The sequence below is a fragment of the Mangifera indica genome, chromosome 8 (genome assembly GCF_011075055.1).
Source record: "Mangifera indica cultivar Alphonso chromosome 8, CATAS_Mindica_2.1, whole genome shotgun sequence".
In the NCBI taxonomy this organism is placed as follows: Eukaryota; Viridiplantae; Streptophyta; class Magnoliopsida; order Sapindales; family Anacardiaceae; genus Mangifera; species Mangifera indica.
In genome coordinates, this window is record NC_058144.1 from 2,088,039 (window position 1) to 2,206,733 (window position 118,695).

At 34.2% G+C, this 118,695-nt stretch overlaps 19 protein-coding genes across 31 annotated transcripts; 9 read left to right on the top strand and 10 right to left on the bottom strand.

Moving 5' to 3' along the window:
• Nucleotides 1–6,209: 6,209 nt before the first annotated feature.
• LOC123222803 lies at nucleotides 6,210–11,214 on the bottom strand. 2 transcript variants are annotated; one of them, XR_006503717.1, is made up of 9 exons: nucleotides 10,890–11,214; nucleotides 9,333–10,565; nucleotides 9,163–9,253; nucleotides 8,864–9,021; nucleotides 8,718–8,769; nucleotides 8,083–8,162; nucleotides 7,881–7,974; nucleotides 6,805–7,583; nucleotides 6,210–6,279 (listed from the first exon to the last, which is right to left on the bottom strand). XR_006503717.1 is itself a non-coding variant. In XM_044645768.1 (8 exons), exons 2-8 carry the CDS (start codon nucleotides 10,500–10,502, stop codon nucleotides 6,976–6,978), a joined length of 2,253 nt encoding a protein of 750 aa, XP_044501703.1. In that variant the 5' UTR covers nucleotides 10,503–10,565; nucleotides 10,890–11,214; the 3' UTR covers nucleotides 6,409–6,975. The 2 variants fall into 2 exon arrangements, 1 of the variants encoding a protein (XP_044501703.1); XM_044645768.1 differs by lacking the exon at nucleotides 6,210–6,279 and having other exon boundaries at nucleotides 6,409–7,583.
• Nucleotides 11,215–16,717: 5,503 nt separating this feature from the next.
• LOC123222716 (dof zinc finger protein DOF2.5-like) lies at nucleotides 16,718–18,858 on the top strand. 4 transcript variants are annotated; one of them, XM_044645641.1, is made up of 2 exons: nucleotides 16,718–16,901; nucleotides 17,557–18,858. In XM_044645641.1, the coding sequence occupies exon 2, from the start codon at nucleotides 17,587–17,589 to the stop codon at nucleotides 18,403–18,405; it is 819 nt and encodes a 272-aa protein (XP_044501576.1). In that variant the 5' UTR covers nucleotides 16,718–16,901; nucleotides 17,557–17,586; the 3' UTR covers nucleotides 18,406–18,858. The 4 variants fall into 4 exon arrangements, with proteins under 4 accessions (XP_044501576.1, XP_044501575.1, XP_044501577.1 ...); XM_044645640.1 differs by lacking the exon at nucleotides 16,718–16,901 and adding an exon at nucleotides 16,921–16,991; XM_044645642.1 differs by lacking the exon at nucleotides 16,718–16,901 and adding an exon at nucleotides 17,047–17,425.
• Nucleotides 18,859–19,770: 912 nt separating this feature from the next.
• On the bottom strand, nucleotides 19,771–23,865 carry LOC123224470 (ORM1-like protein 3). Its single transcript, XM_044648144.1, has 3 exons — nucleotides 23,497–23,865; nucleotides 21,641–21,789; nucleotides 19,771–20,204 (listed from the first exon to the last, which is right to left on the bottom strand). Exons 1-3 carry the CDS (start codon nucleotides 23,683–23,685, stop codon nucleotides 20,066–20,068), a joined length of 477 nt encoding a protein of 158 aa, XP_044504079.1. The 5' UTR covers nucleotides 23,686–23,865; the 3' UTR covers nucleotides 19,771–20,065.
• A 2,507-nt stretch (nucleotides 23,866–26,372) lies between these two features.
• LOC123223164 (aluminum-activated malate transporter 10-like) lies at nucleotides 26,373–28,390 on the top strand. Its single transcript, XM_044646260.1, has 6 exons — nucleotides 26,373–26,709; nucleotides 26,816–26,956; nucleotides 27,025–27,294; nucleotides 27,382–27,500; nucleotides 27,572–27,715; nucleotides 27,823–28,390. Exons 1-6 carry the CDS (start codon nucleotides 26,373–26,375, stop codon nucleotides 28,267–28,269), a joined length of 1,458 nt encoding a protein of 485 aa, XP_044502195.1. The 3' UTR covers nucleotides 28,270–28,390.
• Nucleotides 28,391–28,823: 433 nt separating this feature from the next.
• Nucleotides 28,824–31,115, bottom strand: LOC123223165 (protein LEAD-SENSITIVE 1). The gene is made up of 2 exons (XM_044646261.1): nucleotides 30,956–31,115; nucleotides 28,824–29,913 (listed from the first exon to the last, which is right to left on the bottom strand). Exons 1-2 carry the CDS (start codon nucleotides 31,047–31,049, stop codon nucleotides 29,225–29,227), a joined length of 783 nt encoding a protein of 260 aa, XP_044502196.1. The 5' UTR covers nucleotides 31,050–31,115; the 3' UTR covers nucleotides 28,824–29,224.
• A 519-nt stretch (nucleotides 31,116–31,634) lies between these two features.
• Nucleotides 31,635–36,907, bottom strand: LOC123223163 (bifunctional fucokinase/fucose pyrophosphorylase). The gene is made up of 7 exons (XM_044646259.1): nucleotides 36,388–36,907; nucleotides 35,858–36,125; nucleotides 35,260–35,624; nucleotides 34,862–34,988; nucleotides 33,737–34,750; nucleotides 32,843–33,573; nucleotides 31,635–32,152 (listed from the first exon to the last, which is right to left on the bottom strand). The coding sequence occupies exons 1-7, from the start codon at nucleotides 36,739–36,741 to the stop codon at nucleotides 31,754–31,756; spliced, it is 3,258 nt and encodes a 1,085-aa protein (XP_044502194.1). The 5' UTR covers nucleotides 36,742–36,907; the 3' UTR covers nucleotides 31,635–31,753.
• Nucleotides 36,908–39,258: 2,351 nt separating this feature from the next.
• On the top strand, nucleotides 39,259–42,189 carry LOC123223879 (protein yippee-like At4g27745). Of its 3 annotated transcripts, none has more exons than XM_044647336.1 (3): nucleotides 39,270–39,552; nucleotides 41,422–41,560; nucleotides 41,837–42,189. In XM_044647336.1, the coding sequence occupies exons 2-3, from the start codon at nucleotides 41,468–41,470 to the stop codon at nucleotides 42,062–42,064; spliced, it is 321 nt and encodes a 106-aa protein (XP_044503271.1). In that variant the 5' UTR covers nucleotides 39,270–39,552; nucleotides 41,422–41,467; the 3' UTR covers nucleotides 42,065–42,189. The 3 variants fall into 3 exon arrangements, with proteins under 3 accessions (XP_044503273.1, XP_044503271.1, XP_044503272.1); XM_044647337.1 differs by lacking the exon at nucleotides 39,270–39,552 and adding an exon at nucleotides 40,975–41,316; XM_044647338.1 differs by lacking the exon at nucleotides 41,422–41,560 and having other exon boundaries at nucleotides 39,259–39,552.
• Nucleotides 42,190–43,826: 1,637 nt separating this feature from the next.
• LOC123223877 (serine/arginine-rich splicing factor RS31-like) lies at nucleotides 43,827–46,958 on the bottom strand. 2 transcript variants are annotated; one of them, XM_044647334.1, is made up of 6 exons: nucleotides 46,837–46,958; nucleotides 46,588–46,719; nucleotides 45,003–45,115; nucleotides 44,603–44,832; nucleotides 44,185–44,514; nucleotides 43,827–44,066 (listed from the first exon to the last, which is right to left on the bottom strand). In XM_044647334.1, the coding sequence occupies exons 2-6, from the start codon at nucleotides 46,694–46,696 to the stop codon at nucleotides 44,036–44,038; spliced, it is 813 nt and encodes a 270-aa protein (XP_044503269.1). In that variant the 5' UTR covers nucleotides 46,697–46,719; nucleotides 46,837–46,958; the 3' UTR covers nucleotides 43,827–44,035. The 2 variants fall into 2 exon arrangements, with proteins under 2 accessions (XP_044503269.1, XP_044503270.1); XM_044647335.1 differs by lacking the exon at nucleotides 46,837–46,958 and adding an exon at nucleotides 45,244–45,678 and having other exon boundaries at nucleotides 46,588–46,721.
• A 3,014-nt stretch (nucleotides 46,959–49,972) lies between these two features.
• LOC123222786 (calcium-transporting ATPase, endoplasmic reticulum-type) lies at nucleotides 49,973–55,187 on the top strand. 2 transcript variants are annotated; one of them, XM_044645749.1, is made up of 8 exons: nucleotides 49,973–50,300; nucleotides 50,677–52,222; nucleotides 52,306–52,427; nucleotides 53,049–53,327; nucleotides 53,422–53,805; nucleotides 53,923–54,032; nucleotides 54,104–54,332; nucleotides 54,461–55,187. In XM_044645749.1, exons 2-8 carry the CDS (start codon nucleotides 50,755–50,757, stop codon nucleotides 55,022–55,024), a joined length of 3,156 nt encoding a protein of 1,051 aa, XP_044501684.1. In that variant the 5' UTR covers nucleotides 49,973–50,300; nucleotides 50,677–50,754; the 3' UTR covers nucleotides 55,025–55,187. The 2 variants fall into 2 exon arrangements, with proteins under 2 accessions (XP_044501684.1, XP_044501685.1); XM_044645750.1 differs by having other exon boundaries at nucleotides 49,973–50,180.
• Nucleotides 55,188–55,720: 533 nt separating this feature from the next.
• On the bottom strand, nucleotides 55,721–62,404 carry LOC123222788 (U-box domain-containing protein 24-like). The gene is made up of 5 exons (XM_044645751.1): nucleotides 61,836–62,404; nucleotides 59,730–61,126; nucleotides 58,873–59,176; nucleotides 57,918–58,408; nucleotides 55,721–57,265 (listed from the first exon to the last, which is right to left on the bottom strand). Exons 2-5 carry the CDS (start codon nucleotides 60,960–60,962, stop codon nucleotides 56,270–56,272), a joined length of 3,024 nt encoding a protein of 1,007 aa, XP_044501686.1. The 5' UTR covers nucleotides 60,963–61,126; nucleotides 61,836–62,404; the 3' UTR covers nucleotides 55,721–56,269.
• Nucleotides 62,405–67,856: 5,452 nt separating this feature from the next.
• Nucleotides 67,857–69,156, bottom strand: LOC123223812 (ATP synthase subunit delta, chloroplastic-like). The gene has a single exon (XM_044647197.1). The coding sequence runs from the start codon at nucleotides 68,656–68,658 to the stop codon at nucleotides 67,936–67,938; it is 723 nt and encodes a 240-aa protein (XP_044503132.1). The 5' UTR covers nucleotides 68,659–69,156; the 3' UTR covers nucleotides 67,857–67,935.
• Nucleotides 69,157–71,491: 2,335 nt separating this feature from the next.
• On the top strand, nucleotides 71,492–72,729 carry LOC123223813 (ras-related protein RABA3-like). The gene is made up of 2 exons (XM_044647198.1): nucleotides 71,492–71,920; nucleotides 72,151–72,729. Exons 1-2 carry the CDS (start codon nucleotides 71,652–71,654, stop codon nucleotides 72,599–72,601), a joined length of 720 nt encoding a protein of 239 aa, XP_044503133.1. The 5' UTR covers nucleotides 71,492–71,651; the 3' UTR covers nucleotides 72,602–72,729.
• A 2,951-nt stretch (nucleotides 72,730–75,680) lies between these two features.
• Nucleotides 75,681–77,895, bottom strand: LOC123224134 (AAA-ATPase At2g46620-like). The gene is given in 2 exon segments (XM_044647682.1): nucleotides 75,681–76,262; nucleotides 76,265–77,895. Coding segments are annotated over 2 exon segments (1,452 nt in total). The 5' UTR covers nucleotides 77,508–77,895; the 3' UTR covers nucleotides 75,681–76,053.
• A 3,304-nt stretch (nucleotides 77,896–81,199) lies between these two features.
• LOC123224247 lies at nucleotides 81,200–82,886 on the top strand. The gene is made up of 4 exons (XM_044647854.1): nucleotides 81,200–81,561; nucleotides 81,658–81,918; nucleotides 82,315–82,474; nucleotides 82,578–82,886. Exons 1-4 carry the CDS (start codon nucleotides 81,244–81,246, stop codon nucleotides 82,754–82,756), a joined length of 918 nt encoding a protein of 305 aa, XP_044503789.1. The 5' UTR covers nucleotides 81,200–81,243; the 3' UTR covers nucleotides 82,757–82,886.
• Nucleotides 82,887–83,777: 891 nt separating this feature from the next.
• LOC123224246 (proteoglycan 4-like) lies at nucleotides 83,778–86,231 on the top strand. The gene is made up of 2 exons (XM_044647853.1): nucleotides 83,778–84,641; nucleotides 84,690–86,231. The coding sequence occupies exons 1-2, from the start codon at nucleotides 84,148–84,150 to the stop codon at nucleotides 85,894–85,896; spliced, it is 1,701 nt and encodes a 566-aa protein (XP_044503788.1). The 5' UTR covers nucleotides 83,778–84,147; the 3' UTR covers nucleotides 85,897–86,231.
• A 3,522-nt stretch (nucleotides 86,232–89,753) lies between these two features.
• On the top strand, nucleotides 89,754–92,579 carry LOC123224481 (protein TILLER ANGLE CONTROL 1-like). The gene is made up of 5 exons (XM_044648156.1): nucleotides 89,754–90,018; nucleotides 90,130–90,175; nucleotides 90,427–91,094; nucleotides 91,267–91,414; nucleotides 92,328–92,579. The coding sequence occupies exons 1-5, from the start codon at nucleotides 89,830–89,832 to the stop codon at nucleotides 92,339–92,341; spliced, it is 1,065 nt and encodes a 354-aa protein (XP_044504091.1). The 5' UTR covers nucleotides 89,754–89,829; the 3' UTR covers nucleotides 92,342–92,579.
• A 473-nt stretch (nucleotides 92,580–93,052) lies between these two features.
• On the top strand, nucleotides 93,053–95,461 carry LOC123224482 (cytochrome b5-like). Of its 5 annotated transcripts, none has more exons than XM_044648158.1 (4): nucleotides 93,053–93,182; nucleotides 93,298–93,431; nucleotides 94,864–94,930; nucleotides 95,053–95,461. In XM_044648158.1, exons 2-4 carry the CDS (start codon nucleotides 93,354–93,356, stop codon nucleotides 95,301–95,303), a joined length of 396 nt encoding a protein of 131 aa, XP_044504093.1. In that variant the 5' UTR covers nucleotides 93,053–93,182; nucleotides 93,298–93,353; the 3' UTR covers nucleotides 95,304–95,461. The 5 variants fall into 5 exon arrangements, with proteins under 5 accessions (XP_044504093.1, XP_044504092.1, XP_044504095.1 ...); XM_044648157.1 differs by having other exon boundaries at nucleotides 93,064–93,255; nucleotides 93,337–93,431; XM_044648160.1 differs by having other exon boundaries at nucleotides 93,080–93,208.
• A 5,086-nt stretch (nucleotides 95,462–100,547) lies between these two features.
• On the bottom strand, nucleotides 100,548–102,502 carry LOC123222896 (cytochrome P450 78A3-like). Its single transcript, XM_044645915.1, has 2 exons — nucleotides 101,444–102,502; nucleotides 100,548–101,312 (listed from the first exon to the last, which is right to left on the bottom strand). The coding sequence occupies exons 1-2, from the start codon at nucleotides 102,410–102,412 to the stop codon at nucleotides 100,689–100,691; spliced, it is 1,593 nt and encodes a 530-aa protein (XP_044501850.1). The 5' UTR covers nucleotides 102,413–102,502; the 3' UTR covers nucleotides 100,548–100,688.
• Nucleotides 102,503–112,309: 9,807 nt separating this feature from the next.
• On the bottom strand, nucleotides 112,310–113,648 carry LOC123223886 (homeobox-leucine zipper protein ATHB-7-like). The gene is made up of 2 exons (XM_044647350.1): nucleotides 113,166–113,648; nucleotides 112,310–113,092 (listed from the first exon to the last, which is right to left on the bottom strand). The coding sequence occupies exons 1-2, from the start codon at nucleotides 113,544–113,546 to the stop codon at nucleotides 112,751–112,753; spliced, it is 723 nt and encodes a 240-aa protein (XP_044503285.1). The 5' UTR covers nucleotides 113,547–113,648; the 3' UTR covers nucleotides 112,310–112,750.
• Between the last annotated feature and the right edge of the window lie 5,047 nt (nucleotides 113,649–118,695).

The window sequence follows — 118,695 nt, forward strand, 5'->3', positions numbered from 1 at the left end:
TTTTCAGAAACAGGTCCGAAACCAGCAAAGCAAAAACATACAACTCAGGACGAAAACGGAGAAATAAAGAAATAACTTCTACGGAATTCTCACTTTTTTTTCCTCTCTAAACATGTGATTTGTTGGGGGATGGGGTCGAAGCTTTTCTTCATGTCAATCAAAATGAATCCCATCAATGAAAACAACCGTCTGGATCTGATGAAACTCTGCCTCTTGTTTCTCAATAAATTAAATCTTTCAACATCAATATTCCTGTTTCTCACTTTTTTTTTTCCTCTTCTTTCGACATTAGTTTTCTTGTCAATTCCAAAAAAAAGATTATAAAATATAAAAACAAAATAGAATTGGATTGAATTCACTAAAAAATTAGCTTTCGCTTCCAACTTCAATTCTTTACAAGATAGAATTGAAATCGGAACTAATCGATTTCACAAAATTAGAATCAAAACCTATCAGCGATAAACTAGTTTCAAATAGAAACCAGAATCGAAAACCAAGTATCTGGGATTCTGAATTTGATTATGATTCCAATTCTTTCTTTTTTTTTTTGCGTACTCCTCCTACCTATTACATTCTTTAACTCCTTTGTTAAAATGACAATTTATCCCCTTATTATGGATTTATTTTTACCCATTAAAGTTTTAGTTTCTCAAAGGTTTTTGTAACCCTATAAATATGGGTCGTTTGTGATATAAAAAATATAACAAAAATTTCACATGTTCTCTTTCTCGTGTTTTCCCCTAATGCATCATCTTCTTCTTATATTATTCTATTTGATTGATACAGTACTATCAAATTCATAATACTCCATAAAGATATAATTGGAATTAATATTTACTGTCCTTATCGTAATAAGAATGAGTTACATTCAATAATGTAATTTTACCTAATCCTACTTTTTGTCTTATAAATTAAAGTTTATGCAAAGGTGTATATAGCATTTCTAACATGTCTTTTTGTTATTCTTTCAAATCATATCAAATAGCTTTGTGTCCTTCTTGTTGGTGCTTCTTACCCATCATCAGCTCCCAATATCAGTGTTCTTAATTATGCCCGTACGTATTATCAATCTTTTCCACAACTTCTGAAAGGAAAAATACATGTAATATGAATATAATCTCAATCATAGTGTATATATATATATATATATATATATATATATATATATATATATATATATATATATATATATATGTGTGTGTGTGTGTGTGTGTGTGTGTGTATATATGGGGTCTAGTCTTCTTAATACTTAAATTTTCAACCACAATTTTTGAGTTTTGGCTCTTCAAAGCCAAACATCATTCACGTGCGGCGGCGACATCGTTGAATCCCTACAAAGCCAATTCTTGAGAGTGGGGAGAGGTAACTATCTGTGCAGCCTTTGTCGGTATCGCCTATTCATGAAGTTAAAGCAAACAAATGACTCGTCTCCCTCTCATCAAAATCAAGCAGTACTCACTGTTTCAAGTCTGTCAATTTTCATGTGAAAATTTACAATTCCATTAACGAGTTCTTTAAAAAGAAGCAAGTTTCCGGTGTCCTTTTCATGTCAGATCTTGTAATGCTTTATACAAAGTGAAACATTGAAGCCCACCCAATCCCGTCATGTCAATTGAAAGACCGAATTGTTGACCAATAGACTTATTCCCACCAAGTTAGTTCATTCCCAAACCCCCACCCAAGACTTATTCCAGCGGGGGAATAAGTCTTTTGGCCAAAAAAATTCATTCTTTTCGCTTAAACACATTTCTAAATTTTAAATGCATACTGCCACTTTTTTTTTTCCATAGATGAGGGATTGTTTTAGAGTTTTGCATTTGATTAGGTCTCCCTCAACAGGAAAAAAAATTTATGTCTTCCGGCTGATTAATCACTCTTACTTTTTAAACATTTAATATTTTATTGCAATGAATATTAAAACAACGAAAAAGTGTAAAAAAAAAAAATCTAAAAAATTATTACAATGATGAATTATTTGAAAAATCATAAAATATATATGATCAACACAATAAAGATTATATATATACACACGCACGTCGAGGCCGTGTAATACCCTTAGGTATGTTTTAGGGGTATTTATGTCTTTTAACTTTGTTTTGAGATATTTTCAATTTTAAATATATATATATATATTCACGTGTATATGTGTGTTTATATATATATATATACAAAAAAAAAAGATAAAGATATATATAAAGAGAAAAAAAAGACAAAACAAAGAAACTTCAAGGCTTTTCCATCATCTTCCCATCCATTCCAGCAACCACCATTTTTCATGCTATTTTCTTTTGTTTTGTGAAGATAAAGGAAAAAATTGAAGGGGTTTTGAAAGACAAGATAAGAAAAGGAAACAAAAAAGCACTTTGGAAGCCTTAGTAACCAAAAGATCTCATTCCTTTCCCTTTACCTATATTTATATGCATGTTATGCGAGTATGTTAGTGTGTTTTGGTGTTGATTTAAAGTGGTTTTGGTGATAAAGGAAACAAAACAAAGAGGAGGGAGTCAACTTGTAAAGATTTGACTTGAAATAAGGTAAGAGGTATTACCTTTGATATGTTTCATATTTTATGCTTTTAGTTCCTTAGATCTATGTTATAATGATGATTTTGAAGTTGAGAAATGTTGTTTTGCCATTTGGAGTATCTATGTGTATGATTTTGTGTATGACAGAGAGTTGGATAATATTTACAGTTTTGTCACTGATTTCATCCTACGTTTTGGATGTCTTATCTAATGAATTATGAGTGTTATTATAGCTTGTCAGAAAGCTATTTGAATTCTCTTTCTAATGATATATAGCTTGTATGAATTAAATATCGTTTGAACTGTTAAATATTGTATGAACCAAAAGGACAACTTTACCAAATAAACAGTAAAGACAGTTTTTTGCTATTGATTTCATCTCACGTTTTGACTGTCTTATATAATGAATTATAAGTGTTATTATAGCTTGTTAGAAAGCTCTTTGAATCCTCTTTTCAATGATATATAGCTTGTATGAATTAGAGACCGTTGGAACTGTTAAATTGTATGAAACAGAAGGTTATCCTATCATATGAACAGTCTTGTGAACAGTATTTCACAGTTTTTGGAAAGAAAGAAAAGAAGGAGAAAAAGGAAAGGAAGAAAGAAAGAAAGGAAAGGAAAGAAATGAGAGAAAAAGAAAAGAAGAAGAAAAGAAAGAAAAGCAAGAAAAGAAATTTGAGGCTCAAGATTTTGGGGTCGTCCCAAGAGTATGGTCTGATGAGTTATGAATAGATTTAGATTAAAGCAAGATTAGTAAGATAAAAGACACGCATGCATGTTATGAACTATGAGGGGGTACTTTACATTACACTGCTCGCAATAGGACACGTTCATAGTAGGATATAGACTCACAGTAGGGTCCACTCGTAGTAGAGCATACTCGTAGTAGAGCACAATTCAAATTCAAAAATAGTGTAGTGAGAGAAAGGAAGAGAGCTCGAGCTTAGAAAAGTGTCAAATCTATATAGTCAGCTTCCAAAAAGTATCAAATAGATATCAAATGGGACAAAGTATGACCCAATTATTAAAGAATGAAATAGATTATCTTCTCGATTTCTTATGGAGGTTAAGATGTGAGGTTGAGTCTCGAGAGTGAGTTAAAACAGGAAATGAGATAGTTTATTTAATTCTTTCCCCTTACTGAATTTTCTTATCTCTCACTTCCTTTTCTTTCATGATTGCAGGTACTGGTGATCGAGGTAGCTGCGAGACAGGTCCATGTCAGCAGAGATAGACCCGGGCTGGGGCTAGTTACCTATAGTTTTCGTTACATACATATGATATTGTTGATTTTTGGCCCTATTCAGATAGTTGTATAGTTATATCTAGGGGCATGTATATGATTACTCTATGATATTAGATGTTTCAAATGAGTTTTCATATGAGATATATACATCTTTTGTTCGCTTTCAGATTTATAGTTTTCTTAGAATAATTTTTAAACACTTTTAGTAATGCGTTCATTTTAAAATATTTTAAAGAAAATAGACGCTTTGGATATTAATTCGTAACATTTCTCTTTCGGTGGATAGTACTTCTGGGGAGGGATGTTATAGGCTGAATGACTAAGTTCCCACCCAAGGTTTGATGTAAACCTTATTTTTCCACCCAGTAATTATTGAAGTCCAAATATTAATCCCTATGTCAAATTTCATTATTAATCTTAAAGGTAAAACTATTATTTAGTAAAAATATTTAAAAAAATTATAAATTTATCATATTTTTTTCTTAGGTTTAAAATTAATAATTTTTCCTCCACCTTCTCCTCACCCAAAGTTTGAAAAATAACTATTTCTCCCCTAGGGTTTGCATTGTCTTTTTTGTCGCTTCTTTGGTGACCAGAGCCAGTCAACCTCCACTCTCCCATTTCCTAGACGAAGACAAATCTTCGATCGAAGATTTGTCAGCAAGGATTTGTGCGATGCACATATCGTATCAGTCAATCTATACGTCAACTGACACACAAATCGGTCAAATAAAGAGTTTAAACCTTTATCGCACCAATCTATGTTTCGATTGACACACAAATCAGTTAACGCGATCTATGTGACACAAAAATGGGGGGAGAATTGTTAGTTTTTAAACCTAGGAGAAAATGTGATGAATTTATATTTTTTCAAATATTTTTATTAAATAACAATTTTATCATTGATAGTAACAGTAAAATTTAATATATGAGTAAGTATATAGATTTTCGATAGTTAACGGATATAGAAATTGAGTTTGCACCAAACCTTGGGTGGGAAATAGTCATTTGGCCGTATACATATGACAATGTTATGGATACATATTTTTGACACATAATTTAAGTACATACATGATGTGTCATCATATAATTGGATATTACTTTATTTTTAATTCAAAGTCATCTAATTATATGATGATACATCATCTATATATCAAAATTATATATAAAAAATAAAAATACATAATTTTATTGGTATATACATAAAAGATTGATATAATATATAAACAAAAGGAATGAAGATGTTGTACAGATAAAAAGAATGAAAATGCTCACTAAGGTATTATAATAAACGTAAACCAACAATAATAAAATTATAATTATAAATAATATTTATAATTTTATATATAACTGATAATATATTTTTATATAATTAAATATTATTTTATTTTTAATTTAAAATTATCTTTAAAAATTTTAATTTAATTTAAATATCATATTATTTTTAATTTAAACATCTAAGTCTTATTTTTAATTTAAATATTAAAATTTTTTTTATTTAACATAAGAAAGTATAAGAAACATAGGACTTCCAAACTGGCAGATGTATAGACAAGACAACTGAAAACGTGGTAGCTGACGTGCATGCAACCAACTAGTCAGAAAGAGTCTCAGCCCAAACAGGCCCTTTTAATCATTGGGTTTTCCCTGTTACTTTGACGTATCATGTTATATAATAATTTTATGCCAACTATAATAATATAATATTAACATCATACCTTATTATATTATTCCTTTCAATTATTAAATTAATTTTTACAAAAAAAATATTTTGTAATAAGGGCAGTTTGATTCTAGTTTTTTAAGATTACCTTGATAATCTATCTTTTAATTCTCTTGTTTGGTTTGTCAGTAATAAAATATTACAGTAATCTTCTATTATTAATACTGATGTGACAAGTAATATAGGTGGTAATCTGATTACCACATTCACTTTATATATTTAAAGATTACCAAGGTAATCTTGATTTTATTATAATTATATTATTATTTATTAATTTTTTGAGATAAAAATAAATTTATTTTTAATTAATATGATAAATAATATAAAAATTATTTAAAAATAATTATATTCAAGAGCATTTAAATAAAATAATTTACTAATAATCTTTTATTACATTTAACCAAACACAATAATTATTTATACCTACCAAATTTTATCAAACATAGTAATCATTTATACCCAATAATTTTATAAGTAATCTATCTTTAAAGTAATTTTTCTATTTTGATAATAAAATATTATCCAAACTAAACGCACCCTAAAAATAATATAAAACCGCTAGTACAAAAATTATTCTGATAATTTAAACTGTTCTTTTATAAAATAAAATAAAATTTATTATTTGATAATTACAAAGTATTCAGAATAATATGTTCTTATTGTTCTGTTTTAACTGTTCATAAAAATTCTCTGGTGAAATAATTTGACATATTGCAACATGAAGCCCGGTGGCATTTCAGAAACTTTAAGAAGTGCAGTCCCAGAAATAACAGCAACCCCGCCTGAAATAAAAAATTACATATATAAATTACAATTCAACTGCACCCGAAGGGCTGTTTCAAGAGCTTTGCCCTGTGAAACACAGAATGGTAGACACAAATGACACCTTCCCCAGCCAACAACCCAACTAACATATAATGAGGAAAACATCCCTGTTCCTGCTTTTATTTTTCGTCATATATTTTCATTTTCTAATAAATCATATGCAAAAGCCCCTACAAACCATCTCCATTTTTAAATCAATGACCATCTAAATTTAGCCGGGACATGATCCTTTCCTTCTGTTGAGATTGGCAGACGGGACTGTTTCTACATAAGCAAATCAAAGAATGGTATAACCACATTTACACCACCAATGTTATTTCCACTGGGGTCAAAGTAGCAATTTGTTAACATGAGCCTAATTACACTACAAATAAACATTTGGCTCGGTTGTAACACTGCAATAAGTGTCCATTAACCTCTTGCCAAAGAACCAAGATAGCCTATAACATGGTATACATAAAGCTCATAAATATATATTATACCTTTTCCATCCAGGACTTGCTCTGGCTGGGGATTGAAGCTCAAAACCAGTTTAAAGAGTGAAAAAAGTAGTTGAAGTTAAGACCTTTTGGCATCATTTCTGGATTGACAAGACTGCATGTGGTATGAGCTGATCCCACATTTCACCAATAAATGCGTCAGCCTGAACAGGTCTAAAGGAAAATTGGTAATCCATAGTTCTGGAATGATCTGATCCTTCCATCCCAACCAGCAGTTGTAATAACCAGGCCCCATGCATGGGGGAAACCATGTGTGCTTTGTAAAGATGTCTTAAGAAACTTGTACTGGGATTTACCCATTGCAGACGATACAATCATTGAGCTTGGTAAGACAAGCTTTTCCTCAGGCCAGGTTGCAGAGCCCTTGGGCAAAGACTTTGAAAATTGTTTTCTGTGGTTCAATGGAAAATGTTCATGAGAAGATAATGGTAATTTGCATTGAGAGCTCTCACCCAACTCAGATTGCGGTGGCCTTTTCTCACTGCATTCCCAAAGGTTATCTGGAACTCCAAAAAAGGCAGATGCTCCTGATAGGCTTGAGAAAATATTGTTCCCACATGTAATACCACACCAGGGAATGGCAACAGACACATTATTTGAGAAAAAATGCTCACATGACCAATTTTTCTTAGTTTGGGGCACAGGCCTATCATGACTATCATAATTCCACATATAGACATTAGAGTCATCACTTGCTGAGATAGCATGCTTCCCATCTGAGGTGAATGATGCTGATATCTGACTCCCAGTGTTCTGCAGGCCTAAAAATAAAAAGGAAAAAGCTCTAAGAGGAGATGCAGGAGCTATAAGACGTTGAATAACAGGTTAATGGCCCAAAAACCAGACAAACAAAGAAAACAAGGTCGTCTAATTTCCAATTCAAATGCAGTATCTATTACATCAAACCAATGCAGCAAAAAGAAATGACACCCAAGGCCATGAACATATTATGCAGAGCCTGTTAACTAATAAACAGACAACTGACTATATTTACACAATAGCTACTTAGTGAACAATTCCTGACTAAAGGACAATAAAATAATCAAACAATCGCTAACCTCTGAACTGGCAGATCGTATCTATTCTATGAAGAATTCGGACTTGTGAATCAGCGGAAGTGACCATCATTTTAGTTGAGTCGCCAGGAGAAAACTGCAGAAAGGATATCATCAATTTGTAAATTATTCAACACATAATACAAAAATTCTGAGAACATGCACATCACATATGCCATGAAGCAAAACAGATAAGAAAGATCACCTGCATGCTAGTTATCCTCTTTAGTGGAGACTTTTTCTTACTTTGTAAGCATACCTGAGCATAAAGTTGTAGGCAATCATCTGACCCATGCAAAACAGACCAGTTAGTGATCACCAAAGCAACCGCTCACATCATAATTTTATATAACGTATCAACTTTCATATATGAACCCATCATGAGTTTCAAAGGAAATCATATGAAGTTTGGAGGAAAAAACACTTTTGACTATATTACAACCATGTGACAGAATAACAGCTACAGGTATGAAACAAAAGAAGTCCAGCTAAACCACTAAGATTGAAACTCAAACATGAATCAAAAGGTTCCAATACAGCAGAAACAGCGCCAAAGTCTATTTCGCAAAAGTTGAGATAGGAATCATATGGATTATGAAGCCTTTTTCCTGTTCTTCAAAAAGGTCCATATAATAGACATATAACTTTAGCCAAGGCTGGAGGCTCCATAAGCAGGTATGGATATATTTTCAATTCACAAGCACAACTAAATTACTCAAAATTAAGCACAAAATATTAAGTGACAAGAATACACCCCAAAATTCCAGGCAACAAGCAGCACTTTCCCACATTGAAATAGTTTTAGGAGAAAGGTTCTGGTAATAACTAATAAACATGAACCTGACGCATCATAAAATCGACAGGTGTCACTCATGGAGCCAACAACTACACCCTGCATGAAAGGAGATTGTGTACTGAAAACCATTATAATTGCAGACAGTAAGGTATCATTCTGGCAATATAAAGAAGGAAAAAGTTCACCATACCATCCCATCAGGACGAAAACAAATAGCTGTGACTATTTCAGTGATGTCAGTCCAATCAACAACCTGGCAACCAGGAATTGCCCATAGACGTACTTTCCCATCTATGGAACCGCTAATGAAGTAATTATCATCCACAGGATTAAACTGAACACATGAGACTGTATCACATTGTAGCACAAAATTAAAACGAAAAAAGGATAAAAATAAAAAAACATTACAAGGTATCGGTCAACAATAGCTGGTATTTTTACACCAGAAATGCATTACAAAGAAACCCCAACAGGCAGCAAAGGACATACCATAATTATTGTGGAAAAATACTTCGAGACACTGGTCACATCCCACTTGCCACAAGCGAACAGTTTTATCAACAGAGGATGATAAGAGATACTGCACAGAGTACAGGTAGTTAGATACCCAAATATATTTCGGAAAACAAGAAGTGAATTATTTATAGACAATCACTAACCTTATTCCTTGACCATGAGAGATCTAGGACCTCACCACAATGTCCAAGGAACTCATGGATCGGTCTCTCCAATATTTGAAAAACTTTCTGAGGAAAAATGGCACAAGCCGAGTTTGATGTTTTCCTTACACCCTTCAATTTACCCTCACTCTCTTTATCCGTGCAAACAGGAACAAATTCAGAAAGGTTATTCATGGTGAAGTACACACATGAAGCATCGCAATCAGCAGCGTCAAAATTCCCTGATCTCTCTGACTCCACCACTTGCCACACACGAACTATGCCATCTTCACCACCACTTGCTAGGAATTGACCGTTGGAACTAAATTTCATTGTTAAGATTGAACCCTGATGGGCCTGTATATCTTGTCCAATGTAAAGAGCTGATAATTCCTTTGATCGCTTCCTGTGAGATCGAACCCTAACTTTTTGAGTCCTTGCCCTGGAAATTGAATGGGAATCATTTGCTATCATACTTCCATCCACAATGCAGGCTACAGAACCTAGTCGCCTCCACCACCCCTTCATTACCTGCTTTCTTGCTGCTCCCAGGTTCTCCACATCTTCAACATCCTTCTGCATTACTTGCTGAACTAAGGGGGATAAACCAAGATTCCTTTCAAACTCCTCCACAGTAATTAATCGATTTGAACCTGCTTCACGAAGACTCCCAAGCATACCATCCTGCCCAATTTCATCCACAATGAATTCACTCCCGTCATCCAAATTCCTAATTTGACATACGAAATTCTCTTCTGTTGCCCCACCGAACAATTCCCTGTCATCACCTGACCAGCATGACATTGAAGACAGACTCCATGACAACCCATCATCAAAACTGGATGATCCAAGTACTGCGTCACTTTTTTTAGCGTGTCTATCAATCTCCACTTCAACTACGTTACAAGAAGTAATACCATTTCCAGAATTTTCCCTACCCGTTTGATCTGCACATATACCCATCCATTTTAGTAATTTATCACGCCGTTCTTGAATGCTACTTGGATTCTTAATCCAAATTTCATATCCAAAACCAATGGGCAAGATGTTATCGACTCCAAGGTCAGAATCCATATGTTCTGGACTATTGGAGCCCGAATCAGACATAGTGGACATGTCCTCACGGGTGTCAAAAAATTGATCATCTTCTTCACTCAAGCTCCCCATCATTGACACTTACCGATTCCAAAACATTTCACCCTATGTAACCCAAAGGCAATGTCCCGAAATTCCCTAAAAATATGAAACAGATAAATATTACTGACTAAAAATGCTCATAATCACTCCACCGTAAAAAACGAACCAAAAAACACAGAAACCAAACAGACCCACCAAACCATGATAATAAGAGATAAATAATAGTTTTGAAGTAAAACCCAAATCTCAAAACTAACAATATTCTGTCCAGACAGATAAGTGCATATTAAACAAAGCATTGGCTGAGAAAATTTTGTAAGACAATAGAAGAAGGTAATAAGTAATATTTCCGCTTAATAAAAAATAGAGACGAATCAAATACAAAAGTGACTTTATGTGTGTGGTGTAGATTTTGGGCACCTGGGGTTTTTTATGAGGACTCCGTTAAACAAAAGAATCCTTCCTCATCTATTCATGGTGATAATTGGACTCGGACCCCTCTCTTCTTTTTAACTTTTTATATTTCTTCCATATCTATGGTAGCTAGAGACATAAAAGTCCGCTTAATATATTAAAGAAATCCTGAAATAAAACAGGAGAAATTGGTATAAATAATAGAAAAGAGCGCAAAACAAAATCTCGATGGCAGCGAAAAAGGTGTCCCAAGAAACGAGATTCCGGGAGATGAACTATACTTCTTATTAGTGTACGGTTTGGAGGATAAAAATCAAAAGAAACTGTTTTTAGCAGTTGTGATAGGGCTGGCTGGCTGGCAGGCATTGCCTGTGTTCTTGTACCTTGCACAGCTAATTAAAAAAAGAATTAACCTTTGTCAATTCCTTCCCGTTAAAGAGTTACTACATTGGAGAATCAGCATTAAGTCCCTTAGGGAGCAACCAGTTAATCATCATTTTAGTAAATATTCCTCAATTATCATATCATCAAGTCAATATCCTCTTAAAGAAGCACAGAATTTTGACTAAACGTCTCAAATCAAGAACCATTAATGGCCTAATGTAGAAATATTTGCATAAGTTGTCTGCAGTTGAAGCAACAATTAATTCACCAAGAAGTGTCCAAAGACCGAATAAACATTTACATTTATACGTATTTTCAACCGCAAATATATATTGCATGTCGTCTATCAGAACGTGAACACCAGCTGGTAACGTGTTCCTCACAATCACCATGCAAAGTAATTTCTTTCTCCTCGTGGCTGAATTGGTTTATTAATTTATATTGTTTTCTGTCTTTGACGCCATGCACAGCTCTGAAGATTATGATGATGGTGATTGATGACCAAACGACCAGGCAAACTTCGAAGCTACCTGTTATATTAATTATAATGTATATTTATAGTTTTTGATGGAAAGTGTTAATTAATTAGCTGGATATTTAGTTATAATTTGAGAGGATGAATCTACTCCAACTTTGCAGATTGCAGTACAGATCCCTTCTTCAAAACTTGAAACCTACAAATATCTCTTATTTTGTCAAACATAGTCATTAATGCTGGTCTAGTAATTTACTTGACAAAGTTAATTAAAAACATTTTGCTCTGATGGTCGAAGTAAAAAAACTCGACGAGTAGAAGCTTAATTTTATCTGGAGAGTAGTTGCAGTAAGAAAATTAAGCAGGTCCATCCAGGAAATGATAACAATAACATATGTTAACGTTATTGTAGGGATAATTGATTATTACACTATTGACTGATAGTAATTGACCCTTAATCATAGTGATTGATACCTTAAATATGACGATTAATCATATCTTGGTGGTTGACTCTCAATTATAGTGATTGACATCCTACTCATAGTGATTAACACCTTAATCATGGTGATTTTTGCTATTCCAATCTTTAAGTTATTCTACAAATTTAGTGTAAATTTCATTAATCTTTTGCATAAGTTTAATGATATCTCGTAATAACATGTCAAACTTTCCACCCAATTAAAAAACTCTTCACGTTATATAACCACATATTGTAGCTTGATCCAGTCAAAACAATGGTAATTGGCTTGGAAACATCAATTTTCTCCATGTTACGAAAAATTTTGTAGGAACAGTGGAAAGTATTGTATTTGTATTGTCTTAGGGACAGATTTGGTAAACTAACATAAACAAACAAAGCAAAAAGAGATTTGATAAGCTGACAAAAACAAGAAAGCAAAAATATTGCTTAGGCAACCAAAAAACCTTAAAACAAACAAAAGAATTCAGATAGACTCTGATGCTATATTATGAAATGAGAAGTATATATTTCATTTGTGTATGTAATACTACATATGAGTGTTTATTTATACAATGCAATTATACTATTAAAAAAAGGAATATCTATAAAGTCACTATGATTAAAGTCAATCATTATCAATCATGTAATAATCAAAAATCCCTACAATTACATTAACAATATATATCACTATAGATAATGGACAAAGAGATGTTTGATTTATGTAATTTTTGAAATAGAAAATTGTTACTCAGTTAAACTCATGGATATAACATTCCTATAGAAGATTAGTTATTAGTGGACAATGCACGATCTTATTCAAATAGGGAAACATGAGCGTCGTTTGCCACAAATTTAGCAATTAATCTCCCTAATATTGAATAACTTTTTTTTTTGTAATGAGAAACTTCACTTGAATTAGACCACTCAAAGGGGTAAAATCAACTATACCAAACAAGTTAAACCTTAAGTTCAATTACCAGATCCACACTTAGTGAATTAGATAAGTTAAAAATTTGATTTTAATATATCATTAAAAGAGATTTAAATTCATATTCTCTTATACATAGAGTTTTTTTTTTTTTTGTTACTCAAACTATCCTTTGGAGCAAATAACAATTTTCAATTGTCTTGAAACAAATTCTCACAATTTCAATTACAATAAAATTGCAGGCACTAAACTTATGTAACTCCACACTTTACCTAAACAGATACATATATAACCCTAACCTTCATAAGCTCAAATTCAAGACAATAGAAAGGTTAAGGGAAAGACACCTCTAGCACCTTACTAGTATATAAATATTATAATATTGTTTTGTAATTTATTATAATACTATGATAATATCATTATCGTAGATGTAGACTTTTGGTTTTTCCGTCTAAACCACACTAAAAACTGACTATCTCTTGATCTTTTTGTATCTCTTCACATTCTTGCATTGAATTCTTTGGCCCCATTCAAAGGAAAAAGTAGCTCAAATACATTGCATGCATTGTACATTATTTAAGAAGTTAGCAGTCATATTCACAATTAATAAGTGAACAAATTCATTCTCCCGACACCTGAGAAGTCATTTAGCTTAGACATGCCTCTCCAAAATTACAACCAAGACAAGACTATACTTATAACTAAATTAGCCACTTTTACAGGTAAGAATAGATGGCAACGTTTCTAACTGAATAGCGGCTTATAATTATTTAGACATTGGCATTAATGTGCGTGCCAATACCAAAATTTGGAAGCATACAATTTACAAATACAAAGCACCAAGATTTGGATGAAGAAGCGTCCAGGCATGACGGGCCACACGCCACTGCCTTGTATCTATCACAATACATCGTCACGGCCACATTGGCAGCTTAGCAATTAAACTGACTCACTATGACACTATACATTGGACGAAGCTTTGATTGAATCAACACAGAACCCGTCTACTATTTAATGAGAAAGAAGAAAATATTAATGCTATTTGAGCTTTGTTCATTGAACCTCAGCAAACTCATATTAGCTAAGCTCAGTTGTTACTTGATTGTCATGGCCTCTTCAACTCAATTAGAACAAGATTTACAATTCAATTGGGCATGCTGGGTAATGGAACCCATATCTACAATGCCCATCCCCTAAAGCAACTTTGTTGGGCTCTTAACAAATGCATGGGCCGTCCAAGCATAATCAGCCACTGGATATATAGTTTGGTATATGAATGAATAATGAATGTTCTTGTAAACATGTATTGTAGAAAATGAAGATGAAGCGTGAGGTGTACAGCAGAAGAGGAAAATGGAATCTAAATCCACGTTATTCACGTTCATATTAGCTAGCTTATCTGTACTCTTGGCACTGTTAAAGAGAATAATTTTGCCCACCAAGCATACCGATATGTGCTTTGCCATAAGCCAATGATCTCTACTCTATTTTCTGATAAAGTAAATTTTTTGATTGATGATTTGTTCAAAAGAATATCTTTTTCCAGGAGACAGGAAAAAAGTTTATTTTAAATCATGTTCAAAGTAAATGGTCGACCATAATCATTTTGTTTTCAGACAAAACAACAGAAGAGTTGGCCATAGTTTTATTTTACAATATGCATTTAATCGTATTGATGAATTTAGCTAATTATATTGATTAACCCTAAACACAAACAGGAACGCATGTAGTTTTGGTTAATTTCAGAATGAAAGCGGCAGTACAAGTTTTGAGTAATTTTCATAGAAATTGAAAGGGAAGGTGTAGAGTGTGTTAAGGGATGACGAGAAATAGACAAGCAACACAAACACAAAAGCAGAACAAGTTTCTCTTGGGTTCTTTTTTTTTTAAGAAAAAGGTCGAACTTTTGTTTTTTTTAATTCAATAGGTCAAATTTTTTTTTTTTTATTGAAATGATTAAAATTTTTTTAATCTTTTTATTGAATCGACTAAAGCTTTATATTTCTTTTTGAAACAATCAAACCTTTAAATCAATTTTAACGATGGTAAATTATAATGACATGATTGATTGTTTCATCAGTAAGGTTAATTTGAATATTTTGGGATGCCCAGGTAAATATTTTATACAATGACATGAATAATATACGTGTTGATCTGAACATACACATCATCACAAAAAAAAATATATTATTTTTCTATTTTTATAAATTCAAATTGTTCATATCATCCCTAAAAGTTTTCGCATTAACAATTCAATATTCATGTTAACTAATAATTATCCAACAAATTATTTGTATATAAAATAAAAATCAATGTCATTAGCATTTAAAAGCATTAAGGATTAACTTTATTTTGGTAGGATGGAATATACGTTTGATGACTTTAAAAAAAATATTAAAAAGTTAATCCATTTAAATTAAAAAAAAACAAAAGTTTGTGGCCTTCATCGTTCAATCTCATCAAAATTTCTCTTCAATCCTGGCTTGCATTAATTGGGTGCTTTTGTCGGCTCATGTCGGCTCTTGAACTTTCCATTTTCACTTTCGTTCATCAATCACTCTTCTTTTTATAACTTGTAGTACTCATCTTTCCAAACCCAAAATATTGCAAATTCATCTTAATTTAATACAATTATGAATCAGCCAATCTTCTTCACTTTATTCCCAAAAGAGAAACAATATATACCAATTTTACATTATTAGAATTACTTACAAGAAATTAGCATATAACTTTATTACTCATTATTCCATCCTCCATGTACAACAACTTTAGTATTAGTTTTTGTTGCCATACATAGAGACACTATAAATATACAAAAAACTATTTGTACACATATTTAATATACAAATGTGTACACATATGAATGTTTCATAATGTGATTGAATGATTTTAAATTAATGATAAAGTAATACTCAATCATATAATGATATTCATATGTATACATGTTTGTATACCACAAATATATATATATATATATATATATATATATATATATATATATATATATATATATATATAGCGTTGTTCATAAATATAACTTTTCCATATGTATGACAATCCACACATCACAGCAACAAATAAACATTAATAAAAATATAATTATATATATCTGTTTCTAAGTATCTAATTAGATATATAGATAATGTGTCTAATTAGTTGATTTTAAATTTAAAATAAAGTAATAACCAATCATATGATGGTACATTATTTATATACCCAATTGAGTATTCAAAACTATATACACATAACCATACTCAACAAAGATTAATTCCTTTAGTTACAAGGAAAGTATAAATAGGAAGGGAAGGCACATTGGTGTTTGAAGAAACATGAAAAGTAACAGAAATAGTAAGTTGATGGAATCTGCGGTGAGAAATTAGTACAGAGGAATAAAATCTTAATGTTTATGATTGTCCAAAGTCCAAACAAAACCCAACTCCTGCACACGTAGAGAAACACTGAAAAGGATAAATAAGAATATAATTGAAGACTTGAATTAACACCATGCATTATCAGGTCAAAAAAGAGAAACCCACCACCAAGATACACTCATATCCCACCACCCACAATCAATTTTTAATACTAGTATTATAATATAATCAGACAAAAATTTCTCTACAGAAAATAACACTTACATTAATAATATATTAAGAGTAGTCAAAAGAAACACCTCTTTCTCTCTTTTATAGTTCCTAAAGTGTGCTAAAGCAATAACATACAAACAATCTAAAACATTCTTTCTTGCATTACCAGCAGCTTCAGACAAAAGAGGTGAATTTTCTTTCTTTCTGAAGTCATAACTTCCTTTTCATTCACTTTTCTTGATATTCTGAATTCATGGATGCTGCTAAATGGCCGCAGGTGGATAGATCTTATTATCCTGATGATTTCTTTCTTCTTTAATTTTTTTTTCATAGTTTATTTTCAGGTTTTGGGGATTTTTACTTTTTTTTTTCTTTTTTGTTTGGATGAAGTTCTTTTAGAGATTTGAAGGAATTCACGATAATGATAATTATTCATGTATTTCTATCAACTTCTTCTTTAATTTTGTATTCTCGTTGTAAAATAATTTCTTATATATTTATAGGGTTCAAATGAATCCCATTTCATCTGATGATGATCATTTTCTGGGAAAAAAGTTTTAATTGCAAACGTGAAAGCAGTGCACTTTTTCTTTCTTCACCTTTTAATTTGGTTAAGCAACAAAGATAAAGGAATGAAAAAAGTTACCATATTTTGGTTGTTATAGGTATTTTTTTTCTCCTTGTATCTTTCTTTTTTCCATATAATTTCAGGTAACTGTTTCTTTCTTCACCTTTTAATTTGTTTGTTTTCTCCTTCTTAATCTTATCTGCAGTATATTTCTAATCTTTGATCATCTTTTTGTTTGGTTATTGAAAACTATGGTGTCTCTTTGTCTCTCTAGAATTTTCCAGATATCGGATTGGCTCAGCCCATGGAGGAGATCGTTTCTAAGCCTATGTTGGAGAGAAAGGCAAGACCTCAAGAGCAAGTGAATTGTCCAAGGTGTAATTCAACAAATACAAAGTTTTGCTACTACAACAATTACAGTCTCACTCAACCAAGATATTTCTGCAAGACTTGCAGAAGGTACTGGACTGAAGGAGGTTCTTTACGAAATGTTCCTGTTGGAGGAGGTTCAAGAAAGAATAAGAGATCTATATCTTCTTCAACATCTTCATCATCATCATCATCAGTTTCAAGCAAGCTCCCAGATCTAAACCCACCAAATCTTTCTCACTTTTCTAATTCTCAAAACCCTAAGACTCATAAAGGTCAGGATCTTAATCTGGGTTTTCAAGTGATGCATGAGACTCATGATATGTCTCGATATGTTGGAGTACCGAAAACTGAAAGCACCAATAACAACAATCAGCAACATAACTCCTTATCTTCTTCCTACAATACTTCATCTTCTCTTTCAGATCTAGACCTGCTCAGAACTGGAATTGCTTCAAGGGGTTTAGATTCTTTTATCCCAACGCCCATGCCAGCCGATTCAAATACGCTGTTTCCATCTGGGTTTGCTTTGCAAGATATCAAACCAACAACACTTAGTTTTTCTATTGATCATGGGCTTGGAAATAGATACGGAAGTGTCCATGGGGTTCAAGAGAATAATGGTGGGATGCTGAGCTTCTTTCCTTTTGGGGAGTTGAAACAACTCTCGAGCACAACTGAAGGTGATCAGAATAAAGGACAAGGCGGTTCCAATGGATACTGGAATGGGATGTTAGGTGGAGGACAGTGGTAAAGAAATTAAGGAGACAAAGATATTGTCTTTCTTTTGATCTTCTTTTCTCCTTAATTTTCACACATGGTATGGTTGTTCAGAAGTACTAACAGGAACATACATGTGGGTTATCTATTTTTTATCTGTTTCATATTCTTCTTTTTACCATTTGAACAATGAAGCTTATTTAGGGTTGGCTTCAATGGTGGTTTCTATATGTGTTGTGAAGAAGATAGAAGAAGAGGTGAATATAACGCCTGGTTTTTCTGAGGGCAACATGGCCAGTATTCATTTATTCTTCTATCACAAGTACTCAACTATAGGACATCTTAAGTGTTGTATGTGTAATTTCTTAGCTATCCAGTGAACAATCTATATGGGAGTTTGTTTGCAGCCAAAAAAATATGCTTAATTAGTTGTGTTACGCACAAACTACTTTGTTGGTTGTATGAAATAGCAACTTCACATTCTTTACCTTGTTTTAAGTATTTAATTAAAAATTAAATTATATATCATCATATGATATTGAATATTAATTTATTTTTAATTTAAAATCATATAATTATACAATTATACACCATTTGAATACTCAAAATTTATTCATATGACTTTCAAAGCAAATTGTGCTTAAACAACTAGTTACCTGCCCCAACTGAAAAGCGCTGACCAAATATTTTATTTGACAGTCGATCGTTTCTCTAGCAACCCTAATGCAAATCCCGTTTTCATAATCATTACTTCATTTTATTTAAATTGCTTTTGTATGGAAAGATGAGAAAAATATTTGACAAAGCCATCCATCTTTGGTCTCAGGAGGGACCCCTAAACATTCCCGTGGGCAAGCGTGCTCATAAATGATTTCTCTCACCAAGTCAGTCCGTTTCTTTACAATCAAATATTGCTATAAATTTTTATGTATTTAGCTGTGTTTATTGAACAAGTTGCAAAGAAGCTTCGTTTAATTACCGTAGAAGTAGTAGATGCCCCAATCTTCATCGTATTAGGGTGTATCTCTCTAGGGATTAGGCTGACTCAATTTGTCGCCGTGTCTAACTGTAACTGGATCTTTAAGATTTCTATGAAGATTTATTTGTCGCCTTTATTTCGGCACCTCTCTCACACTTTTGACAGTCTTGGAAGGTCGAAAAAATGCCCTCTAAAGTTGATGCCAAAGGAACCATTTCTCTGACCAGCGCCATATTTTATCTAACAAATACTCCAAGTCTTTATATATACAAAGTAAAAGACCATTATTTCCTTCCAATTATTTACCAACTTAATTATAAATTCAAAATTTCCCAAGTGCCAAAACTGGGGGTCCGGGCTTTGAATTTTTTTTCATCATTGGACAAATGCAACAACATTACAGGACAGAAAGAGGTTTGGTATGAGAACCACGAAATAATAGCACATTGAAAATATGTGATAAGTGGATAACAGCACAGCGCTGTAATAAAGGATAATCCACAAAATAAAAATTATCCACTGTACAGGACAACTCAGATACACTTATTACTTCATTATCTAAAACCCATCTTGTCAAAGCACGAAAACATTACATAATCAAACATCATCCCAGTCCTGTCTTTCTATACAGTGATGTAAACCTTTGTGCAGAACACAAGGATCAGTGGCTTTCAAGCAGGAAATTGTAAACCTCTATCTTCATCATGCTACCAATTCACTTGTCTGCATTGATTCCGAAAATCCGGACCTTGTGCATATTAGGGAACTTGGCAATAACAAGCACAGTCACTGCAACAGTGTTGAAAAAGAGCATGGGATGTTGGTAGTCAGTTGTGTGTGATGCTATCAAGTACCTGTTGAAGAAAAGATTAACACAAGTTTGAAATACAAATGAGCTTGATCAAACCATATCAATTTTCACACTTTTTGAAGGGCACTCATAGCAAGTGTCAAAAAGTAACTACATAACAGAATGAATTGTTGATCTCTAACATTCTCAACACAGGGAAAGAAATGCAGTTACTGTATCATATAGCATCACATTATCAGAAATAGTGCCCCAATCACAGCAAAATGGAAAGAAAATTCAGCTGAAAGTTATTAAAATATTTCCTCTGTTCTTCCAATGTCAAATTGACAAAGATGTTGTGACTAGCAATAGCAACTACAACGGATGTCCTGTGACATGTATCTGACACGATTTCATTTTGAATGTCTGGAACGCATAAATACAAATAAGAGATGATTGATAATCAGTAAGGTACACCCAGCAAAGGCATTTAAGGGTTAATGGCATTAATTCTCCTGAGGTATGATAAACTAACAAACACCCCCCCCCCCCCCCCCAGAGTTTACAGAAATAACATAAATCACCCTGCCATTAAGTTTTAGGCAATAAAGTAGATGGTATGAGGGCAATTTAGTAATATTTGAAAACTCATGACAGTTTGATTTTTAATGGCTCACCATAAGTTCATTAATAGCAGGGGGGGTTACTTATTTCACTATACCTCAGGGGTTCAATGTCTTTGACCCAAAGAAATCAATACAATAGACTTCCAGAGACATCAAGTATTGCATTCCAAAGGACTCACTAGCAACTGCAGTTGGGTTTGTCATTATTTATGGTGAAATAAGGCACTACAAAGTGAGCCAAAAGAAAAAAATTAACAAGGATTTGACTACTAGCTAGCACAAGTTGCCTAACCTGGCCAGATCCAACAATTATCAAAAGAATCAGTTAATGGAATGCCGATGCTGCATTCCAAGCTCTGGCAAGTGTATAAGATCCAGCTTAGTCTCAGACCTAGTATCCCATAATGTTGGACCACATGATAGCACTTGAAAAGTCATATACGTTCAAGAAATGACCAAATTTCAACCCCTCACACATATTCCTAAAACACTTTGATGCATGAATTACTGATGGAAATTCGATGTAACAAATGTGCAACTAAAAACTGTTTATAATTCAAATAAAGAGAAGAAATTAAGTCACTCTAGATCAAGTTAACACACTTATTACGCCAGCACAAATGGTGGTACCACACACCAATACATGTGTTGACACACAGAGCAAAAGAGGACAGGCTTTTCAATTTTATCTATGATATCATCAAAACTAACAGCAACATCAAATCACAGACATTCCCAAACCAATCCGATGCTAAGGATTTCCAAACTTCTTTATGATATGAAAAATGAATAGAAATATAAAATCAAACCGATCATAAATACATCATATACATCACAGGCTTAGTATTGTGTAATATCAAAGAAGTAAACTCACAGCACTACGGGTACAACAGTAAGGAACTTTCTATTGCGAGTAAGCTGCTTTCCACTGTCCATCTGCTCCCACCAAGTCAAACCATTGTACATCCCTTGATCGTCAGCAAAGGGAGTTCCCTTTTTCCAGTGAAAAAAGTGATAAGTGACCTGGAGGGAGAAGCATTCATGTCAAACACAGTTCACAGAAATAGGAGGCAACTTATAGATGGGTTCTGAAAGGTAACTGAAAAGGTAAGATAATGAACATATAACTTAAGCCTATAAAATATTTGACAGGCTAAAACCTACGTGTGGATGGTCCCAGAATAGTTATCTTCTAAACTACATCCAATCACACACACACCGAGAGAATTAAAAAAGAAGGCAGACATATATTAATTATCTAGATTACAACATCATGGTATAATTGAAGAAAACATTACTGCTTTTCTTATTCAATTAATCAGCAACAGTTTGCTGTTCCTACAACCATTAATTACCACCGTTTCTTTCTGATTGGCAAAACATGAACCCAATATCAAAATATATTTTTAATCTGAGTCTGCACAGAACAGAGCTCACATCTTCCACATAAATGAAGTAAAAATGATAGAGAACCAATATAGCACGAACTTCACAAATAAAATTACATGATTCAAAAAGACAATTGACATCCTAAAAGCACTACAAGCAAATTCATCTCTTTATGTAGTATCCCTGTCAACTATCGGGTTGAAGTATGATGAGGCTGCAGCACTATAATGCAAAACCACTGCTACAACAATGCCATGCCATATTTGACATGAAAAATTTGTATACAAAAATTTTAAATCCAAATTCAAATGTTGCAGGGAAAATACCCAAGGCTTGAGGAAATTTAGTCGACTTGGCACCATTAGCAAGACTCAAATGGATGGCTTGATAAACTCAAAACAGAAGCTTCTTGCTTTTCTTTATAATGAAAACTTGTCATTCACCTCAACCAAATTCCTAATATGCCATAAGCTAACTAGTCCATGAGAAGCCCATGGAAAATCATACTTGACAAATGATGAACAAGCAATAAAAACTGTGGCCTTGTCCTAAGGGAGTATAATAAATCAATTACAAAAGGAATCTAAAATATATGTTATGGTGTAACAAAATCTTAAAAAAAAAAAAAAAAAGCATGAAATATTAACAGCTCCACAAGGTTAACCACAGGGAAGACAGTCAAACCAGACAGTAAATTAATCTTTTCCACGATAAATTCTAATCCACTAAGAGTATATTCAACCCAGCTGCCAATTCATATAGAAAAATATATACAGATCAGTAAACTTACAACTTACTATAAAAATAGAATATCATTTATTGAATATCTTGAATTACCAAAATCTGAATTCACTACAACAGTATAAATCAAAGTGCAAAACAAGACATCCATCTCTTCAATCTGTACTAGAAGCAAAGCTGGGACCCTAATGCTTCATTTGGTACGCTGGTAGCATATTCGATAAGAGAGAAAACAATCAAACTATGATATCATGAGCTAATTAATTTAGTTAAAGGTTATAAGTCTTCCTTGGTTAAGAGGAATCTAAACATAGTTAAATCCTAAATCACTAAAAACAAAAAACATGGAAAATAAAAAAGACAAAATCCACTCCTCCAAGGAACAAATTGCAACAACGCTTAACTCAATTCACTCAACCAAACCCTAACCCACCCAGCCCAGACAGAACATTCATTTTAAATACCCTAAAAATCGAAACCTTCGAAATCCAAGCCGAAAGTAAACCTAACAAAAAGTATAAAACAATCGATTCACAAATAAACAACCAAAAAGAAATAATAATAAGGTAGTAGCTAACAGTTATCGAAAATAAACCGTACGAGAAAATGAACGAGGTTGACTATGGTCCACGCCGTGCCGGGAGAGCAACCAAAAACAGAGAGAACGATCAGCCAGGAGAAGAAAAGTATGAGTATATAGGTGGTCCACACACCTGGATACATGAACCACTCAGTGTTCCTATTCAGATCCGCCGGTGGCGTCGCCTTGACATACAGATTCACCATCATAGGATTTTTTATTTTTTATTTTAATTTTAGAAAATTTGCAAACCCTATCCAATCCCTACTCGGTTCGATTGGAATTGGCGATTCTGTTTCAGCAGGATTGATTGGTTGATTTTTGTGATGTTAATATCTAGGAATCCAATCAAAATCAAATGGTTTCAATGACAATGATGATGGCGTGGCAATTTCAAATCAAAGCTACTGTTCAATATTATTTATTATTCCTGCTTCTACGGCGTTCAAAATAAAAAAATAATTAGCAAAAAGGCCAAATGACTTATTCTCACCCGAAATTATTTTTTTTTTTAATTTCATCTTTATAGCCTTTTTGCTTATTATAAATTATTAAATTTATTAATTTTAAATTATTTATTTAAAATAAACTTAAATTTTATTTTATTTTATCTCTTAAATCTTAAAAAATAATTATTTTTCTTCTGATCAAGTTTTAAAAAATAATATTTTTCTTTTTAATGTTTATTCTTTAATATCTTATAGTCTCCCCCTTTAATTTATATCGATTTAAGCTGAGAAGATAAAGACAAAAATCTTATTTTCATCTAAAAAAACAATCGTTTTTTTTGTTTTCTTAGACGAAAATAAGATCTCTTGTCTTTCTAAACGAAAATAAAATTTCTCATTTTCATCTTTTCAATATAAAATGAGATTAATCAAAGAAATATTAAAAAAAAAAGACTATTAAAGAGAAAATATATCAATAATAACATCAAAAATTGAAGGATAGATGCAAGAGAAAAAAATATTATTGTTTAAAACTTGATTAAACTTACTTGTGAATTACTCTTTTTTCAGGGTTTAAAAAAAATAAAATAAAATTTTAAAATTAATATATTTAATTAATTTTAACACTCATAATTGGATAAAAAAAAATTTTAAATTAAATAATAGAAACTTAATAAATCAGCTATCTTTACGTGGGAGTAAGTCCCTCGGCCTTACAAAAAAATACCAACTTGGTAACAAACTTCAATCAACGTCACTGATTGGGCCTTTTAACGTTTTAGCCCGCTTGGTTTGGGATTTCAGGCACCAATTTGTGTGAGAGACCCGTGTCCTTGTACTTGGCCTAGTCCAATTTGAACTAATTAGATTAGAAGGCTAATCTTAATTTATATTTAAATAAAAATAAATTTATATTCTAAATCCACTTATACATTCAATTTAAAAAAAAAAATCCCGAAATGATATAATACAAATCAAATGTAACAAAAGGGAGATTTATTTAAATTAGTTCTTCCATTTTTATAAAAATAAAATAAAATTAATGTGCATGGGACAAGTTTAACACATTTTATGATTATTAGATTACGATTATAAAAATAATTGATTATGTGGTAATCAAAATTTGGATATTTTGTATAATTTATTATTATTAGATAAAAAATAGCTATAATCTAATTGTGAATGTTAAAAAATATTAAAAAAAAAACAGATTATTTGTGTTAAAAATTGATTCTGGATTATAAACTTAAAAAAAAAAATTATATCCAGTAATTTAAAAATTGATTATCCAATAATCCAAATTAAATAATTATACTAACAAACACTAATCTGGCATTAATAATTGTATCTATTGTTACCATATGTAAATGGAAAAAATGGAAACTCCAGAAATAGAGAAAGTAGAGAAGTTTGGTAAGTTATATCTGCATCGTGGAGTCAGGTTATCTGATAGCCAGGGTGGCTTTTCAGGTATAACATTCAGAGGAAAATGATTCATTTGTGCGTTGATGAAGCTTATGCTGCATGCCTTCCAATAAATCAGTTAAGTAAGAACCCACTAGAGCTGGAAATCAATTAAAAGGAAGGAAGCTTTAACTAATGTTAATTGATGATTAATCACATTAATTAAACAATTCATCTTACCATATTATTGAAAGGGACAAAAGGTGTTTCCACTAAAATCTGCACGCTGTCACAACATGGAGATGACCAGAAATTAGGTTCTCTCACTAATTAACTATTTGCCGCACCGCATTAACAAAGCCTCTTTAGTTTGAAGTTACAGTTGCTTTAGGAAACTGGATTATTATAATTCAAGTTGAGCTTGTTGCATGATAGATTTCAGATTTTCTTATTACCTGATACGCTTTAAGCTTAATTAGCGAGCTGGGCTTGACAGTAATTGAAGTAAGAACGGATCAGGGAAAAACTGTTGATCATGCATGCCAAAAACATAAAAGAAAATCAACCATTAATAACATTCTTATGCTGGAAACTGAGCTTGCTTATTCATAGGAAGTGAGATGATGTTGTGTGTGATGAATAGAAGATCCACTTATCAAAAGAGACAGCAGCACGAGCATACCTGTGCTTTGATTTTTTTTTTTTTTTTTAAATTATTGAATTCATTTTATGATATGACGTTTTGCAAAAGTTGACCTGATTTTTTAGGCCATATGTTCATGCATGCTAACCTTCGCTCAGCCTGACAAGTGGGCGTGGTACTTCCTAGAAATCTGTTTAAAGTTACTTGCACTGTCTCCAGGCTCCATACGTCAGCATCATCAATTTCCAGTAACCGAAGACTGCTATTTGTATATATATGCATGATCAGAAACCTAGTCAATTACTTATAACATAAAACCTTGAAAGCTTATCAGAATTTCCCTAAAACATAGAGTACAGTACCGTACTTGTATATTTCTTTTGTCGCCTAACATTTGATAATGGGAAAGGAATTGCTTGGCAAACTGGAATGGAGGGTAAATGTACCTGATGGAACTTCAGATAGATTAGAGCCAGAATTTGGGCCTGTCCTTAAAGTCTGGTTGGGGTTGAAAAGTCTGTTGGAAGGATTTATCAGGAAAATTTGGAAGTTTTTTAAGAAGGCTTGGGATATAGGAGTTGCTGAGCCAAAGAAAGTCATCCATGGCGTTAAAGTAGGACTGTGTATTTCGATTGTTTCACTGTTTTATTATATGAGGCCTTTGTATGAAGGTGTGGCCGGAAGCCGTACTATGTGGGCAATTATGACCGTAGTGGTAGTTTTTGAATCCACTATAGGTTGGTATATATTCAGCTTTAATTATTTCACTTTCGCAGATCTTTGTCGTGAGATTTCTCTATGCATGTCACTGTAAGTACTAAATATTCGCTGTTGTCACTGCAGGTTCAACATTATATAAATGCATTAATAGAGTAACAGCGACCTTTCTTGCTGGATCGCTTGGTGTCGGTGTTCACTGGGTTGCTAGTCATTCCGGAGAAAACTTGGAGCATGTAATTCTTGGAATCTCAGTTTTTCTTTTAGGTAAGTGCCAATAATCTTCGCCTGAAATGTTTCTTATATATATAGTAATAGTGATCCTCTTTTTCCAGCTTCAGCTGCAACCTTCTCTAGATTTATTCCATCCATTAAAGCCAGATTTGACTACGGTGCCATGATCTTCGTCCTTACCTTCAGCTTGATATCAGTTTCTTACAGAGAGAAGAAATTACTTGAATTTGCTTGCCAAAGACTATCTACAATAGTCATTGGAACCTCCCTGTGCATTTTTATAAGCATGCTTTTCTGTCCCATTTGGGCAGGAACTGAGCTTCACCAACTTATTTGTCGAAACTTCGAAAAACTAGCTTATTCCTTGGATGGTATGTATATAGAATTTCAAGTTGTCATATTCGATCTGTAACACCAAGTATATGATATCATGGATTTTTCTCTGTTGAATATTGCAGAGATTGTAACCGAGTACTTCAAAGATGAAAAAACTTTGAAAGCCAGCGACGAAAATTGTAACAAGAGAATACTAGGCTATAAATGTGTGCTTAATTCCAAGGCAACAGAAGAATCAATGGTATGTCTACGTTTCATAATTAATTCGTTTCAGCTTTATCATAATTATACTAATTCAATATAAATCTTCAGGCCAATCTTGCAAGATGGGAACCAGCGCATGGCCGTTTCAACTTCAGACATCCATGGAAACAGTACCTTAAGACTGGGGCTTCCATGCGTGACTGTGCTTATTGTATTGAGACCCTTTATAGTTGTGTGAATTCTGAAATCCGGGTAAACTATTAAATTTCACGTAAATATGAGTTTATCAGTAAATATTATATTGATTTAATTGTATAAAGATGTAAGTCCATGAACTGATGTTACCATTTTGGATACAGGCACCTCCACACCTGAAGAAACATTTGAAAAATATGTGTATGAGGTTGCGTAGCACTTCCTCCATTGTCTTGGAAGAATTAGGGATTACAATGAAAACAATGACAAAATCAGCTACAATTGATATCTTGGTTGCGGAGATGAATTTTGCAGTACAAGAACTAAAAAGTGCCTTGAATTCTCTTCCTGACCACGTTTTAACTTCTCAGTCGTCGACACTGGATGCATCGGAAGATGTCGAAAAAATTGCAACAACACCATTCACGGAGATCCTTCCGTTGACCACTTTAGTGTATTTGTTGATTGAAAATGCAACAAAAATAGAAAGAATTGTTAAAGCAGTTGATGAATTGGCTGCCCTTGCAGAATTCAAGCCTGTTGCTGACAAGAAAACCATATATAGGCAATCCATGGTGAAGCTCACTCCGGCCAGTAACCAAGATGTGTAAATTAAACATGTGTTTATTGTACCCAGGGTAATAAAATCTCACCAGGCAATGCACTGCGCTGTATACGTTGCATCACCGTTCTTTACTTTTAATGGCTTTACTTAGTTTCTACAATCTTCTTCTGGATCTCTACGACTGCATGTTGCTATACAGGTGACATTAATTCTTGGTGGATTATCCCTTGTGTCTGCCCTGTCAGCCCATCCACTTCTAACGCAATATTAAATGGGGATAAAAAAACAGATCAGATTATTCAACAACCGGGATTTCGTATCGAATTTGAACAACTCTCAGATGAATTATGTTTTTAAGTCATCCTTAAACCAATACGAAGCATTCCTATATGCATGAATAATATAGTTTTCTTCTCAACAAACAGTAAGCTTTTGCCTGAACCCTTCAACAATACACGGCCTTGAACAGTGCATGTTAGGCTTTCATTCCAACAAGTTCTATGTTTTAAAAACTGTCTAATCTTCACCCTTCACATATTTTTTCAATTTATTTCCATTTCCCAAGCAGATTCTATGATATTGCATCTCTAAGGACAGGTATTGCTTGAATCAGTCATTCGATTTCAATTTAAAAGTGAACAACTAATGTCTTTCACTTTGGGACAACATTACAAGTCCGACACAGAAATTCAGCTTTATAAAAGAACACAACACCCAATGCCCAACTTCGTTTAAACCACAAACACAGTAAGTTTTAACACTTGATACGCAGTTTAAACAACCAAATGAAGTTATAGGATAACCTTAAGAAATGAGAAGGGGAGAGATGAGAGAGGGGTACACTGATCTTTCCTATTTCTAAGAGATAGGAACTGGTGACTCTTTAGCACCGAACAAACACCCAACATTATAATTTCACTTATCAAAGACATAAAATGCTTATTATGCTGGTAGCCAACAGTATATGTATGCCATTCTCGTGCACAATGATGGAACTCATATCATCTAGTTATCAGTCTGTTAGAAGCTTCATTGTTTTCATTGGTTTCCTCAGGTTGGTCCAGCCAGCCCAGATTCACGGCCAAGTCCTCCACTGCTACCTTGATCACATCAGTGCGAACACCAATATCAGTTGCATACCTACTCATACAGTACATGCCAGCAGTAACTGTTGCCACACCAACAGGACTTGGCATCAGCAACTTCAGTGGAGAAGAAAGAATGGCAGCCAATGGGGCACCAATCACAGAAGAAGCTTGACCACTTCTTCCAACCCCCAGCTTGTCCACAATCAGAAGACCTGTTTTGCAGTATAATGTAAAGTCCTCACAGTTGTTTTGAAACACATCATAATTACCGAATCCATTTTGAAGAAGATACATAGCTCGATGGATAACAGTTTCTGGTGGGTCAGATTTTGCAGTTGTGCAAGTGCCACCACGTACTTTGGCAAGAAAAACTGATGGTGTAACTCCATATTCAAAGCAATATAGTGATCCATTTCCAAGAAAACAGTCGAGGCAAGAGAGGACTACTCCACTGTTTGGTTGCCTAAATCCACAATCAGGAAAAGTTGGGCAGGATGATGGAGGGATCAACATTGGATCATGTGAAGCAGATGTCTCCTGGTTTGAATTTAAGTTCCATTCAGGTCTAAAATGAACCACCTTGCTTCCCCCAACATAGATACCTGTATGGTCCAGTATCCAACAGAACTCATGATTAAGTTTGATCTCCAACCACAGAATGAAACTTGTTCAAAAGGAAACCAATTTTTATCAGTCGGTCAAATGCATGTAACGCTCTAATTACAATTACATTAAATAATATAGTATAAAACAATATCTACTTTTAACAAATGCAACTAAGAGCCAGTCTCCTATATCAAGTCTGTGAGGAGATTAAGCACCAACAAAAACTAGCTAGGATCTGTAAATTAGATATTAGAAACACTGATGCAAAAATGTGACAATTGAATTTAAAGATCATTAGTTATTTGAACACTTCTCTTTCATTATCTGAATTTTATATCTTCTTCAAAATATGAAACCTTAAACAGGCCAGTTACTGGTACAAGGGACGCTGGTAAATAAGATTTCTCTTCCTCAAGTCCCCAGAAATACATAATTAGATCAATTGCAAATTTTCATTACTATTGTTCTCTTGCACTATCTCAGTAACCAAACATAAATACCAGAAGAACCACACTGACAGTACGGATCATAGATGTTCTCAGTCAACGACATGCATCTCAATTATCAGCGTAAGTAAAAACCACAAATGCTTTAGTCTTAGATCTGTAGGCCCTTTTAGATATTATAGCGAAATTTTATTTATTATTATAACTTTCTCTTTTTTTTTTTTTTGGAAATTTCATCTTTATTTTATTTAATTATGCGGGGCGGTGGAAGCCAATTCTGGCTGGGAGTAAAAGAAAAAGGGGTAATCTAATAATCTGCATAACAGGGTTTGAAAGAAAGATCATGATCATCCTTGCAGAAATCAAATCACAATAAACTGGAAAAAAAAGTTTAATTGGTCAAAATACAGAAAGAAAAAAAGGATTAAACAAAATGGTCGACCAAAAATTATGAAAAATGTAAAAAAAAATACAAAACCCAGAAAGCAGAATTACATGAAGAACCCACATTGCGAAATTTCGCAATAATCTTAGAAAAAATTGTAATTTAGTCAGTCAAAATAGAAACACAGAAAGCAAAATATAGATATACCATGGTGAGAGTAGGTGAAAACAGCTCTGTAAGTGTAGATATGGTCACCCGCCTTGATTTCACTTCTCTCTACTTTGTTTGTGAGCAAACCCATCTCCCCTTTCTCCCTTTCTCTCTCTCCGCTTCTAGCGTGTAGCAAGCATCCAGTTGAAATCAGTGAACTATTTCTTGTGTATGGTAAAGCAAAAGTTGACCCTACGTAATTAGGCTCAATTAAATCATATAAATACATTGATGTGGCGACACATCATTGGCTGACCGAGCAGTCAGTTCAACCACCGTCACCCATTGGTGCCAATCCGTTTTATTTTTAAAAGGTTGTAATCATAAATTAAAAAAAAAAAAGAATTGATGAAACATCACCTTATTTGTTTTCTTCTCCTGCTAGAGACTGGAGGGTAGAACTGGAATTATATATTGTTCCATAGTTCGGTGTTTGATATGGAAGAAGGTTTTGCAAAAGAAACGCAAATTTTTTGCGGTGAAAATAGCATCCACAGCTCTTAGGATTCTTTGCTATTTTGGCAAGATATGCTTGGGCCTACTTATCAGGCTATCATTTCAGCAAGAAAGTTATTGCTTCTTGTCCTAACCATTGCCTGTTAGCTTTCAACACGAAGCACCATCTAAGGACAGGTAAATGAAAAGCACAACGAGAAAAGAGAAAAAAACCGGGCTGTTGAATTAAAGCATCAAATTTATTAATCGTGCCTTATAATGCTTGAAGAATATTTGGAGTACATACAATAATAAATAATGGGCTATCTTCTTATGATATATCTACATACAAATACGCTTCTAAGATTCTAAGAAGATGTTCCAATTGTATACTTTCACGTCAAACTTCAGATCTTTTTCCAGTTCGTGTCTTAGTTTAATTGCAGACTCGGCGTTCTTGGCAAGTAATAATGCAAAACCCCCACCACCGGCACCCACTAGTTTATATCCACAGCAGTAGGGATCAGCAAACGAAAACAATCTGTCAACAAGTTCGTTGCTGCAGTAGGGATCCAGTTCCTGATGCAGCCTCCAAGCTTCCAACATTATATCACCCAGTTCGTCTATGTCACAGTTCATTAAAGCTTCTCTCCCAATCTTTGCCAGTTCAGCCAGTCGCTTGACACTGGAAATAAGAAGGTTATCCCGCTGTAGATATCTAGTTACAACCTTTTGTAGCACTTGATGTGCAAGCCGGACCTGCGAAGCAATGGCAGATTTCATCACAGACAATCTAACACATAATACTGGAACAAATAGCATCATGGTTCACTTTATGCCCACCATACAAGTTCATATATATAATGAAGCAAATCGCAGTGAAATGAAAACTTTTTCCTCGTAGAAACCCTAGTTTAACTCGATTACTAGGTGTAAACAACAAAGAAGATTTCAGAGGTCCAACATCCATAACAAACATGACAGTGTTAACTACTAAATAATTTATGGCATAGAGACCAGTGACTTAGTCCCTTTTCACTCACTAATTATAATTTACTTCTGTGGTGGATAAGTAATGGAGAATGCGGATAGTGGATTAGAACTCCCAAGTCTTCTACTCATAATCACGAGCAAAACGAAAAGTGCAAGCCTCAGTAACCAATTGTCAGTTTTCCAAATTAAGTACAGACTTCATCCTAAAGGAAAGCCAACTACGACATAGGGCCAAATTCCAAGACACTTCCTCAACTACTCAACTTCAGCAATTGGGCTAACATCAGATGCAACCCAGCAAATTACAACTTTACCCTTAGGAAAAAAGTTGCTCGGCATACATGAAATTGTCTTGCCATGTAATGAAATCATTGAAATTTAAACTTTTTAGGAACTAATCCTAAAATCAATGGTCAAAAAATGATTGGAAGGGAAAAAAAAGACTGGAATGCTTACTTGGCCAGTAAATACTACAAGCAGTCGCTGGTGCAACTGCAAAATCAATTGAGGAAAAGACAAAAGGGGGATCACTTGTAACCGTAAGGGTATTCCAGGGAAACTTGAAGTAAATTTAATTCCCAGGTATAAACCTCCAATTTGATCCTGCCAGCCACCTCCTGTGCCCATGAGCTGCTCCAATACCAAAACAAGTCGTGCAACATTTTCGTTACTTTGATCTCCATCAGTTATCAGTAGTAGTGCTTTCACAACAGCAGCTGCTAAAATACTAGAAGTTCCTAGACCACTACCCCGGGGAACTTTGGCCCATGTCTTGACCTGCAAGCCCATGGATGCAAGAATGTTATTATGAACAATGCCAGTCACTAGCAATGCTGCTTTGACAAGCCGGAATGGATCATTGTGGTCAAAGGGAGTAGAAATAGAGGTACAATCTTCAATATGTAACTGATTTCCAGTATCATCACAAATCAATACTCCATTATCTTTTGTCGTCTCTATGATTGTCCCGATTGGAAGGGAACCTTCCAAACTTATAGCCATATTAAGGACATAACCAGCACGCTCTAAGCTCCAGGGAGGGGTGTCACTCCAACCACCAACAAAATCTACACGAACTGGTAACTCAACCTTCACTGTTTTAGGTAGGAAAGGCTGATCCATGCAGCCATCAACATTTTTGTTCTGACATGCTAGAGCATCCCTGCTAGGAGCCTCCAAGAGGTGGTCTACAGAACATCAAAAAGAAAATTTAAAGAAAAAAAATGAGGGGCTTATAAAACTATGTCCCTTATACATGAAATTAAGATAGTCACTCTTTTGTAGCTTAATTTCATCAAATTTTTAGTATTTTATGTGTGACGCTACTTAAAGTATAAGCATCTGGCCTACCTCTAAACCCATATCTCACAGCCGAAGCAGTTTCATCAGCAACTGCAGCCCAAACTTTATGCTCCAACTCGCAAGCTTTTTTCTCATCTTTGCATGCTCGGAGGAGATCAACTTGCACCTGATATGCTCGACTTTTGGGAAGAATCCTAGAGTTCTGCTCCAGAAGTTTGGGACATAGGTCCAGGAAGCCCTTGCATATTCTAACCCCTGACAGTTCTTTTTGAAGAATTTCTTCGCACAATTGATTTAAGTTGCGTCCAAGCATGCCATAATTAATGCAAGCTTTGACAATTCCAGCTGCAAGATCTGCTTGATGATTGCTGGACCCAGCACACATTTCTGAAAAGTTGATTGACCTATGCAACTCCTCCAAACTGACACGACGTGAATTTTTCCATAAGGGAAGCAAGAATTCAGTTTTGTGGTCACTCAAGCCCATCAACCAAGTTGCCAAACTCAGCATCTCAAAGTAAGAAAGAATGGGAAATACTTTTGCATTCCATAAACACTTTTCCTGACCACCTGTTGAGCTCCACAGGTCAATTTCCTGAATGCTTAAATCATGCAAAACGTTCTCCCAAGGTTTGCCACAAAATGTTCCAGCCTTGGAAAGAGAAATTTTTGGGTTATCATGGAGGCCACAATAGACAAGTACTCTTTCAGTGCATCCAACTAAGGGAACCTCCCAAAGACAAAGACGATCAGGAAGCATGAACCGAAATGAATCCGCTGCTTTCACAGCTGTGACTTCTGGGAAATTAACACCCACAACTATAGATTGAGAACCAATCTGTATTCCACTAGAAATGTTAGAATCATATATAAGAGAATCTTCACCAATGGAGGCACCATGTGCAATTTTGCTAGAAAGAACAATGGCAGATGCGGCAATGTCAGACACAGTGGTTGCTGGGATGGAACATAAGTGTCTTCGACCTAGAAGTCCTGAACTAGCTCCACTTAGGTGATCCAAAACTTCACTTGAGGTTCCAAAATGTAGAAACAACAATTGATCTGCAGTGAAATAATCAAGCAAGGACAACATCACCAAAAGGAATCTCCAAAAATAGTAAGGGAAAACAGAGGAATAACAAGATCTGATTTTTCAAACAATATTTAGCATACATGAACAATAGCTGAACATCCTCTGTTTTCCCAATTTGCTAATGAGTTCTTCACCCAATGGTCGTTGTCTCAACCAGTCATGTTTAGCTGGTACCCAAGCGGCTACCAGATCTTCATATAAGCTCATCTACAAGGATTCCAATATTGGAAACTGCCAGCGTAAGATGAATGTTTACAACAAGATCCAATAACCTTACTTATAAAACCCATGTACAAGACTTTACACAAAAATTAAATAGTTATTTTATATTTCTTAACTAAAAGATAGAAGTTCCAACTCAGAGATAATGTGTAATCAAACTGTTCAGAACTATGCAGATACAAATAACAGACACTGAAATTTTTATTTTTATTTTGATCCAAAAAATAGCATTGCCAACTGAAAGGCAGTAACCTACCTCTTTTCTGCTTTTTAGTAGCGCTGAAATCATTGGTTGGCAGGAACAGGAAAGAGTAACAAGTTCAACCCAAGCTTTCCCTCTAACTGCTATTATTCCTGTATCAAGCAGCGTCCTACCATCATCTAGAATTGCATTGTTCTTGACAAGCTCCTCAACACTTGGCTTCTGCAGAAGACTATCAACTAAACTAACAGTATAATTTTCTGTGAAAATCCCAGTTTTAGCTGCCACAATAACACCATGGTTAGATGCAATATCAAGGGTGATGGGAACAGTGATAATACAGGACGCATCCTCTGGAAGAATAATGGTCGAGGCATCAAAACAAGGAAGAACATCCCCAGTCATAGTGAATATTCCACCTGTGAAGTTAAAAAACTCCAGTTAAATATCAAAAATTGTGAAATACTATGATTGTTTACCAACAAGTTTTCCGTGACGGATATCAATGTGACAAACTATCAATTTTGATAGTTGATACTGGATATTGATAATTATAATTTGATTAAGAAAGCATGCCCATCTTCACATCATTAATCTAGATCAAAATTTTCAACTTTTATTTGATGTAAAAAAAAAAAAAGGGGCAAATAACCTTCATCTTTTAAAGCTTGTCTTGCACATGAAGCAATTGCAAGTATATGGTCAAAAAGCAGCGGAACAGGCCCATCCGGGTCATCTGCTGCCAAATATGGTAGCGGCAGGAATACTTTCCCCATAGGATTTGCCCATGGGACCCTCTTAGAGTCACCTCCAGCATGAAGCAGTAGTATATGCCTGTTGGCCATAAACCTAACCATTTCCCGAAGTGAACCTTCATTGTTCACAAAAGATCCAGAACTGCCACCATTTGCATTTCCCACCTGTTCATCACATCTATACTATTAAAGCCAGCAACTGCTATATTTTGTAACACAAAGCAATCACTACTGTATATTTTTTAGAACTCACGACTTTCAAACTCTGCTAATTGTTCAATTTTACAACACAAAAGATCTGTTTCTATGCTAACACTTGATTATTGCAACACATGGTAAATCAGAGGCTCCATACTGTAACACATTCACGTTTTTATTCAGCACCTGATGATAATTATATATTTAACTAGATTACAATTAAAATTACCTCTGAGCTAGGATCGACCTCGAGCTTCTCGTAATGCTTAGCAAGAGATAAAATGGCATTGAGAGTGGCTGCACCGGATCCGATCCGCTGGCCGTCGGGATCGGGAACGGCAAGAGTGACAGTGGAGCTAGCGATCCGACCCATGCGTTTGGCGCGCCGGAGCTGCCACTCGTACAGCTCGGCTTGCTCGGGGCTTGCCGCCGTAAGGACAATAGCGTCCCATGTTGGCACTCGCGAAGGATATCTCACCGACAATCGTAAATGGTACCATGATTTTCGCAAAATTGCTTCTAAGTCAGCCTTTGCTCTTTTCTGTTTGGCTCTCGAAATTTTTGCTTCACTTTGGGGCTCCATTTCCAGTAGCCCCTCCAGAAAATTTGGAAGAATTGAGATAAGCTTTGTGCTAGTTTTGTAGTGAGCTTTGAGCGAGTAGATGCAACAACAATATACAGGGTCGTAAATTTCAAATCAAATCTGTTCAATACTTCAAAAAACAAAAGTCCACTGTATCATCGATAAACGAGTGAGGAAATTACAAAGAAAACCAGAAAACCTTAATCCGTCGGTAATATTTTAAGGTAACATTTTTAAGGATAAACCTGTATGCAATTTATTTTCAGTTATCTAATTAAATGAATATAATATAATTAATTGATTTTGAATACATTTTAAATAACACTCCTCGAAATTGAATACATAGCATTTGCTCTTATTTTTATTACCATGTTGTGGTACCATAAAACAAAAATTAGCATATAAAATTTTCTTAATATATAAATAATTATTGTGACATATTAACGTATTATGTATTTATTTTAAATACATAAATAAAATTATATTTAATATTTATATTATTAAATAATTAAATAATTTTAAATAAAAAATAAAATAAAAATCAATTATATGATAACATATAAATATACATTTATTTTTGTATTAGGTACATATAATATTATTCTACTTTAATTAGATACTCTTAAAACATATTAGGTATAAAACTTTGATTTAATTATTACCTATAATTGTTTTACTTTTTAAAATTTTCACACTAAATTAACAAAATTTAAAAGGAAAAAAAAGCTCTTTAGATTTTATATTTCTTGACACCATCTTCCTCTTCTTTTTTTTTCACATTCAACCGATATGAATTTTATTTAACTTCCACACCCATCAATTTTCCCCTTTCTAGTTCCATACAACATCAATTTTGATTTCTAACATCTTATCCCACCATTCTCACACTGAATTTTCACACCTATCAATCTCACATCATCTCATTATGAATGAAATCAATATCAATTTCTAACATGTGACATTCGAAGCGGAAACATGGTGACTATAGAAGCTCTATCCAATGTTAACATTTCATCCTACTTCTTACTTCTTCACCGATGAGATAAAACAATTTATATGATAGGGGAACATACGATGAAAAGAAACAATTGTGAATGATGAGTGGTGAAGCTGACTGAAGGCAGCTAGGGATAAGATTTTCAAACATGTAAGGTGTTAAATGTTGTGTTTAAAACTTTAAGGTGTGAAGTGTAAAATGATTATTTTTTAATTTTATCATAATCGATGGATTATAAAAACATTAATTTTCCTTTCGCTGTTAGATTTTGTAAAGAAGGTTGAGCAAGCGATCAAGTTACTGCCAATAAAAAGAAAAAGGAAAAATGTGTCAACAGATCCACAAACAACAACAAAAATTGAGAAGAGAAAGTTTTTAAATTAAATTTACTACCTTCTAAGGAAATACAAACAATAGTGACCAACACTTAAAAACATGAGCTCTGAATTCCAGAACAAATGGCATTTGCCTTGTTCACCAGTCTCACATAAAAATCGAAGGACTATAATCCGAACCGTTAATTTTCTTGGGTTAATGGCTACTCAGATAATAACCATATGGCTTCTCAATTACCATTAATGAATAAAAATTGTTAAAATATCTAATAATCAAGTATCATTAAAAAACACGGAAGCTTCAACAAACGACAATGGCACTACAAACGCCAAACAGATTAAACCTAGAAAAATCAAATTCGAAATGGACATCCAAAAACAAACCTTTAGTTTTCTCTGATTCGAACCTTGATAATATAAAGGCCATACAGACTAAACCAAAAAGAAAGAAAAAATACGTACAGACAAGCGAATCTTAAAGGATGACCCAAGTGTGGCATGGCAACTCATATTGCAACCGATTGCGAAATCCTTTTTGACGGATTTGATCGGGTTTTGCTAAACCCTACTTTTGAAAATTTCAGCATCGGGAGATGCGAATCAAAAGAAAAAATGAGCGCGTGTCTAAGAATTTTGTAATTTACATTGTACCCAGGATTCTTGAAAATGAAATTCGTACCAAAACGATTCAAAATAATAATATTTACATCTTTCCCGTTAAATTCCGTTAACAATACCTTTTAAAATCCTATCAAAAGCCTTAAATACCCTTTTCATCTTATTTTCCATCCCCCCTTTCCCCCCGCCCACCCCCCCCAAAAAAAAACTATAAGCTAGAACATTCTTCAAAACCTAACTATTATGTAAAAAAGTAAATTACTTTTCGTTAATAAAATTTTATTTTAAGATAAGAAAGTATCATATTATGTCATTTAAAAGTAAAAAAGTATTTTTTTAAGGCCGACCGTAATGGAAAAAATATTATTTACTCTAATTTGTGTATTAAATGTTAATAGTTTTATTAAAATTTCAAAACTACCCTTTCTCCGTCAACTATTATGTAACGCCAGTGAGCAATAAGGAGGCAACACACGGTGCCAACGTGTCATTATAGTACATGGATCAACGACACGTTGGTACTTGAGTTCTGCTCTGTATGTGATGTCCAATCAGCTAACCTCTTTTTCACCGAACAAATTAAATGATACATCAAAATCTTCATTTTCTTCGAAATCCTAAACTCGTAGGATTTATATTTATCGTTATTGTTGATTGGGATGACTGTAAATCTGTGAGGATTATTATCCTTTAAAAGAGACATCTTGTTGGGAAATGCTTAGATATCACCTCACGGTACCAGAAACGCAGAAAATAATCACAACTCTTCCGTAATTTGGATATTTCTTCTCACTATAAATAAGCTAATATTGCAGTGGAGCCATGGGGAAGCGCTGCCTTGATGATTCGTCAATGCCGCAGGTATGGATTTCGATTTTTATTGTGAACTATTTTTTTTCTTCTTCTCTTTCTTTTTTCTTAAATTTGACTTTGTCTTAGCCTTTGAAGTTTGATGGTGTTTTAGAATCGGGAATTTTCAGTATATTCTCTTATGGTTGTTTGTGCTGAAGCAAAGTGCCAAGCATTTAGTTTTAGTATCATCTCAGTTTCTTGGATTAGTGAGTAAATGAAGACATTAATGACAAGTTTTAGACGTAAATTAAAGCCACTTTTATTGAATAACCAGAGTCTTCTGCAAGCGGCATCAGTTGCTTTTGATTTCAAATTTTGATCATTTTCAAAATCAAGATATGGAGCCTTCATCTTTTAAACCAACCCCACCTCTTAGATTAGTGGATATGATCCCCAAACCTTCTGTATGCAGCCCTACCCCTAAGCTAGCGAAAACCCACTAGACATTGGAGCCTTTGTGTCAAAACAATTGTTCATGAAGATTTTATCAGGACCATAAAGATATAAATTTGTTATTTAAGAAATGCATTATTAACATGGAAACTGGGAGCACTATCCCACTTCAGCAGAGTTTTGTGATTTCTCAATTGATCATGGTTTCTCTTTATCTACTTTTCACATGCCTTATGCAGGAGCAGAAATTGTGGCTTTTTATCTCTTGTAAAGTTCTTTCTCAAAAATTTTAATGTTGACTTTCTGCTAACAGATTAGATGAAAGTAGAAGATAAATTAGTTAGGTCAGAATTGGAAGTTTTCTTCACGCAAACAGATAAAAGATGATTTTTAATATAGTCAGCATTTGGCAATCTAATGTCTTTGCAGTTGAGTTGTCTATATCAAGGTGGATAATTGTGGCTTAAAAGTTGTGGACCCTGAATCAAATTGCAGTGTTTGCTTCCTTTTTTGCTTCTTAAGAGAAGAAGATAGAACAGCCTACGAGAATTGTTAACTGAGAAAATTACAATTTTTACATTGATTCTTTTCTTACTTTTTAGTCATAAATTTATAAAGAACATAGTTATTCATGGCTACTCTCCCTGAGAAAATCAGAACAAGAAAATTTTCCTTTTATACTTCTTCCTCATTCCACAAACAGGTCAAATGATAACCAACCTTCGTCTCTGATACATACACAAGAAAGCACAGAAGACAACACAATATGACAAACCTTGAGGTAGAAATATGATATATATATATATAAAATAACCGAGGATCCTGTCGTATTTGCTGAACGGATAAATTCGAGACACAATAATCAGACTCACAACCATTGCATCAGATAAATCAAGATTTTACAAGTATGAAAGAAACTCGAATCCAAATCTTTCACTTTAAAAGTTCTAATACTCTACTAGTTTTGCTAACCTTTGGGATCGAAATATTATTTTTTTTGTGCTTTTATTTTTCTTATTTCATTTTTCAACATAGGCTTGAGTTTCTTGGTGGACAAAACTAAGAGGAATTAGTCTCCAACCACAAACAGGAGCCATCATATGTTATTATTCCTCATCAATAATTTTTTTGCATAACATTTCATAATCTTGGTGTTTTTACTTCTTAAATCCTCCTTTGCAATACTCAGACTATAGCCAATCGTCTATGACTCTGTCTTTATCAAACCCTTTTGTTTATTCCATTTCTAATATCTTGTTTGGAATCTTCACTCAGTCATCTATCTAAATTTTTATCATTTCATTATAATACTTCTCAATAAATACTCAGACCACGATGTTTACTGTTGTTCATATTTACAAGGGAACTTTTGATTTAAAGGTGTCAACAGGAAATATTCTTCCAGTTTTGGTTTGCTAGTTGAGATTTCACTCAGAAATCGGTCGAAATTCCAACCCTTTTTCTTTTGTTTGAACTTTTATGCAGCAATAAATTATCAGCTTCAGTAATCCAGCATTGAGAAAATTCCTCAATGGCAGATTTATTTGGGAATAGGTTGTATAGCTGCTACAAGTGTCGGAATCTTGTATCACGTCATGATGATATTGTTTCTAAAGGATTTCAGGTGATCTCAACTCCTTCATCAGAACTTTTTGCAAATTCTGAATACTTGGTTTTAACAATATCATCATTCTTAGAATCAAAACCTGATCCTATATCAATGTTTGATTTCTGGGAAGTAAATAAATAGAGTCGCATTTTACAGAAAACTGATAAATTTCTATGTGTAAACTAATCAGTTTATACAAGCTAATTTGATTGAAAGTTATGCTAATTATTGAGGTATTTTTCTCATACAAATCTTTGAAGTTCTTAGTCTTCGAATCTTGTAATATTGCAGGCAACCAGTGGTCGAGCTTTTCTGTTCAGTCACGCAATAAACATTGTAGAAGGGCCTAAAGAAGACCGTCATCTAATAACTGGTCTTCACACAGTAGCTGATGTATTCTGCTCTGATTGTGGAGAGATTTTGGGTTGGAAGTATGAACGTGCTTATGATGAATCACAGAAGTACAAGGAAGGCAAAGTTGTGCTTGAAAATTTTAAGATCGTCAAAGAAAATTGGTAGCCATATCAGTAGTTTTGAGTTTGTTCATGTTGGACCTGTCCAGAAGAATTAATTTTTTTCAAGTGAATGGTTTAAGTCACTAGTTTTCAGCATATATGGAAGTTTTAAGGCATAAATGCCATATATATCTGTGTGGATAAATATTGTAAATAAAGGCTGGTGTTTGTAGATTAAAGGACAGCTGGGAGAGCATACGTTCTAAGTGGTAACTTATTAAATAGGTAAACTCAAGTTAAGGTGATCTTTCAGTCCAATTTCTGGGAATCAGGAGCTAGATTTTATCATATATCACATATCAGGATCCCTTTCTCTCTCCAGCTGCGCCTGCATTGGAATAATATTTCTATTTCTATTTCAATTCTGTTTTAAGAATATTTGTTTCAAATAATCCCAGACGTGTAAAGTGGTGATTTTATCAAATTCAATTATAAATCCGTATGACGCGGAAACATTTTAGGATTAAACATTCGGGCCTTAAATGGTCACTTCCTTTATATAATTAATTATACTTTCCATTTAGGCCATGGCAAGTATCCAAAATGGCCCGTTCAGATGCACAATACAAGTCAAGCTCAACTCACATCAAGAATATGGCGCTATTGAGTTATGTGGGGGATTTTGACTTCTGTCGGACCTGAATTGGGAGCTAATAACGCCGGATAATCTAAGAGAAAATTCAGCATATCCAGGGATTAAAGGGATGATGAAAGAGGAGGCAGAGGCCATGATAAGAGCGCGACATCTTGTTGGAGATGTAGCACTCAATGAGACTGAGTCCTGCAACTTAAGTTCGCTATAGACAAGGCACTTCAGCAGGAGCTAACCAAAAGTTCACAGTAAATTTTTTGTGAGTGATTGATAAGTTATGTTGCTTTCATCATCCTCATCAATCTTATTGTAATTGTACGAACAGCTTGTTCGTAATGAGTAATCAAATATGCATTGCCCTGTCTGTCAAATATGCACACTAATGAACAAATCCAATCTTAGCTTTAGCTAGAGACAACCAACAAGATTCGCAGCTTTCAGATTCAGTTAATAATTTTCTATTGATTTAAAAAGGAAAAACAAAAAAGATGCGTATGAATTATATCACCAGGAATCTTGATTGTACAATTTTGTTTGACAACCAAAGAGATTAGCATATATCAAACAAATATGTTACGGAAAGGGATTCCAAAATGCGATCATCACCCAATTATTGGGAGTTAAAGAATTCCACATCAAGCCAACTATGATCTAAAAATGCATGTCATTTATGGACAAATGGTGTCAAAATTATTTGAATTAATGGCAACAATAAGAGGGATTCAAAAGGACACACGACATCATAGTAAGGTTACCAAGTACCAACCATTACTAAGCATAAAGGGCTGACACTCATCCTCAAATTCATCATTATCAAACCAGACATTTATCAAGTCAAGCAGACAGCAAAACAAATTGGCCAGATCCACAAGTAAAATAACAAGGAAATACCAACCCACATTCCCCTAGGTTTGCCTTAAATGCATTGGATTCCCAGATAAATTATACTGACCCACTGCCATGGCTACATCACTAATAGTTTACTGTCAATCTTAACATATGAAATGAGGATAAAAGAGCAAATAGGTCAACTTTATTTTATAAATTACATGGAAACCAACAGGTCATAAATTTCTATATGATCAGTACAGAGTTAAGAGTTCCACAGGGCAGGGCAATCAATCAAACAAATACTATGTGAGTTCCATCAGGGCAGGGCAAACAATCAACCATATACTATCATCCAACAACAGAATATATATAAATACTATTGCTAATGTCTGCAAGTTCAGAAAAGCCAATAACCAAACATACAAGAACAACAGGAAATGATATCTGAAATTGAGAAAATGCCAATTGTACAAGAGACTATTTAGAACTACCAAGGACAGCTAGAAAACAACATGGTACATGTGCACCCTTCTTCCCCATAACGCAGATGTTTCACGATCTTGACCTTCTAATTGGTGAGCGGCTGTTAGAAGAAGATCCAAGGCCAAAAAATAAAAAAGATTATAAGATGTACATGAATATATCAATACATAATAGGCAAACAAGCTCAACACTAGGTTTCTGACAAGTTAAAATAATACCTGCCGTATCTACCATACTCAGGACTTCTATTCCGCCCATAATCAGGATTTCTGCGCTTATCATACACTGGACCAGGACCCCTGTTCCTCCCATGATCTGGACTTCTGCGCCTGTCATACACTGGCCCATTGTATCGATCATAAACTGGGCTGCGGGCTCGGCCATAATCGGGACTTGGTCTCTTACGATAAGCAGGACTTGGTGACCTCCCATATGGACTATCCCCACGCCTACCATAACTACCTCTTCTTGGACTATCATACCTGTCATCCCTCTCACTATCATCTTTTAAAGCATACTCAACAGAGATAACCCTGTCCAATAACTTGCTACACAGTGCATTGCAGTTTTGTTAGGAGTATAAAACATTGACACTATGATTATAAGCAACAAAGTAAATAAGCACTTCATTAAAACCTTCTATTTGTAGCATCAAGGGCCTTGGTTGCATCTTCTTGCGTCTCAAACTGCACAAATGCAAAGTTTCGTCGAATCCGAACATGTAGGACATTTCCATAGGGCTCAAAGTGCCTTTTTATATCCCGTTCCCTCATTCGAATAGGATCAAAGTTTATCACAAACAAGGTTTTAGTGGGCCTCTGATTTGCCATTGGCCTAGACCCTTCACGATGCCTACCACGTTCACCCTAACGGAAGAGAGATTTATCACTTGACAGTCAAAATAATGGAGTCGATCTTGAAATAAGCCATTCAAATGATTGATTACAACAAACAGTATGCTAATAACCGCGAGGACATAAATACAAAAAAATGTGAAACCTAAAGAAACCACATAACTAAAAGAACCATAACGTACCCTAGCCCACTCCACCGACAACCTGCGTCGGTCATAACCAAATGGCTGATTATCAAGTCCCCGGATGGCATCAGCAGCATCTCGATCATCCTCAAAATAAACAAAAGCAAAGCCTGCAATAACATGTTCAACATCAGAGGAAGAAGTAATAATGCAGGATATTGGTACTACATCCACACAACCTGTAGTACATCAGCCAAATCAAGGTTTTTCCCCTAGATGAACAAAAAATATACGACACCTGCATATACGTGTAGGCTGATGCACATAAGGATGCAGAAGCGTTGCATGATGAACTAAATCAAGATGATGGCTTATTAAGGTTTAAAATCCAAGGTTTCAGTTCTGAGACTTCATTGCTAAGCATGCTTCACCATTCAGACAGCACGAATTCAGTAATGGAAGGCATGGCATGAAAGATTTCATTGATCCCACTATAATGAAAGGTGGTAGGCATGATATAAAATTTGATTGCTCCCCACCATGACCATTCTTGTGAAATGGAAACTTTAGCAGTGAGGTGGGTGAGTGACAGATGATCGTGAGAAGAAAATGCAGGATGATGCCATCTGTAAATGGAAGGAGATCAGGCAGGAAAGTTTCCATTGCAATAAGAATATTTGGTAGAGAAGTTGACGAGCCCAGAAAGAAGCTCAATTTCCCTTAGTAGAAGTTCCTGCGTCAAAACAAACTCTTAATATGGAGATTTTCTCCAAAAAATTGAAAATTTGAGGTTTCCATTTTCATTTCTGCCAGGATGCAGTGGGTTTTCTTCTTATAAGAACAATGGCGTGTTGTTATCACTACAACTGCAGTGACATATCACAATCAGATAAGGTGATAAAATCAAAAAGCCTGTTTATTCAAATATCAATTAATAACTATCCAGGTGCACAGACTACATGAATTTTTTCAAAAGCGAGGTATAAGCCATAGGTCAGTGAAAAGATCAGGATAATTGACAACAATGCAAGGCCCCGATTAAACAAAATGTGGGATGCTAGCCTCGAGACCATCTATCAAAAATTAAAAAAAAACCAAAACTGAAGAGAAATCAACAAGAATGGGCCAAAAACAGAAGCTCCACCCGTATTGCAAAGAAAAGAAGCTGAAAAATCCGCATGAGCATACGGAAATAAGGCGCACCTAATAGTCAGGCACAGAACATAAAACACAAATCCAACATTTCAACTACAACAATTCAGTATCCCAAGGTTCCAAGAAGTTCTGCTCAACTTTAGTTTTAAAACAATTCAACCATATAGTGAAAAACCTAAAAGCTGTAACCTAATCATCAAGATTCAGTTTCTTTAGCTTCACTTCCAGCAAAGGCTTTTAAATGCAGAAATTTAACTCCCCGCCTAAGCTAGAATTTTAATTCTATACTGAAAATAAATTGTTTCACAATTACATCTAAACCAGTAGAGGAGCTGTTAATTGCATAGTTCAATGACCATTATAAAGTATATTCAAAGAGTAAATCTGAATGCAGCGAGTTTTTCTATTTAAAGACTAGTTCAAGTAAAACCTAATTCGTGACTGGAGTATTACAAACTTGAAACAAATATAACGGACAAAAATTTACCAGATTTCATGTCAACTCGCTCCACCCTTCCATATTTGGAGAAGACGCGCTCTAGCTCGGATTGGCGAGTCTCGTACTCAAAGTTTCCAACAAAAATCGGCCTGGACATCGTGATTTCAGCAACAACAAAGTCTACAAAACAGCACAAATAGTATTATTTTGCTAAACTTTATGCGCTCGTTTAAAGTTACAGAATCATTGGAAAGAATAGCCAATAAAGTAGTAAAAGTGGGGGGAAAAACATCCAACCTGCCTGGAGTGAAAGAAAACCCTAACTTAAGGAATAGAATGATACTTAGTAAAGCAGAAACGTGTTATGTGCTTATTTATAGACGTAAAACAAAGCCCTAATTTTCACGCCAGCAAAAGCTTTCCGCGACCGTGCGATTGATTTTTTATTATTATTATTATTTTTAACGATCCGTAAATCCGTCCAATTTTTTTGAATAAATAAATTTAAAAATATAATAATTAAATCTATAATTATTATATTAGATAAATTAAAAATAATTTATAATAATATGTTATTAATTAATTTTAAATTATCTATAAGTTAATCTTTTACGTATAAAAGATTATATTATTTAACTCTAATCTTTTAAAAATATGTATATATATTTCTCTGCAACAGTTAGCGCAAGTTTGGGTTTAGTCCGGGTTATTTATTGAACCAGCTGGCATAGTATAGTCCGTTGGATTTAAATGACGCGTACGTTATCGCTGGACCCTAACAAGATGGGTTGGTTTGGGCTTAATTTTCTGGGCTTAGCGCGGAGGGGAAGTCATGACTTGTTGAGTCATAAATTACTGGCGAAAGAATGCTACCATAAAGTGAAATCGTTAAAGTATTAAAATTTTCAAAATTAAAATATCAATTCAAGTCTTCATCACATGTTATTACTTTGAAGTTGAAATCATAATAGTCAAATCAGGTATCAAAAATCTTAAATAATAAAATATTTTAATTAATATAATATCTTTTAAAAAAATATCACAAACATTTTTAAAAATTCAAAATTTTTTATATACATTCTAAATACATCATCTTTTTTTATTTCTAAAAATATATATAGATTTTAATTGATACAATAATATTTTAAAACATATTATTATAAATATGTTTAAAATTTTTTAAATTTTTTATATATCTTAATTACACATTTGTTTAAATATATATAAATTTATATTAGTAATATAAATCTTATAATAAATATTATATTATTAATGATATCTCAAAACAGTTACAGAGGAAGCAGTCAATCCGCTTTCAAACGGCAAATTCACCACACTAACCTTCTCATCTTGGTCAACAAAATAAAGCAGCCAGCCACATGTCACCGCATGAACAATTTTTGGCAAACAAAGGGCCCTCTTTGCAGCATTTCTACTGTGGTCAAGGTCTTTTTCTCGTTACAATACAATGACATTGAGATTGAGTTCATCCGAAGGAAAATGTCGGGCCCCTGGAAATTCCCTTTTTTTTTCTTTTAATCGAATCTATTCACAAATTTTCATTTCTTATTTTCTCTCATAAGATGAAATTCTTGGGGCATATATTATTGACAGGTTCAAAACATTTTACAAAATGGGAATTTTGTGTTGAAATCCGACGGTGGTTCATCATTTTCGCGTGTGGGTGTGATGCATAATATCAAACTAATGAACAATTACTATATTCCGTCAATAATTAAGACATTAGAATTAATTAAAAAAACTTTGAAATTTATATGCCGAAATTACAGCCACAAAAGGTGGGCAGCTAGGCCTAGCCGTTGTATAATAATTTCAAATTTCTTGCTTTACACTCTTATTTAAAAGGTCAAAGGACTATTTCCCCTCTCAAAACTATATTTATAATAGGTCAAAGGACTATTTTTCATCCAAACTATGTTGTATTCTAAAAGTTTCTCTTGTTAACTTTAAAAATTCCTTTTATCTACTCATGACCATTTAAATCTGTTAATTTTAAAGGTAAAATCATTATTTTATATTTAATATTAAAAATAAACTTAAATATTATTTCATTTCCCCTCTTAAATTTAAAAAACTAACTTTTATCCCCTAAGCCAAGTTTGAAAAGATCACATTTCTCCCCTAGGGTTTAGTTTCAAAACCCGTTCACTTTCTCCAGCGCCATGGCCAGCCGTCTCTCCCTCCAGACGGTTTTCCTTTCTCCGACGACCTGCCTCAACTCCACTTTAACCCATCTAGCACAGAGAGACGTCGTCTTCATCTGGGAAGACAATCATCTTCCCAGACGATGAAGACGAGATCGATTGATCTCATCTTCATTATCTGGGAAGACGATTTCTCTTCCCAGATAATGTTTCTCGGCACCAGATGGGTTGGGGTGGAGTTGAGACAGATCGTCGGAGGAAAGGAAACCGTCGGGAGAGAGAGACAGTCGGCGATGACATTAGAGAAAGTAAATAAGTTTTGAAACTAAACCCTAAGAGAGAAAATGTGATATTTCTAAACTTGATTTAGGGGATAAAATGTTAGTTTTTAAACTTTTATGAGATTAAATTTTTAAGGGTTAGAATTCCGTTAAATTTAACCAGTCATAGGTGGATAAAGAGAATTTTTAAACTTAACAAAAAAAACTTTGAGAATTTAGCATAGTTTGGGTGGGAAGTAGTCCTTTGGCCTTTATAATATCTCAAAAACTCCAACATTCAGAATAAATTTTTATTCAGAATATTATTCAAATCTAGGCAACACTTCATCTTTCATCATTTGGACGGCTGCTATTTAAAATTAACCAAATAAGACTAGTGGCTTAACGAGGCCCATGCCATGCGTAATTAAATAATGTCATTTCTTAAAGTAAACTCACACAACTTTCCTGGAAAACTGCAGTCCGCTTGCCACATCGGCAGACTACACTCACTCACATTCTAATTCAGTGCAATTCCAATTCCTTTCTAGTTCATTTATATATTATTATATGTGCACCTTTTTGTATTTATACGAAATGGGCCTTCCAAAAACCTGAAAAGAATGATAAAACTTGCAACAGAAAAACAAAAAAAAAAAGCTTTTAGAATTCCTTAATAGAATCAAGAAGATCTCTTCTCGAGTTGGCCGTCTACAATAAACCATACTTTTAAGACTGTTATTATTCTATAATAACAAAATAATTAAGTCAAAGTTTCTCCACAATTATTGAATAAAGGAAAAAACAAAACTGAATCAGATCTGTCTAAATAGTACATTGAAGGAGCTTGCGGTCACAATTTAATTACTGTTACGGCCTCGAGGGTCCGAGTATGTAAATATTCTGAATTCATCAGGGTAGTTTCGTAAAGTAAACTTTTCAAAATTAAAAAAAAAAAAACGATTTGGGAGAGAAAATTCGAAAGCAAAGATCCAAAATGCCAAAGCCACTACAGTATTTTAGGAAAAAAAAGAAGAGAGAAAAGAAAAAGAAGAAGAAGACGGAGCCATTGAAGTTCAAAAGCCTGAAAGAGAATTCTACATTTATATATGCATATATTCCTCTTACTTTTCTAAGGCTAAGTTTTAGTCGTAGATGACAATTCAACAAGACTTTTCTTTTTTCTCCTTTTGCTTTGTCTCCAAGCCACTATCTTGTAAGTTATTTCTTCTCCATTTTCTTTCAACGTTTTCTTCTTATTTTCTTGTTTTGCTCTGTTTACATTTTAGAGTGGAGTGGAGATTTATACTCCATAACAGTGGTTACTTTAAATTTGGTAAGTGGTTATGGTTTCAGTTATTTTCTTGTTTTTTTACTTTGTTGGTTGTTTTGCTGGCTAGTTTTGTCTGGTTTGTTGGCCCTTTAAATTTGTCAAACCACCCTTATATTTATTTATTTTGGTTTTGTGGGTGGGTGGATGGATTTTGCTCGAAGATTAGCCATTGGTAGGGTGGTTGGTTTCTACATTAAATAAGCAGTGCATAATTGTGCTTATATTATTACTTCTTTTTTTTTTTTCAACTTGATTTTTTCTTGTAAACGACATGCATTTTCGTGTTCTTTTCTCATGTTAGTTATGAAATTATAGTTTGAGTATGTGTTCGTTCATGCTTTACTGAAATTTTTGATTCACATGTTTGAATGTTTTGTAGGAATTTGATATGATTCTCCGGTATATCTACTGATTTTTTTTTTTGGAGGGATTATTTAAACTTCAATTTGGGATCACAATGGAGGAAAAACCCTTCCCTGCTTGGTCTTGGTCAGTAGAACAGTGTTTGAAAGAGTACAATGTTAAAATAGAGAAGGGACTGAGTTCTTATGAGGTTGAAAAGCAGCGAGAGAGATATGGATGGAATGAGCTTGCCAAGGAGAAGGGGAAGCCCCTATGGCAGCTAGTTTTAGAACAATTTGATGATATGCTTGTGAAGATACTTTTGGTTGCAGCTTTTATATCCTTCATTTTAGCTTATCTGCATGGTAGTGAATCTGGGGAGTCTGGATTTGAGTCCTATGTTGAACCATTTGTGATAGTGCTGATTTTAGTGCTTAATGCCATTGTTGGGGTGTGGCAAGAGAGCAATGCTGAGAAGGCTCTTGAAGCCCTCAAAGAGATGCAATGTGAATCTGGGAAGGTATTACGAGATGGGTATCTTGTCCCAGACTTGCCTGCAAAAGAACTTGTTCCAGGTGATATAGTGGAACTGAGGGTTGGGGACAAAGTACCTGCTGACATGAGAATTGCAGCTTTGAAAACCGCTACTTTGAGAGTTGAACAGAGCTCGTTGACTGGCGAGGCAATGCCCGTTTTGAAAGGCACTAGTCCTGTATTCCTGGAAGATTGTGAGTTGCAGGCTAAAGAAAATATGGTTTTTGCTGGCACCACAGTTGTGAATGGGAGTTGTGTTTGTATTGTTATTAGCACGGGAATGAATACTGAGATTGGGAAGATACAGAAGCAAATACATGAGGCATCTCTGGAAGAGAGTGAAACCCCTTTGAAGAAGAAGCTAGACGAATTTAGCAGCAGACTTACTACTGCAATTGGCTTTATTTGCCTTATTGTTTGGTTCATAAATTACAAGAATTTTCTTTCATGGGATGTTGTGGATGGATGGCCTGCAAATATCCAATTTTCTTTTGAGAAGTGCACCTATTATTTCAAAATTGCTGTTGCCCTGGCTGTAGCTGCAATTCCAGAAGGCCTTCCTGCTGTAATCACGACTTGCTTAGCTCTGGGTACCAGGAAAATGGCACAAAAGAATGCTATTGTGCGGAAACTTCCTAGTGTGGAAACCTTGGGATGCACAACTGTGATTTGTTCAGATAAAACTGGGACGCTTACCACAAATCAGATGTCTGTGACAGAATTCTTCACTTTGGGTGGGAAAACTACTTCTTCCAGAATTTTCCATGTTGAAGGAACAACTTATGATCCCAAGGACGGTGGCATTGTTGATTGGACGTGTTACAATATGGATGCTAACTTGCAAGCCATGGCAGAAATATGTGCTGTTTGTAACGATGCTGGGATCTATTGTGATGGTCGCCTCTTTCGAGCTACTGGTTTACCCACTGAAGCAGCTTTAAAGGTTCTGGTTGAAAAGATGGGAGTTCCAGATGTTAAAGTAAGAAACAAGATCCGTGACATACAACTTGCTGCTAACTATTTGATTGACCGCAGCACGGTTAAATTAGGTGAGTATAAACTTTTTATATGTGATTAAATTCTGCAATTACCATGATCATTTTTATTTCATCAAATGATATTCCTATATAAGGCTGTTGCGAATGGTGGACAAAAAGATCAAAAAGGATTGCTACCCTGGAGTTTGATCGCATCCGAAAATCAATGAGTGTTATTGTCCGGGAGCCAACTGGACATAATCGACTACTTGTCAAGGTTATTTTCACTTTTATCTTTATGCCAGTGTTGCTATAAGAGAAGTAGCTATTGTAGAGTTGGTGTCAGAATCGTTATTTATATCTTGATTCAAGTTTGCTGGTGGTTAAATGAATGACAATAAAAGTGCAGAGATTTAGGGGTTTTCTTTTGAAAGTCGAAAATTTAATGAACTCTAAGTAACAAACTTAATGTATTATATGTATATGTTGACTTTGTTTTGTTGAAACTGGAAAGATAGTGAAATATTAAATAGAAGTAGTTACTAGTTAGGACTTAGGCTCTAATGTTTTGTCAATTTCTGCAGCTACAGCTTGCTAACTTGAGTAGACAAAGCATCTGAAATTTGCCTGCATGGACAATTGATGCCTGTTGTAGGTGTTACTAAACTTAGCTGGAAGTTGACAGCGTTGACTTGTCCATTGTAAACCTTGACTTTTGAATAAAGTTTATAAAAGGATGAAACTGTGATTTTCCTTAACTGTTCACAGTTCAAGCATCCTAAAATGTTGCTCTATGTAAAACATGAGATTAAGTAGTTTCAGTTGACTGTATGCTTTCTAGGAAAACAATGAAGATCCAATCCTGCTTCTATGCTTGATTTAATGATTAAATGTGTAGGGTGCTGTGGAGAGTTTACTGGAGCGCAGTTCACATGTGCAACTTGCAGATGGATCTCTTATTACAATAGATGAACCTTGTAGGCAACTCTTACTCACAAGAAACTTGGAGATGAGTTCAAAGGGATTGCGATGCTTAGGGTTAGCATACAAGGATGAGTTGGGAGAGTTTTCAGACTATTACACAGAGAATCATCCTGCCCACAAGAAATTGCTTGATCCAGCATGCTACTCCTCCATTGAAAGTGGCTTAGTTTTTGTAGGAGTTGTTGGTCTAAGGGTGAGTGTGCGTCACTGTATTTTGAGTTTCACATGAACTAATATTGTTGGACTTTGTGAAATTGCAAGAGTTCTTATTAAATGCATCTTTACAGGACCCCCCTCGTGATGAAGTTGACAAAGCAATTGAGGACTGTAGAGCAGCTGGTATAAAAGTTATGGTGATAACCGGGGATAATAAATCCACGGCTGAGGCTATCTGTCGGGAAATTAAATTATTTTCTGAAGGAGAGGATCTTAGAGGGAGAAGTTTTACAGGTAAAGAGTTCATTGCTCTTCCACCTGCACAACAAATTGAAATTTTGTCAAAACCTGGAGGGAAGGTTTTCTCTCGAGCTGAGCCTAGGCATAAGCAAGAAATTGTGAGGATGCTAAAGGAGATGGGGGAAGTTGTTGCAATGACTGGAGATGGTGTAAATGATGCACCTGCACTGAAATCGGCAGACATTGGAATTGCTATGGGCATCACTGGAACTGAGGTAACATAAACCCTTGACTGCTCTACTTTTTGCACTGGTGTACTTTTGGCCAAAGAAATGACATTGAATGATTTTATCTTTTTTCAAATTTGGGAACTCTCTGCTTTAATATTCCAGGTTGCAAAAGAAGCTTCAGATATGGTTTTGGCAGATGATAATTTTAGCACCATTGTCTCTGCTGTCGCTGAGGGTCGCTCAATTTATAATAATATGAAAGCTTTTATCAGGTAAGTATTATTCTCTTTTGGCCTTCATTTGAGTGGTTTACAGATGCATATTCAATCTCATCAATCTTCAGGTATATGATATCATCCAATGTTGGAGAAGTGATATCTATATTCTTAACCGCTGCTTTGGGGATTCCAGAATGTATGATACCTGTGCAGCTTCTGTGGGTAAATTTGGTTACTGATGGTCCTCCTGCAACTGCCCTTGGTTTTAACCCTTCTGATGTTGATATAATGCGGAAACCACCCCGCAGAAGTGATGATGCTCTAGTAAATTCCTGGATTCTATTGCGCTACTTGGTTAGTATAATCAAAATCTTTATTCTTAATATTACTTTGTAACATTATTTGGCATTTACTTTATAACAAATCGTTTGTCTTTATCGTGTGGGCTCTAAAATACCTAATTTTATGGTTCTTAATTGCAGGTAATTGGTTGTTATGTGGGAATTGCTACTGTTGGTATATTCATCTTGTGGTATACTCAAGGTTCATTATTAGGTATTAGTCTCTTTAGTGATGGACATACACTTGTTTCAATATCTCAGCTCCGGAATTGGGGGGACTGCCCTACATGGTCCAATTTCACTGTGTCTCCTTACATGGTTGGTGGGGGAAGGGTGATTACTTTCTCTAACCCTTGTGATTATTTTACCATTGGTAAAGTTAAGGCAATGACTCTGTCACTCTCTGTATTAGTAGCCATTGAGATGTTCAATTCCCTCAATGCCCTCTCTGAAGATAACAGCTTGGTGACAATGCCCCCTTGGAGGAATCCATGGCTTTTAGTTGCCATGTCAGTATCATTTGGACTCCATTGCCTCATTCTCTATGTTCCTGTCCTGGCAAATGTGTTTGGTATCGTTCCTTTGAGTCTGAATGAATGGTTTCTGGTCATCTTAGTCTCAGCACCTGTCATTCTTATAGATGAGCTTCTTAAATTTGTGGGAAGGAGAAGAAGATTTAGTGCAAAGAAAGAGAAGACAGCATAAGTCTGTTCTGTGGATGGCTTGGGAGAATTTTCAGGGCTGACGCTGAGAGATGAGAAGATGTACATTTGAGCGTTTTGTTAATTTTATTTCTTTGATAAATTCTTTATTTATTTTTCATGTACAAGTATACGTTTTTATATTCGAGAACAAATATTTCATTCAAGTTTGTTTGCTAGATCTGCGCGAAGAAAAATGTTGCCGGAAATCATTGCCATATTCTGTTCCACTTCTAGGCTTACTAAATAACATTCCAAATAGGAGTGTAAACGGGGCACACCAAACTGCTTGTGAACCAAGTTTCGAGTAGCTCAAGTTTGACTCTCAAAGCGAACTTGAGATTATTGTTGAATGGTTTGGTGAGCTTCAAAACTTCTTTGCTACATCAATTTTTCCACATCCAGCATACATTTCCAATGCATCATTGTACTTGCAAAAACCCTACATCTAGTATACATTTCCAATGCAGCATTGTACTTGCAAAAACCAGCTCTCTCACATTCTACGTGCATTCAATTTTGAAAGTCCAATTGAATATTTTTATATAAATGATTGAATTTAAATTAAAAATAAAATAATATTAAATGATGATTCATCGTATAAGCATTGCTCTTTTCAATGTGTAAGGGATGTTAGAGGTATGATTGGGTTGTTAAGAAGTTTATGAGCTCTACATAATTTCAGAAGCCTGAAACCATATTAGGTTAATTTGAATGCTTTTGATAAAATGAAGTTCAGTTCTATTAAAGATTGGATACAAAATGCAAGAGAGGAGAAAATAAATTAAAAGAATTCAATTTTTTTATAGAAAAAATACGTCACTATGAGTGGCTACTCTGCTGGCGGTGACCTCCAGTGATTTCTCCTCATCTAATAAAGAAATCCATCAGCTATTGAGCTTTGAATGTATAGACAGATTCAATCTCCACTTCGAACAAAGGTTTTCTGGACAACAAAAGCATGAAATACGTTCAGGTCACCTTGGCTACAAGTCTCCGACGGTTGAAAACCACAGTGCACAGACTGCATATGAGCTGCTTTGAACAGAAATGGTTCGGTAAAGTACTCCATTTGGGCTTTGAGGAAATAGATGATGGTGAGACTCACGCTTTATCATGCATACTCATTCACCACCTGCACCATAATTCTGGAGCAGCTGAAGCGTCAAGGAGAGTTTTGCAACATCATTTATTTCCTCAGCAGAACTACAACTATATAATTCATAAAGCTGAAAGCCACTAAATTTCTTCAAAAATATGAAGACTGATCGTGAAGCACACCCAAATGAGCAAGTACTCTGGCTGAAAGAGACTTCATACTACCGTTGCCACGCTGTGTTAAGTCAACCAAAGGCATCTGAGCAGATTGCCCGTACTTTTGTTTGAACTCTGGTAGTCTGAAAATCCTTTCTATAGCATGCAGAGCCTTCTCTTGCAGTCTGGGAGAAGGGGAACTCAGAAATCTTATCATGTGGTCTATGGTGTTTGCTTCTTCAAGCACTTTGCTTCCACTTTGCAGTTTTGTACCTTCGATTAAAGTCAGTAGTGCATCTAAAGAAGCTTCACAGGCTCCAGGATCTGATTCTGCCAGAACCCTCACAAGTGGTGCAACCGCATCAGCCTCCAAAAGGCAAAAGGATGTTTCAACAGCACAGAATCCTCCATGAACCCTGCAGCCAGTTTCTGGTGGAGCTGAGAAACACCAAAAACCCTGGCGCTTTGGTATTAAACGACTCAGCCCAAGTGAATTTTCTGAAAACCGAGCAAGAGAAATGGCTGCACGTTTTTTTGTCAGGCTTGTTCCATATTCTAGCAACTGAACTAATATGGGAATAACACCAGCTTCAGCTGCTCTCTTTTGCCACTCCAAATATGTTGGAAAAGTGAAACGTCGTATGGCTCCAACAGCATTTTCAACTAACTGACTTTTGTTTGGATCATTTTGCTTGCTATTTTTCAGAGAATTCACAATTATTGGAAGTGCCTTCGCATCCAAAAGCCACTGAGTGAATTGGGGCACTTCTGGAAGGTTAGAGATAATTCCCATTGCAGAGGCAACCTCCTCCTCATTTTCTGAAGATTGTATGATCTTGACTAAGGACTCTATGCATTTCTGACCAACATGCTCCAGGATGATAGCTTCATCACCATTGTCTACCAAGCAGCAGAACAATTTTACCGCATTTGATCGGACAATTTGCTTATCATTCTCACACAGCTGAACTAAGATTTGAATTGCAGAACACTGTTTTATGCCATTAAACCAGTTAGTATTTATCCAATGATATCCAACAGAAACTGATCATATAAAACGAAGTTAAACAACAGAGAAGATATTCAGATACGGCATGGGTTCAAAACCAAAAACAAAAATGATAATAAACTACTAGGACTCAACAAAAGTAGGCAATTAAAATCCCTACAAAACATATCCCATATTAACAATTAGTTTTAGTATAAAGAAGATAGAAGAACTTGCATATGCGGTATTCTAATTTATAAAGTAAAAAAGAAAGATGCCCAATGAAATGGTTCTAAAGTATGAAACTGGCTCTCCCTTTTCTTGAATATCTATCCTCAATCAAGCCTGGTGTGAAATACTAACAGCCTATCACCAGGTTATAGTCTTCAGGAGCCAGGTTACAGATAAGTATAATTAATTGATTATACCAGCAATCACAGCACGTGCATTTGGTCTAAAATAAGTAGGCATGTAGACTAACAAATAAAATTTCAATTAGAACTTGACTCCATCGAACTTCAACTTGCAATCATAAATTTGTGCAATTAGCATTAGTCAGTATATGACCATTGCACCCAAGAAGGGCCAACAGTTATTTCCTTCAGGACATGGAACACATACACAAACATAAAACTCTCTTCCACATAAGAGATACCTGAATTAACATGGTCTTGATATTTCTTCCGGAGGGAGACTGACATAAGGCATTGAAGGTTTGGAGAATCCTTTGTTGCACATCAGGCCCTGTTAAATTTATGAAAGAGAAGAGCATAATGGTATCTTCATTGGATTCCAATAGTGACACTGGAGTCTGGCTGGATTCTTGAGACACTGTTGATTCAGCAAGGTGCATAACAGTGGTTGCCGCCTGCTCTCGCAAGCTTGAGGATGATGAGCTGTGGCGGAGAAGGAGATCAAGCAATGGCCCCACTGCACCTTCTTTTATCATCTTCAGTCCATTTTTAGGTACACTTGAAAGGTTCTGAAGAGCTCTCACAGCCCCTTTTTTCATTTGAATGTCACCATGAGAGACCAATTGAAGAAGTGGACCCAGCACTTCTCCTTCAAGCAAAGATGCTTTGTGGTGGTCAGTCAACTCCATTTCAGCTATAGTTGTTGCCATGAGCATTTTAACATCTTCAGGACCTGCATAAACAATGAAACAGTGCCATTGAAACATGTGTCAAATCTTTTGGCATGCAAAATTGATAAGACAATCATGTTGTCATTTGATTATCCTAAACACTTTAATCATGTTGTCATTTGATAAGACAATCATCAAATATGGGAAGATTTGATTGGACACAAATCCGTCAGCATTAAATCCATCTTACAAAAATTCAAGTGAAAGAAACGTCTCGTCTTAAAAGTACAAAGTTGAACAATTTTGTAGTTGCAGGCTAATGTTACATTTGGTACCAACAGAAAACTTAAGTGGTTGCATAACCTAAGCAACTACAAATTTGTGCAGGAGACCTATGTAATTTCCACCAGAAAATAAATGAAAAATATTTTAAATTAACACTACAAGGGGACACCCATGAAAAAGTAAACAACTCAAGTTGAGAAAGAAGCAAAAAGATCATGTGTCAAAAAATAAATAAGTAAACCTGTTGAGAGTCGCTGCAGCAAGGGTTTAAAATAATTTGCCTTTGCCATCTGAACCACATTTTGGTCACAGAATGAGAGATTCTCCAATAGCTCCTGTGCGTCTCTGGAAGCCTGACTATCATCACTACTTGACATAGTCACCAAGAGGAGAATGCATCCCTGAACTTTGCCAATGCAGTCTCGTAACATATCATAACGTGATAATTCCAACAATAATGCAACTGCTAACTTCCTCTCCTCAATACGACGTCCAAGAGATCGAACAATAGATTCAATAGCATTATCAACCTTTGCTAGTCTTTCCTGCATAACGTTTTCTGTTATTATAGAAAATAAAACCTAAGAATGTGATCAGAACTTCCAGTAAATACAATCACAAACACATCAAGGTTGCAAATTATCCCAGTTGGCAAAAGAAGACTGTACATCAGGAGTATCCTAGAACAAAGTAGACAAATTTAAACTGTGAGAATGATGCGCATTTAAATAAGTATAACCCTATCAAATGAAATTCAGTAGTTTCTTATTTTAATTTAAGTTTCTATTCACAATCCTAACTCATAATTAAATAAATGAGTATATACTTCACATTACCCATTATTTTATATGATATAACACAAAGACATTCACATGTGAGGAGAGAGAGACAAACACGAAAAGCTGAATCAACATATGGATAAAGATATTTTAAGTAAACATATCTGGACTATCTAAAAAATTTAAATCAAACTCACGAAAACACTTAATGATATAGTGGCATTGCATACTAAACAAAGTTTCACAAAGCAACCTTCTCACTCTTTGTTAGGAAGTCAAACCTGATAAACAGAAAAAAAATGTAGTTTAAGTTACATACCTTAGCATCATCACTATACTTTGCTAAAATGCGAAGGATGACAAGAGTTCGATTCCTTATGTCCCGTTCTTTGGAACCAAGTAAATTAATAAGACTTGGAATGTAATTCTCCAATATTATCCATTCCTGATTCAGGTCTCTTTGTTGACAGAGTTCCTGTAGCTCTTCTAGGCAATGAAGCACTTCTCCCACTTCTTCAGACATGAGTTTTGGCTTCATAGAAGCAATAGTAATCATGGTGTTTCTATCCTTCCATTCTTCGATTGACTGTCTCAAAGTTTTATTTGGCCGAAGAATTGATGTATCCAGAATGGTCATGGTAAGGGGACACAATTTGTTCCCATCTGAAAACCATTTCTCTATCGCAGTTCTCTCAAATGTCTGTCCTGAAGAAGTCTCCACGGGGTCCACCATAACATCCCGAGTTATGGGACAATAAAATGATTGGAGAGGTTCTAAAGGCTGATTACCCAGAGATTTCCGTTTGGAGAAATACTTTATCTCTTTCTCCCTTGGGGATGAAGCAGCATCTGCTCTTTCTAACAAAGCAATAATCTGATCCATTTGTATAGCCTCAGCTTGATCCTTCCTTAACCGAGCATTTTCAATCTCACCCTTAAATTCATTGAGCTCCTTCTTCAATGCTGACCTTTCAGTTGATACACCAACAGCATCCGCTATGAGAGATAGTAAATGATTGGCATAAGAACGATCAACATTCCTGTCCTTTATTCCTGATTCAACTTTCTCCAAAATTTCTTCTTCTGCTACAGCTGCCCTAAACTCAGCTCTCTGCATATTCTCACAGATTTTTCCAATCTCTTCGATGATACCTGTTGAAAGATCTAGAGAGGCCAAAGGAATAAGACTGAGTGCATGGCTGATTTCTCTAGTTGCATCCTCTAAGCGCTTAACAATTGCTCGACAATTCATCAATTGATACACTTTGTTTTTCTTGCAGCATTCTATAATAAGTTGATTTGCAGCTTTTATTTCTCGATTAAGAATCTCTATCGCATTGTTTAAGCTCTCAGAATTACCAACATCTTTTTTATTCAGCTCTTTCAAGACTGGGACAATTCTCTTTAAATAAGTTGAAAAATCTTTAACACTCTCCTTGTTAACCAATACATCATTGGCAGCAAGCGCCACCTCAAGGATGGCCTCTACAATCTGAGAAAGGACATCTGAAGCCGGAACAGAGGAGGCACTAGTAACCACATCTAGTACCATAATGTCACAACCCAACTAAGACTAGGAAGCAAAATCCTCTTTCCCCATTTATAACCGACCAGAAATGGAGGAAGTCAAATTGCAAGGCAATAGTCTGAGCATTTTATTGAGAACAGCTCAAATCACTCTTCAAACCTTTCACAAAATCTGCCTACACTGAGTTCCTATTTGAAAGAAAACTGTCAGCTACTTGCTTATAACTTTAAATTCTATGCTAGTTATACATTCAATTTTTAACTCATGTACTAATGGAGCTCAGCCCTAAATTAGTTGCACAGCACATAGAGGAATAAAGAAAACCAATAACTTAATGTCAAGGCATTAAAGAAGACTTAAAAACTTGTGAGTGCAAGGTTCTACATTATTTGATAACCATTAAAACTCTTAGCCCGCCATGTCGAATACTATTTTGAGCCTAATTAGCCATTAAAAATAAAAACAAAGCAACCAAACTATTTGCTTTTTCTTTTTTTATTTTCCTTTTGTCTTCCAGAGATTTCTGACATTACAAAAGACAGCTGAATCAAATTCCCATAAAATAAAAGATTCAAATCAGCTGTGCCCAGGTAATATTTTTAGGTGCTTTTTTCTTTTTTTTTGTAAATCAAAATTTAACATCAAGTAAAAATTGTTGTTCTTTTTCTGTATTTTCTGCTCACCCAAGCAGGCATCGGTAGCTTCAAAAGAGCCCAATCTGAGTCTAAATTTAACATAATGAGATCATAAAATCAAAAGTTCCAATCTTCTTTCTTTAAAATGCAATTGCAAAACCAAACCAGAACAGAACCGAAGATTAACATGGTCAACAGAGCCCCAACAAGTTGAACTTTAGTAAAACAAGCGCTTTCAACAATATAGGAGAAGGAGAAATACCTGAAACAAGGAGTTAATGTCCGTGAAATTCCCTGTACGACCGCTACCAAAATGTTTTTCTTTTTCACCGGGAAAACAAAAATTAAATATCCCGATTGGAAGGTCGAGGCTTCGACCAATCGCCGGACCAGGGAGACCCAAATAAACTAAACTTACGATAAGTCTAGGAAGAAAAATATAATCGCAACTAAAGTACTCAATTTTACTTCTTCTGTTTTTACAACTTGAAAAGACTCTTTCCCAAGTCTTGGCCCTGCTGTGTTCAAAGGGTTATTTCATCATGTTACTTTCTTTGACCTGTGAAATAACCATGGGAAATTCCCCACTAGACAAAAATAATAAAAAAATATGAAAAACCAATGGATCTTCTATACAAAACTACCCTGCCCTGAACAGAAGCTCATGGCTTCTTTCTTTTATATTTTTTCTTTTGTCCTATAGTCAGTTTGCTTGCAACTTCACTGTTAGGAGTTTTCAACAACCAGATGCCAAATGCAGAAATTTTTCGCAGGGTGAAAAAGATGAAGCAGACTGTTTTTTACTGTTGTTGACTTCTATAATTGCTATAAATTAATTAAACTAAACAAGAAGGAAATTATTATAATCTTATAATTAATCAAAGCATAAGACAAAGCAAAACTGTTAAAGCAAAAACGGTGTTGTGTTTGTCCTAGATTAGTGTATACGTGTCAGATAGTGAGTGGATGTTACAGTGCAGTGACGGTGGTGGGCTGGGCTGGGCTGTTAATCGGAAGGAAATTTTGAAATTTAAGACTAATTGACACAGGTCAAAATGCCCCATAACAGAAACACGTAGACTAGAAAAATAGTAACCAATTTGGCTACGAGTCTTCAATTGAATTCCACAGGCGAATTGACTTGATCAAAGTGGAAATGAGCCTCAATAAATAGTAGTCTCAGCATGTATCAGTAACATTGCTCATGGAAGGACTATGAAGGGTTTGTCTTAATTAGGCAAGCTGGGTTGGAGCTGGCCTTTGTGACGGTATTTAAAAAAATATATATATATCAATTCAATTATCACTTTCTTTTTTTCTATTAAAAAAATCTAGTAATCAATCCAAATCTTCTTATTTAGTCGACCCAAATTTTAATTTTTATTAAATATATCAAATTAATCATATTTATTCCAAAACAAACAGTGTTAACTTTGTTTGTTTGATACTTTGCTTCCTTTAATAAAAAATACTAAAATTTTGTTTGATATTTTTACTTCTTCTCATCAGAAAATCTAAAAATTTAGTTTATTCAATATAAAAAACTTGATTAAAAAAATAAAAATTAAGTTCTCCTGATAAAAAGAAAATAAAAATGTAATAGTTTGATTGTTTCCCATGTTATTATTCCATTTTAAAAATTTTTAAAATAAGCGGATCATGCCTACCCTCAATAATAAAAAATAATAATAAAATTTTATTATTATCCAAGTTATATCATATTTGATTTGGAATAATATTTAAATACCATAATTTTTTATTCTCTTCGTATTGAATGCTTTTCAGATTTGCATTCCTTTAAAAAAAAAAAATTTAACTAAATACAGAGAATCTAATCTCACAACAATAAAATTATAAACCGTAACTTATATATAAATAATAATATATTATTATTTATATATAAAATTATATATTATTTATATATATTACATTAACGGGTTGATTGATGGTCAAGCATTTCCGGGAAACGTGGTAGTACGAGACTTGAACGTCAGGTTAATAAGTTACAACTGGAAAAAGAATAAGAAATTTGACATAGACAAATGATTGAAGTCCAGTGTTTACCTAGATGTTCCAGGAATCCAAACCAAAACAGTAAAAGAGTTCTGTTCTGTCGTTGGCTTCATTTCGGTTTTATCATTATGTCAACGATTATAAACAGTTGCATTGTGAACAATCATAACCAATTACGCGTTGTCTGTTGGCGGGCAAGAGCTTAAGAAAATCTAATAAACGATCTGCTGCAGCCAATCTATCGTCCATAATCAAGGCAAGCATTTGCGCTGTGTCTACGTATATATGTCTCCAACAGAAGAATCTCCTTGCTTTGGAAATCCTTCATGACGACATCTTGACGCCCCAGACAGGGCAATTCCAAGTGTCCACACTGTTCAACTCTGCCTTCCCTTCATTACTTCACGATTCACATGATTCATTTGGATCGAAGCTCAGTCACCCATTAAAACCATATACGTCGTCGCATCAGCCTCTTTTTAGATTGCTGACTTCTGTAATTGTTATAAATAAATTAAACTACGCAAGAAGGAAATTATTATAATCTTATAATTAATTAGACCATAAGACAAGAAATTATATTGTTTGTGCACCGTGAAGCAGAACGCTAAAAGCCAAAAGGGTGTTGTTTCGTCCTAGAGTGTATACGTGTCAGATGGTGAGTGGAAGTTACAGTGCAGCGACGGTGGTGGGCTATTAACTGGACGGAAAATTTCACCAACCGGCCACAATTTCAAATTTCAGAATAGGCCAAAAGGCTTGTTCACAGCAATGAGCATTTGGTTTTATTAATATTTTATTATCAAAATAAAAAAATTATCTTAAAAATAAATTATTTAAAAAATTATTGATATAAATAATTATTATATTTGATAAAATTTGATAAGTATAAATAATTATTATGTTTGATTAAAAGTAATAAAAGAATATTAATATATTATTTTATTTAAATATCTTTGAATATAAATATCTTCAAATATTTTTTATATTAATTAAAAATAAATTTATTTTTATCTCAAAAAATTAATAAATAATAATATAATTATAACAAAATCAATATTATCTTAATAATCTTTTGATACCTAAGGGAATGTAGAAATCTGATTACCACTTATATTACATGTTACGTTAGCATCAGTAATATAAGATTACCATAATATTTTATTATTGATAAATCAAACAAGATAATAAAAGATAAATTATCAAAGTAATATTTAAATCTTAAAACCAAACGACCCCTAAAGATTAGGTATAAGACAAACTTCTATCCTTCAATTTTTAAAAATGGAATCTCATTAATAAGCAAAATTTTATTAAAACTTTTAGTTAAAATTAAGTGTAAAACAGTCATTTAACAAAAATAATTTTAAAAACTAAAGTTTTATCATATTTTTCTATTTTTAGTTAAAAAATCTAACATTTTTCTTTATCTAAAGTTTAAAAAGTAGTAATTTCACCTCTAAGATTTTGAAATCATCATCAGAGAGGTAAAGTTTGTCGTCTTCGATCGTGTTCATCCTCTCATTGGGGCTATCTCTTCCTACCGACTTATTCTCACCCACCGATTAAAGCAATTAACTCTAATGAAAGCGAAATCATCTTCATCAAAGTGTTTTTGTTTCGGACAAAGACGATTTTGTTTTTATCAAAAGATATCACTATTGTCAATGAGTGGGAACAAATTGACAGAAGAAGATAAACCAGGAGAGAGAGTTAATGTGGTTGGAGAAGGTAAGCTTCACCGTCTTCAACGATGACTTCAAAACTCTAAGAGTGACATTACTACTTTTCAAATTTTAGATAAGAAAAATTATTATATTTTTAAATTAAGAGAGAAAATATAATAAAATTTTAATTTTTTAATTTTTTTGTCGAATAATAATTTTATCCTCAATATTAACTGAATTTTTTAACAAAAATTTATTTATAAATAAAAATTTAAGTTTTAAAAAATTAATAAATATAAATTTAGGATTATACCTAACCTTAGGTGAGAACAAGTCTTTTGGCCATGACAGAAACACGTCGACTTGAAAAATAGAAACCAAGTTAGCTACGAGTCTTCAATTATATTCCACGGGCGAATTGACTTGATCAAAGTGTAAATGAAGCTCAAAAGTAGTTTCAGCATTTACTAGAAATTTTGTTTTTTTCTTTTTTGGGTTGGTAATGAGAAATTTTATCCACACTGAATTATCGTATTGAGACTGAAGTGAAAAACTTTACTTAAATTATTTTATTACAATTGAACTAATTATAAGTAAGATGGAAATTTAATTTTAATATATTATTAAATAATATTTAAATTTATATTTATATATAAATTTCATTTTTTATAGAGTTTGCCTTAAGTAGGCAAATTGGGCTCCAGCTGGCCTTGTGTGACGGTACTAAAAATTAAAAAAAAAAAAATGCAACCCAAATTCAAATTCACTAAAATCTCTAATTTTCTATGTCCCTCTAAATTTCCAATCTTGCTTGCTACAAGCCTACAACCTATTTTCCCAGTGGAAAGTTTTTAATTACAGCAACTTTATTGTTTTGTTTCAAAACAATGTTTTCATTGTAAAATTTGTGCAAACGATTCATAAATCGATAAATGATTTATATATTTTTTAAATATCTTAATTAATTAATTTTTTTATTAAATGTTATACATGTATATTTATTTTGATTATCCAAATTGGTAAAACTATTTATGGTTATATCTCATCATTGATCTTTTCTTATTATTTAAAATTACCCAAATTATATTAAGAGTATCACAAGAAAAAATTTAAGATTTAAGATATAAGATGTATTTTATTGTGTGAAAAAAAAAATATATAATATTGTGTTACGAGAATTTTTAATTAAGACGTAATTGTTATAGTAGTGTCTTTAATTTTTTGTGATAATGTTTTAGTGAAGTTAAATATTGTAAAACAAACGTAATGTTTTGACTTAGATGATATATATGGTACATGAGTTACGATTATGAGTATAATTGAAATTTTCAATCATTCTTAAGATTATTTAATATCTAAATTATTTTATCTTATCTTTTTATAGTATGAATGTTTTTTTATAATTATGAAATATATAAATATATTTTAATTATATAGGATTTAAAATAATATTTAAATGTAATGATTTTTTCTCTTTTTATATTAATGTTTTAGACGTAAAAAATTATTGATGTTTTTGCATTCTTTTAAGGGAAGAAAAATTTTAACTTGACACATTAGAGTAATGCTACTATAATAAAGTTATATACATATTTTATATATAAATAATAATATATTATTATATTATTAGATATTATTTTATTTATAATTTAAAATTATATAATTATATAATATTATATTATTATTTATATATATTATTTTTATAAATAATATTACTCATACGAGAATTACGTCAATCTGCTGTTCGTCGGTCAAGCATTTCCTAAAAGTGCGGTAGTACGAGACTGGAACGTCAGGTTAATAAGAAAAACGATAAAAAATCTGACACGGACAAAAGCATGAAGTCGAGTGTTCACTTAGAGATGTTCCAGGAATCCAAACCAAAATCGTAAAAGAGTTCTGTTCTGCCCTTGCCTTCATCGCGGTGTTATCATTATGCCAACGATTATAAATAGTTGCATTGTGAACAACCATAACCAATTACGCGTTGTCGGTTGGTGGGCCAGAGCTTAAGAAAATGTAATGAACAATCAGCCGCAGCCATTCCATTGTCCATGATCAAGACAAGAATTTGCTCTGTGCCTACGTAAATATGACTCCAACAGAGGAATCTCCTCGCTTTGGAAATCCTTCATGACGACATCTTGACACCCTAGACAGGACAATTCAAGTGTCCACACTGTTCAACTCTGCCTGCCCTTCATTACTTCACAATTCACATGATTCATTTGGATCGAAAGGCTCAGTCACCCATTAAAACCATATACGTCGTCGCATCAGGCACCCACCCACAATCCAAAATGTCACGGTGGAAAGCGAACAACGAGCGGTTGTTATGGAAAGGAGGTGACAATGAATAAAGACAAAAGAAGGCTTGTAGCTTAGGACGGAGCTTAATAGATAGAGTGACGAATCAGTTGGATTATAAGAAAGATAATTTCATTCTTAATTTCAAAAATATTATTTGGATTGTAAGATAATTTAATCTGTTGACGCTCTAATAGAATTAGAAATGCCTAGAGAATTTGATTCTCCGAAAGTCAGTTTGAGCTTCGAATTATGTATCTTAGTTTGATTCATCTAACAGGATGTACAAATTGGACTACCTGTATAAGAACTTCGCATTGTGTAGTAACGACATGAATTACAGATTTTAGCAGCAACTTGGAAGTTGCATTTGCTTTAAACAACAGAAGACGGAACCCTCTGGTCTACCAAATTCTTTATCTTCACCTTGGCAGCCCCGCTAAATTTCTGTACCTTCTTAGCAATCAAACACAGTTCCTCTTCCTCCATCTTATTCACCGATGAAACAAAAACAACTCTAGTCCCAATTAACTTGTCGTAAATCATTCCAAATTCCTCTAAAACCTCAGTCACCATCCCCACCTTATTCCTCTGAACAAGCATCCTCAACACGCTCGCCAAGTACCTATTAATCTTCACTTTATTGACCACTTCCTTCACAATTTCTCCCTTCTCTTTGTCAGCCATAAGCGGGTCAATCAAGATAGCTTGAATTTGCTCATTCTTTAACAACCTTAATAATCTCTCTACATCTTTCTGGACAGCTTCAAGTGAACTGTGGCATAGAGCCTTGTCAAGAAGAGCAGCAGCATAACCGCTGGAGGGTTTTCGATAGTTATTAGAAGATACTGACTTGGGCGACGAGGACCCGGAGGAACTGATAAATGGAAAAGTGAGGTTCTTTTGAGGGAAGGAAGCAGTGGTTTTTTTGGGTTTAGTTGTTGACGAGAGGTGGGAATGGTGTGGACGGTGTGGATGAAGTGGATGAGATGCGGGGAGAGCTTTACAGTGATATAACTCACTTTTAGGTGTTGGGAACAGAACCGGGACTTTGAGAGTTGATACAGAGCTTGAAAGAGTATCCATGGAGATTATCATAGCGCATACAGAAATTATCAATCGTTTTGCTTAGGGACGAAATCGGGAATTTTGGCTTTTTGCAGCACAGAAAGATGCGGTTGAATTTCAGCCACCAAAGCCTGCATCATCAGGGCAGGATATTAGAATCTTGATTTTTAATATTGAGGGAGTTAATTGTATGAAAAAAAAGTTAACACCAAACTATAAATTCTCCTCTATGTTATAATTTGGGCTGTCCAAAAGCCAAGCCCAATGAAAGTTTTCCAGCCTAACTCCAACCGGACTCTTGTCATTACTTGAGCAACATCAACAGGATCGCCTCAATTATTGGCATTGAGCTAATGAAAATGGTATGCCAATAGTTCATGTGGGTTCAAATTTTGCAACTGTTAGGCTCACTTGCGTGTTTTAGGTCGATGTGGTTGACATGGAGGCAGACCGGACAATGGTGGAAATTCATATAGAGATTTGCAGAGCCAGCAAAGCTCAATACGGTCGCTTTGTAAAGCTGGAACCCAGTGGCTCCCATTTGCCAATATCAGATTCAGACGCATTCTTTTCTCTTTCATCGAGAGTCGAAGCATAATTTTCTAGATATTACTTTCCTACAAAGGTGTTGGGTCCCGGTGATTAACTGTGCCAAATTCTGTCGGTGCGAGCATTAAGCTTTCAACATTTTAAAATGTTGTTTGTAGGAAAGGTCATGCCGTGCAGCTACCATTTTATTGACAATGAAATGACATTAAATTATTTTAGAAAATTTTTTGACTTAAATTGTATTTTCACCATTTATACATAGCTAAATGTCAATTTCCCATCTGAACTTGGATGAAATAACAAATTTTCACTCTTCAAATTTGAAAATTTTATTTTTCACCCATCCAACAAAATTATATATTAAATTTAACCGTTAATAAGTATTTTTATCTATTTATGCTAATATATGATAAGATTAATGTCACTTATAATTCATTCTAGCTGACAACTCTATAAAAAGCTCATGACAATTCTCATCCTCAACTTACACCCCATCAAAATTCTTCACCACCAAGCACTATTATTGTTAATCACCACTCAACACCCACTATGGAACAAGCATACAAAAAAGTTGGTGCTTATGGGCAAATTTATTCGCCATTGGGAATGATCCAATTGCCAAGTAATTGTGGTGGTGGTTGGTGAAAAATAAATTTTATAAATTTAAAGGGTGAAAAAGGATGTCTCATCAAAATTTAGATGGGAATAGTGTTGTTGGTCTTTATACATTCTTTTTGTTATATGGTTATTTCTTCACTCAACATTTAGACTTATTAATTAAAAGAATAAAATCGTTGTCTCCTACCTCTCTTTTAATGCCAACTTGATTGATTAGTTTTTCGTTAGCTCTAGGGCATGGGCATGTCATTGGACCACTCAGATATCTACCAATTCATCTAACATTAATAATAAACAGAAGGCCAAAGGACTATTTCTCAACCAAGTTGTAACTCATTTTTTAAAACATATTCATGGTATTTTAAAAATTCAAACACTCATTTATAAACTAATTTTTGTTATAAGTAAGAATAAAATCGTTATTTTATCATTAAATTCTAATACCCTAAAAATTTATATTATTTTTTCTCTTTATTTTGAAAAACTAACAATTTTTCTCCGGTATCAAGTTTTAAAAAATGACATTTTTCTCTTAAGGTTTTAAATTTCTCCAACAAATAACGACCACTCTCTTTCCCTCTAGTGTTTTCTCTTTATTTGAAGTCCTCTCTTTCCAATTAGTATCATCTGAATTCAAAGAATCCATACAAAATCTTTTATCTGAATGACAAAGACATTCTCTAGACGAATCATCATCGTCTAAACAATGATAATTCATTTGGATTTTTTAAATCTAAACGATGTCAGTCAAAGAGAGAGGGCTTTAGATGAAGAGAATATACCTAAGGTAGGGAGTGGCATCATTCGCTAAAATAATTTGAAACCCAAAAAAAAATATCACTTTTTTAATTTTACTCTCGAAAAAAAAAATTTTTATTTTTTAAATAAAAAATAATACAAATTTATAAATTTTAATAATAAAATAATTATTTTATTTTTAATTTAATAAAAAATAATTTATAAATAAATATTTAAAATTTTAAAACGCGTTTAACTATATTTTAAAAAGAAGACAAGAGCTCGGGTAAAAAATATTCCTTTGCCTGAACAGAACAACATAGATGTAGATAAGATTTATTTTTTAATTCATGAAATAAATAGGAAGGATGGTACTGAAGCTCGAAATTCGTTCACCTCAACGACACGACATGACACGACGAAATTTTACTATTCTGGAAAGTAGGATGCGGCTCCATGATTAAGTACCAACTTTTGAATACATTATTACTTTTTAAAACCACTTTAATCCTTTGATTAAGCCATGAATTAAGACATAAGTATTTAGTCAAATCCCACTGACCAACCAACCATGGTCCCACTGAGGCCCTAATTTTGTTTTAACTAAAATGTTATTTCATATAATAATTAAATAAAATTATCATCACACGTTCGTTGATGCTTAGGCAAAAGAAAAAGACTTAAAGAAAAAGACTTAATGATAAATATAACAGAAATCTATATAGTTACAATTTATTTTAATATAGGGAAATATATATTTAAAATATATTTTACAGTTTTTTTTCTATTTATTTAATTTAAGAATATTATTTATTTCTTCTTTTTTATGTAGATTAATGCCTACTATAAATGTTACTGGTTTCTTATTTATGTAAAAATTATTGTTATGGTACATTTTTTTTTTTTTCGCATTTACTACGTAGAAACCCACCCTTTGAACAAAATTGTCTGCTAAAGCTTTTTCAATCTTTCTTCTGTCCCTTTACTTGCCCCAACTTACCTTCCAAGCTAACGCTAAAGCCCAAGACAGAGCAGAGTAGAAGGGAAGAAAGTTGAGTCAAGAGAGTTTTCCTAGCCTTCTTCTTGTTCTAGGTTAACTCTTACCTTTTGCACTGAAAATGAACCAAGAGATGAATGGTGATCATGTCACGGAGACTCATCATCATCAACAACAAAATATTGTTCATGAGAAAATAGACTATGTGTTTAAGGTAGTGGTAATCGGAGACTCGGCGGTGGGAAAGACGCAGATACTATCAAGGTTTACCAAGAATGAGTTTAGCTTCGACTCTAAATCAACAATTGGTGTTGAGTTCCAAACTAGGACTGTCACCATTAAAGGGAAGCTCATCAAAGCTCAGATCTGGGACACCGCTGGCCAAGAAAGGTTTTTTTTTTCTTCCTTCTCTGTCTTAACATGAAGCAATTAGTTTAACATAAACGGAGTCAAACTGTTGTGGAATCAGAGATCCCAGCAGAACAAGTCAAAACCAATCTATAAAAAGTCATTAAAAATCCGTAATCAGAGAGAAAAAGATATTATAATGAGACTGTCTCAGTATATTTGACATTTGGTTTCTCTATTATATAATTTGGTTGTATATTTTTGTGTAATAGATACCGGGCTGTGACAAGTGCATACTACAGAGGTGCACTAGGAGCTATGCTGGTGTATGATATAACAAAAAGGCAGTCATTTGATAATGTGGCTCGGTGGGTGGATGAGCTCCGAGCCCATGCTGATAATTCCATTAGAATTATACTCATCGGAAACAAATCAGATCTTGAGGATCTTCGTGCAGTTCCAACAGAAGATGCAGTTGAGTTTGCTGAGGATCAAGGGTTGTTTTTCTCGGAGACATCTGCACTTAATGGTGAAAATGTTGAAACTGCATTTTTTAGGCTGCTGGAAGAAATTTATGGCGTGGTTTCGAAGAAGGAACTGGACTACAGCAATGAGAAAACTGACGCAGCCATGCTTAAAGGTTCCAAGATTGATGTTATATCTGGGCCTGAATTAGAAATTAGTGAGATGAAGAAATTATCTTCTTGTTCTTGTGGATTTTAAGTTCAAAGCGTTCCAATGGCCATGTATGAGTCAGCTTCACCATTTTTTTCTTTTGTGCCTGTCTTTTGAACGTCTTGTGTGCCGTCTTTTGTAGGATTTATGAGAAGCATTTGTCACATTTATGAGAAGATTTTGAGATCAGCAGCAGCAGTGACTAGGTGGGTGTTGGACATTGTTGGCCCAACTGTGTTTATTTTTGGCCCAATGTGCTGACAGCTTCTCTCAGTCGGCTGAGGACAATAGAGCATTAAGGAAAGAGTGGCTTCATTTAAGTCCACTTGATCTCTTACTAAATTCTGATAATAATTAAAATTATTTTTAAAACTCTTTATTAACCCCATAATCTATTTTTTCTCTGGGATGAAATTCCTGTCACAATTTTCAAATCCCGGGTTAAATCTCATAAATGCATTCATAATTCATTCAACAACATCATATTTCAACATTTTTTTTAATTTTCTCTTTAAAATTGCTAATAGGAGTACAGGAAGGGGCTCAGATTCAAAGTTTTACATCACAGCGTGTTTTCACGATTTTTTTTTTTTTTTGGCCAAGAAACCTGAGATGGAAAAAGAAAAAAGAGAATAATTAAAGCTTACTTTTTCATTATTATTATTTTCCAATTGACTGATCGAAGTCATCTTCCTCACTTAAAATGATTCTAACGTGTAAAAAAGATCCAGGAGATTTAAGGTTTAAGGAAGTAAAGAGTTTTCTATCATTCGGGTGATACTGGAAGGTCATATGCCCTTTTTGATAATTCAAAGTTTAAAATTTTCAAAGTCATATTATTAGGGCTTAGAAAGATATAAAGTGGACCCCCCTAAGGAAAATGTTCACTTCTGATGGGCCCAAATTGACACATTCAGGAGCACCATTTTAAATGGCTTTTAATTGTTTAAATTCCAGCTACGAAAAATTACATCAGGGGACTTTGAACGCTTAGTAAAGGTAACCATGGGCTTGGAATGCAGTAAATTTTATTAGAATGTAACTTCGTTTAATATTGGTAAATTTATAGAATTTTGATACTAAATTCTTTTTTGAACCGGAAAAATTTTAGATTGATTAGCTTTATTTGTTTCATGTTAAAGCTTTGGGCCGACTTGTGTCTATAGTAAGAGGTGTCCTTTCCTGCTTTAAATCCTGAAAAATTGACAGAACTCCCTACCCAAAACCCACCAACTGCAGAACTTATAATGCATTGATGAAGGAATCATAAGGTCTGTGGATAACGACTGATTCTCTTCTCAAAACGAAAATAAAAATTGGTTCGATTTTCCATCGTGAAAGAAGCAATACCATCAGACAAACCGAACTCAGACAGCTGGTTCTTGTTAATTGGGGAAAAAATTATATATTCCAGAATCATTTGCTAGATAGAAGAAAATAAACAACTTGAATTCTCAAGTCATTTTCTTCATTCCAATTGCATCTGGTGGGCAGAGCAAAAGGTTCCCGATGGGCTAGGGATTAGGGAAGCGTCTCGTCCATGCTTATCAGTAATGAGTTAATGGCTTTCTTTGGTAGCCATTTCACATGTTTGCATGTGAACCCACCTTTATTAACAAATCTTTGCCATTAACACACGAGGATTGGCCTTGGTTTTTTATGATATTTATAATAAAACTAAAAGCAGCTTTTATAATTTCCAGTCCCTCCCATACTTGGGATCTATGTATTGCATGATTAAAATATGCACACACAACAATCTGGCTTTCCTGCTACATCATCAGTCTGCGAGCTCAGAGTACATAAAAATATGTTTAAATATTGTTCGAATATTATACAGAATTTCGAAAATGTTGTGGGGTTACTTTCATCATTGAGGTTCAAAAATATAGTTAGGCAGTGCAGTTGGGGAACCCACAGGCCTCTGGAGCGGCGCTGAGCTGGTGAAGTGATGGGGTTTGCCTAGAGTGGCAGAGAACTTCTGTTATTGATGCTTGCCATATGCTTATTCAACTAGCTCCACCTCTTTTCTAACTCCAAGTTGATCCACCATGTCAACTTGACCAACCAGCTTCCCTCACAATCAAAATATAAATTGCCTGTCTAAGGATTCTATGACACCCATCTGCCACGCTTTTCATAATCTTTCACTCATCAAGTTCTAAAACTCTATTAATTTGCCTATGACATTTATTTCCATTAATGAAAATTATTACGTGAAAGGACAAAAATGTCATAAACGTGATTTCTTTTTATCGCCTTGTTTCATCACTCTGATTTTACATAGCTGATGCTATTTTTGTTTTATTGATGGCTTTGGCATCAATCATGCTATGATCAGGTTTCGAATCAAAACGATAATTTATTTTTGGTTTTTCAAGAAAAGTGTACAAGTCATTTTCATTGTTGTTGTTGTTGTTGCTTCATTTAAGTAAATTGTGTAACTCTAGCCATGGTTTTGATAATCTCATTATCATCTATGATGATGATGATGATGATGTCCCAATTGAATTGCTCTTTTGGTATCTATGTAGGAACAACTACGTTTTTTTGTTTAGTACCCAAACACAATGCCAATTCCCAATCAAGTTATCAAACATGAGAGTTGTGGCTAATGATTTCACATAACAATGAGAGATCAACAACATGAGATTTGGCAAGATCCATCCCCTGTAAAGCTATTTAGTGTAACATGAGGGTGATAAGAGTAGAAAACATCCCACCATAATAACAGCGAAAGAAGGGAAAGTTAAGTGAATTAGTGATACTAGCAATAAATTACAAGATCTATTTGGTATTTTTCTTTTTAAAATTATATTTTTAAGATTCATTCGATTATCTTCTCTGTTATGTAATCGAATTCTTAAAGATTCATAGGATGACAAAATTGACTTTAAAACTTATAAAACAAAAGACGAACTTCCTCTGTTAAAACTTGGATGCTAATTTGAATTACTTTAATATATTCCCAATATTGATAGAGAAATAAAATATTCTTTAATTTTGATAAAAATTAAAAATAGATTAATAATTGACATTTGTATTAACTTAAAAGGTTTGAAAGTAAGTTGTTTCTCAAACTTTCGGGTACACCTAACTAAATTTACTATGTTTGACCCACACAATCTCCAAAATGCTGTTGATAAATCATCATCATACTAATCATGAGATTAAAAAGACCAAACCCAGTTCCATCCTTATAAGACATCCCAGTGTATCAGCACAGCACAACCATGAAGATTTTCTTTTCAATCTCATTTAAATTTTCATGTAATATAAGACTAAATCTGCAACCAAAAATTTGTCAAAAAGAAACCATCTTGGAAGCCTGTGTCTGTTAAGGCCAAAAAATTGAATGCAGACTAATTAGCTATCAACAAAACATCAACTGTGTTTAACTTATGCATGTGTAATTTCTCCCCCTTTTGCTCCAATTGTTGAAGCATCGTTGGAACTTGGAAACATTTTGAAACATGTGACCACAAGTATCCACCGCATGATCATCCCTCCTTTTGTTCGACAGACAAATCATACGATTGATCTTTTCTACTACTCTTAATCCTCAATAAACCGTACAACTTTTTAAACTCCTTGACAGTATTTTCCCTGAACACGGAACTAGAATCCCCTGTTTCGTCCAGTGATTTCCTTGACCAACTTTCATACAACCGCTGTCCGATACTGGAAGACCCCCTGCCATCGCCGTCGTTTGCAAAGCCGTGATGACCGATTTCAGGGCTCGACTAGGTGAGTTCCTGTTGGCTATCATTAACTCACCGATCTCTGCTGGACTCAAACTCGCCCCACTTTGAAAAATCTCCTCCACTTGGGGGAACAACTTATGATCTTTTAGTCCCAAATAACTGTTTGCTAATGTTTTGAAAGCTGAGAAATTACATAATGGAAAATGGATGTGAACATCTATGCGACCCGGTCGAAGTATAGCCGGGTCAATAAGCTCTTTACTGTTCATGGTGAAGACCATAATTCTTTCTTCCAGGCAGCAGGAGTTTAATATCCCGTCCATGAAGTTTGATACCCCGGATAAGCTCACCGCCGTTGATTTATCAACCAAAAACCGATCAAGATCCTCGATTAGAATGACGGACTTGCTTGTTGTTTGCAACAATAGCATTTTGAGATCCAAATCATCTGAGACCCTTGAAATATCGATGTCGTAAACATCGTAACATAAAAAATTAGCCATCGCTGCCACAAAGCTTGATTTTCCTGTACCTGAAGGACCGTATAAGAGGAAGCTTCGTTTCCAAACACGGCCTAGTCGATGATAGAATTGTCTGGCTTTAAGGAATGACTCAAGATCATATTTTACCTTGTTTTTGAGATCCGACTCCATGGCAATCGTCTCGAAAGTTGAGGGGTGAGTGAAGGGGACAGATCTCCACCGTTCGTTTTGGCTATGACGATGATTTTGGATACTTATGTATAGTCTCAAATCTTTCTTTTTCTGGTCGAGCTCATCGGAAACAGCGTGTATGTGTTGGAGATAAGGACGCAGAATTCTTCGCTTATCGGCTTTTCTTACCTTCAAAACGAAGGTTCTGCAAGTATTTGTGTCGTTCTTCTCTTGGTTTATCCAAGAAACCCGAGCTCCAAGAAAATCATCTTCAATGATTTGATTAGGATCGAGGCCGAGGACGATTTCGTTGGACTTTTTCCCTGTGAAAAGGTTAGTGAAATCTGAGTCTTCAATGGAAGTTAAAGAATTTAAATAAATATAAACTTTGCGATACAACTGATTCTCTTGCATATTTTCGTTGAATTCTGGAACCTTGAAGAATTGATACACATGAAAACAATCTTCGATCACTCTCCACCATTTCTTGGTAACGTATATCAACCCAGATTTAAATAAAAGCACTCGAATCAAAAACAACAAACCAAAGACGATGATCAAAATAATAAACGAGTTCCAGACAATCCCGAATACCATGACGGGTTTGGCTGGTATCTAACAAGGAAAACAATGGAAAAAAACACAGAAGAGGTAGTTACAACCTATAAAAGGGATTTTATTTTTTTTCCTTTTTCCAAGAGAAAGTCATGTTTAAAAGGATAAATATGAAAAGAATTTATCTGATGGCATGAAATTGAGAAAACAGAAGGAAGAAACGTGAATGTGAAGGGAAGGGAAGAGAAGCAGAAGGAAAGGAGAGTCTTAGATGGAGCAGACTACTAATCAAATTGAGAGACGGCTAATTGCCGGCAAGTTTAATGGATCAAAAACAGAGGCGGAAAAAAGGAAGAGGAGAAGAGATGTTTTAGTTTCTCCGTCACAACCAGCCTAGATTTTAGATGAATTTTTTTTTGATATGATTTGATCAGATTACATTCCTTTTTAATCTGCCTTCCAACTAATCCACACACGGTTTGGCCACGTCAGAATATCGAATATCATTTGAAGGGCAGAGCAAATACATATGACTTAAACAGAGATCAAACTTACGACGAAGCTGTAATTATTTATTTTATTTTTGCCACGTCATCTCTCTACATCCTTCCTTAAAAAACAATTGCAAGTTTGAATGGAAATGTTATTCGTATCTGCCATCAAATAAACACAAAGGAATATTTAATTTTTAGACCAAGAAACATTTGAACTGGGTGGAAACGAGCCTGACCAAGTCTATATCGGATTCAGCACATTTTCGATTCATTTTAAATTAGGTTTAATTTAAGTTTTGTTTGAATTTATCAAATTTATTTAATTATATATTTATAATTAGATTTATATTCATTATTTCAAACTTATATTTGGGTTCATTCGAATTAAGCATTTTTTATATTTAAACAAATTTATTTTAAATTTAACCTATCGTTAAATAAAGTTAAAAACAATGTTATTTATTAAGAATTTATGGGAATCATGTTTGACTTACGTGCCAAAGACGACTCTAGTTTGGGTTTATTTTTTATTTTATTTTTTAAATTGATATTTAAATTGATATTTATTATTTTGAGTTTGTATTCAAATTTATTTTAAATTCGAATAAATTCACTTAAAATTTAGCACCAATGTATACGCGGCAGTGGCAGCCCCTATGTATATACTGACAAAAGAAGAAATTCGATAAGAAACTAATATATATTTTTTTAATCCGGCTATTGGGTTAAACGGCTAATATGAACACAAACGGAAGCTTTAATCGGTGGATGAGAGAATACAAAATATATAAAATTAAAAGATTGAAAGTGTGCATGATTTATTTTCTTTATTCATACTTTGTATTTCGAGGACTTTCATTTTGAGGGTGTACAAATTTAAACAGATAAAACTTAGTATAAAAGAGGATCGGAGTTAGATAAAAAAATTAAGTGGTAACATGATTAATGTAAAAGGTTAACCATAGCTTCAAATTTCAAGCCCTTAGTACTCTTATGATGAAGTGATACAAAATTATTATATAATGACTAATTATATATAACTATTTCATTGACACTTAAATTTTGTGACACAAAAAAGGTATAAATTTTCCTTTTTAAAATATCATAAGATAAATTCTTGGCCTTTCCATTCCTTGCTATTACAAGATTAGGGTGTTTTACTAAATTGAAAACATGTCATTATTATGTTTCCGTAACAATTGAATCTGTAATTTGTCTAAATTTGATTATCAGTTTAATTATATTCAATTACGTAATTACGTATATAACCTTATCTTTTATCTTAAGTTGAAAATTATGTAAAAGTTAATGAAAACACTTTTTAGTTTTTACATTTATATTTTTTCGTAATTAAATTGTAAATACAAAAACTAATAACATAATGATAAATATAAGTTTTCAAATGATAAATTAAATAATTTTAAAAACGTCATCTTGTTTAATATAATTTTAGTATTTTCAATTTTTTACTGTCTCAAAGATTTTATAAAATTGACTTTCTAGATACTTTCAATAACCAATTCTCACACGAATTACTAAAGATCCAATAAGTCTAACATTGATTCTATTAGACGTGTTAATTAGAGAAATTCATCCATAGTTATTATGATAGATATTTTGTATCCGAAAACTAGCATTACACCCTAATTTGATGTACTTATGGTTGACATAATTTTCATTATAACACAATTTATTATGATATGAATATATTTTCCATCACTTTCCCACATTTTCAGCTATAATTGGCTGTTTTTAGACTTTCCCAATCCTTAACATCGGTGCTCATACATACAACACCCATTTCTCCTTCAACTGAGCAACATGAAATGCGCAGACAAATAGAATTGTTCCCATAAGCGTGAAGTTGAAGGAGGCATAATATCTCCCCCTAAAAACTTGAACCACTGAGTAAAGTGCGATTTTAGTCCACCCAAGGCCTAGTGGTTTCGTTTCTGCGACAAATTTCTCTTCGTTGCCGCTCAGGCATCATAAGCATGATTAATTGGATTATTACATTAATAAACAAATCCAATATTATAACCAGTTGCATCGGCGTTGTTGCTAAAATTTCACGTATTTGTGGAAAAGACAGAAGAACATTCGTTTGGTTGGTCTCCAGTCAAGAGTCAGTTCAAGCCTACCGTCACCTTATTTGATCCGTATATTTGGCACTTTAGTTTGGTGAAACGCCGAAGAAGGAAATGAAATTTAAAACGACCTGCACATGCCCTTGACTTGACTACATTCATGGCTGGATTGTGCAGGCAAGTTAGGCAGATGTAATGTTGTTCATGGTTAAGCCCACCGCTTTAAGTTGGACTACTCATCTGTCCATATTCAAAAACAGAAAATAATTTAATTAGAAATCTATTCACAATTCTACCTCTTTGATTATTATCGATTTGTTAGCATTGTCAGTCAATTTTATAAATTGATTCTTCAAATAAAACTATATATACACACAAATAATATATTATTATCAGATTGAATAATTCTAAATTAAAAATAAAATAATATTTAAACATTAGATAATATAATTATTTGTTTATTCAATTTTATATTCCAAAAAGTTTTTTTTTAGGACAACAAAAGCTCCCTTGTTGGGGCGGTAGATCTCGGTTGGTTTTGGTCTTTTGGGTTTTGGGCTTATCGTACTATTATTTTGCCTCTTTCCCACTTGGGCCTCCTTTGAGTCCATTTTGTTGTGCCAATCAAAACAAAAAATATGCAGAGACCCCTGAGCAGGCTTGATTTTTAACTGCCAGGGTCCAAAGGTCTGTGGCCCTACAGAAGCTCAAAATAAATTGCATCAAATTCTATCTTTTGTCTTGTTACCTGTTATAAGATCTCGTATCACAAATTCGTATTGAGAAAATTTAATGCTTGATGTCAATCTTGGTTGTTCAGATTTGATGTTAATTTTGTAAAAATACCGAATATACAAGTTCAAAAATAAAAAGTACAAGAAAAAAGAATAAAATCTTATATCATAATTATATTTTCACTTAAAATTGAAGTGGAGGCTAAAGATAAAATCATAAAAATTATGAGAATTATAATGTCAGAAAATAATAGAGCAGAAAATTATTTAAATGAGTTTGCCAACGTTGTCAAATTGATTATTGAACCGAATGTGCCAGAAGCCCTAATGTTTTTTAGCACAAAAGAACTTCTATCTGTCTAGGCCCGCATCTGGTTGTTCCAGAAACGTTGTAATATCAACGCTGTATCCAATCAGACCAATCACCAACATTTTCGAGGTTGCCAACGTGGTTAAAAAGTCTATGGTATGGAAGTCTGAGCAATCTCGTATTGGCAATCTCACTTCCTTATCTTTTCTTGTACTTCGTTATCCTCTTGGACGCAGGATGAGCACGGTGGCCACACTTAGCCTCCTCAGACTTCCAATTCTTTCTCAGAAACAACACCATTCCTACTCCAATCCCCGATCTAAACTTCCAGTCATCGCCAGTGATACCAAACTAAATATTCCAAATGACTCCACTTACCCACCAACACTCTTCAATGACACCATTCATCATTTAAAATCTGCTACTCTTCCCCTCACAGCGGTAGCGTTGCCTTTCTTTTTAGATACCAAGGCAAGTACAAACGATAATTTTGGACTTAATATTCTTCCGCCTTTTTTTTTTAGAAAGTTCTGGACTTGAATTATTTACTCTGTGTTTGTTTGTCAGGATGCACTTGCTGTGGGTGGGGAGTTTGGGATTTTGGAAGGTAGGACTTTTGCACTCATACACCCACTTGTTATGGGTAGTTTTTTCTTCTATACTCTCTGGGCAGGGTATTTGGGTTGGCAATGGAGGCGGGTTCGGACTATTCAGAATGAGATTAATGAGCTCAAGAAGCAAGTGAAGCCCACCCCTGTTACTCCTGACGGAAAACCCGTTGAAGTAGCACCATCACCTGTTGAAATCAAAATTCAGCAACTCACTGAGGTTCGCTTATTCTTTCTATTGTTGTTTCAAAAGTTCCTTATAGGAAACATGCTGTGACAGAGAATGTAATTTGAAACAACGAATTGAACCATGCCAATAATTTAATTAGAAAGTACAAGTAGGAGTTCAGGATTCCAAACTGCATGCTCTGTTACATTTGTAAGTACACATAAATCTAATTAGATTGACGTGGTAATCAGTAAGTCCCATGTATAAGAAGTAATGTGACAATTGTTACTTTCTTTTCAATTGAAAGGAAGTAATTTTGGCAGAGCCATTCTGTATATATTACATAACAGATGTTTGCATAAGACTGATGCTTGTCCAACATGTTTTAATCATCAAAGTTTGCTTTCCACGGTTGATCTGAACACATTGGCATTTCAAATTATTCAGGAGAGGAAGGAGTTAGTGAAAGGGTCTTTCAGGGATAGACACTTCAATGCAGGGTCAATACTATTAGGTTTTGGAGTTTTCGAGTCCATTTCTGGAGGAGTTAACACATGGTTTAGAACAGGAAAGCTATTCCCAGGGCCCCATTTGTTTGCAGGAGCAGGTAAAGTTCAAGTGCCCATTATTCTTTTTAGCACTTCTGTTTTGCAAAATGGACTGTAGAGGATTTAGACTTGATCTTACTGGTTTGGTTATTTGTACTACAGGCATAACAGTTCTATGGGCGGCAGCAGCAGCTCTAGTACCTGCAATGCAGAAAGGGAGTGAGACAGCCAGAAACCTTCACATTACTTTGAATGCAATAAACGTTCTCCTATTTATATGGCAAATTCCCACTGGAATTGATATAGTCTTTAAAGTGTTTGAATTCACTAATTGGCCTTGAATTATATTTACCTAATGTTGTAAAGATGATTGTTTCTTTTGTGGCTATACCATACTAGTTTATCTGTTCTCTGTCTCTGGCATCATTGCTTCAAAGAGTTAAATACTACAAGATTCTCAATTGTTACAAATTGCTTCTTATCATTTACTTGAACGTTAGAAATGGAATAATGCCACTTCACTTGCCCTTTTGCTTTCCATTGCAGATATCAATTACTTCAGTCATTCTAGCAGAGGTCACGAGCTCTCATTGGTAGAGCCCTAATGAGAGAAAGTGTAAGAACGGTCAGTATTAATACTTTCCTTTTGATACCCATGAATTCTTCAACTGTTCTTCGAGTTCTATATTGAGCATAATTTTGAAACTGCACAACCTTGACAATCAAAGAAACTTGTAATATATAATATTCCAAAGTGTGCACGCATATGCTCATTAAACATTTGATCTCTTGAGTCAATTAAAATCCTAGCTTTGAAAATCATAAATGATAAAAATGTAATCCCAGAGAAAAAATAAAAGGCTGAAAGAGAGTAAGTAGCAGACAGCATCTCAATCTCTGCAAGCAAAGTCAGCAAGACGATACTGACAGCTACGCTAATAAAATCATCTTGAGATTGCAAGAATCTAATAAAAGTTAGTTAAATTGTCCTATGAAAGCCAACTATGTTCAATGTTGTAACTGTTAAGCACTTTATAAGAGCGGTAGAAAGAGAGCCCCTAAATGCACAGCAAACCCATAGTGACTGCTGTTTTAGTTGTAAATATTGAGAGATAGAAAAAGGCCGCCATTGCCAATTGCAGAATATACCTCCTTCATCGCACTTCGCTTTGACATGAGAATGACATTTTATACCAACATTGGAATATTAACAATTTCTAATAACTTCGAATTAAATATCATTTTACAGGTAAACTCCTTTGTTTAACATTGAATAACAAATGTGACAGATTTACCAACTAAAGAGAGCAACAGAAATGATCTTACCATCATTTAATTGAATTATATAATGTGAAAACAACTTCTGCCAATTATCAAAGAGATGACTGTATTTGGTTTTAGAATAAGAGTCCTAATGTTACCATATACAGAACATAAGTCATCCCATCATGGATGCAAATAGCAGACTATTGCATGTGACTTTTAAGTTTATACCAATATTGCTTTAGTGAACTTTTCTCGGCTGTGGGTGCCCGCTGAATCTGATGCCTTGCCTTATTCTCTAACCGTGTATTTGTGTTTCTGAAGGCATTTTAATCCACTATTTCCCTTCCAAATGGGTTAAAGTGCTTATGTTATGTACATTCTATAAATAAGAACTCCTAGGAGCCATCCATACTTGTGTTCATTCCTTCCAAGTTTTTTTGTTCCAAGTAAAATATCTCTTCTTCTTATGGCAACCAACCAACCTCCACCCCGTCCCTGGTTACGTTTACCATCCATAGCCCGTCCAGTGGCACTCACTACCCCAGCCCCTGAGCCTCCTGCTTCCCAGCCAGCACGGCCCCCTTTAATTATACCTACATTTAGGCCATTAACTCAGCCTCAACCTCAACCTCAACCTCAACCTCAGCCTCAACCTCAACCTCAACCTCAACCTCAACCTCAGCCTCAAGAACCTACTGCACCTGGAGCACCACCTACCACGGGTTTATCCTCAGTTCCTCCTTCTCCAATTAGAAGAACCTCAGTACCAACTTCTCCGGTCACCAGAACAACCCAACCTACCACTTCTTCAGTTCCATCCTCTCCTATTAAAACCAAAGACTCTGCTCCCCTCCCAACTTCTGAGTCCCAAAAACAAGCCTCATCTCCTACACCTCAATACTCTGCTCCTTCTCCCCCAAAACCTTCCTCGACCTCTCCATCGCCCACTTCTCCAGTCAGGCAACTTCCAACTTCTCCAGTCAGGCAAATTCCAACTTCTCCAGTCAGGCAACTTCCAACTTCTCCAGTCAGGCAAATTCCAACTTCTCCAGTCAGGCAACTTCCAACTTCTCCAGTCAGGCAAATTCCAACTTCTCCAGTCAAACAACTCCCAACTTCTCCTGTTAAGACGGTTTCAACTTCCCCAGTCAAACAACTCCCAACTTCTCCTGTTAAGGCAGTTTCAACTTCCCCAGTCAAACAAATCCCAACTTCTCCTCTCAAGGCAGTTTCAACTTCCCCAGTCAAACAACTCCCAACTTCTCCTGTTAAGGCAGTTTCAACTTCCCCAGTCAAACAACTCCCAACTTCTCCTGTTAAGACAGTTTCAACTTCCCCAGTCAAACAACTCCCAACTTCCCCTGTTAAGATAGTTTCGTTTTCCCCAGTCAAAACAGTCCCAACTATTACCGACACCTTCACCAATGGGACAACTACCACGGCTCGTCTGCCCACCCCAACGCCTTCTCCAAGAGCCATAAAGCCTGCAGATCAAACTCCACCCCTGTCTCCTAAGAACAAGCCCACTGCTCTCCCAGTTTCTCCTTTAATTCTACCATCTCCACAATTGAAATCCAAACCCGAGCTTGAACCGAAGATCCCAGCAGAGGCTGAGCAAAAGGGCGTGCTGGTTCAAAAGACCATTGAAATTCCTAAGCCTGGGGTCAATGGCACAGGATCTCAGAAGAATTTGCACCAGAGTCACATGTCCCACATTGCTCGTCATCAGCATGGGAAGCATGAAGAGCTCAGAGACTTGGAAGCAAAGAAGAAAGGTGGTCATAACAAGAAATTCTCTTCAGATTCCGAGGGTGGCATGAAGGTTATAACAATTGCTGGTGAAAACAAGGGTGCTTTCATGGAAGTAATCAAGTCTCCTATGAGACATGGCTCCAATGGCAACCCTCATTCTCTGGGCCGCATTGACCCTAAAACTGAGAAGGCTGGAAGCCTATGGCATAAATCCAGTAGCAGCAGCAGCAGTGAAGAAGAGAATTCGCAGAAGAAGGACAAAAGTCACAAAGAGAAGGCAATGCATTCTCCCCCAGTGGTTGCATACACAAATAGTAATGTGCAAGGTGTCAACAACACAATTTTATTCAATTCTTCATGCTCCCATCAAGACCCTGGAGTGCACCTTTCACTGTCAAGAAAGCCATTTGACAAGGGATTCCGTGTCAAGGACAAGGACAGCAGCAGTGGTCGTCACAGCTAAAGAGATAAAAAGAGAAGCTTGAATAAAGAAAATGTTCTTCTACTTTTGTGGTTCAACTTTAGGCTATTTAAACCAGTTATGTGATGTTGAATCAATAAATTAATATGAGTGGCTGAGTGAAGATAAAGAGAACATGGGTTCTGATTCTTCATCGTTATATTCCATTCCACTTGATCTGGAGTGTAGTTGAAGATTATCCAAAGCCCCTGTTTGGCTCGAGTAAGAGAAATACATATGTGCCTTTGATGTAATAAAGTGGTCATTTGTTTACTTTAATTTGTAACGGAGCAATGCAATTTGTGCGACCAACTAGTAGTTTATGTTTGTGTTCTTAAGCCCTGTTACAGCAGTCATTGAACTTTCTACCCATGCCCACCGAGGTCGCCATCAACAACCATGTTGCAGTCACTGACTACGCTCTTGCCAGACAATATTGTTTTTTTAAGTGATGTTATGTATACTAAGAATACAAATTTTGGGATAAAGAATTATTTTATTTTTAATTGAAAATCATATAATAATATATTATAATTTATACCAAAATTAATTATCCTAATACGTTATATAGTTTTATTATTATATTGTACTCCTCTTAATTACTAATAAAAATGCAAAGTTTAAAATCTAAAATGTTGATATATCCGTATGTTTTTTTTTTTTGAAAATAATACTCTTATATTTTTGAGATTTTTATTAACAAAATGAATAAAGAAGGGATAAATAAACTTTTCAATATTTAAAAGGTAGAAAATATAATTAGGCCTTTCCTATTCGTCACTTGTCTGTTATATGCAAAATCATAATTATGATTAATTAGTTTTAAAATAAATATAAGATGTATAATAGACCTGGTGCAATATTTTTTCACCTAAACCTTCTTGTTTCATATAACATGAATATTATTAATTATGTCATTGCGTATTACTTGTGATATTCTGACTCTGCACTTCACTAGGCCGGCCGTGTCTCACATATATATATATATATGTATATGGGTCTTATTGAGGTATAATGAGGCAATGCCCCTACGGTAAATCTGAGCAACTTTGACGAAACACGAGCTGACCGAAGAGCAAATTTCTGGGCCGGAGATTGCTCTGCAGTTTGTTTTTCATGGGCATGCAGCTCACTAACCCCATTTACTTACTTATCCAAAGCCGAGAACAAAGGAAGTCAAGAAGAGTAGGGTTCATTTCACTTATCTAGCCTACTAACTGCTTGTCTATTTCGCATTAATAGGCCTACATACATGGGCCTAAAAGATGGCCTATGTACACGGCAGATGGCCCATGCCTAACTGTAGACCAGAGAAGTTGTGGCCTCTTTGTTTGAAGACTTGACATGGATACCTAGTAAGGGCAGGCAATTTGAACACTTCCTCCTATCCACTCCATATGACGCCAAAAAAAGTTCAGAATGAGCAAATTAGATACGAAAGTAAAATGGGTCTGTGTTCGTGGCAACCTCCTGTGACATTTTGGAACAGTTAGGAACGATTTTAAGTTTGAATTGATTACTTAGCATTTAAATTAAACTTTTAGTCTATTCATATTTAACTCGGTTTGGATCTTAATTTAATTCTAATGATTAAGTAGTTAATATTAAGAAAAGATATAATTCAAATTAAATTAAACTTATATTATTGTTTGTTTAGAGATTGACATTACATTAGAGTTTTATCCTTTGGGCAAATATTTTTCAATTTTATCAATTTTTTATTATAATATATATTTTTTTTGAAAATTTTCTTCTCTCTTATAATTTTTCTTCTTTAAACTATTTAGTAATGAAATGAATCAAGTTAAATTTTATGCTAATCATTTTAGATTTAAAAAACTTCAGCTGACTCTGGTTCAGAATAGCATCGGCTCAGTTCACCGGAAATGTTAGAGGACACTCAATGGAAAAACGAGTGCCCTATTTTGCCGTTCATATCTTCGCAGTAGTTTTTATTCCTTTCATAGAATACGTGGATCCCATTAGATTCTCTAAGCAGAAATAAGCCAATTGGATGACACGTCTATTTCCATTCCCTACAAGCTAATACTTGCAAACTTTTAAGTGGGTCTCTGGTATTATTATTAAAGTTTAAGCATGTTCATTGGATTATATCTATTGAAAGCTTTAACCCTTTAGACTTTCTGGCTGTGAATTGCTCTGCATCTGTATTGTGACCTATAATAATGGAGCAAATGATTCCTGTAAAACTATACAGGACCGTGCCATATGGCCCCAAGACATGAGAATGTGGGCAAATGTCTTTTTGACCAGAAAAAAAAAAATTTCATTCCAAAATAAACTTGGCTAGCATTCAAAGTTATGAAGTGAATGGTCCTCCTCTACAGTCTACAAGACTTGCCTTCCAGTCATGAAAGTTTCCAAGTTTAGTCCAATTACTATAATCTAACTCTTCTCCATAAAGGGATTTCATAATTTCAGAATTGCACATTCCTTTGGAGGGAATCATCTTAATTTGCAAAGATACAAGTAATTGTATCAGCTATATATACATATTCAGCCTCAGTGATTTCAAATAAGGACTAAAGTGTCAACCACTGATAAGTCACCAGAGTGGGATCACATTAAACCAGAAATAGAAAAAAAGGCATCATTTTGCGTAAAGCATAAAGGCTTAAAGCACTTTTCAGGTGAGACGTAGACCTTACAAATTTAATCTTTTCTTATAATTTTCATGTGAAGGAAATTCTTGAAGTTTACGTGTGAATAACTTATTTACTAAACTTTCTTCAGCTTTGCAGTTGATGCGACTCAAAATTAAAAAAAGGGTTGTTTGAAATGAGGAGGGACCAAAGCTGACCCACTTGTCCCAACAGGCAGGTCCCCACATCTCTGAATCCAAAGCACCTTCTTTGGGATTGTGAGAGTTGGAGGCGATGTTATTTGTATCAAAGCACCAACAGCAAGACCCAGGAAAGCTACACATCATTCTCACCACCTTCATAAGCTTCAGACTCGTACTCAGTGCGTAGTTATACCAAGACAACTTGCAAATAACGGCACTAGCTATGAACAAAGACCAGGTCTTTGTATATATGCTGTTTCCTCTTCTTAAAAATTAACCTATTGTTTCCAGCTAATTAAGCTTTCATTGTCATTCGATGTTGTACCTTTTAATATCTGATTAGGAAAACATATTAGCTTTTAGTTCTACTTGTCACGACAGGAAAGCACAGGAGTTGCAAAGCAAAGGTAAAGAGTGGAGACTGCTGTGCACCCAACCAACAAAAAGGATAAGGAGCACATGTTAAAGCTGCTCCAAGTCAAAAATTTAAAAACAAATTCCATTCCCAGTACAATTTAGTATCCAACTGTTCTATGAATCCAACGAAATGGTTCAAAACCAGCATTTGCTGCATGTAGAAGCTGAAGAAGACATTGACAATAATGCACTGAGCAAATGGACGAAATAATTGTAGAATTACGTTAATTAAGGGTTCAGAGTTGGTTTAGTATGGTAATGAGGGGGGACAGTCAATGAAAATGAGAGATACTTCGGGGGGTCTATGAGCCTGTGGGTGGAATCTGAACAGGTGGCAACTAGGGTAAACCATCGTACAAGTCAGTACCTAATCACCTTTTATTACATTGTTTCGAATTTCTTTGGTTAGATGAATATCCACGAAGAACTGGGCATAATTGACCCTGTCATTCAACTGTTAAATCAAAAAGTTCTATCTATAAATATGGATAAATTATTTTTTCTAAAACTGCGAGTTACATTGATGACACTCACCTATAGAGTAAATAACGGATAAGTGGAAAGGAAAAAGGAAAAAGAGAGAGATGGAGCTAGGTGAAAGAACAAGTGTTTAACAGCATTTATGTGAAAAAACCGGAGAGAGCATTATTACGAGAATTTTGGAGCATCGATCACGCCAGGCAGACCCAACATAGTGCCTCCTCCAACATCCCATGCTTACCCAAAACATAGTTCCATTGAGGACCCCACTCTCCTTGACACGTGTCTATAACTCTTCCATTTTATTTTGGCCCTGCTTTTACTTCTTCTCCATGATCATTTCCCATTCACTCTCACACCCTCACTTCACTCATCCCTTGTGCCAGTTTTACTCACCAAACACTTTGGCTCAAAACATGAAGGTCGAATCTCATTTTTATTCTTATAGCCTCTTATATATTTTTACTTATTTATTAGTACTTCTTTGGCTTAACATATCAATTGGTGCTTTTGTTTTTGTATCTTCACAACAGATCTTCAACTGGGTGCACAGGAAGTTTAATCATAACGTCATCAAAGGTTTGATTTTTATGCCCTTGAAGTTGTATAGTCAAGTTTAATTCTGTCATCCAACTAGTGTTTTATTTTTTACCGAGTTTCTTAAATTGGTTGAGTATCATCACTGCTAATGAATGCATGCAAATCCTTTTTTGTTGTAGTGCATTAATCTTGTTTGTTTCATTGCAACTTAGTCGTGTTTTAGCCCTGCATCACTTGCCTCTAATTGCAGTGGAATATTCTGGTTTGCCTCTAATTGTTGTTTTGGGCAGATGGATTTGCTCGAAATGTGAAGAAGACTGAATCCATTGCAATCGACACTAACACGAAAGCATTACTGGAACAAGTAGCCCTGGTGGATGTCCTTGATGGCTGGAAAGATGGAGTCCTAACAATTGGGACATTTGGTTTTGATCCTTTAAAACCATTCGACCAACCAAAAGAATATTTTATTTTCGAAAGCGAGGAAGAAGAAGAGGAAGGTGAAAATGACTCAATTAACAATGATGATTATCTTGATGAAGACAACAACATTTTTGTTGAAGATGAAGAAGCAGAAGTGAACCCATTGATTTTCACCACATTTGGACGCAAATTTAAGGACATTGCATCTAACGGTGATGGAAATGTTGAGAAAGGTCATGATGTGATAATAACCCTTGATGGTGTTCCATTAACTCCATTTCTTGGTTCCTCTAATGAAATCAGATTTGAGATAGGCAGCGCGAACAGCGATCAAGGAAAGAAGAAGAGAAGAACAACACTTGCAGACCTGTTCTCAGAAGACTCCAATATCAATTATAAGAAGACAAGCTCAGATGAAGTGGAGCAAAATGAGGGTAAAAAACAATCTGTTCGTACAAAGAATGGCCTCTCATTTGCTAAGAAATTCATTCCTCATGTCAAAGAGGATTCACGTCCTATCAAGAAATTACACCAAGTGAGTAATAAACCTTTTCCTTTCATGAACGCATGCATGTGTCTTCTTCGTAAAAGATGAATAACACAGTATTTAAGACACAACTTTTTGACATATATATATTAATTCGAAGTAACTTTAGTTGCAATGGAAGTTTAACTAGATGGTAATTTGCTCACATTCTGATGATAAGATGATGACGAGGATGTTAAAGAGGAAGATCCATCCAGAGCTTGAAGGCAAGGCTAATAAATCAGAAGGTCAAAACAAGGGTAGCGTTCTTGACCTTCTTGGCAAGAAAAACGAAACTGTTGAATCGGTTTCTTTACTTCCAATTTCAGGTATCTTTAAAATTTATCTGCTTTGTTTTTTACTTTAGTCATTTATCAGACCTCAAATCACAAACAGCAACCTTTGAAGTTGCCATCTTTGACCACGTCATCTCTGTATATTACTCTAATTATTTTCAGGTCATGTAGCAGGGTCATATAATTTGAAACAAATGGCTAGCCTTATCTTGACCGTTCAATCATTGTATTTGCCAAAAAAATTCATCTCAATGACGAGATTATTATTATTGTGGGCTGCATCGCCTCCTTTATGCCTTTAACGTGGGGCCTAATAATTCCATATTTTGTCTGGCCCATGTTTGACTGTGAACAAAGTAACAACAAAAGATGACCAAATCAAAGAATAGGTAAAAGTAATCATATGAGTATGATCCTTTGCAAAGACGTGTTTAGACAAATGGCCAATTCTTTGTTCTTGGGCACATAACTTATTATCATCATATTTCAATTCATACAATACGATCACAGTAGATACCCCGCGGTTCCTATTGTTCTTCTTGTTGGCTTATATATATGTAGGGTTTCTAACAGCTTCTGCCATGGTGGTATGAAGGTGGGTGTACAGGATGAGAAGCTGAAGCTATCCTTACTGTCACCACCCACAAATATGATGTTAATCAAATAGTAGTAAACGGGTCCCTTTTAGGAAATAACTCAAAAGATACATACAACTTATAAGCTGTCAATTAATCACATGCCAAATGTTGATGATCAACCGATTTCTCTGGCCCATGTCTCCCAAACAATAGGTAGGGACCGATACCCACTATAATTTTCCCCATCACTCTACCAAGAATCATCATCATATTATCATACATATGATCCTGCATATGCATGAAGCCTAAACTTTTCGTGCTCAGCTGCCAATGCATTTTACTGATATTTCGTCCTCTCGTTCATGCAGATGCTACAGCTTGAGCTTTCGGGTGTATGTTTGACCTAGTTTGCTAGAATGCTTTCGGGTATTGATTAAGTTTAAAATTTTTTTTTACGGGAAATGATGTTATTCAGGTTTGTGCCATGGAACAATATGGTCTGCGTTGTAACTATTTTCTCCTATTGTTTTGGTATTGCGTCTGTAACTGTAAGTTGGATGTGTGCTTGTCTTTAATTGGTTTATTTATATTTTGACAATTATAAAATTTCACTTTAACAATTCCGTGTGGATTTGGTACGTTTCAGACAAACATGGACCTCCAGCTTTTATTCGTATTTAACAGCCAAAAAACAACTTTGTCTGCGCTCTTAACAGTAATCCCAGTGATAGAGCCATTCCTTAAGCAAATCAATCGTCATACAATTTTTTGTTCTTCGATTTTCATGCGCCTGTCTCGTCACTCATTTCATGTCCTTTAATACCCTTTTCACCTCCAATACATAGAAAAGTATTGCATTGCGAATTTGCGATGGCTTGAAATGGCCATATCAGTATCATGATTAAAAGAATAATTAACAAAAAACATAAGAGAGAGCGAGAGAAATGGACTTTTCAACTATCAGTGGATGGCTGAAGTTAGGCAACAAGACAACTCTAATTAATGTAAACAAAGCTGAAATTAATTTATTAACAAATTGGCTGAGTTGTCTAACTCTAATTGATAAATTACTTATTTCTTATAGGTGGAAAACTTGAAATTAAATTATCAATTTGACTCAGAAATATAGAGACGGTAGGTAAATCTTATACTTTAATAAAATAATAACGAAGGAGCTTCATATGTCAACTGAGGAAACGGGAAGATAAATCAGACAAGGAGCGGTATCTTCTCTGTTCTCTAATCTCCTGTGTGGAAAAAAAAAACAAATTTTCGACACATCTTTCACACAGCTTGGTGGGTTTTGGCTCTTTTTTTGTGTCTTGTGTTTTTGGATAGGTGTGTGAAGGTTTGACCTTAACAGTTGTGTGTGAACAGAAGCTGTGACTGCAGAAATGGCCAGAGTTATTAAGTTCGAAGAGGTGGCTAAGCACAAAGAGAGGGACGATTGCTGGCTTGCAATCTTTGGCAAGGTTAATTCGCTGAACTTGTTACTATATATTAGTCTTTGAATTTGTGGATTGCTTCTATGCTACCAAGAAAATAAAAAACAGCATTCTGTAATTGGATTGAGAATGAACCATATAGGGATTAAGATCTATAAAAATTAATTTTGTTAAGACCCAATCAGGTTGAATTAATAAACCATTTGTCACATAGCTAAGACTGCTGATTCTGTAGCAGAAATTTTTGTTGGGAAAGGTTTATAAGTAAGATTATTGGATAGGTTTTGAAATTATAAGCAGAGTTAAAAGTAGGACAGTGATTACATATTTTCCTGGAATATAATGGTTTTGAATTCTTTTCATGATCCCTTTCATCGAAATTGAAGAGAGTTTTTTGTTTTGATGCTTATATAGAGGATAATCCTGGGTGTATTTGTCAACAAATTTTAGATTTTTCTCATCTTCCTCATTGTTATACAAGTTTATTATACAATAAAAGCCAGTCTTAAGTATGTTTTTCTTATTCTGGAAAGCTGCCTTTCGGAGATTTTTTGTGGATTGTTTCTTTTTTACCAAGAAAATTAAAAACATCATTCTATAATTGGATTGAGATTGAACTATATATGTATGATTTAATTTAGTTCAGTATCTGGTTATCCAGGTATTAAGATCTATTAAAATTAATTTTGTTAAGACCCCATCAAGTTAAATCAATATACCAATTGGCACATAGCTAAGACTACTGATTTTGTAGCAGAAACTTTTGTTTGAGAGAGGTTTGTAAGTAAGAGTATTAGATAGGTTTTAAAATTATAAGCAGACTTAAAAGTAGGACAGTGTTTACATATTTTCCTGGAATACTGGTTTTAAATTCTTTTCATGAGCCGTTTCATTGAAATTGAAGAATTTCTTGGTTTGATGCTTATATAGAGTATGCTCCTGGGTGCTTTTGTAAAAGAAAATTCAGATTTTTCTCTTCTTCCTCATTGTTATACAAGTTTATATAGATAAGCAGATGTATGTTGACTTGCAATCAAATTTTCGTGCAACTCCTAAATCATTTGTTGAAAAAATATTAAGTAAAAAACTTATACAATAAAATCCAGTCTAAAGAATGCTTTTCTGATTCTGTAAAGTTGCCTTTTGGAGATTTTCTAATAATAAAAATTCAGTCTTGACTGTGAATTCTTTCTTGAAGGCCTTTTAGTAATAATTGCTTCAATTTGAACACAATTTTAATTTTAAAACTCTAATTATATACTCTAAAACTTTGACTTCATGCACAATGACTCCATGAATTAATTACAAAGCTTTTTCTTCTTTTAAATTCTTTATGCTTGGCAGTATTAGGTCTGTACCAGTTTGAGGATACAAATTACTAAGAGGATCTTTTTGGTACCTCTTTGTATGATGCCAGTAATTAACTAAGTGGTGTTTCAATCTCAAACTATTGTATCAGGTGTATGATGTGACTTCATTTCTTGAAGATCATCCTGGGGGTGACGAAGTCCTGCTAGCTGCTACTGGTAACATTGTTGCATTGCCTACTCACCCATTGATTACTTCATTTTATTGCTTTCTGGTATCAAGTGAAAACAACACATTGTATGAAACAAATTTATAGTTAATTCTATCTCAAACTTTGCAGAGAAAGATGCAACAAACGACTTTGAAGATGTAGGCCACAGCGATGCTGCAACAGAGATGATGGAAGAATACTATATTGGTGACCTTGATAGCACTACCGTTCCACCAAAAAAGAAGTACAAGCCACCCCAGCAAATAGCACATAAACCTGAAGACTCTGGATTTGCATTGAAGATTATGCGATTCCTGGTGCCACTGTTGCTCTTGGGTATTGCATTTGCTCTGCGATTTAATGCAAAGAAAGAGGACTAGATGGATCATGGTATGAAGTTGAGAAAGTTAGCTCATGTTACATTGATAATAATAGCCCGATAAGTATATTTGTAGGATTTCAATTGGCACTTTTCATTGGGTTTGATCTTAGTGTGGTTGTATCTTTGATTGCTAATAACAATGGATTGGTTATCTCATTCCGGTGTGGGGATCTGGTGAAATCATTTCCTTACTGGTAGAGATTTTTGTAGACTTATATTTTACTCTTAGTCTTAGGCAACTGCAACAGAAATATATTAAACTAAAAGGAGAAACAGGAAGCTTCACACAAAAGAAAAAATACATAAGAATTATGTATATGTTGTAACAGAAAATATATTGACGGGTGTTATGTATATCTAATTTTAAGTATTTAATTGAGTATTTAGATTATTTATCATCATATAATTGAATGTTATTTTACCTTAAATTCTTTAATTATATGAAAATATATTATCTGTATTGGATACTCAAAATCGCATAGTTTTATTGAAATGTGTTCAACTTTTATGGCCCATAACAAGAATTGAGATAATCCAATTACGTAAAAAATCTCAACATTCATCTTGCCTCATTTGTGGCCCATTAAAAATGTCCCTTTGTGAACTTGCCAAGGTTTGTTTTGGCTTTGAAACCCAAATCTCAGGGCCCAAGAGCGCTTTCTTCTGACATGAGCCCAGTCATTCATCTCTCCCTAAGTTCGTGGAAAACAGAATGTCAAACAAAGAAAACAAGACGTTAAAAAAAAAAAAATCCTCCACAGTAAACAGAAATTCCCAATTTAGAAGTGCTGTACCATAAATTATTGTGTCGAACAATTTATTAATTTCCTTGAAATTAAAAAGTACAGGTTTTCCTTGGGTTTGAAATCCATCGCATAATATAAAAAATCAAATTCTTGATTTACTTATTGATTATAGGATTGATTATTGTATATACATTTTTTACATATTCTAAGTTCCAATGGCTACCTTATCAAAATCTTGAATTTCTTGTTGGTGTGGTTGGAATGCCCAAATAAGTTTTGGTTGTTTTCATATTCTAAGTTCCAATTGCTGCCTAACAATTAATATCCTGTTGTATCTTATATAGTAATTGCAGTAAAATCAAATGATGAGCAGCAATCAGAAAGGTAAGCAAAAGGTGATGTATTATCAGCGATCAGTATGAAACTTTATAAGGAAATTAAATTTGAAGGGTAAAAACATTTGAATGTGCCCAACTGATGATTCAGATAATTGCAGAGACAGGCAATAAATTCAGAGATAACTTCATATCTCGCATACATTGAATAAATTTCACCAAAGAAAAAGCTAAAGATGTGGGTCGGCATGTGCAATTAATGACCACTGCCAAGTTCTAGCTAGCTGTTCATCTTGGTTTGAAGATTGTAGAAGTTATCTTAAAAGATAAAAAGGATATATGTATTATTTCTGAAACATTTAATTAGATCTAATATTTGTACCATAATAGCAGCGAGATCTCTGGGATATGCTGTATTGATGAATTGTTTGTCAGGTAGACAAGTCTTCAACCACTGTCCTTTAGATATATTCATGAAAGTAATAAGACATGCATAAGAATGCAAATAGGAAAACTATCATTTGTCTATTTAATCATTATTAGTGTGAAGGATTAGGTTAATGACGTGATGTTTGAGCCTTTTTCTCTATTATGAATTACTTATTTGGGCGTAACACTCCTCCCATATATGGCTGAAATGTGTGGTGCTAGGGTTTTTCAACCAATCACATCATCAATGTTTGTAATTTGATTTTAAATGCCTTAAATTCATTGCTTCTTCTCTATCATCCCGACACAATAATGTCCTTAACAATTCACAGCTTTGTAACTTCCATTCATTAGACAATAAATTGAATGATCTAATTTTCTGCTAATTAGACAATAAACTGAACAAGAACACGAACAGATACAATGGTAGCTCCTTATCCATATGAATCGATGTTGCTTTCGATTGTATTAATTTGGATGAATGAAGTCATAGAGTTTCATTTTGTTATGTTTAGACTTGTTTCCCCAGTCACAATCTGGTTCTTGCGGCTTTTTTTTGATTGAATTTGAAATATCGAAGGCTGTATATCTTCATTGGTGTTTATCTTATTGAATTGGTGGGTAGTCATTATCAATTTCATTAAGAGAAAGACTTGAATTGTTTACTCGTAGCTGTCACTGGCTCCATGTGTTCCTCTCATTCGTCTTAATTGCATGAGCCAAATGGACGACAACAACTCATCACCATTGTACACGTATGATTTTCTTCTTCTATTTTTCATTTCTTGTCGGTGTCTTCCTTTATTTATACTACCTGCTTGCCCTAAATAACAACCCCCCCAGAAAAGTAAAATAAAAAACTTATTTATATAATCTCAAATGACTGTATTTTAGCTCTTACACTTTGGATCTCTCCCTAATTAATTAGTTAAGCACATGGATTTAATCAGTTAATCAGCCAGGCAGAGGGTATTTAGATTTTAGATTTCAATCAGTGAAGAATGTGAGTGAGTAGGATGATGTGGTGCAGGCAGAACAATCCGTCACAAAATATTATAAAGTGGGGGGCAAATTTTTATTCACAAGAAAACGCATGAAAAGCCATTCTATTAAATCAAATCAACGGTTATCAGTGACTCATTCCAAACCTAATAGTCTCTTTGTGGGGTGATGTAATTGCCATATTGTTATCAACAATTTTAAACATGTTTTGACGGGGTAATTTGTCGTTTAATACAGATGAAATGATTATTTTCCATTCAAGATTTCACAAAATAACAAATTTTCAATCGTGTAAGTTTAAAAAAAACTACTTTTTTACTCATCTGTTAAACCCAATTGTTGCTTTCAGATATCAAATGGTATTATGAAATTTTATTCAAATATAATAATATAGAGTATAAGTGGGGTGCAAATATCATTTTTCAAAAACACACTAAAAAGCAAGTGGGTGTTTCTTTTATCTTGTTTTGAAAATTATTATATTCACTCCATATATTTTAATAATATATTTATAGTCTTAATACTTTAAATATGATATTTATGTCTTTAATTTGTTGCATTCTAGACACTTATTTGGGGATGTGTAATTTTTGAAACAATTGAGGGGTATATAAAATTCAAAAATTTTAAAAACACCCCTAAATTTTTTTGAATTTCCAAAACCCCTTAAAATTTTTCATTATCACACCCTAAATTTTTAAAAAATTAAATGTTACCCTAAACATATGAATATATACTATTAACACTCTTATCTATCATTAGACTAATAATTCCTTATTTTTAATTAAAATTAATATATATTAAGAGTATAAAAATTATTTAATAAACTTTTGAATGCACAATGTTATTTTTTGTTTTTTTCAATATTTTTACAAAAAAAAATTACTAAATTTTTAACAAATTTAACATATAAATTAAAAAAATAATTCTTTTAAAATTAAAACGCGAGAAAACCTCTTCATCAAACCTGGGTTGGAAATAGTTATTTGGCCTTTAATACAACACTTGTCGACGTTCAACCGTCCAAGTTCATGATTGATCGCTAAATTTTAATTTAATTAAATCGTTTTCACATCATACAGATTAAATTACTTCCAATCCATCTCAAAAATTAATTTATTGAAGCGATTGGAGTTTCAATCAAAAAGTATAAAAAGGTAGTTAAGATAATATAATTATACACTTGTTTAAGTCCAACTGGATCATAGATGAAAGGGAGTTGTGAAAATTATAGTTTAGTTTAGTAGTAATGAGTGTAATCAAATTGCCCAACTGCTTTCATGTCATGACAAAATAATCAAATCAGACATAATTATCAAAACTAATTAATCAGAGGCAAAAAAAAAAGGCATGCTACAGTTGATATATATAAAACGTCCACTTCGTTGTTAATGTTTTTTTCCAAAATAGTTGGAACATGATATTTAATATTTTGGATTATAATCCAAGGCCGATTCATTTATGGGGCCCGACCTTTGATTAACAAACGTGCTGGTTGCTCAATTTGACGGCTACCACTCAATTAGATGTATGTGTTTTAATGTAATTATTCAATAGTAATTAGGCAGATGCCACAATCAATGTTTAACCTAGCAGCACCGGCCTATAATTTCAGATTTGTAAGCTATCGTCTTCCAGAGAATCGGCTTGTTTGGATAGAAAAATGAAAAGCATTAACTTCATGTTGTTTAAATATATTGTTTTAAATTATTGATCCAAGCAGGAAAAAAAAAAATCCAGAATCGACTACTCGTATGCAATATTAGTGAAATTGCCGGAGATATAAACAAGTTTTTCGTATAATTTTTATATATATTATACGTATTAATTTCAAATATATATTTAAATTTGTTATTAACTGATTGAATATAATTTTATCTTTAATTTAAAATAAATTAATTATATGATAATACATAATAATTTAATTATATATATATATACACACTCACAAAGATTATCCATCTACTAATATAATTAGGGATGGACTAAGATGGTGCCAAGAGGTTTATTGACCTCCCTCAATTTTTTAAAAATTTTGATTTGATATATAAAAAATATTATTAATGTTTATAAATTTTAAAGAATTTTTAATTATATATATAATATCAATATAATTATAAAAATTTTATATTTATATTTTTGAATTTTAATATATTTTATTTTATTTTATGATTAAATAATGATTTTATAGGGACAGAGATGCGGGAAAATTAACTTCAGCTAAGGACATGTTTATTAAGTTTGCAAAGACATGACATCATTATGATATGAGAAAATATTTGCTTATGTAATATAAAAAAATATTTTTAAAAAATAATTATTCAATGTCATGCGTCAATGTTGGATCATAATGATGTCTTCACGAACTATATATAAATTAATATAAAGCTACAAATTTATACTTGCTTAAACATTAAGTTGAAGAACCGTATACCTTATATAATATCTCTTTAAATGATATATCAAGCCTTAAAGTCAATATTTTAATATATTTAAACCAAATAAAAATAATTATATTGTAATTGCAATTTTGATTCATTCATGTAATATATAGTTGCACTTGGTTTTATGATTGTTTGGTCCTCATATTATTCGATTTTGGCATCTTGTGTTATATATTATAGTTTATGATTCCATGTTTTGAATTAAATAATAAGAATGAGAAATGCAACTTGAAACTTGTATATGCTTTGTTGGTATTTACATCATTCAAGTCAAGAGACACCTTCATACTCAATTTTTTTTTAACTATAAGAATAAAAGTCTGACTTGGTGACCCTCGAATGAGAAACATATTACAGACAAACATAAATATTTTATATATTGCATAAATGACATAACATACTACTGTGTCGTTTTAAGGTAATAAGTCTAGTTTAAATTAAGCCTTGGGTGCACTTTGACCGTTAAAGGATTCATCATCTCACAAGAAAGCCTTAGCACCTCTGATAAGTCAACTGATTTCTCATCAAATGGTAACCATTCATATTCATGCAATAATGATGCTACCCAGAAGCTTGTCGTGGCCAATCCAAGGTTCTTTCCTGGACAAACCCGTCTACCTGATCCGAAAGGAGCTAGTTTTAGATCTGACCCGAGAATTGAAAATTCTACCTCACTTTTTACGACCATAAACCTATCAGGAATAAATTCAAGGGGGTCTTTCCACACGTTTGGATCCTTGGATATGGCCCACATGTTCACCATTGCTGTAGTCCCTTCCGGCACGTGATATCCATCGATAGTTGTATCAGTAATGGCCAAACGGGCCCACGAGAGAAGTGGGCCAGGAGGATGTAACCTCAATACTTCCTTAATCACAGCCATTAGATAATTTAACTCACCAACGTCAGATTCGGAAACTGCACGTGATCTGCCAACAACCTTGTCAAGCTCATCATGCACCCTTGATTGAAAATCAGGATGAAGCACCATCCTTGCTAATATCCACTCGATCAAAACCGCCACTGTATCGGTGCCTCTAAATATCATTTCCTGCATTCAAAGGTAAAGGCCAATATTTAGTACATGTGTACAACTTTAAGTGTACTAGAAAGTTTATTAAAATTAAAATTAAAATAAAAAAATAAAACGTCTTCGATGATAACATTTATTTATTTGCTTACCCAAAGAACGGCGATCATATCGGAGTCTGACAATTTATCTGAGCCTTGAAGACACAGTAAAACGTCAACAAAATCCTGGTTTTCTTGGCTATTTTTAACTCTGTGTTCAGCAATAATTCGGCTAACGAACCGGTTCACTTTGGGTACAAGTTTTGAGCATCTAAACCGAATTTTTTGAGGGTCAAAATCAGCTAACCAAGGAAGGTGGTCGGTCCAATTTAGAGTGCCAAGTAACTCGTACCCTTCATCTACTAATTCTCGTAGCTGTTTCGCTTCTTTATTCATTGAACTTAATTCATATTCTCGTCCAAAAACTGAACACATCATGTTGCTTAGTGAAGCTCGTTTAAGTACTTCACGTACACAAAAGCCTTGTTTGTGTTCACCAAACATGGAAATCATCTGAGAAGCTATTACACGTCTCTGAACTTCAGCTCCTTTGATTTGCTTTGGACAGAAAAGATGAGTAGCAGCGATTCTTCTTAAGGTTCGCCAGTACACACCATAAGGAGCAAACCCGATTGCTCTATTGAACATTAAACTATAAGCAGACTCTTTCACGGGACGATCAGCAAACACTGAACTGTTGAGTATTTCTTTTGCTACATCTGGATTACACGTTACTATTACGCGAGTATCACCCAGACTAAAGGCCATGAGCCGCTTCGCCTTGCATGCTTCAGCTGCAGCAGCAATTCGGTGGTGTGCCAGAGACATCATGAGATTCATGCTGCCAACCAGAGGGAATCCTCTTGGACCAGGAATTGACTTAGCCGTATCAAAAGATGAACCTCCTTTGAACCTATATTTGCCCCATGCTGGACCACCAGGGTGAAGCCAGTAGAAGAGGGCCATGGCTAACCAAGCTAGAAACATGATCAAAAGTGACCATGCAATGTTCTCTTGAGTGAAAGCTCTGCATCTGGAGGCAAGAGCAAACACCCAGAGGCTCTCTATGTCGGTTCTCATGGTTGGTTGAGAATGAGAATTAATTGATGGAAATTGAAATGATAGTACACAAGCTTTAAAAAGGAGACTGGCTTTTGTGTTCTGGGGCTAAAACGAGAGAGTTCGGTTGGTATATATAAGAAGGAGCAGTGCTTAAAAAAATAAATAACCGTTACGTACACTGAGCGGTAGGGTCGTATATCAGAGAATTCATATGTATCTGTTTATACATTATATATAAAATTAGTATGAAAGTTTGAATTGCGCCGCCACGAATGCATGACGATATTTAGAAAAAAAAAAGTTAAGTTTGACATTGGAGAGAGCGTGTTCACACGCTCCATCCTCTGGGGATCATGTGGTTGAGCTGACGCTTATTATTTTGCAGCGGCCTCGTATTTGTACTATTTTTCACTACAAATTAAGCCTCTTGAAATCTGTAAATAGTGAGATGAGAGAAGTAATTTTTTGAAGCCATTATAATATCATTCAGATGATGTAAATGTCCATGAAAAAAGGGTTGACATTGAATTAACATAAATAGAGAAGAATTTGAAAGTTTGTTTAATTTATAATAGGGAAAAGGACTATTTTTCTTTCAATTTTTAGGTCATTCTTAAACTTATACCCACGGAAGATGAAAAATCTTTATTCTCATCAATAGACAAACTACTGTTAATTTTTTCTATTAAAAGGAGAGATAAAATAATTATTTTATTGTTCATATTAAAAAATTAAAAAATTTATTATTCTTCACCCTCAGGTTTTAGAAATTAATATTTCACCTTTACTTAAAGTTTTTAAACTTTAAAAAATAATATTTTCACCCCCAAACCTAGGGTTTCCATATTTTTTAAAACTCAACCGCCTCCTATATCTTTCAAAAATAACAGTTTCACTCTCATTCTTCAACTTTATCTTTCAATATTGTCTCTGGTCTCTTCCTTTTCCTGGTGCGACGACGATGGTGTGATGAAGAGATCTTCATCTCGTCGTCGCACTGTGCGATGAAGAGACGGAGATGTCTTCATCGCATGATACGATGAAGAGACAGAGATCTCTTTGTCGCACCACCCTACGACGAAGAGGTCTCTTTTCGTCACTCCACCCAGACGACGAAGGATGACGCTTCGTCATCCTTTGTTGCTCATCTGGTAATCTAGATGCGACGATGAAGGATGATGAAACGTCGTCCTTTGTCTGTTCTTCCAAATCTAGACGACACTTCGTCGTCCAGATCTAGGGGATGAAGAGTCGTCCTTTGTAGTCAGAGATGAGAGATTGGTGGAATGCGTCGACCGTCGGTGGTGGCTGAAGAAGGAAGCAAACTATATGGGTGAAATCTAAACTTTTCAAACTTCGAGGATGAGTTGAAGTGTTAGTTTTTAAAACCTGAAGGGGAAAAATGGTGAAATTTTAAAGTTTAAAAGTTTATAGATAAAATGACGATTTTACACTTGTCCCTAACTGAAAATTTAGATAACAGTTTAGTCATAAGTTAGAGTTTAGATTTTTCATCTCCTGTGAGTGTAAGTTTAAAATTAGGCTAAAAGTTGGGCGGGAAATAGTCCTTTTCCCTTTATAATATTGAGGCATTGATTTGCCATTTCAACTGATGTGATTGGGTTATTAAAATTAATAATTTATAACCATCAATAATTTTCTTAATTTCAATACAATAATGTCACTTTCCAAACACTCGATGGTTCATTGAATTTGTATAAGCTACTCTATGAATCATCATTTTTTTAATTTTTATCAAGGCTCTCAAACTTTTATTTTTAAGATTATCTAAAACTAGCACATTGTTTTACTTTGAAATATTTTATAAATATAAAAAAAAAAAAATCAGTGGATTTAATAACTCTTCATGGTCTAATTTTTACCCTATTATAAAAGAGGTGGAGCGTTAAGTGAAAGGTAGTGAAAAGCGCGTAAGAATTAGAAGAGCTTGGACAAGTTAACATGGGGTGAAGCGAATTTTAGTGACACGTGGTGCTCGTGTGGCGGGAAAATGTCGGGTAACAACTAACAAGGAGGCCGGTGCACATGAGACCCATGCACTCGTGCTCTCTCAGTGAAGATGAATATGCAGATAGGAGGGGTATGGCACTGCCACCAGCCACTACTCTTCAGAACCAAATCTCATATTATTTATCAACCATCACTATTGTACGATACGTGTCATTTCAATATATATGACTGTGACAACTCCTGAACGCTTCTGTGTGGTTAATGCCCGTGGCCTCTCCAGTTTTCCCCTTCACATCTAAATTTGTGGGCAGGGTTAAACCGGTCGTGTAAAAATCAACAACACACGTCGCCTCGTATTCTACGGTTTCGGGACTGCGTGATTTTAAAGCTATTTTTCTGGGGCATGAACAATCCCTGGCCGTTGGTCTTGTTGCTTTCTGAGGAACCAGGTGGTCAAAAAGCGTGTGAATTTTTGGATTTTAGAAAAATATCGCTTCCGGACCAAGACGTTCATGCATAATTTTTAATTAATTTTTGCAAAATTCATTGATAGGCTTTTTTTTTTTTTTTAAAAAGAACCTTAAACAGTGAAACAAGATGAAGAATATATAAATTAAATCATCCTACAAAGTGAAATTCATATATGCCATAAGGACCAAGACCTTTGAATATCATAAAGTAATTGACCATAAATTAATACAAATATACCTATTCTTGTTGATATAATAATTTGTTAATACAAATTAATAATGTTGCTTACTCATTCGCATCTTTGAAAGATGCCCATTCACACATGGGCATTGGAAAAAACTGTTTCTTAGATAGGGATCGAGTGAGTTGTGTGCATTGGAGAATGGTGGACAAATAAACAGCGCATTAATTATATAATTTGGTCAATATCATTGTTCTATATTCTTACAAATAAAAGAAGACTCATGGGAATAAGAAACAAAATCAAACCCCAGCTGGTAAACCGGAAAAACAAAATGAAACCCCATCAATGAAGCTTCCTTAGATATACTTGTCTATTTTAAATTTTGGGTGGTGAAATGGAAGACCCCAGCTAGCTCCATTAAAGTTATAAATTGATGAGAAAAATTTACAAGAAACCAAGTAGAATACGTCTCTTGTTGTTAGGGTTCATTATTGAATCAGCTCAATTACAAAATGTTTTACTTTCAACTTCATTTTTTTTTACCCGACAGAAATCACTATCATTGGTAGCTGATATTTTACCTAATTATAACTCTATCAAATCTGCATCTACCTAGAAAAAGCCTTCTCATGCATTAGATTGTGTCTGAAATTGAATAGACATTGATGTATAAAATTATTTCTTTCAAATTGATGATGGTTCAATAAATATTAGTTTATCCTGTAAAATCTTGTAGTGTACTCAATATAGGAATAGTATTAAGCATCAAGGAAGATTTTCAGCTGATATTGATGATACGAAGATATTTATAATAATAAAAGTAATCTCAGCAACAAATGACTGGAGAAGAAAGCATTGTGTAGATAAAGCCATATTTGGTAAACAATCCAATGGAGTAGTGCGCTAGTTATGGCCTAACCCACTTGGCTCAAAAAACTCGAACAACGATTGGGATCGATGCCAGATTCCAAGTCAGAATTTATTTTCTCACCGGCTTTGGTGGGGTGGGGAGGGGCGGGGAAGGTCTAAAGGTTATGGACTTTATTTTTTTTTCAATCTTTGAATGATGTGTAAAAGAGTATGTGTACCTACGAATCCTTTGTGCTTTTCACAATGCCCCTTTTCTGGGTTCTCCGATCATCCACGAATTGGTGCTAGATTAGATTCAACAATTTCCACTTCTGCTTTTGACTAAAAGAAAGATGAACTCCAAGTTGCATTCAGTAGTATATTTGGGTCCTACATTTAGATTTGCTGGTTCTGAAATATCCTGTTAAAATATTGCATGCTCCATTCATCATATCACTTCTTAATCTCATCGTTAAATTCTAAATTCATGCAGAAAACCTTTTTACATAATATGAAGTTTCTATAAACATATATACCTGCATGGAGAAGAAAGTGATCTATACAGATCATAGTAGATGCTTGCATATTATATTAAAGAAACACCAATCTTTATTCTGGTAACTAAGCAAATAACAAGGCACGTAGCCAAAGTGCAATCAAGTGGATCTACAATGAAAGCATAATCTTCATTAGCTTATATTCTCTTTTCCTCTCAAGATTTTATTCCAGATGGAACCTGTTTCTATAATTAATTTATGTTACTCTAACTTGCAAGCTTTCCCACATATTCTCAAAAATTATATTCTCCACTCAGGGTAAAAAACACTGATATATATAGTTTCCTTTTAGTGATTTTAATAGATATTAAAATTTATTCGTGCTGAACAACATAATTTCTCAATACAATATATTCCTACTGGAATCCATGCCAGGGCCACAAATAGCTTATATATAATATGATTACTTAGTTATTTCCTCTTTTATGGAAAGGGAAAGGATTATCTTTTTGTGACATAAACATCTCAATATGTTATATCCATAATGTGAAATATTTTTCCCAAGTGCTAGTTGGTTGCTTTAGGGTTCTCGAGAGAGAGAGAGACAGAAATTTTCTACAATTACAATGAATCATAAATATATTAATTGAGCCCTAAAGAGCTGTAATGTGGGTACGTAAAATTACAGAAGCTAGCGTGGCATACCTTTATTATTATAGTATAATCAAAATGATGTTGTTATCAATAATGAGCAGGAAATGAAGTGGACTAAAAGAGTTGTGTGTTGACTGGGAAGAGAATAAAAAAACAATGTGAGTCAACTTGGAAAATAACCTGGTTTAAATTTAATGAAAGTTATATTTGAGTCCTACAGGTAGGCAATTGGCAGTGGCATCTATTCCTAAAATATCACATCTTATTTTCATTAATTTATAATATACTGATAGTGAAATCGATGGCCACCATAGCCCAGAGGAACACATATTATTATTTTTGGCAAAAATTCAGACAGACAAATCCCAAGTGGGTATTAATCAATTACTCGACTAATGATCAATTGGTCGTCATCTTCAACTCGTCAAGTATTGACCTGCATTTGTAGATATATTCCAATCAGAACTGCCAACGATTAATAATTTTTATTAAACGATCTTATAAAGGAACTCTTCATTTGCTCCAAAGGGTGCTTCAGCATGATGATATAAATCTTAATCTCTTTACAAAAGTCATATATATTTTAGTTCTGTGAATATCTATTCTGCAACAAGCCTACAATGTGAACTTGGAAAATGAGAAACGGCCTTTACAAGTAAGCCTAAAATTGATGGCCTAAAGCTATTGTTAACCATTATATTTGTACAGAAAAACTCAATGAGCTATAAAATCCATTAACCATACCGTAACTTTTGGAAACTGATATTGCCGTTGTTTTTTTTAACTTTTATGTAATGTTAAAAGGATTCTTTTTTTAATGTTTCTGAATTGGGGATTTTTCTGCTTCTAGTTCTTAAGAATGTAAAAGTGTTTTTGTGTAGTCCACATGGAGTCTCGTTTAGAATTTTGAGGATGCGATGTGGGATAATTGAATCCCTTTGATGGCATAGGCTAGGAGTTAAGGAAGTTCAAGTTATATATCACAAGATTTATATAGCTATTTTGAAGAAAATGTTTTTTTGTTTTTGGTTTTGTCACAATCAAAATGACTTTCAGTTGTTAATAGGGGTAAAATGAAAGAAAAAAATTTGTTAAAATGAGTGGAGTATTCAGAAATGAAGATTAAACCGGCCAGCAAAATTGTAAGCATATCTTAGTTTATCTATTTGAGCTATGTCTTTGTGTGAGTTGGATAATTTTAAGCAGAAAGGAAGTTAATTTGAAAATGAATGAGCAGCTACCTATTAGGGGTAGGGAGGGACGGTACAGATTCAGCTTCCCTCTGAACTACAGGAAATTTAGCTTGTGGGAAGAAAAGTGTGGACTTAGCAATTCTATTCTCTGCTATCATTATTGATCTACATATGGTTTCTTTCTGCTAGTCAAATTTCGATTTCTTGTTGTCTAAGTTACCACTAGACCAAAAAGTAAGATCAAGCAGACGAGATCATGAAGTTTATAATAGTTGTTGTAGATCAATGGTTGCCGGAGATTGCAGTCTGAATGGCGATTTAAATTGGGTTTTGAAACCTTTAGTTGGCCATACTGGTTGATGAAGCTTTAGTGGTATGTGAAGAAGATGAAGTTAGTGGAATGATGGTGCCCAATGCTTTAGCAGTTGTTATATCAACTATGTTAAGCAATGAAAGTTGCATTGATCCGTTGTGCATACAGTTCCGAGAGCAATTATTTATTTAGCCTCGGACTTGGAATGCCAATGTTCTTCTGTATGATATGAATCAGAGATAACAGACATACAGTATATTATAAATTTGGCTTACATTAACTCCAGATTTCAGTTCCTTGAAATTTACAGCTTAAAACACTTCTGCAAAGCTTTATCTTCAAATTGAAAGAACATCAAAATTAGAAGGATTAACTAATAAAAAAAAGTTCAGATGTTAAATTTCTGAAAGAAATTAATCACTGATATAGATCTATAAGAATTACATAATCCTAATCTGTTAACTCCAAGCAAGTAAACAATATTGTTCTGGCTAATGCATGGGGGCTCAAGGACACCCAGGACCAGTCTATCAACTTCAACCGGAAGAAGAAGCCTTTCCACAAAGATCCCAATGAGATGAGCTGCGGTGGTTGAGTTGAATAATCTTCAAGACAACATTATCTCTATGCAACATTCCAATAACAATAACAGAGCTGCCTTCCTTACCGGACCAGAAAAAACCATCTCAAGAGCCTCTATGCACCATGAAAGCATAAAAAATTTGAGGTTTCTCTATGTTTCTAGTTAGTTACCTTTCTTCCAGATATAGTTGTCAGGCTTCTGCCGGGAGGTTTCTGTTCAGTCTCTTAACCATTTCCTAAGGTGAGAGGACAATACATTGCAATATCTAGTAGTTGTGACAACCTTGCTCTTAAAGATCAAGGGAAGGACTTTACAACCAGAGCAAGCTTTCACCATAGCTCATAAGCCAGATCTCTGATCTGTAAAAGTCTGTTGAGAACCTGTGTCAGGTGGAAAAACCGAGCAGAATAATGTTACTTCCAAAATAGATGCATGCCAGTAGATGTTGCCAAAAGATTATCTAGAAGCAAGCCAAGATGATAACTGACACATCTAGTCACCAGGATTTATGAAATATATTGCTGAGTGGCTAAAAAGTACTTTCTAGGACATGAGTGCATGAGGATGTTAGAATGAAGGGGCAGCAATATGAGAAAGAGCGACGGAAAATGATTGATATGAATGTATATTAAGCCAAGCATTAATGGAATACAAAATACAAAAGTCGGTGAAGAGTTTTTTGCCATGTACAGTGACAGTCGTAGCCCTGTGCGAAAAAAATGGTGTTTGCCGTGCAGAATGAAGTGAGGAAGAAAATAATATGTGACAGAGATGATCAAGAATTATTTAGACATAGCAGATTTTGCAACCCTAAGAAGATTCAAATGTGAAAAAGCTACGGAAAAAAGTGACACGATACTAAGTGCATATAAAAGTTGTTAACTAATACAAGAATTAACACACCTCACAGTATGCTAAACTCTGGAAGCAAGATTTTCTAACATTCACAGTCTTGGGACCCAAACTTCCATATTCATAAAACGAGTTCAGGTATAGATCTGGTGGTCCTTTCATATGAAGATTCCAGGGAGAGATTCCTTCATGATGCTGGTTGAAATTATCAGAGCAAGGAAAGTAGCTGGCAATCCATTAAGCAGAAGTACTATGCCGTCTACTCTAAAGGGGTAACAGACTCTAAAATGAGTAATGAGAGTGTAATCCGATCAATGAAATAAATTAGAGTGGAAATTAGAGATCAATACCATAATAAGGCTGGAGTCACAAACATCCAATAAATGTATCTTTAGACATATGTAAAACTGCACATTTTGTTTCTTGGAATATAAACCCAAGTTAAAGGTCTTCACAAGTTTCTGGAACAGCAAGTTGTTGCACAAGGAAACACATTGTGTGTCAAGAATGTTAAATCAAAGTTATGATCTAGGACAAGACTTACTAGCAAGAACTTTTATCTGCTGCAGGACACTAATTTTACTAAATCATCAGTCTACACCAAAAAACGAACTTTAGTAATTGGAGGCCTCTGCTTGCTATGAATGTGTGCATGCACACTATACATCATTTGGTTTCAGATTACTTTAACTGCATATTTAAATCTCAGTAGTAGTATTTAAGGCCTTGAATAAGAGCATAATATATTGCACCCAGCTGACTTCAAATGGATTACATATAAAAAGACAGTTTACATATGGAAATTTAAAGAATCAGTGAAAGCCACTAAGATTGGACAAGGATAGACACATTGACCTATATTCACATGATTCAGGAACTTGCTCTCAGATTTTATAACATGCCTTCATCTCCACAATCCAATGATACAAGATTAGGATCTTCTAACCACTGATACCTTGAATTAGCTCTACATCTATCAAATGCACCTAATTATCTATTGTATAGAGGATCATAATTTTCAAAAAGCTGAAACAGGTCTTTCCATTTAATAATATCAAGGCTAAGATGTAAAATCCCTAAACATATGCAATCCACCTACCAAGTAGCGATAACAAAATACAAGATGTACCTCTAACAATTGTCCTGCTTTGTTGGTAGCAAACTCCATAATTTCCCAGTCCCTAAGGAAATAATTTTGCATTCGAATAATTGAAACTGTACAAGAAAAAGAAAATAAAATTTTCTCTATATCATTTTCATTCTTAATTTTCGTCTCATAAAGTTTCTGGGCAACAGCAACTAATACAGGATGTTAAATAATCGACAGTATTCGAATGATAAAGCGAATGCATGAGATTTAAAACCACAGCAGAGACAAGATTACGCCAGTGAATTTAACAATCAGACCGTCACGTGCAAGGTCAGAGTCGGGGAAGTAACGGAGAAAGAAAGAAATGGTATCTATTTGCTTCCGGTTAATGGTGTTCCAAGCTATAACAGATAACACAAAAGCTGATAAAAACAAAAAAAACAAAAAATTGCAGCATTATGGACTACAGTCAGAACTAAAAGACAGACTGCAAACCACGTGCAGGGCGGTAAAACGACGACGTGTGTGTGTTTTTGTCAAACTTCCATTTTATTATAATTTCTAAAATAAACATATAACCAAAATTATGGATTTCAAGGATTTAACAAAAAAAGAAGTTTGTCCAAAAATAGTATAAAGTATTTAGATGATGTAAAGGGAGGTGGGATGTTATATCAAACAGTACTTCAAGATCTGGGAGAGAGAATCAGTAGATTTGGGTGCCACGTTATTTTCTCTATTAATCAAGGTCTTACATCGCACTTGAGGAACAGCCTAGTAGTATCCTCTGGCTTCATGTTAAAGGAGGAATCGACCTAGTATCTTTTCTATGAATTATACAAGTTTATTCTTAAACAATAATTAATTAAGCCTTTAATTTCAGATTAAATACTTGTAGATTATAATTAGGTCACTATTGGCCATGGAGAGATAGATTAATCAATCGATGACTCATGTGCACAATGTCAGATTAATGCGAGTGGGAGTAGGACGGGTCTGAATCGTCCTCTGTCACACGCATGGCAAAGCTGCCCACATTCTGGACGGATTCCCTTTGTTGTCTTGGTTCTCTCTGTTAAACTCAAATTTATCTCCTTTCACCAGTATCTTCCATTTACTCATATCAATCCTTTCACCAGTTCTCTCTGTTAAAGAAATTTCTGCATTTTCTTGGATATTTTTAATTTTCCTTCTGCAATTCTTATTGCATTTCCAATAAGGCTCGTTCGGTTTTATTATTCATTAACATTTGTTCATGTGCAGCTCAATTGAACTCTGTATTATTGGAATCATACATACGCACTATGGACATGCTTTGATTAAAAAAAAAGAAAAAAAGACAACTAAAATTGCAGTTCAGGCAGTAGCTATAACAGGAACGCATTTCCACTTCAAAGTTCTGGATGAACGAGTACATTTCTTGGAGTGAAATAGCCGCGCAGATTCACACTCTCCCTCTCTTTGTCTTTCCGGCCTACATGTTGCTCAATCATCTTCAATTCTTCCATCATATTACAAGGTCTGCTTGAAGACTTTCTATTTCCATGGAAAGTTATCTGTTCATTGTAGTGGATTGTGGAAATTTACAGCTTTAATTGAGGAGTGGCACTAAGAAGACTGATGGAAAATTTCACTGGAATCCCAAGATTCTCTGATTATAGGCATGCAATTCCTTTATGGTTATTTGAGTCATAATTATTCAAGACCAGAAATCCCACCACTGATATCCGGTATTAGACTGATCAAAGAGATCATCCGATTCGAATTTCCGCCAATCTGCTGGTGATGTCAATGAACTCTCTGCAGGTTCCACCATGGGCATAAGGTTGGGCTCTTCCTTAAGTCCAAAGTACTCAGCCTTTATACAGCTGTCATCATCAGACAGAACACCTACTCTTTGTTCTGATATCTCCAGGGACAACCTCGGCTTCACTTCTGATTCATACTTTGTATTTGTGGCATCTCCATTATCTAATTCGCTGTCCATGCTGTTCACGGCTTCTTCTCGTGGTTTTTTCAACAAATCATTCATTCTTTGCAACTGTCAAATATCAAGTCAATTAGTTCATTAAACAATTGAGCATTATTGAAATTACATAACGATATGTAAGTACCTGAATAACCAAGGCCTGCTTTTCTTTCTTGAGAGATTCAAACCGGGAAGCCAAATTGTCGTAATTGGCTTGCAGTATATTGTAGTCTCGTTCAAGCTGCTTTGACTTCCATCTAGCTCTCTTGTTTTGAAACCATATCGCCACCTGACGTGGCTGCAACCCAAGCTCCTTAGCCAATTCTAGTTTCTTTCGTGGCTCAAGTCTAGTCTCATTTTCAAACACCAATTCCAATGACCTGATCTGTTCATCACTGAACCTCCTCTTACCATTCTTGTTCCTCCTTTTTCTTGAAGTCGCAAGCTCGTTTAAGCAGGAAAAAGGCTCAGCCCTCGGAGAACATTCGTCTTCATCAAACATATTTTTTGAAGCATAAACGGACATATAATGAATATTCTCGATTTCAGGACAACATGGCTTCAAATTTATATCCTCTCTGATAGCGTGCACTGTTTCTCCTCTTGTGCCTCGTAAAAAAAGCTTTTTTAATTTTATGTTTTTTGCTTGATAAATTCTATGATAAAAAGGCAGCCCTAGCCATAGCAAGAAGTCTGTTCATGTGGTCCAAGCCGTTTCTTGGTAGCTTGCGTGACGTGGTTTTAATGTAGTATGCACGTAACTATATGAAACCAAATTTAATTTTATATTCCTCCAATTTAAAATTATAAAACCTCCATTGTCATCATCGTCATTGTCATAAATTTCAGCCAGCCTAAACTTGTCGTAAGCCATATAGTGTCGGCAGCCTGACACTATATGTACAATGGGTTTTAAGAAAAATGTCCAAATTTAATTAACTAAAGCGAAAATATCTAAAAGTCAATCCATTTAAGGGAAAATGTTCAACTATTTTTTAAAATACCAAAAATATCTTTCATGTTTTATGTATAAACTCTCATCCTTAATGTATTTTTCACGCCATTCAAATTTTCAGTTTCACTCAATTTTCGATATTGTGAGTTCATTTGAAAGAAAAAAGTTTGTATTTTTGAGTTTGATTAGAAGAAAATCGGTTTGCGATAACAAAATATTTATGCAAAATTTAACCAAAATCTTAATTTATCTGTTTATTTAAGTTTGTATGTTTTAACTATTAAATGTTAGAAAAATATAAAAATATTTTGATATTAGACAAAACATGAGAGTGTTAAATGAACTTTGTCAAAATATACAGGGTTGAACCTTCTGTCAACTCCATTAACCAGGAACAATAATTCATTTCTCATATCACCCCTTAAATCTTGTCTTAATATGAAAGAGTATACCAACACTCTATTAAATCTCATGTCTAAGAGTTACAAAAAGTGTTCAAAACATATTCGGTCGAACAACCTTAATTGCTCCTTTGTTAATGTGGATTTGATCTTGGATACAGGATTTCATTGCAGACACAATGTTACCTCTGTTTGAAAGTGTCGCTTGAATCTCAATACCCCCCTCAGGTCCTCACATTTTTTTTTTTGGTGAATCTTCCTATAAAAAATTTATTATCACGACAAAATTTGATAATAATTTCATAAATATGGACATAAAATTTGAAATTTACATATCAACATACTTTAATATAAAATAATTAAAAAAAAGACCTGAAATTTGAAAATTACAAGTCTAAAACCTTATAATAAAAAAAAACAAATTTGAAATTCAAAATCTACATATTGAACTACTTTACTATGAAATAATTGAAAAAAATGAACTTAAAATTTGAAAATTGCATGTCTAAAAACCCTATAATTGAAAAAAAAAATTTAAAATTCAAAATCTATATGTCGAAATACATTAATATAAAATAATTGGAAAAAGGGGACATAAAATTTTAAAATTACATGTCTTAAAACCCTATAATGGAAAAACATATATGAAATTCGAAATTTACATATTAAAATACCTTAAAATGAAATAATTGAAAAAAAATATCTGAAATTTGAAAACTACACGTCTAAAAACCTAAGAATGAAAAAATAAACCTAAAATTCGAAATTTGTATATGAAAAAAACTTATAATGAAAAAAATATCAATTTGTCTCATTAACTCATGATTTCATAGGTTGATACTGTTTATAAAAATCAAAATTTCATCCCCCCCCATGAGGTCCCACAAGATGTCATTGTTTAAAAATCACAATTTTCCCCGCTCACAAGTTCTCATAAATTGATATTTTTTAAGCAAACACAATCCCCCCTCAATTCCATGATGTCCCTTGAGATAACCCAAGTCGACACTCCACCTCAGGGGAAAACTATCCTCCTAGTGGAATCATGAGGTGGAGTGTCGACCCCCTATGGCTTAATTTTCTAACCAAAGTTGCATTTTATGACTCCCATTTCAATAGCAAACAAATCTACACATATTCTAACATAAAAACCTTCAACCAATTCATCTAAAACATGAAAGAATTTATCCATAAAATCAATTATTCAAAACTAAAACCCTAACTAATAATGATCAAAATATTTATCTAATCAGTAAAATCTTAACACCAATATGATTCAAACATAACGAGGGACAATGTACTAATCTTCTTTGTCATTTTCATCATCATAAAACAATAAAAATCACACGAAAAAAGCTAAGTCATGTAGCGGTTGCGTCACTTCATGGGAACCACAGAGTTTTTCAAAAATTAGACAATGATTTCATAGAAAAAATGGTTTGGGTAGTTGTAATGGTTTTGTTCATATATGAGGGAAATACGTCAATTTACATTTATTAGAATTGCTTTTTGTTGAAAAAATGAGTATTTTTGGTTAACAATAATATTATGTGAATAATTATTGTGTATAATTTTATACATAAACAATAAATCTCATTATATGATTATATGTTATTTTATTTTTAATTATTTACTAATATATTAATATATTATTATTTTTATATAAAATTATAATATAATTTTATTCTTATGTTTAAAACCCATTATGTTTGGGCATTTAATTTAATTTTCAAAAGTTAATTTCAAAATCGTAAATACATTTTTTAAGGCAGAAAATAGAGTGGAATTTATGTGCACCAATTAGGATCAGAGGATGGTAAATCACAGTCACTTTTGACAAGCCTGGAAAAATGATAACGCTGAATTCTATGCTTGCTCGGCCTTCTTGGCTAAACCTCTGACTGAATAAAATAGGCTTGAGCCATGAGACTGGTTAGGTTCAGTCGCTTTCACACTCGACGTACCAAACTTTGTTTCTGTGCGGGAAAACGATTAAAAAAATCATTTTCAATTAATAAAATTATTTGCAAGGCCACATGTATCCATCACCCATCACACCTCATCCAATCTCCTAGCGACACCTAGATTTTGTCGAAACTCAGTAATTTCCCTTACTTTGTCTGTTTTTTCATAGCTTCATGACGAATCGAGAGATGCTTGAATCTTAGAACAAAGATTTTTCTTTTTTTATTTAGACACGTGTCGTCGATTTGATCAATATCGTAGCTTATTTATAGTCTTCGTCTGGTGGGACAAGCCTTCCGTCTTACTGTGCTTTTTGGCAATCTCCATCTTTTCGCCACGTGGTTTTGCAGCCCTCGCTCCGTCTTCTGCAATTCTTTTTAATCTTATCTAAAGCACAAATATTTAGTTCCATATTTATCCTGTTGTGTTATGAGAAAGAATTACGAGAATTAGTATTAAAAATAAAAGAAGAACATTAAAGTGATATGTGTTGAATCTATTGATATTGACTTGAAATTTTATTTGTATTAGGCGAAGTTATGATTAGGGATGAGCATTTTTTGCGTCTGGGTAAGTTTGGAGGAATAGACCAATGTTGAGTCAGAGAGTGGCAAGTAAAGGGAACATCAAATTTATGACTTAAGTATGCCACATTAGCGATACAAGAATAGGAGACGGCGAGATGGCCAAATGTTATTGGAATGAGGTTGACCCTGTCGGATTATACATTCTGAATGTGCTTGTCACATTCATGGAATTTAGTGGATTTGAATTCAAGGTTTCCAAGGAGGCTAAAACATCCCCGATCGTAGAATTTGAAGTGATCTTTATCATTTTTTTAATTATCTTCTTTACAATGGAAATAAATATCATTTAATGCAGTATTAATCATTAATATCATTTATTTATTGCAAATTTTAATATGTTTGTGGGCCGGAGAATGTTCCTGTCAGTGTTCTGCACAAAGTTACAGAAATCTACTAGGCCTGTTGGGTCTGACTAAGCCTGCATTTAGGGCTCATACAATAGGCTGAGCCTAAATCTGGGAAAATTCGAGCCTGGCCCAACTCAAAACGTTTTCTCAGGTTTCAATCTCCTCTCTCTTTTCTAGTGCCGAAGGTCACACATTTGAACTCAAATTTAACAGTAAGAATTCCAGTAGTCCTCCTTGGAGCTGAATTTTTACAAAACCAATTTTATAATTTAACGGGGCTTAAAATTAACATAAAGTAAGGACGGTTAAATGTAAGTTATAATATATGGTTTGAGACTTGAGCGCAAAAAAATTTACGTGGGTATGCAAAAACTTTTACCACAGCTTCAATGAAGTAGAAAAGTAAAATTTATCTAATTCAATTGACGCTATAATGTTCTTACTTGCAGCCATCGATTTCTCTTTAACCTAGAAGTGGGATTATGTTGCGTCAAATCACGTTAAAGTTTTTGTCTATATATACGTTTTTTATTGTGTGTACATAGTTTATGTATTTTAGCGTTGATACGAATACCTAATTAACTTTGATGTACAGTGATTCTCACATTCCCAATATCAGGGTTATCCTAAACCCTAAACCCTCTTTTTGCTTTGGGAGTGTGTTAAAGATGTTCAGTTGACGCATGAGGGTTGTTGGATGTGATCGATGTTAAAGTTTTGAGGAAAGTTCACCATGAAAGGGTGAAGAAAATAGAAAGCTATATGAGTAGGTCTCTAGCGAAACGACACACCAAGAGTGCAGCCACTTAGAAGTATCCATCTCCGGCAAAAATTTAACCTTGAGACGCGCAAAATTACTGTCTACTCCTATACCAGGAAACTGCCATGGAAATATTAGCCTTCACCTATCTCCCAGCACGTTTCCTCTTTAAAATAGCCAAAAAAAAAAAAAATGTAGGATAGTGTTAAAAGCTGCTTGGCTGTAAAATAACCATAATACAAAAAAATTAGGGTTTGATCACCCGTGAGAGCCAAGATAAGATTGTCCGAATATATAATTTGCCAATTATAGGATTTGATCACTTGAATTTAAAAGCGTGCCAATCTGTGCGCCTTGTTTGAAGTTTGAATACATCCACAGAGAGTTGTTAATTAACAGTTAACAGTAACGGGATGACCAGGATTCACTTTGAACAAACAAACAAAGAGAACCTATTGTACTTACTACCACTTTCACTAATTACAATGCTACACCCTATACACAATTCTACTTGCTATGTTTAATTTGAATTTCAAGTTGATTTTAATTAAATTAAATCTAATAAAGATTATGAAATGATGGGGTTGTCTGTGAAATGTTTTTCTCTACTACTCCAGAACAACACAACCCACGTAAGCTTTTCTTTAAATTTGTACGATT

Coding starts and splice junctions, on each gene's coding strand:
- LOC123222803 (XM_044645768.1), bottom strand. CDS start 10,502: ATGATGGGGAGCTTGAGTGAAGAAGATGATCAATTTTTTGACACCCGT. Junction 9,254..9,332: donor TCTCATGGTCAAGGAATAAG/GTTAGTGATTGT, acceptor TACTCTGTGCAG/TATCTCTTATCATCCTCTGT. Junction 7,975..8,082: donor AGAGGATAACTAGCATGCAG/GTGATCTTTCTT, acceptor TCCTTTCTGCAG/TTTTCTCCTGGCGACTCAAC.
- LOC123222716 (XM_044645640.1), top strand. CDS start 16,968: ATGGATGCTGCTAAATGGCCGCAG. Junction 16,992..17,556: donor ATGCTGCTAAATGGCCGCAG/GTGGATAGATCT, acceptor TTGTCTCTCTAG/AATTTTCCAGATATCGGATT.
- LOC123224470 (XM_044648144.1), bottom strand. CDS start 23,685: ATGATGGTGAATCTGTATGTCAAGGCGACGCCACCGGCGGATCTGAAT. Junction 21,790..23,496: donor TCAACCTCGTTCATTTTCTC/GTACGGTTTATT, acceptor TTCTCCCTCCAG/GTCACTTATCACTTTTTTCA. Junction 20,205..21,640: donor ACTGTTGTACCCGTAGTGCT/GTGAGTTTACTT, acceptor TTTCTTCAACAG/GTACTTGATAGCATCACACA.
- LOC123223164 (XM_044646260.1), top strand. CDS start 26,373: ATGGGAAAGGAATTGCTTGGCAAACTGGAATGGAGGGTAAATGTACCT. Junction 27,295..27,381: donor ACTAGCTTATTCCTTGGATG/GTATGTATATAG, acceptor TGAATATTGCAG/AGATTGTAACCGAGTACTTC. Junction 27,716..27,822: donor GTGTGAATTCTGAAATCCGG/GTAAACTATTAA, acceptor TTTTGGATACAG/GCACCTCCACACCTGAAGAA.
- LOC123223165 (XM_044646261.1), bottom strand. CDS start 31,049: ATGGGTTTGCTCACAAACAAAGTAGAGAGAAGTGAAATCAAGGCGGGT. Junction 29,914..30,955: donor TTTCACCTACTCTCACCATG/GTATATCTATAT, acceptor TGGACCATACAG/GTATCTATGTTGGGGGAAGC.
- LOC123223163 (XM_044646259.1), bottom strand. CDS start 36,741: ATGGAGCCCCAAAGTGAAGCAAAAATTTCGAGAGCCAAACAGAAAAGA. Junction 36,126..36,387: donor AGGTCGATCCTAGCTCAGAG/GTAATTTTAATT, acceptor TGTGATGAACAG/GTGGGAAATGCAAATGGTGG. Junction 34,751..34,861: donor GATGTTCAGCTATTGTTCAT/GTATGCTAAATA, acceptor ATTTCACTGCAG/ATCAATTGTTGTTTCTACAT.
- LOC123223879 (XM_044647336.1), top strand. CDS start 41,468: ATGGCAGATTTATTTGGGAATAGGTTGTATAGCTGCTACAAGTGTCGG. Junction 41,561..41,836: donor TTGTTTCTAAAGGATTTCAG/GTGATCTCAACT, acceptor GTAATATTGCAG/GCAACCAGTGGTCGAGCTTT.
- LOC123223877 (XM_044647334.1), bottom strand. CDS start 46,696: ATGTCCAGGCCGATTTTTGTTGGAAACTTTGAGTACGAGACTCGCCAA. Junction 44,833..45,002: donor TGTCGGTGGAGTGGGCTAGG/GTACGTTATGGT, acceptor CTCTTCCGTTAG/GGTGAACGTGGTAGGCATCG. Junction 44,515..44,602: donor CTTGATGCTACAAATAGAAG/GTTTTAATGAAG, acceptor TGCACTGTGTAG/CAAGTTATTGGACAGGGTTA.
- LOC123222786 (XM_044645749.1), top strand. CDS start 50,755: ATGGAGGAAAAACCCTTCCCTGCTTGGTCTTGGTCAGTAGAACAGTGT. Junction 53,328..53,421: donor TAGGAGTTGTTGGTCTAAGG/GTGAGTGTGCGT, acceptor GCATCTTTACAG/GACCCCCCTCGTGATGAAGT. Junction 53,806..53,922: donor TGGGCATCACTGGAACTGAG/GTAACATAAACC, acceptor TTAATATTCCAG/GTTGCAAAAGAAGCTTCAGA.
- LOC123222788 (XM_044645751.1), bottom strand. CDS start 60,962: ATGGTACTAGATGTGGTTACTAGTGCCTCCTCTGTTCCGGCTTCAGAT. Junction 59,177..59,729: donor AGTATAGTGATGATGCTAAG/GTATGTAACTTA, acceptor AACGTTATGCAG/GAAAGACTAGCAAAGGTTGA. Junction 58,409..58,872: donor GCTGCAGCGACTCTCAACAG/GTTTACTTATTT, acceptor TTGTTTATGCAG/GTCCTGAAGATGTTAAAATG.
- LOC123223812 (XM_044647197.1), bottom strand. CDS start 68,658: ATGATAATCTCCATGGATACTCTTTCAAGCTCTGTATCAACTCTCAAA.
- LOC123223813 (XM_044647198.1), top strand. CDS start 71,652: ATGAACCAAGAGATGAATGGTGATCATGTCACGGAGACTCATCATCAT. Junction 71,921..72,150: donor GACACCGCTGGCCAAGAAAG/GTTTTTTTTTTC, acceptor TTTGTGTAATAG/ATACCGGGCTGTGACAAGTG.
- LOC123224247 (XM_044647854.1), top strand. CDS start 81,244: ATGGTATGGAAGTCTGAGCAATCTCGTATTGGCAATCTCACTTCCTTA. Junction 81,562..81,657: donor CTTTCTTTTTAGATACCAAG/GCAAGTACAAAC, acceptor TTTGTTTGTCAG/GATGCACTTGCTGTGGGTGG. Junction 81,919..82,314: donor AAATTCAGCAACTCACTGAG/GTTCGCTTATTC, acceptor CAAATTATTCAG/GAGAGGAAGGAGTTAGTGAA.
- LOC123224246 (XM_044647853.1), top strand. CDS start 84,148: ATGGCAACCAACCAACCTCCACCCCGTCCCTGGTTACGTTTACCATCC. Junction 84,642..84,689: donor TCGCCCACTTCTCCAGTCAG/GCAACTTCCAAC, acceptor TTCTCCAGTCAG/GCAACTTCCAACTTCTCCAG.
- LOC123224481 (XM_044648156.1), top strand. CDS start 89,830: ATGCTTACCCAAAACATAGTTCCATTGAGGACCCCACTCTCCTTGACA. Junction 90,019..90,129: donor CTTTGGCTCAAAACATGAAG/GTCGAATCTCAT, acceptor TCTTCACAACAG/ATCTTCAACTGGGTGCACAG. Junction 90,176..90,426: donor TAATCATAACGTCATCAAAG/GTTTGATTTTTA, acceptor TGTTTTGGGCAG/ATGGATTTGCTCGAAATGTG.
- LOC123224482 (XM_044648158.1), top strand. CDS start 93,354: ATGGCCAGAGTTATTAAGTTCGAAGAGGTGGCTAAGCACAAAGAGAGG. Junction 93,432..94,863: donor GGCTTGCAATCTTTGGCAAG/GTTAATTCGCTG, acceptor CTATTGTATCAG/GTGTATGATGTGACTTCATT. Junction 94,931..95,052: donor AGTCCTGCTAGCTGCTACTG/GTAACATTGTTG, acceptor CAAACTTTGCAG/AGAAAGATGCAACAAACGAC.
- LOC123222896 (XM_044645915.1), bottom strand. CDS start 102,412: ATGAGAACCGACATAGAGAGCCTCTGGGTGTTTGCTCTTGCCTCCAGA. Junction 101,313..101,443: donor ATATGATCGCCGTTCTTTGG/GTAAGCAAATAA, acceptor CTTTGAATGCAG/GAAATGATATTTAGAGGCAC.
- LOC123223886 (XM_044647350.1), bottom strand. CDS start 113,546: ATGTCCGTTTATGCTTCAAAAAATATGTTTGATGAAGACGAATGTTCT. Junction 113,093..113,165: donor AGCAGGCCTTGGTTATTCAG/GTACTTACATAT, acceptor GATATTTGACAG/TTGCAAAGAATGAATGATTT.